A 144,179-nucleotide genomic window follows, 5' to 3' on the forward strand; every position below is an offset into this window, starting at 1 on the left:
CTAGCGACATCATAAAGCAGAGGGGACGGAACGCTGATCTCGGAGTGGTTCACGCCATTAACTTCAGCACGACTACATCTTTTCTTCAAATCAAGCGGCTGGCCAATTGGGCAGCCGCGCGCGTGGTGGTGGCGGGGCAGACGCACGGCCACGCTGGCTGACTGCCAGCAACGGGGGCATCACCACGCTGCGAGGGGCCCAACAACAAGCCGGCTATTCACCTCCTTCACATAGAAAATTACATATATAAGTACGTTTTCATCACATCCCCATCAGTCGAGGACTGCATCATGCTCAGTTCAACACAGACAAACTGTGGGCCGGCAGTGTCTCATCAGTCGAGTCGGGTGCATTAGCCAATGTTGGTGAACTGCCAGATGTTTATAGGCAATGACCTCTGTTAGAAATGGATCTCACTTCGACGCAAAACTGATAAACACGTGACACAAAATAACAATTCGCGTCGTTGTGTAGACTATGTTACAACATCGCTTGCCGACGTTTATATTCATTTGTCTGCAGTGAAGAGCCATTTGGATTGTCAAAGATGGACAATGCACACACCTGCAGCGTGTGTGAGCTGTTCAGGAGCCACACGGGCCCAGGTGATCTGTAACGGGTGCCGAGTTCTGATGCATTGGTCCCGTGTATGTCAGCCTGCCCAGTGCAAGACAACAGCTGATCGGCCCTGCCTGGCCAATGAACGCGCCCCACGGAAACCCATTGTCTCGTTCAACATTGGAGACACTTCCTTTAAAATATTAAAAACAGTTGCTGAGCACCGGTCCAAATGCCGAAACGACAAGAAGCCAGCAACGAATATCAAACTTGTAAACTACGAGTTAATGCGTTTTATTTTATTTGAGCAAAGTCATAAAAGCTTGGGGGAAAGGGGCCGTCCATAAATGACGTCACGCACCTAGGGGGGGGGGGGTCAGACATTTGTGACGATGTGTGACGAGGGGGGGGGGGGGTGAGAAATGTTACGTCACAACAAAATGAGCAACTTTAAATAAATATAGACAACACGTTCTACTTAATTAAATAGACTTTTAAATAAATGTTTTCTCCTACAACATCAAAGTGCAGCGCCACATTAAATACGCGCTACAATGACAATAGTTTAAAGTGATTGAAGCATGTTTTATTTGGGGGGGGGGCAGAGCTTTGTGACGTCATATTTGAGGGGTGGTCTGACTTTTTGTGACGCGGTGTGACGAGGGGGGGGGGGGTCAAAAATCGTCCAAAATCGCGTGACGTCATTTATGGACGCCCCCCAAGCACAGCAAGCAGGTCTGCCAGGAACGTCATTGCTGGCTCTGCTCATCAGCTGGGAGGTAGAAAACATGCCATGGCTGGTGAGGAGGTCATGATCCGTGAACCCCAGGAGATGCTTTGATCTTTGACTAGAAGAGACCTCGGCCACTTGAGGTTTTGGGCCTATGGTCAGCACCTGTGTTTAAAACAAAACCGATGGTTGAGGATGGGAAGGAAGGCTTTAACTGTGCAGCAGATCTCATGAAGGGGAGGACGAAGTCGTGGCAACATGTTATCCACATGTGCTGATGAAATCGGTGCAATAAAAGCCTAATTAAATGCTGAGTGTCTCGTGAGCTACAAACAGCAGAGCGCCTTGTTAAATACAACGCGCGATTGTGTTCTGTCATTTGAGAGAGACACGCATCACAGCCTTGTCAGTTAAACCAGCCGACACACTGACGTGGGCATGTGGGGATTATGCAAGCCGAGTCGGTCCAACCTGCGTGTTCACTTGAAGTAGTGGTGCATCGCTGTGCTGTGTGCGTGTGCGCTGCGTGAAGTCCGTGGAGGTTCGTGGTGGAGGCAGTCGCTCTCACAGCAACAGCGGAAGAGGAACGCTCTGAACGAGTGGAGCGCCGGGCGGCGCAATAGAGAGCACAGTTTTTGCATCTGCCAGTCAACTCATTATTACACCTGAGTCTGTTCCTTGACTCCCTGCCAGCGGCGAGCCTTCCACACTTCACGTGATTGCCTCAAAGTGCACCTAGCCTGACACAAGCACCTTGGCGACTATACCGCCACTTAGTGGCGAATGGTGGTTGTTGTTGTTGCTGCTGTGTGAATGTTTAAGTGTATATGTGTTACTATACGTGTCATGATGTTTACACAGTATACCGCAGCCTGCCGTAATAAATAATTTCCTTTGATCACCACCTTTCTCCTTTGATCGCTGGCGCATGTAAATACGTTCCAGCTACTAAAATAGGCTTATAATTGGCGTATTTGTGACCGTCGGCACAAAGCCAGGAGACGACAACAACACGATCAATAGGAATAGCCCCTTTCGCCGAATGTTCAAGTTTATGTTGGTGAACCACGTGAGGAGAGAGCCTCATTTACAAGCGTGACCCGTGTCACCAACATGACAGAAGCACTAGAGTACAGCAATGAAGCAAATACAGTATAAATCAGAATAAAAACTGTCACATGATAAATACAAATATTGCATGAACATAACTCAATGTTACATCATTGAGTTAAATATTTAATCCCCTGCAGCGCCGAGCTGGCTCGGGATGATTGTCTTCCGACTGATCATAGTACGATTACAAAAATTCAGTTACAGAAACATAAAACAGATTCATGGTGACTATAGTACCCTATATCTAAGCAGGCGATGGTATCCTAGTCAAATGAAATTGTATGTAAAGTTATTAAAAATAAACGACAGCATTAGATGTGATTTAGATGTGAGACAGTTTAGTGACACTTCAAACAGAATTGTTTCCAACAGGAGTTTGCTGAGATATCTGGGCCCAACCAGTCCTGCTATTTCTAACTCTCTGGAAAGACAGTTATAGTGTCACATGATGTATTCATAACACAAAATCATCATTATGTATGATTTAATTTTGCATTGAACTCGGCCCCACTTCATATAAAGAGGGTCATTGCCTAGACCCGGAGGGGTCTGCAACCTTTTAAAGAAGAAGAGCCATGTTTTAGTTTTTGTCTTTGATCAAAATAGTTCGAGAGCCGCATCACACGCAGAGCTACTTGTAAACATGCACAAACACAGCAGCAGGTATACAACAAATGACAAACATTATGACTGAAATAAACAAAATAGGGGATGGAATAAACTGCGTCTATTTAGTTTTCTTCCCCACCATTTGCTATTATTTAACAATACGGTTTGACTATACATTTTGTTGTCACCAAGACATTCCATTGTGACCCATTCCCTGCCATATTTGATCAATTATCTTTACGTTAAATTGTGTTTAAGATGTACGTTTTTTAAAGACCCCTGACCTAGACAGTTCTTAAAACTTGTAAGTAACGAGAGGCCCAGAAAACATTGCAATGTACATCTGTGCGTGTTGTTACATCTATCCGGCCGTTCACTAGCATTGGTTCAAGCATGCCTGGCTGCTGATGACACACTGAATGTCAAAACCGGTCCAGAGCTTGCTTGTGTAGAACTAATGGTGCTGAAATTATGCACTCCCAGTCGCCCCTGTGGCTGATGTGATGTCTAAGTATACTGCTGAGTTTTTATGTGAAGAGGCAGATATGAGACAGAGGCGAATGTGATTCCATTTAGATGCTTAATACATCCAATCTGCCTTGTGTTGCATCGACTGACATATATGCACGTGCGCACACACACATACACAAATCCTCATGTGAAAACGCTCGCAAATAAAATTAAACAGTACAGAATCACACAAATTCATTTTTATTCTCATGCAAAGCAACCGTTTCATATTGCTCAGCAGCATCCAGTATTTTATTTAATTGCTAAGGCCTGAAAAGGGAATGTGAAAGATGTGTTGTTTTATATTTTTCAGTGTCTATTTTGTGAATGTCTACATGGGACATAAAATATGCATATGTTTAATTCACAATGATAAACCGCATAGAATATCGGAATGCCACGTTGCAATATGTATGGTATATTTCTAGCTATTTGAAAGCAGGATCGCCATGCAGGCTTCATATCTCATAACATAGTGCAATGTAATCAGCTTGCTGCGTGGTGTTTCTAAATATTCAAAACAAATTTAATAGCACATGCGAAACATTGAGAAGCTAAGAAATTGCCATGAATACGTTGCCCACCCGATCTGCTTCTCACTGTGATGAACAGCGTAATGATCGCAAGCCCCATCACGAGCCCTCCCGTCAGTGCTGGTGGCAATGCCTATCCCTCTTTGCCTGCCAGCTCTTGATTCACGGATGTTTTTTTTACACATTTGCTGAGCACAGGCTCAAAGGTCCAAAGCGTCAAGCGGTCAGTGACAAACGGCACAATCAAAATTGTAAAAGGGAAGAGTTACGATTTTTTAAAACTGAGCAACGTTATTATAAGAGCTTGGGGAAAATAGACGATGGGAAGGAATTTCAAAGTGTTGCCGGTTGAGGGAAAAAGCAAAATGCATTTGTTGTGACCTGACATGTACGTATGTATGTTGCACTTCTTACGTACCGTAAATAGCCAACCGTGCTCGTCGACACAGCGAGAGCGTATTCGTTATTTGTTGGATAGGTTCGCGGTTCGATTGCGCCAGGCAGCTCTGGTTAATACAACAGTGTGTAATAACCATAAAACACGACGTGCCACAGGGTTCACAGTGGACATTAACGATCCCGTGACGTTGTGTGCCAGTGTCACAGTCCGTGCTAAACTTGAAAAATGTAAATGTACTTGATTGGGAAAGACGTAGCAATCATTGTCCTTTACTGCAAAAATTTAGTATGACCCTCCTAAAAAAATATTCTTGAGACTCAGTGAGGCTTTCTGTGGGTAAACAAATGTAAATAATAAATGTGAGGGCAGTGTGGGGCTTTGATCAGCAGTGAATCTCGCTTGGAGTCGTACACAGGCAACCATGGTGCTCTCGAGCAGCGGTGCACATTGAAGTTCGGATTTAAGCGTCCAGAGCTCAGACCATGAGTCAGTAAAGTGAGGGAAAAAATATTTGATCCCATGCTGATTTTGAACGTTTGCCCACTGACAAAGAAATGATCAGTCTATAATTTTAATGGTAGGTTTATTTGAACAGTGAGAGACAGAATAACATAAAAAAATCCAGAAAAACGCATGTCAAAAATTTTATAAATTGATTTGCATTTTAATGAGGGAAATAAGTATTTGACCCCTCTGCAAAACATGGTGGCAAAACCCTTGTTGGCAATCACAGAGGTCAGACGTTTCTTGTAGTTGGCCACCAGGTTTGCACACATCTCAGGAGGAATTTTGTCCCACTCCTCTTTGCAGATCTTCTCCAAGTCATTAAGGTTTCGAGGCTGACGTTTGGCAACTCGAACCTTCAGCTCCCTCCACAGATTTTCTATGGGATTAAGGTCTGGAGACTGGCTAGGCCACTTCAGGACCTTAATGTGCTTCTTCTTGAGCCACTCCTTTGTTGCCTTGGCCGTGTGTTTTGGGTCATTGTCATGCTGGAAAACCCATCCACGACCCATTTTCAATGCCCTGGCTGAGGGAAGGAGGTTCTCACCCAAGATTTGACGGTACATGGCCCCGTCCATCGTCCCTTTGATGCGGTGAAGTTGTCCTGTCCCCTTAGCAGAAAAAACACCCCCAAAGCATAATGTTTCCACCTCCATGTTTGACGGTGGGGATGGTGTTCTTGGGGTCATAGGCAGCATTCCTCCTCCTCCAAACACGGCGAGTTGAGTTGATGCCAAAGAGCTCCATTTTGGTCTCATCTGACCACAACACTTTCACCCAGTTGTCCTCTGATTCATTCAGATGTTCATTGGCAAACTTCAGACGGGCATGTATATGTGCTTTCTTGAGCAGGGGGACCTTGCGGGCGCTGCAGGATTTCAGTCCTTCACGGCGTAGTGTGTTACCAATTGTTTTCTTGGTGAATATGGTCCCAGCTGTCTTGAGATCATTGACAAGATCCTCCCGTGTAGTTCTGGGCTGATTCCTCACCGTTCTCATGATTATTGCAACTCCACGAGGTGAGATCTTGCATGGAGCTCCAGGCCGAGGGAGATTGAGAGTTATTTTGTGTTTCTTCCATTTGCAAATAATCGCACCAACTGTTGTCACCTTCTCACCAAGCTGCTTGGCAATGATCTTGTAGCCCATTTTAGCCTTGTGTAGGTCTACAATCTTGTCCCTGACATCCTTGGAGAGCTCTTTGGTCTTGGCCATGGTGGAGAATTTGGAATCTGATTGATTGATTGCTTCAGTGGACAGGTGTCTTTTTATACAGGTAACAAGCTGAGATAAGGAGCACTCCCTTTAAGAGTGTCCTCCTAATCTCAGCTCGTTACCTGTATAAAAGACACCTGGGAGCCAGAAATGTTTCTAATTGAGAGGGGGTCAAAAACGTATTTCCCTCATTAAAATGCAAATCAATTTATACAATTTTTGACATGCGTTTTTCTGGATTTTCTTGTTATTATGCCTCTCACTGTTCAAATAAACCTACCATTAAAATTATAGACTGATCATTTGTTTGTCAGTGGGCAAACATACAAAATCAGCAGGGGATCAAATTCTTTTTTCCCTCACTGTATGTCAGCACAGTCAATAGCAGATATTAGGCATGAACAGTGATGCCTTTCAAAGCACTCTCTTACATTGTAGTTAACAACAGTGCTGTCATCATGTGTTGGACAAATGAACTCTACGCGTGTTCTACGGGACCAAGTCACCCCACGTTAATGCTAGTCAAGCCTCTGTGCCCTTCAAACACACTCCGAATGGTGCATTGTATGGTGCAGTCGACTTAACTTACAGTATTCTGCCAACATGTTTATGAACAAAATAAATAAGCAGACAATAACCCTCCTTGCCATATCTGTCTGTCCACGTAAAATATAAATCATTTTACACATCCCATTGGCAATACGGCCTTCTGGGAGGGATTTTCCCCCCCTCAGCATTGGTTCAACACAAGCAAATTCTGGGTCGGTTTCTACATTCGATGTCTCGTCAGCAGTAAGGCTTGCTTGAAGCAATGCTGATGAAACAGTCACTCCCAGAGGCCATGCGGCACAACGGGACGTGTAAAAAAATTATGTAATTATTTTATATGGACAAATATTGGAAGGAGGCATGTAGTCTGTTTATTATGTTCTTGGGTAGATGTACGGTGGTTGAGGAAATCTTTCCCTCTTGTGTCAGGTTACACAACCTTGCACCCTCACGGCTTTAATCCAGCGGGCAAGTTATTCGTCTCATCAGTGCATCAGTGTAAGAGATAAGGAGACACGATTAACAGAAATGTAGCCTAGTTGGAAATACACAGGTAACACGATCACTGAAGAGCAGTACCAGATGCATGATAGCCATGCAATGTAGTGGGGCTGTTGCGTGAGCTTACAGTCACATCATATGCACTTGTAGCAAGTTCTGGGTCTTAAAATAAAAGTGTATCAACTTCGTTAACCAAAATAGCCACAACTATCTCCTTCAAGTGCACAGATAGACGTTCCACAGAAGCGTGCTTGGCTGGAAAATCTCCAGATATAACTGGATACGTTGAATTATGCTGTAATATGATCGTCAGCCACGTGTTATCCACTGCTGGCTGAAGGTATCGCTATCCCTTGATGCAACGATCTGTCTCGCTGCAGTCTGCGCTGATCGCTCCAACTCTTAGGCGCGTTCCCTCCTTTGGCTGCCATTCCACAACCGGTCTCGTCCCGCTCGTGTCCTGGCCCAACTCGCTTTTCCTCAGTCGTTTTTTTTACGCAGCTGCTGAGACCAGACCCAAACTATAAAGCGGCAAGCAATAAACATCACGATCGAAGTTGTAATATATAAGGGTTTCTTGATGTCGAGCAAGGTTATAAAACAGCTTGGTGAGTTGGTGAAGGTGTGGTGATGAGTGGGATGACTGGTGAGGGGTTGGGAATAGTGAAGTGGTGAGGGTTTCGTAACACCGAGAGGTTGGTGAGTAACGGGAACAGCGTTTTTCTTGAACCCGATCGCTACCTATCAATTACAAACCATTGAGCCGCCACACAATGGCGCAAGGAAAGTGCATTCCCCTTGCGCGCACAGTGCGCGTGCGTCCCTCATTATGCACGGGCTGAACGGCGCCAATAAATACAATGGACGCTTCCATCACTGTGCAGGTTTCACCCCTGCGCGTATCTGCGAAATGGTCTCGTCAGTCGCCGGGGCGACGCGCCCCGCTGTCTGCCCACCCCTCTCCCCCGCCCATGAGATGGTTTCGCCCACAGCCCTGAGATGCGTGGACAGAGGCGCGGGGACAACACGGACTTGGTCCCGCGTTACGGACCTTGATTTGGTTTCCTTGCTACGGACCCCAAGACCTAGGACCTGGTCCTTTCGCTCCGGATCCCGAGACCTGGTCCCGCATCACGGACCCCGGACCTGGTCCCCGCCCCCTCTCGTCCCCTCGCCACGGACCCCAGGATTCAACGTGGTCATTGAACTCGGGAGCCCCGGAGCCATTGACTCTCAGATCTGAGATCTCGGACCCCGGACTCGGAGGCCCTGGGCCCGGCACTCGGTCGTAGGTTTGTTGCCCAAGGCCCGGTCCTGCTTCTGATCGCTGCCTGGCTATCGGCCCGTCTCCTGGACTTCGGACGTCTCCCTGCGGGTTTCTCACGGCTACTCCGCTGCTCGCTGTTTCGCTCGTTCCCCGGAGTCGTGGTCGATACCCCCCGCCCGCCCCAGACTGTCTTCGACCCCTCGGCCTCGGTCCCCGTCCCGTCCCCATGCGCGGGCCCCGCCATGTCCGCGCAGTACTCAGGGCTACAGGCGCTGCCCGGGGGGGACCTAGGGGACGGAGCGCGGCTGCGGGGTGCGGCCTCCTCGGCCTCGGTGTCGCGCCGGGAAGTGCGGGACGGAGGCGGCGGAGGCGGAGACAGGGGACAGATGTGCGACAGGAGCCCCCTCGCCAGGGAAGGTGAGACACGGGAGACGGGGGACAGGCGTGCGACAGGGGCCTCCTCGCCAGGGAAGGTGAGACACGGGAGACGGGGGACAGTTGTACAACAGGAACCCCCTCGCCAGGGAAGGTGAGACGCTCGGACAGAAGAGCCGAGAGAGACGTGGGATGGAGCTGCGGGAGATGGGAAATCACAGGAGACCTGGGAGATGAAGCTAAGAGATGGGAGGAGGATGCACACGAGCTGATAGCAGGGGGTGGTGGTGAGACAGACGTAGAGACACTGGGAGGTGTGATATCGAAGACGAGACACGGAGAGGAGGTATGGAAATTAGCAGGAGAGGAGACATGGATATGAGGCAGGAAAAGAGAGACATGAGACCATGATATGAAATATGGGAATCAGAGCACATACGGCAAGAAGACGAGACACGTAAGGAGAGCACGACGTGAGGCTGCTGGGAATCATGGCCCCACGCCTTCACTCGCGTAGTGGAGGAGTACGCAGGGCCCGGTGGACCCGGTGGAGGCGACCCTGGCACGGCAGCCCGCATTGTGGGGCAGCCTCTATTGCACACGTAACATGGATGGCAGAGCAGTGACTTGAGGATGTGTGTGGATCACCACGGCCGTGTTCGCGTAGGAGCTGCTGCAGCTCGGGATGCTGGCAAAGCAGCCACAGGTGTGGGCGAGTGTGGGGTAAATCATGGCGCGGGGCAGGCCATTGTTACCTCACCAATGCCGCTTTATGCGAAGCATGCACGGTGACAGCTTAGGCAAAATCTAATCTGGTTGATGTTGAAAGTGGCTTAGAGTATTGAATATCGGTAACAGTATACCCTAACCCAACCTGATTGAAAGCGCGGCATGTAGTGTGAGTTGGGTGTTACCTGACGTTTGGCAATAACACTCATTTGGCTTTTGGTGTAATTTGGCACCGGTAAACTCATTTGGCTCATTTTTGATGGGGACCTGGTTCCACAATAGAAACCGGGTGTGGTGCTAACAAGAGGGCTGTTTCGCTGAGATGCCGCCGTGGTGAGTGGCAGAGTGCCGCTGCTTCTGCTGGTGGTGGTGGCTCGCAGCTCTCGGGCTGTTCGGTCTCCTCACGGCGCACACCGCCGCTGGGTTCGTGCGGCAGACAGCGGCCTTCTCACGCGATCTGCAGGCCCTCTACGGCAGCACATTTTCATTTGGCTTTTCTGCCGCTGTCAGATGTTTTTCTGTCATCACATTGGCTGCAATAACTGCGGGATCATTCCAAAGCCTATGTGTTCTTTGTGTGGAGTGGAAGCCTGAGGGAGGCTGCTGATCGTGGTGTTTGGACATTGTTGATTGCATTGCAGATAAACTGTGCCCTGGGTGCTCATAACGACACAGTATTTTATATTTAATCTGGAAATTCCCTTGAGGTATATCATCTCGTTTACATGGCTGTCAAAGGTGTCGAGTGACACACACACATAGCAAACATGAAGCCACACGTACACAAACATTTCCAATCTATAACTTATACCGTTTGCATTTATAGAACAATAGCTCATCAAGTGAAATACATAAATATGTACACATACATAATTTGATGGAGCACACCGCCGGTCGAGTGATGCACTCGAGTTGTGTTGTAAGAGTTGTGCGAGTGAGTTTTAATTAGAGATTGAAATGAGATGAGACGGTTACCATCGTCTGCATGTTGGTGAGTCTGGTAGATGGTTACATGCCGAAGCAGCTCTGCGTCTAGATGAGTGTCGAGCTTTTCACAGAGTTGTTGTTGGGACTAAAACTGGGAGTTGCCGAGTTAAGGAGTGGGTGGGGGGAGCATTTACATGTTTAGATTGGCATATAATGGACACCCAGTGAGCATGCATTGCTCAAGTTCTCCAAACCCCAGCACTTGTTTGCACAAACCATGTGATCATTCTCACAAGCCCTCCTGTGTTAACGATAAGCCTGACTGTTAACGACATACGCACGCTTCCGAGCAGAGGTAACATCACCCAGAGCGGATGAAGCAGTTCCCTTGTCCCTTTAAAGGGCCTACCCGGAGTCTTTGCGCACAAGTACACATTCATTGTGTTTGCTTGATGCATTATTTATTTGGACAACTATGTGCAGCACTTACACACAAAACCTGTCCGTCTGTTGGTGTGCTGCCCAGCGTGTTTATGTGTTTAAATGATGCATGTTGCTCCGGTTTTTATGAAGGAATGATGGACCTTCTAGGATGATGGGTTACTGCCATCTGCCTTATTGCTACCAACGTGCAGTCTGCATAACAGCTCTTGTTGTAAATGCGTATATTCGATTACGTTTTAAGCAATGTGGGTAACAAGTTGTGTACATGGGTAGGTAGAGATTTTAAATTGAAATGCATTTTAAATTGCCGTATTAACCGTGTTGCAGTTTACGCGAGCGGCTTGATGTGATTTATTGTAACGTGGTGTCGTGACAGTAATTGATGCTGTTTAGAACTCGCACTGTAATACACATGCATTATGCAGACCACAGCTGTTTGGGTGTTTACCTTCGCGTTGGTCTATCCTACTGTATGTGTTGGTAAAATGTGGTCAATTATTTATAATTCACCAAAATGCATGTGATTATTCTTTTGGAGCCCGATTTTAAATTCTCCCATCACTTTAATTAACCCCTTGTTTTCCAGCTGTCGCAGACAGGCAATGGGAGTTGGCCATGTGGTGCTGCTTGTGCCTTTCCTTCAGGAGTTGTACATCTGTGACATTTCCGGACCCCATTGGTTTTATGGCAAATCCAGCATACGCTCTAAATCTTGGCTTTCAAGCAGTCCTCAGCTCACTGATTATGACGCAAGTATTTGCAGGCTTAGTGATTGCCCCTTAACATGTATGGGTTAAAAACGCGGTGGTGGTCACACTTGGCATCTGGCGAGCAGTGATTGCCTCTGCTGCACTGTACTATAAAACGATAACACAGCTGACATTTACAATATAAAGTTTTGTGTTTTGAAGTGTAATTTGCATTTGCCTTCAGTGGAAAATGGCAGTTTCCCATTGGAAACGGCACATCTTCTATCCAACAGTGCACAGGAAAGGCTATTATGTAGTGCACTGGTGTATATTTAAATGGGTGGGTAAACTCAAAACACAGTTCCATGTGCGAATTCATGCCAGCAATGTACATGTGTACAACGAGGACCCATACCTAACAGAAAGAAAGGATCCTTGGCCATAAACATCTGGTAGTTCACCAGCATTGGTTTAAACAAGTCTGACTGCTGTTGAGGCACCGGATGTGAAAACTATCCCAGACTTGGCTTTTGTTGAACCAATGCTGCTATCATGTAAAACATACTTATTTTGTATACTCTCTGGTTCTTTCGGTGAAGTCACGTAGATACAAAAAATAATAAAAGAAAACGCGACGTTTCAGTCGCAACACAAGCGTCCGTCTTATCTCGCGGGATAAGATATCAAAATTAAATTATCATTATAAGCCTTTACATTTCACTATTTAGAATATTTTATGTGCTGAACTTGAGCATAACAATAAATGTTTTTTGCAAAATCTCGGTTATGCTCAGTTTCACTCTTGCATGGTATTGTGGCAGAACTGGTGTGCTCATGAGCACTATTATCAGCTGGGATGATCTCATCAGTAATGTTTCCCATCTTTTGATGCCTCTTCTGTTATCCATGGAAATGAAGACGACAAAATTGCTACAAATGAGATATCATTCTTAATGTCACCTACAGCAGACCCTCGAGCAAGTTTCACAGTAAATATATATCTTGCACTGTGTTGCCAATCTGCCAGTTATAAGCCAAGAGCTATTTTGCAGAGCTTTATTTTACTTGTGCACACACCAACCTCGACATCCTCCAGTATTCGCTGTCCTGAGAAGGCCTAAGAGTCTGGCATAGTATTTGTTGTCAAGGTTAGGGTCACTATCGGAGCAAGGTCCACAGGATTTGTCGCTCCACCTCCACTGCCCATCTTCATTCTTCTCTGGTCACCGCATTGCGAACCCGCCACTTCGTTTGCTGCTTGTTGCAGATGATCACGGCGCTAATTCGGCAGGGCACCCTGCTTAATACTCTGCGGAAGTATGAACAATAAAAATACTACTGGCTGTCTGCTTCACAGTGGATGTTAAAGATCCTATGATGTCATTCAAAGAATGGTAGGCCATTGTCTGCGAAACAAAGCAATCGTCACCCCCTACTCAGTAAGACTTTCCTGGGTAAACAAGTGAAATAATAATAACGCTTGCTCTGCTCCAGCAACCAATGCCTCCTCTCTCGAGGCCCAGCATGAGAATCTCTTCCATGTGTACTCTCTTCTCTCCTGCTCCCACGCTGCTAATCGCTTCTCCACATTCAAATCCAATCTCAAGACCCCCACCCACTTGCAACTGCTTGTGGGTGATTCTTGACTCAGTCGATATGCTAACTACCCACTCTACATGCCACTGTACATATGAACTCGGGTTATTAAAATCATTGTTTTGCATTGTCAGTGTTCATGAAAAAACTCCGGTAAAAAAACGGCTAAACGTTTGCCACAAATGTATACATGTCCAGAGCAATACACGTTAAATGTCTAAATTGTTAACTGGTGAATAAAAGGGAGATGATGCCACAGTGGTGTAATTGTCAATACGGAATTGCAAGCCAGAGGTCACCGGTTCAATACAATCTCCCGATGTGGCAGTTGAAAAATGGGGTAAGTTCTTAATTCCCTTCCCACCAACTCTGACTACGCAGCAGTGTAAATTGGTTCTCTGCAGTCTGATCGGCAGGTGATGTGTGGTGGAGTAAAGTGTGAGTATGCTGACCTCTTTCAAGACATGTGGTCAGCATGGAAGAGTAGACCAAATACCCTCTATAGCTCTCTCTAGTGGAGGCCCTTCCTCAGGCAGTGGCGTGAGTGAGCAATTACAGGGCTTTACCTGTTAACTGATAAATTAGGGCAAATGAGCCACGACATTGGCTTAGGCTGGCATACCGTTTGTACATTCGCCTAAGCCTATCCATCCATTTGTCACGTTCCACTGGAAACGGTCACCAGTTCCTGACATTCGGAACCAGTCATCAATTGTGAAAACGGATACCGGTTTACTGGCAATTGTTTAATAGCTCTCATATGGACCCACCATGCCATGATTATTTGTATGCCATGACCGGCCATTTTTCCACTTTCGCGTGTTTATCTTATTTACCTCATTTAACCGCGACTGCTCTTACATATGTTTGCTCGATGGCTTCTTAAAATGTTAATGAATTTAATTCTGCATGTAAATATCCACTCAAATAATACATTAACTTAGTTCCTTACCAAGGAAAAGGTGTTTTCACTCTGCTAAGTGATGATAAATTGTGTTATAACACCTTTGTCCCACCGTAGAGATGCTTATTTGCGTGACTAATAATTATTTAAGTGTTGCCGATGAATGGCAGTCATAATGCTGCATATGAATACAGGTCACCAATGAGCTCGTTAAAATTTACACGCAGGGCTCTGTTATTGCAAGGCTACGTATGTGACTGAACGGCTTTGTAGTCAGCGCCCTCACCCCTGAGGCAGCTTGTGTGCGGATGGCTGTCCGATGTATGCTGCCAACTGGTAATTTCTACAGGGAATATATTTTTTAAACACATTTGTTGAGCACAGAGTCCAAGGCACACATCGTCAACTTGCCAGCAACACGCAGCATGATCAAAGTTTGAAAAGATGACGGTTAATACGTTTCTTGTATTAAGCTGTGGAAAAGAGATGATGGCAGGGCATTCTTAAGTGGAGCAGGGCGATAGAAGTGGAAAGAGAAGTGTTGTGATCTGCAGTGTGGTAAATGAGTTAGTCGGTAGGTGAGTGAATTAATGAGTGGTTGAGTGAGCGAAAGTGTTGATGGTTGAACAGAATGTGGATGAGACGAAACAGCCATTCTAGTAGACGACCCCTCTGAATGTGTTGAGTGATCAAGGGGTAACTGTGGTAGTAGTAACCAATGTAGTAGCTATATACAAGTGATAAAGAGGCAACAAATCACCAGTGAGCAAATGAGTGGAGTGAATTAGCGAGTGATGCTCAATTCATCTGACTGCTCTACGTTGTATTTTATCTGTGCTGTGCTCCTGTGTCACCAAGGTAGATGAATCATGACCTTAACAATTCCTACCTGCATAACCTGCCCACTCACGTTGGGGTCAGAGAGCAAAGACAAGTTGCTATTGATTATTTTATTTTCTGTTATTTCCACTTGAAATGTGGCTGATTTCCCCTTGCTAAGCTCCTGTCTCTGACTTAAAGCTTTCGTGGCTGCAGGAATTCATACTCTTTGGGTCTTTCGGTAAAGTCACGTAGATAGAAAAATAAAAAAAAATCACGACGTTTCGATCGCAACGGGATTTTTATTTTTCTATCTACGTGACTTTACCCAAAGACCCAAAGAGCATGAACTCCTGTCTCCTGTTTTAGTATGGCTTCACAGGTTGCTGATAAACCTCAGTTGTGTTGTGAAATCCATTGTGGTGGAAGTAGGCTTCTGGTACATGTGATTAGACCTGGTACAACAGTCTTATCTGAACTGTGATGGAATGGCTGTGTTCCTAATCTGGTTAAGGAGGCATCGAAGAAGCTTGCTTTTCATTTCAGAATTCAGAGTAAAGTAGTCAAGTTGATTTATGATCCAGCACTTACTATTTTACTCCAGTCACTCGCTCAATTGTGGTCAGTTGCCTCCTCATCTTCTTTCACTAATGCCATAGATACTATTAACCAGACCGTTTCGTCTCGCAGCTCTTTCTGCTTCTTCCTTCGCAATGCTCCAACTTGGGATTCCCTCCGATCGTCTCTTTACCCAAGTTCTTGCAACTTAGCTCAATTAAAGAAACGTATTCACTGTTATTTATTGCAGCTGTGATAGTGCCATTTGTTGCTGGCCGCTTGATATTTTGGGCCTTTGGGCCTTTGGGCCTAAGCTCAGCAATCAATGTTTTTTTAAGAAACCCCTTCGCTGTAATGTGGAAATTAATGCGTGGTGGTGTTCTAGTGCAGCTGGCACGTGCTGTTAGCATTGTGGCATCTTCCAAATTAAACTCCAACATAAATAAACCTTTCTTTCGTCAGCTTCGCCGTGCCCAATTCAGTAGCCAAGTCAAACAATGTCCGTTTAAAAGCACTTTTTTTATTGCATGCTTTTTGTAACGGAATGTGTTGCCAGGATGACCTCCGTATTAAATTACATTTTAGAGTTAATTTCTTCGATGAGCAACGAATGAATGAGAACCGATTTAGAAAGCGCTGGCAACAATTTTCTTTGCACCAGCTTTTTACATTCTATTAAAAAAAAGTGCTCCCTTTGCGAAAGATTTAAATGAAATGCGTGGCTTATATTATACATTCGAAAGAAAGCTCTGAAGCGAACGTTTCAAAGCAGTGGTGTGTGCTGAGCGTGCGTTCGCTGTGGATAGTGCATTGTTTCTTTTGTACTAGCAATGGCAAACTCTTTTGTCTTCCGTGGAACATGACGTATCTCCTGTGTTCATGCAGCATTGACCTGCTGGGGACCGCACTCTTTGTCATGCTCCCTAATGTCAGCACGGTAATTGTCATGCCCGTTTTTTGTTTGAGCCAAAACCAGCTGGACTGTGCACTATGCATAGACCGTAAATCCTTCTACTGGCTTGTGCAATGCTCGGTAGCTTGGATAACGTTCAGTCCTCACAGGAGATTGTTTCAAGCATGGAATGTTTGGAAGTTATTTTTCCGAATTGTTTACTTGTATTTTTTCACAGTTGTTGAACAGGCCAAAAGGCTCAATGTCAAGTGGCCAGCAGAAAACAGCACTATCAAAGTTGTAACAGATACGATTTCACATATTTCGTGCATTGAGTAAGCTTATAATTTAAAAACACCAGAGTATGAATGTGTCTAGGTAAATTACTGGTATACAAATGATGAACTAAAGGAGAGCAATAGCAGGACCAGAGTAACAATAAAAAGCAACATAATATCAATGAGGCTTTAGCAAACATTAATCAGTGCATATTATATCTGTTATGACATGGATTTGAAATGTAGACGGCAAACAAAAACGCGGCAAAATTACAAAAATATACCAAGAAGCGTGGAGAGATGCATGATGGGAATTACATTGAAAGACAGAAATATGAGTACATGGATCAGAGCGCATGTGCAAATTCAACATTTTTACTATGAGGAAAAGTGGGCCTGGGTGAGACGCATTGCTATAAGTGATGATAGCCGATGGATAAGACTGGTGACAGAATGGCAACGCATGGATGGAACATGCTGGACGTGATGACCACCGTAGAGATGGAGAAATGAGATGAGGTCATGTGGAGGAGCGAGATGGATTATGACATCATAGAACTACGAGCAATGGTGACGGCACGGGGAGGCCTTAATCCAGCAGTAGATAATTCATGTTTGATGATGATGATGATTGAATAATAGTAAAAAGTACATTTGATTAATTTTGGTGAGATATGAACAGAAAAATTACCACAGACTCCGAAATGACGGTTACATTTTCACAAGTTTCTGGAATGTCATTGGCGATGTGTGTCAGTCTTGTACAGTCATGCATCAGTCATCCGGCTAGACATCGGTTCTCAAACAATCCCATTGACCTTAATGCTGTAAAACCATAACAGCAAATGACCCAGAAGTTGCAAGTGCTGCTTTGCCAATGTAGTGAACAGGGATGTAACTTGTATTTCCACTGCTATACAGACAATGGTAAAATATTAAGGGTCAGCACTTTGTTATGTAAAGTTTAACTTAACCTTCAGGAAAGCCTATACTTTTGAACCATATTCTGGTAGCTGTTCAATGATCAATATTAAATCAATATAAAATATTTTGGTAGTTTAGCAAAGCTGGTGCTATGGACTTCATAGATCATATCACACCACCTCACTGTCAAACATTGCTGATGGTTCAACCTTCTTGGATGGATTCTCAGACGTTTGGTGTTTAAATAAGTTAATAATTGCACTCCTAGGTCAATCTACTGCTGGATGAAGGCCTCCCACACCATGTCAGTCGTGGGGGGTTTGTCTGACCATACATCGCCATCCCGGTCAATATGTGGAGGGAGGTGCGGCCGGGAATTGGAACGCAGGTCACTGGGTTCAGAACGCAGTGCGCAATGCACCCTCATTCCAGCCTTCTGTGGAACAAAACATAAAACTGTAAATATGGGACCAAGACTGGAAACAATATCTCAGCGATGTGCTACCGTTTAGCAAAACCTGAACGGAGTAGCTAGGCAGTGCGGGGTGATGGAGGGGGCCCAGAATTGGATCAGACGTCACACACCACTGTTGTTAGCCATGGGCCGGAACTCAGGTCGCGGTATTTGTAGGACAGTATGCTAACCACTGTGTAACCACTCCACCCCACAATTAACTATACACTATGTAATTCAGTGCTCTCGGTCTCACCATCTGTGCCAATTATACCTGTTAAAAATGATATTCTGCCAACAATTTATTTTGTTCAGAAAAATTGTTGTAAATGACTTGTTTTTCTCAAATTCATCATTAGTGCAAATAAAGAACAGCTGCTGGATCAAAATGAGCAGCAGATCTAGAATATTGTTATAACGATTCCTCGTTTATAACGAGCGTACCTGCAGGAACCTGTTTTCGTGTGTGGATTTTATACCTGCGTGCAGCGGTCGTGTTGCGTCAGCCACCCCGCATATAACGATCATATGTCTTGTGAAGCATCCACAGTGTACTTACTACACAGCACCGTGAACTATGCTGTACAGACTATTGTGCACTACTATAATATACAGTGTATAGTGAAAGACTACACGTGTACCTGTGTGTAATGTTCTAATTTTGCATATGGCTATGAGACCTGTACATATAGTCAAAGATCCCTGGTATAGCCTTAACAGACTGTTGGGGCAAATACTGTTTAGCATCACTTCTGAAGGTCGGCACAGCACGTGAGGGGATGGGTGGCCAGCACCGCGTCTGGCTGCCTTTGTCTCCCAAGTGCTGATGCACCAGGTACTCATTTCAGGCTGAGTGAACGTCTCCGAGTTCTCGATCGAACAATGCGTTCGATTCATAAACTATGTATTATAAATTGTTTATGATTTATTTTGTTTATTCCAAAAGGGAGAGACAACTGATTTGAAGAGTTGCGGGCACATTCGATTCTCATCACACACACGTGCATTGTCAATGAGCTCCGAGAGGACCAGATAATGGGCAATTTCGACGCCAACAAACCTTCCGAAGTGGATTTAGAAACAGTTATTTAAAATTGGTCACATACATTCCATCAGCAAGGTTATACAAAATACAAATGTTCATCAAATACTATTGTGCCTAACCTTTGTAGACTATAAAAGGCATTTGGTTCAGTGGAGACTAATGCAGTCAACCAAGCTCTCACAAGCACTGGAGTGAGTGGGTGTATTGTTGTGCCCAACAGTGTTGGTGGTTTATCGCAGTGTTGATGAAATGACAGTTTGGTAGAGACCGAGTCTGCAACATGGGTGGAGGAATGAATGAGTGAAGTTCATGGGAAGAGTAGCCATGGTAGTATTAGTAAAGGAGTAATAAGGAGGTGACACCACTGCTGAGCGAGTGAATCCGTGAGTGCTGCTTCATCAGTAACTCTGTGACTGCTTTATGTTGAATTCTCTCAATTTCAGAGGTAGGAACTGGTAATGCCACCCTAACTTACACAGGACAGCAGCAGCAGGATTCCAGCTGAGGTCGAACCTGTGCTCTGTACAGCAGCAGTGATAACTGCTCTGAGTTAAAGAGGCTTTGGCATGGAAAAGAAAACCAAGGTTATTCGATTCCTCCTGAGCCAGATGAGTAAAGCAGCAATTCCCCATGAGATAGTTGTGATAAGCAGACTTATGCAAGTCCCATCTCCGTATGCTTGTGAAATCGCTTGAAATGTGTAATATTCAAAAAATAAATCTGTTAAATAATGCTAGATATGTAGAGCACTTCATTTGCAATTATGTTCATCAGAAGGAACAGAGGTAGACAGTATAAGCCCACAAGCACATTGCATCAGTCCTCATAGAAACATTACACACTCAGCATTCCCAATTGTTTCTGCCCGAGGCAATTACCAAACAATTTCAATAGCTCTTACCGTGTTTTTCATTTCCCATTAAAAAAAAAATAACAAATGCCAATTGGGAAAATCCTTAGAGCAAACGTACTTAGGACTTATGCCTCCATAATCGCCTGAGATGACTACTTGCTTTAGCAGTGCTGGAAGTAGTACGTGTGGCATTTATCTTAAATACCACATAAACAAGCAGGCAACACACCTCCACACATTTGTCCCTCAATCAACCATAAAAGTATATTTTACACATTCCATCAGCAACACAACCATCTAAGAGAGCATCATTTTAGCAGCATTGGTTCAACACAAGCAAACTCTGGACCGGCCTCAACATTCAGTGTCTTAACGGCCAACGTCATCACGCAGATATGCGTGGTGACGTCACTGCCACGCATTTGCACTTAGAAGCACGGTACCCAGCCAGGCAGGAATCCACCCAGGTCACCCAAACACATAACTTTTCTATAATATACTATGAATATAATCTTCTCCACAACGACACTGATCAATATCTTGTGCTCGTAACGGTTGCACGAGGTCGTCATAAGCGCACACTCTTTGAGCGCATGCACGTACAAATACAACGGCCGTTCCACATGCGTGATCCTGGTAGCCATGGTGGACTGGTGAAAACCCATGTATGGGGTGTCATGGGCAAAACCACACGTGCACTGTTTTTGGTCGGAAAGAATGTCCAGAATCCAAATCAACTACCCAAGACAGTATCTGCTTGTGTTTCACCTGCCCAAAACTGGCTGTTGCAAGTGAAAGATAACAATTTTACGAAGAAGAGAAACATACTCGAAAATATGTATGCTCGGTGACGAAGTAGTGCTGTGCTACGATGTGATTTGGTAGCGAAGTGTTATTTTGGTGTAACCCAGGTTGCCCTTGCAAGAGAGGCAATGTCGTTTCATGTGTCTCAATAGGTGTTTTTGACCTCCTGGTCAATTGAAGCATACTGACAGTGAATTCGTTTCAAAGTTACAAAAGCACTACATTTCACATACATTACTACCTGTGAAACCTCTTCGATTTTTTGTTTTGTTTTTAATCACTCATTGATGATGCTCCGATTTTAGTTATGGCCCAGTACTGTGCGGGCTGCTGCTGGTGCTACGGCGCAGCGGTTGGCGCAGCGGTTGGCACAGCGGTTGGCACAGCGGTTGGCACAGCGGACTCGCCATCTAGAGCCCCGACGGTCAATTTCATCTCCCGACACAGCAGCTGAGATAATAGTGCAAGTTTCTTAACCCCCCCCCATCACCACCACCTCTGTCCACCAGGCAGCATAACTAGATACATCATAGTTACTCTGTTGGTAGGTCGTGTGTGGTGGGGTAGAGTGTGGGTACTCCCACCTCTTCCATGATATTTGTCCAGCGTGTAAGAGTAGGCTTAACATACACTCTAGAGGGGCTCTCTCTGCCGGCATTGGTGCTAGCAAGACATATCAGGGCTACACTGTATCATTCCCACCTCCAGCACTGTGCAGTGCTTTCTATTTCATGTATGTGTGTTTTAAGCACTCGGTTTGGTTTGATTATTTCCCAGGCCTTACCAGAAGATGTGAAATTGGACCTGCTGAACCTGTGCAGGCTTTGATGATGGTGAGCCGACCCCTTGGCTCACCAACAGCACCATAAATATAATAAACCACGGATAGAATATCATCATAGCTTATTCTCCCCGGGTGTGTGTGTGTCCACCCTGCTCATGAACCTTTTTCTGAAATTGCCGATTGAAGTTTCTGAGCTCTTTAAAATAAACATGTATTCCATTTCATAACTGCAGAACGACATTCTCAATGTGCCTTTCAATAACTGCACGTGAATATTTTTGAATAACTTCCAAAAACCAATTCAGTTGTAATTCGACAGTAGTCACATGACACGAACTAAGCATTAGCACTGTTGTGGAGACTATAAGTAACACTAATTAAGCAGCATCTTCCCATACCTGTCCTTCCACATAAAAAAATAAGAGTGATTTATTGCAACATCCCATTAGCAACCTGGTCATCTTTAAGTGAATGATTTCATCAGAATTGGTTCAAAACAAGCATACGCTGAACCAGTTTCGATATTCAGTCTCATACGTAACCTATAATGCTTTAAAAGGGTTCACCCCTCATTACTTTCAGGAACTAATATATTTATATGTTCCGTCAAGGTCCTTAAGATCTTCTGATGTCCAACTGCTCACCACTCCTAGGTGGCGCTCTTTTCGTGATCGGACTTTTGTTAGCGTGGCACCCAAGCTTTGGAACGCCTTGCCACTTGAAATCGGGCAATCACAGTCGGTAGGTATATTTAAGTCTGCTTTGAAAACTCCTCTTTCGTTTGGTCGGTTGCCCTGGTTCTGTTTTAGCTTTCTGCTTTTCATGCATTGCGCATTGGGATCCTAGAATGGAATGCACATTATACATTTTAATTACTGTTATAAGTAGAGATCGGCTTGTTTGAACCGATAATGAATTGAAGACATTCACATCTATGACAGCAGCAGATTGTGTGGGTGCAGAAGCATGTAAACCTCAGAATCCAGCTTTGAACATGTTCTCTAAGCGCACGATTAAACTTACGGGCACAATCCTATATGGAGTTGTTCTCACCCATGTTATTTTTTCCGTAAATACTCAAGAATCTACGGTAGACAGGAACCGGATGCACTGGCTGATTGGGAGGGACTGGGGCCACAGCTGGAACAAATTGGCTTATTGTTTAAAGCTCGCTCAATGGCTCTCAGCCATAGTGCACTTTCCTATCCTTCTCGACCCAAAGGCGGAAATCAACACTTCTTATCCTGTTTTGCATAATTTGTATTGATGACGTGTATTGTGGAGGTAGTTTTAGCTCCCGCGTGAAAAAGACAGACCTTGTGGCTCTTTTAATCCATAGGCCCAGACCAAATACTGTCCTTGTTGGTACCACCTGAGACTGCTACAGTGATGGGATAATGGGAGCTCCTGCACATTTGGGTTTGGCGTCAGCGGCGGGTTTTTGCTCTTTGAAGGCCTGTCGACACACGAGCCATTCCTCAGACAGGGTGGGAGGCTTGAACAAAAACCACTTTGCAAGTTACGAGTTGTGCATTGAACAGGAGGTGACTGCGTGGGCCAATCAGTGACATTAATAAACCCTCAGGGCAACACATCCAAGTTTATTATTTACTTTATATCCAGGTAAGAACTCAAGAGACCAAGATGAAAAAGATTACCGGTTCCTGACTTTCAGAACCGGTAATCGATTTTGAAACTGCTTGTTGGTTACCAACCCAGGCCTTAGCTTGCGCTCACGTTTCTTGAGAGCCACTGTGCCTTGTATGGGTTGTATTTTTTTCAAGGTCAATTCACAAATAACAAGAAGCTAAATGTTACTACTCTATCCAAATAAAATAATTCCAAAGATATTTTACAGTTGAAATATTTCAACAAAGAAATAAAATGGCGCCTATGTATATATGCTTTTCCTGTTTAGTTTGTTGTCCTCCAATTAGCGCGGTTGGCTACATATGGTGCGAAAGAAGTTCCCCGTATGTAGCCTTTGTGAAGGCAGGGTAATTTTTAATAATACAGTGTAACAAAGACAACATTTGACCTTATGAAGATTCTGGTGTCAGGAGAAAGGTGACCCCCCTCCAGGACTCTTGCTACGAGATTTTCCATCCCCAAGGGATTTTCCAGGTTAAATATTTCAACAAGTAAATAAACAAAAAGGTCGCCAATTCAGGAATTTTAGGACCGCAGTGTGGTACAGTGGTTATACTTGAGCCTCACAGCAAGAACTTCCTGGGTTCGATTTCCAACTCGGACGCCATTCTGCGTTGAGTTTATATATTCTCCCTCTGTTCTGTATGGTTTTCTCTGGGTTCTCTCGTTTTCTCTCATAACTAAAAAACACATTTATATTGTAACTTGTTTCGGCCAAACATCCAAATGCTTTAATATTACCTGCAAATTACTCAATTGGGATTATATTTAGCAGCATTACCCCTACTGTGAAAACTTGGCATGACCCTCCTAAAATCAAGTCTTGAGGCTCCATAAGGCTTTCCTGGGAAAACATGCATAATAAATAGTCGTCAATAAATAATTGAGATGGGTTTGGAAAGGCTGGACAGTCACTGCTATCTGTTTATGTGCCTGAACACACATACAGTACTTAAATTTGGGAGCTGTATATTAATCTGTTTTGTTAAAGCACTCGAGTTGTTACCATAAACACGTCTGTGCTTATTATGCAGAGGAAGCACACCTGTTGTGTGATGTCAGAAGCCATACATGGGCGTGATTGGACAAGAGATTGGCCTTTGTACTTACTGATGTGTGGTCGCATGACCCAAGGCTAGGGCAGTGAGCAAGTGAATGTTTATCATAATCAGCCATTTATCCACTGCTGGCCTCACGATGCAGCGATCCATCGTGATGTCATTGTTGTGACGGCCACTGTCATCCATTTCTTGTCGCGATATATCCTGCCAGACCACTTACTCTTCTCAGGAGTCAACTTTATGTGTATAACCTACACGTGACGTTTTGAGCCTTTGATTCTGGTGCTCAGCAATTGTGGTAAAGAAATCATATTCTGATAAGGACCTCATGAATTGAGTCGTGTGTCTGGCCTTTGTAGACATCAGCATTGCCTCAGTGGACATTGATGCAGTCATCCATGTGATTGTCGAGGTCATGTGAGTGGTTATCTCTAGCCCGGTTTTAGCCGGACAGTCTGGGAATTAGCATCTGTGTGCCAGGTGGCGGGAATTGATTTCTACTGACGTCTGGTACCGGTCTTGTGTTGAACTTTATTGGTGTTTACGGTTTTGATAATAGACCAAGGCTGACGGAAAAATGTGTCCTTGTTTGATCCACTGTGCAAAAGGTGGCAACCCTCGGGTAAGGGGCAGCCACGTCCAAGTGATTGAGATGGCCCCTACAGTCAGTAAGAACGGCAAGCCGTCGACATTACCTACAAGGTGAAACCAAGAGTTGATATTAAATATTTTTTACTCTGGATGGCTTCTTGAATGTTCTGTTGAGGACAAGTCTAAAAATAGGCAATGACTTAATGCTTACTGTACAGACAGCTTGCGGTATATGGCTGCAGTGACTCCACCGCTCCGTTAGCTGCTGTGTTGAGTCCGATTTCGGGGTTGCTATGGAGCGTACTTAATGCAGGTAGATGCTTACAACCCCATGTCCACTGACCAGATGTTTAATGTTTCATTAATATTTCGGTGAGGGAAGCAACAAAATAAATAAGCAAACGGTACTTGCCTCCTTCCCGTATCTGTGATTCCACGTAAAAAAGGTTTTTTGCGCATTCCATTCGTCACACGTCCGTCAGGGAGTGCGTAATTTCAGCAGCGTTGGTTAAAGAGGAGCAAACTCTGGACCCAGGTGGGGTGGGTTACAGAGATCATTGGCACATAGGTTCCAGAACACGTCGCTGATAAGGCTGATCAATGATTAAGTACAGGTCACCTGATTGCTGTGGATGATGCGAGTTCTAAGTTGATTAACTGTTGTTTATCACGTGCTATTTTTTACAAGTAAAAAAAATACATTTACTAGCTGGGCACGGTTGCATTTGCGTATAATCCATCGCTTCAAAAGAGTTTCTGGATCAACAGATTTCGTTATCATCCTATCACTACCACCACAGTTATTGTTCCCGTGAACTTCCCTCATTCATTCCTGGACCATATTCAGGACTCAGTCCACTCACCACCGACTCTTCCGTCTCTTCAACCCCCACACTGCAGGTCACCACTTCTCTTAAAGCTGCACTTGGAATTCCCTCCCATCATCTCTTTTCCCAACCACTTACAAACTTGTTAAACGTGTCAACTTTTACACTGATCTTCTTTCTCTTGCTGTTTGTTGCTGGCCACTTGACGCTTTGCGCCTTTGGTGCTCTGCTCAGCAGCAGCAGTTTAAAAAGCGATGCATTTTTTTAAACTCCCACACTTGCTAGGATGTAAAGTGGCCAAGAAAGTGAGCGTACAGCAATTGGGTTTGTAGACCCATCTGTGCAGACAGAATCATAATCTTTATTTAGACTGGAGGAATTCGATTAGCTATGAAGCTCATTTTCACAAACGTCCAGTAGGCCTTTGCCTTTTTACATCTTACAATCTTACAGTTCACTAGCATTAGTTTAAGCAAGCCTGACTGCTAATGAGACAATGTCAAAACTGGCCCAGAGATTGCTTGTGCTGACGAAATGATGCACTCCCAGAAGGCTGTGTGGCTGGTGTGGTGTAAACTATACTTACGTGGAGGATTAGATATGTGAAGAAGGCAAATTGTGTGCTTATTTATGTTAAGTATATTAGCCACAACGAGACAGGTGATTATTTTGTGTGGCTCTTCGAGCGTTGCTCCCCTGTGAGCGTGTGGGTGCTACTCCAGTCGCTTTGACCTCCCGTGGGCACACACACAGGTGTACATCCACACTCACACACACGTGTACACTCACACGTATACATACACACTCGCACACACGTGTACATCCACACTCACACACACGTGTACACTCACACACGTGTACATCCACACTCACACACGTGTACATCCACACTCACACACGTGTACACTCACACGTGTACATACACACTCGCACACACGTGTACATCCACACACACACACGTGTACACTCACACACGTGTACATCCACACTCACACACGTGTACATCCACACTCACACACGTGTACACTCACACGTGTACATACACACTCGCACACGTGTACATCCACACACACACACGTGTACACTCACACGTGTACATACACACTCGCACACACGTGTACATCCACACTCGCACACACGTGTACATCCACACACACGTGTACATCCACACTCGCACACGTGTACATCCACACTCGCACACACGTGTACATCCACACTCGCACACACGTGTACATCCACACTCACACACGTGTACATCCACACTCACACACGTGTACATCCACACAAACACGTGTACATCCACACAAACACGTGTACATCCACACACTCTCACACGTGCACATACACACACGTGTACACACACACGAGGGAAATTTGCCCAGCAACCCAATTCAGAATATTTCTAAGAGGTGCTTAACTCAACGAGGCTCTTCTCTATAAAGAAATGAAAAAATAACAAAAATTATAATAACTTACAATTAAATTACTGTACTGCTCACAATGTTGGCGCTTCCTTGCCTGCGTTGCATTTTAAATACCTGGAGATTGTATTCTCCGCAGTAAAAAAATGCTGGTTCTTTATTTAGTTCAAAAGTAAATTGGTGTTTAAGTCTGTAAATATTAATGTAGTCCAATTTGATCATTACAATGTTAATGAATCATTTTGAATAAGAGTGTATTCATATTCCTTAATTATGTATAAGCACCTCGTCTATGACTGGGCGTGTAAATCAAGTGCCGTTGACCTCTGGACCCTGAGCCGTGCATGTGTAAGGACTGTACGCTTGGCATGTAATCAAGTACAGTGTTCACTTTCTACAGGGTTTATTCTGAGCCTGTTTAGGTTACTCACCGTGCAGTTTCAGTGTACATTCCTGTCGTACTGAATGCAGACATCGCTAAAGCAGTGGTGGAACTGTGAATGTACAGCCGACGTTCACTGCCATTCACCTCTGCGGAGACACGCAGTGTGGGAACAGAAGAAGCGGTGTGAAATTTTACGTTGACCGTGTTTGGCATTCCAGCGTAAACGGGCTTATTTCCACCGCTGTGTCTGGATGACACAGACGTGATGGTATTTTGTATCAAGGCGAACATAAAAAAGAATTAGATAATGTAAACGGAACCTTCTCTCGTGTGGCACGTTGTGCGGTTAGGCGACTCCACAAATCTCTCCGGCGGCTTTCCCCGCTCCAGGGCGCACTGCTCGTACTCTCTGGTGCGATGCAGTGCGGTGCGTGTTTGGTGTGTGTGCAGTGAAATGCCGGTGTGGTGCGTAAAAAACATCGCCACTGGGGAGACAAAGGCGGCCGGGCGTGGTGCTGGCCACTCATCCCCTCGTGTACCGTGCCGGCCTTCATAGGTGCTCGCTGACAGCACTTGCCCCACAGTCTGTATAGGGGATCTTTGTTTTGTCTTTGTTTTGTCTTTGTGTGGTGCGGTGTGTGTGCAGTGAAATGCCGGTGCGGTGCGTATGGCGAACCGACGGCATGTTACGGGTGGTGACATGGCAGAGCTGTAGCTTGTTTGCCGCTCATTGCAGGGGTTTGTGATTTGAATCTGGCAGGCCGCCCTGGTTATTACTGTAGGTGTATAATATTTTTTTGTCTGCTCATTTATAAGAGTTGCCATTAAGAGTTATTGTAGAAGTCTTTATTAAAATATTTTACCTGGCTAATCCCTTGAGGTGGGATGCCTCGTTGGTAAGGGTCGCCCGGGTGTAGTGACGCACACCTCGCAAACACAGAACGCAATGCGGGAGTCTGGACGAGAGCGTGGCAGGTGGTGAGTGGTGTCGGTAGCATCCCGTGATGGGACGCGTGTGTGTGGGGGATGGGGAGGGCCGACTGCAGACACGGGCATTGGAGCGGTCTCCACGAGTCAGGCAACCAAGGGGTAGAGAAGACCTAAGAGTGGACGGTGGGAGACGGTCGGGGAAGAGCTTGGAGTTCACGTGTCTTGGCTGTGCAGCAGCAGCTTTGGGGTCTGGCAGAGGGAAGAAAGCATTGGTGAGGTGCGGTGGCAGCGATGACGATGACATCTGGATCTCGAATCTGAACGAACAGTCGAATGTAGTTGTTGTGGAAACCTCAGCCTCCAGTGTGTTCCGTGGGTTATCCCGGTGTTTCACTACCTGCTGCATTCACCTAACAGGATGTAGGCTAAACTCTGGGTTGCAGAGTCAATAAAGTGTATTTTAGCCAGGATGCTCATCTCATATTTACACAGATCTGTACAAATATATTACTGAAACTCATATTTCTCAGTGGATTCACTGAGGCTGTAAGTCAAAAAGCAATGTAGTTTCTGGTGCTCATTTTCCGTTTTTAGCCCTGAGCCAGTGCTGGAAATTCCACATTTCTGTGGTGGGGGTGGGTCTCCTCCGTAAGACAGCCACTGTTGACTTCCCACAAAGTGGTACCAATTTTAGCAAGCCCAGAGGGATGGTGGGCTCAGTCAACCCCCAACCAGGATTGATGACTGTCATAAGTCTTAGGCTTTTGATTATGGATGAATTGCCAAAAACTGCATGTAACTTTGTAATGACAGCAGTAATATTGAATATTTAGCTGGTCTAGCTCGATCAGGCTGCATAATTTAGGTGATACGAATTTAGCCTTGAGGCATTTTAATCTCTTGCTTCTTGTTAGTCTGAAATGAGCTATGTGCTACCCAAAATGTTGTTGCTAAAACAATGTATCGTGGTTAAATTTCAATTTTAAGCTTTCGTGACTGCAAGGATTCATCTTCTTGGTTCTTTCGGTAAAGTCACGTAGAATGAGAATAAAACAATAAAACAAAATAAGACAATAAAATTCTCACGACGTTTCGGTCACAACACAAGTGGCCTTCTTCAGGTGAAGAAACAGGTCTATCCAGGAGACAGAGCTTGAATGGACGCTGTCACGCAAGGACCGAGTCTTTTTGAAGCTGTATTGGCAGAGTTGGATTAGCAGAGTTGGATTAGCATGTTCCAGCCCACAACCTCCGGGGCGGAGGAGGGAGGAGTGCTGGTAGGAAACAAACAACAATTTAAAAAGGTAAACAAGTGCCGCAGCCAAGGTGCGCTGCTGTGTGCTGAGTTGCATTATGACTATGCTATAAACAGGACTACTATGTAATACAATATTATACCCTCCAATCTAAAACTACATGGTATAACATAGACAAATTCCACCTTTGAATTATACAATGCGTTACTTTACACTACCCTATACTTTAGACTATAAAATATTAGACTTGTAACATTATACTACGTCTTATTCTATGAATACAACTATATACCACACTACTGTATATTCACTATGCAATTACGATGCTATATATTGCCTTATGAGTTATGTTAAACATTACAATGTTATACTATTATACTATTATTTACTACTATTTAGTGTTTCAAGAGACTTAATCTAAGCTGAGAAACTATCTGATTTACTCTTGAATCCGTGGTTTTTGTTTTAATAAAGTTATAGAGCACGGGTCCAAAGGCCCAGAATGGCAAGTGGCCAGCAACAAACAGCACTGTCGGAGCTGCAATAAATAAGAGGGAGATGGCACTCAATTTTTCACCGTCGACGTTGCCGTCCACATAACTCTTAGCAGTGAGGGCACGGAATGTCGTGCAGAGAGAGAGGTTTAAGTTGGGTGTTATGTGCCCTCCTCGGCCGCCTCACTCCACCCAGCATGCTCCCTCACCCAGAGCAGATGCATGGAGAGAGACAGCCATCCTGGCTAGAGTCCGCAAACGTTTTAAAAATACTGATAGGCTCAAGGGAAGGTGCAAAACTTTTTTTAAATATATATTTTCCTCATTCTGGTACTGCATTCTTTTTTGCTTCTAAAAGTAAAAAAGTAGCTTTTTCAGAATAACATGGCCTGGGGGTGACTATGCATGACTGTGCATGATTTTAAATCTCGGGTTTACCGCAATATTGTCAGCTTCTTGCTGGCGAAAAATTGCTGAATGCTCATTGCCGCCGCGAGGCAATGAGCATTGCGCAAAGTAGCATGGATATGGAGCAGTGAAATCAGCTCGTGTGCAGAAGTCAAGGTAGATCGTTGTATCGCGAGACAGTGGGATTGCGACATCCTGGGGAGGCCTTTATCCAGCAGTGGCTCGATCATCATCCGTGGCTTTCGGCAAGCAATTAAAACGTCGTTTTCGCTACTGCTGCATTAGCATTGGGACACAATGGTGGTGGAATGGGAGGGTGATGAATGACGTTGGCTACTACACGGAGCCGGCTCCGTGGATGCCGCTGCCCGAGCACGTGCCGCGTTTACTAATTCACCACCACTGTAATTTGAGTCATTTTCTGAGTCTCTGCCAACATTTAGCTGCAGGCTTGGTTATTGTTCCGGCAGTCAAAGGTTAAGTAAATGCAACCTGTTAGCACATTCTTTGTGTTTCATCTCCTGCATTAATGTGTCATCTCCCGGGTTGTGTGTTGCGTGCTTTGGTGAAGTTGCCATTTATGATCCGAGTGATTTCCTACTCAAATGAGCATTGAGGAGGTGCTCGTCTCCTGTTTAGAATCCTGAGTCAGGGGTGGAAATTCCACGTTCTTATGGCAAGAGCTGTTCTGTGCATAGGAACGCCGTTGTTAACTTCCCCAAAAATTGGCATTCATGTTATCGACCCTGGAGGGATGATGGGCTGAGTCAACTCACAACCAGGATTTGAACTCGCAACCTCCCAATTGCGAGCCGCTCTTCAAATGCGACACTTTAACGCCGATACCGCCAACAGCAGTTCTTCACCATCACCCGAGCTTTGATGGTCAAAGTTAAAACAAGGATACCTCTTTTTTTATTCTGCAATCCTTGCTTTTAAAAAACGGTAAGGCAAATACAGAGTTTCTGGAAACTTCAGTACATCTGCTTCAGTGGCGTTGCACTTTGCTGATAAAGAGCAAATACCCCAATAGTCATGAGTGGAAGAGACTGAGGCCCAAATGTATGGCTTGTCACTCATTCATGATGGGCGTTCAATTGTGTAAACAGTGTAGTTGACTGATGACTGTGGTGTATACACAGACCTTTTATGCAGAGCAAAATAAATAGGCAGACAATACGCCTCCTTCACATTTTTATCTATTCGCATAAGAAATAGTTTTTTTACACATCCTGTCAGCCACACGACTTTTAGGAGTGCACAATTTTCTGCAGGATTTATTCAACACAAGCAATCTGGACCGGTTTTGACATTCGGTGTCTCATCAGCAGAGTCGGGCCTGCTTAACCCATTGTTGGTGAACTGCCAGATGTTTATAGGAAACGAAATTTATCTGCTGACATTTGCAGATAAAGTGTGGGGGAGGAAAATATTGAACATAAGGCAAACGATTATCTTCAGCAGAGCATTGAGGCTCACAGTTGCATGCATGCAGTGAGAGACGCTCCCTAGTCCTAGTCTCGTGACTGCGTTACGAAAGTGGTGGCCTAAAGGTCATTGTGCTGAGTCTGTAAATCCACAGCTTGGCTTGTATGTACGACTGCCACTGGAAAATGATGTCCCCAATAGAGTCCAGAATGTGAATAAAAATGAGGTGTGTGTGTTGGGAGTTTACACTCTTTGACTAGATATCCTGGTTACTATTAGACACTGAAAGTAAGACCTTTGTATGATCTCCAGTTGCTATCAACTATTACATTTCCATAATTGACAACAATTGAGTAAACCTACATGCAAAATTGGTATTTTGCTTTTTATTATTAAGATCTGCAACAATCCATCCAGCATCTGGACATTAACTGATTTCACCACTCCATTTCCTTGCTGGAGGTTTACTCGGACGAATTACATTCCTTGGCTGTCACGCCTTCATTATTCTTGACCGCCGTGTGTTCCTGTGTATCTGTGAGTGTTAACTGTATTTGTGTCCGTGTGTGCCTCTATGAGTATACTGTATTCATGTCCGTGAGTGTACTGTATTCATGTCCATGTGTGCCTCTGTGTTTATCGCCTGCAGTGTGTGATCAAAGCATGTAACTTGGAACTTGGTGATCTTCCTCTCCTGACATCTGTGAAAAAGTGCTTCTTAGCTCATCGGATCCTCCAGGATAAATAAAGATTCTGATTCAAGTACTACCCGTGCATCTGCCATGATAACTGTGAATTGTTTAAGAAAATCATTTGGGTAAAAACATACATAATAATGCGCATTTGCCATGCGACTTGGCTTGCCCAATAAAAAATCAAGGATAATAACATCTCATTGTTGAAAGACTTATGGAAAAAGTTATGATTAGCTGTCGCAGATAATAAGAGTCGCGAATAAGAGGAGTTTTCAATACTTACACGAATGTGTTTTCCAGTTGTATCCCTTCCAACAGGCTTCTTCAATCGTTATCCAAATTGTTATGCGTGACTTCTGTTTTCCTCAAATTTAGCACAATGTATCTAACTAGGAACACAAGGACTGTAGAAAACACACAAGTGAGAGACTTAATGTAGGCTGTGAAGACAAATCAGTGGGCCTGGGCAGGACACGTTGTTGTTACAGGGGGTGATGGTGTCAAGACTCGCGGCAGACTGGCAGCCAAAGGAGGGAATGCGTCTCAGAGGTTGCTCAGTGTGGAGATGTAGCGATGTTAACGTCGCAGGACTGTGGGAAATGGTGATGGCCTTCATCCAGCAGTGGATGTATCGTGGCGGATGATATTCTGCCGTGGTGGTGAGAGGGCGTCGTGGTGGCGAGATGTTAACTACCTCGCCTGGTATACAGGAGGTCGTAAGTTCAATCCCGACCCTGATGCCTGAATATTTAGAGTTTGTCTGTTCTCCCATTAGTTGCCTGGATTTTTCTCCGGGTTTTCCGGTTTTTCCCTCCAGGTTTAGAAACATGCATTTTGAGTATTCGGCTAATATAAATTTCCACATGATAAGCCACTTCATTGAGCTATAATTTTTGGCCAGGTCGCTTCTGAAAAAGAGCTATATAGCTCAATCGGCCTTACCTCGTTAAAATAAAAATAAATGTTTTGTTTATTACAAATGTCACTTTATTCGAAAGTCCTGTAAGATATTACTTTAGACCAGCGAATTTTTATACGACCATACTTTGCAAGGCAATGAGAATATGAGTTGGCTACCTCCTATTAACATGAATAATACATTCTCCAAGATAACCTTTTCTTTTCAGACTACCTCGCTAGAGGTAGGCTCCGGCTTACGATAGCCTTTAGCCTTCAGATAGCATTGTTAATCAGTAGGAGAAATTCCCCTTGTTTTGTATCTTACAGTTTGAAGGGAGGGCTGTTCACCACCCGTGGTGCAGTCACGACAGGAGAGGAGTGAGGCTCTATTCTACTGATGATCTCCATAAATTGAAACGTTGGTATGCGGCTTCCATGACGGTTTATTCCAGTAGAGTCTAAAATGGCCACGTCAGTGTTTAATGACTGGTGGCTGCATGACACAAAGCAATTGTTCCGTGTCACTGTGGAGAATATAAACAACAAATTAAAAAAAACAATTCGTCTCCTTCCCATATACTTTAAATAATATGGTGAGACAAATATGAGGAGGCATATTGTCTGCGTATGTATTTTGTTACTTGTAGTCTGAACAATATTGCTAATTATTATTTTGTATTATGTTTTTTTATATAGATTTGTGTTAAGGTAGGACCCATGTCTTACAGAGAAGGTCCTTGCCTATAAACATCGGACATGTCACCAGCGTGGCTGACCCGCCCTTACTGGACATCTATGAATAAGAGCCTCATAGCTCATCGGATTCCTTCAATCTAAAAAAATTCTAACTCTTGACTGCTGATGAGACACTGAATGTGGAAACCAGTTCAAAGTTTATATGTACTCAACAGCCCCAGAAGGCCTCATGACTGATGGGATGTGTACAAAATATGTTCATATTGTATGTGGCGCAACAGCACAGAGGCACCTCATGTGTATTTAGTAGACAATGAATTCATTGTTTTCCATTTATCATTGGCAGGAATATTTTGTGTGTGCATAGCATACAGTTACACGTTTGTGCACACCCTAGAGTAACAAGTACACTAATTGTAGTGATGGAAACCTTAATCGTTGTGGTGGTGTGTAAATCGCCAGATGTGCCGGTATTGTAACTGGTCACGTGGTGCAACGCGAACGTTTCAGCGCCTAACCACGATTTTCTGACTGCAAGCTGCTGAGCCACCAGTGGGTGACTTTGCTGCTGCCCTACTGCATTAGTTATTTATTCAAGCTCATTATCAGGTCTTAATGACCGTAAGATCCAGTAACAGCTGATGTTGCACAATGTTTACAGATACTTCATGGCTTTTGGTTATGTGAATGCAGCTTGACTGGTATCAACAAATGGGACATATATAAGTTTAAAATCACATTCCACATTATGATCAATCTTATTCAGGAGGAGGTACTGTGTGGCTCTGGGGTCAGAGTACTGAGTAAGCCCCTCTGACATCCAGGGTTTTAATCCAAGTTTCATCCACCCATGGTTAAATCACAAAACAATCATAATGTTCTTCTTTGGTTCTTTCGGTAAAGTCACGTAGAATGAGAATAAAATAATAAATTGATAAAATAAAATAACACAATAATATTCTCACTAATCGAAATTTAAATCATAATGTTGTCTTTTGTATTATATGGTTTTGCATTGAATGAGGACCCACTTCTAACAGAAGTCCTCACCTATGAATATCTGGCAGTTCACCAGCAGTGGTTCAGGCAAGCCTGACTGCTGATGAGACACTGATTGTGAAAACTGGTCCAGAGTTTGCTTGTATTAAACCAATGCTGATGAAACGATGCACTCCCAAAATGCTGTGCAGCTGATGGATGTGTATTATTATTATTTATCTGCAGTGTGGTGTGTGAGTGGGTGAGTGAATGTGCTGTTGTGACCTACAGTGACCTGGTGGTGGTTGAACACAGTGAGACAAAAGAGTCCGTCTGATCGACCTAGTCCTCAACATGGCAGGCGGAATCATTGTGATGGAATATTATTATGCAGCTTGTAATGCTCATGCATCTATTGCCTTAGATGTGTGATTTTGTTCGGCAAATTGGTAGTTCAAGATTTTGAGAGCGGGGTTTGTGAATAAAATCTAAAACCACATTGTGGAAGCTGAGCAAATGAACCAGGTTCCTAGTGGAGTGATGTTCTGAGCCACTCTTAGAGTGTCACACAGCACACCATAACCACTTGATTCTTGAAGGCATCAAGACAGCTCTTAACATGAGTGTTGAGAGCTGTCTTCTTACTTACAATCCAGGTTCTGAAATTATGGTAAGAATCATGGTGAGAATTATGGTAATACTTATTATGGTAAGAATTAATGATAAGAATGTGTCTCTGCATATTGAGAGACACGTGGCTATGGGTGCTCAGTTGAATGGCGGTTAACAGACAATTGCAAGGATAAAAAAAACCCCAATACATGTTTGTGTGTGTGTTCTTTTAAAGAGTTGGTTGCAGAAGAATTATAATGAGGGTCATGCAGAATTTGCATAAACTGTGGATATAATGAGACGCATTAAAATGTATGCACGGGAGAGTATGGTATTTTCTTGATGTGCCTTACTGAGTAGCCCATTAGAAGGGTCATGGTGAATCGTGTGGTGTCACGGGGTCAACCCACGGTACCAGTACAGCACCAGACTCCCTCTGGCGTGGACAGGTGGAGCGAGGCGAACTCTGTCATGCGAGTAACGTGTTGTTGTTGTTTCCATATCAATTCTTGTTCAACTTGTGACCTTGGGTTTTTTTTCTAACAATTGCTGAGCATAGGCCCAAAATGTCAAGCAGCCAATAACAAACACCACTTTCAAAGTCATAATAGATACGAGTTAACACGTTTCTTGACTTGAGCAAGGTTATTATTCTGAGACCCTGGGGGAAAATAGACGACGGGAGGGAATTCTAAAGTGGAGCAGTGCAAGGGAATATGCAGGAAGAGAATTGTTGTGCCATGTGGTGGGTGAGTGGGTTAGTGGATGGGTAAGTGAATGTGAGTGGATAAGTGAGTGAGTGTGTTCTTGTGATCTGCAGTGTGATGGTTGAGAGACGCAGCAATCAAACTGGTAGAGTGAGTCCTTAACATCGGTGGAGGAATCGGCGAGTAAAGTAAATGGGAACAGTAACTATTGTAGTAGCGCTAGAAGACGGATGAAGAGGCTACTGACTGGCATGGAGAAAGTGACCGGAGTGAATCGGTGAGTTCACCGTGACGGCTTTACGTAGATTTTTTACAAATACATGGTGGTAGGAACTGCATGCTCTATGCCAGATATAACAACAGTGTTCAAACTTAGGCAACATTAGTGCTTTGTACGGTGGTAGTAATTTTTTGTGTGCTAACTTGAGCACTGCAGGTACTGAACGTAATGACTGGTGCAGAATCGTATGCCCAGGATTAATCATGGCAGCCACAACGAGGCTGCCATGATTCATGCACGTTTATTTCACTCGCTGTCATTTCTGCTTCAGTGTACAATCCACAGTGACATCATCTTGCATCTGCAGTGATGCTGTGCGAATGCTGCGCATGGGCGATGACACGTGCTCGCCGTGCCTCTACCCAGCAGTGCGAGATCGCACACAGGCCCAACGCTGTGGTTACTCATCTGCCGATGTCTGCCTGAGGATATAACCTCTTATTAAGATTAAAATGTAAAACTGCAGCCCTGAAATTGCTTGCCCACGACGTGAGCTGCCACCAGTCCCAGTTTGACCCAGTCAGTCTGGGAATCGGCATCCGTGTTTGGGTGGCAGGAAATGATTTGTACTGAGATCTGGTTCTGGTATTATGTTGACCTTCAAACTATGCTGCACAGGTTGACTGAGAAATATGTCCAGGTTTGGTCCAATAGTGGAAAGGTGGCAATCCTACTCGTGCCGCTATTGACAGAAGGGCCTCTACCATTCGTGGCATGTAGAAGTATATATTCGGTCTATTTGGTCTTGCGAGTTGGAAGAGAAACTGAGGGGCAAGTTTTTTTTTTACAAAGTTGCTGAGTACAGGCCCAAATTCCCAATATGTCAAGTGGCCAGAAGCAAATAGCATTTCAAAGTTGTAATTGGGAAGTGTTAAAATCATCCCGGAGGAATGATGGGCCGAGTCAACCTCCAACAGGGTGTGAACACGCGACCTTCCGATTGCGAGCTGCTCGCTGTACTGCCGAGTCGTGTGGCCTTTAATGTCCAGAAAACTCCTCCTTTAGAGTAAAGTGCAGCACAGTCTAGCAAACAGTTTACTGGCATTAGTTGCACATGCATTTACACACATTAGTGACAGTCAACACACAAACATACATTAGTGCGAGTTTACACATAAGTAGGCAAGCTGCACGGACATGAATGGATACCATTCACATCAGTGTTAATTCTAATTACCTGGACAATCTTGAAAGAGATTTAAAATTTCCATATCCACAATAGCATTGTATGACCTTTTGGCATTACAGTAAGATCATACAGAAGAAAATGTAAGTATACTTTATAGTAGGTTTTACCAGCTTACACACCCGGTAATATAATAGCTGTGGGAGTTACAGACCAATTCCCAAGGCAGCAGCACCTGTGAACACAAGTGTGCCTGCCTATACAGCTACCTTAACAGCAGAAGGTGCGGTAGATAGGTTCTATTATTATGACAGGATTGTCACCGAGAAAGGCTTATTGTTTTTCTGTGTGATCAAGAGGTGAAAAGGATGGCTGACACCGTACGTAACAAAATGCCTTGTCGTACACATTGTTTTGTAGCCAGCATCTAAGCCAGATTGTACACTCTTTCATATAATAATAATGCAATTTATAATGTGCACAATATTTCACGAACATATTACCATGACTCTTGAAGCATGGTGCCATCCTTGGTTTTGCTCCAAAGCCAAATCAATGAGGTGGGCGCCTTAATGTGTCTCTTAAAAGGAGGTGTCGTTTTAATGCTGCGGTGGTGCAGCGGGATCACATTCCAGGTGAAACGAACCCTGGAAGTGACGGTCCTGCTACTCGGTGTACTCTGTGTACCTGGTACTTGGTGTAGAAAGGAAGTTGAGTCGCGTTGCGGAGAGTTCTGCCGTGATCCGTAGTGCAGGATGACGGCAGCGAGGAAAGATGCGGTGAATGAGCGGGAGTAGAGGCCCTGTGGTGCCACGGGCAGCAGGGGACCTTGTAGCTGACCCTGCTGGCGATGGTAGGAAGCCAGCAGGCAGAGGGAGGGTGACGGGCACCGAGGACGATGCGGGCGAGATGGTTGTCTTGTAACCGTTGGAGTTGTTTGAGGTTACTTGATGAAGATCGAGTAAGGACGGAGTTGTAATAGTGGAGGCAAGCACTCGAGGAGAGATCGTGGGCCCAGAACCACTGCTGTAGTCCGAGAGCCTGTCAAGTCCAGAGAGTCGGTAGAGTTGATGGAGGTAGACGGTCGGGTGCCATCTGTGTACGGTATGCTATTTGATACCAAGTTCTCAATGAGGCGGCCATAGGTGATGTGTGTGTAGGCTACGTGTGTACTATGATGCTGATTCACTATTAAATCTAGATTGAAAACTCATTTCCTAAGAACTGCTTTTTGAGTTTTTGTTTGTCCTTCCCCTGCACCTCCGATTAACACGGTAGGCTATGTTCGGTGCGTAATAAGTTCTACATGCATACATGATGTATGTATGTTGAACATTTTTTAACTGTGGATGTGAGCACCTTGCGTGTGTGAGCGTGCACATGGAGTGGTGAGGCACAGTAAGCCAGTCCTTGCTGTACAGCTAAGGGCATTTTAATAAATGTTCTGCGAAGCAGATGATTGGCTTTACTATGGTGTGTAATAATTTGGCAAAAGTACACTTTAGTTACTGTCTTTCCGACCCCAACTGCAGTGAGTGTAGTCAGTACGCGTTTGCTTTGTGTGCGTCACTCGACAACCCTGGACACCCTTGCAAATGAGATTCCGTATGAAGGGGTTTTTCAGGTGACATTTGAATAAATAATAACAAAGACTAGTCCCCTCTGTTGGCGACAATGGGGTGCAAGTGTGTCGGGACATGCGTTCTGCTCGGATGTACATTGCTTCGATTCGCAGTGCTCATGCCCGGGCTTGGATCAGATGCGTTGAGGTCGGCGTTTGGCGGGGATGTTTTGTCTGCAGCCCCACGAGGGCCTCAAGTGGGAGCGCTGCAGCAGCCTGTGCTGCCCCCGCCAGCCCAGGGCGCTGCGTACGCTAGCGGATGACGTAATGCCGAAGGGCGGCCACCACGCGTGCCAACAGCGGCACTGCGTGTCTGTCGCCGACTCCATGACACGCAATATAAATAAGCAGGCACAATCACGTCCTTCCCATATTTGTCCCTTCTCGTGAATATTATTTTTTATATCTACGTGGCTGCACCGAAAGACCCAAAGAATATGGATATTAAAGTATATTTGCACATCCCATCTGCCACACGGCCTTCTGAGAGTGCATGCGGTGAATGGTTCTGCGTGGTTCGTTACCTGCAAGCAGGGCCTCGGGTCTCTTTTACATGGCTATGGGACGCAGCCAGTGGGCCCGTCAGTCACCTCATTAAGTGCATCATACATAATCCTCCTTACTGTGGAGAATTTAAGGAACAAAATAAATACGCAGGCCATATAATTATTTCCAAGATAACCACCAGCATTGGTTTAAGCATAGTTTCATAGTTTCATTTATTTGGTATAGCCCTGTGAGCCATTCGGCTCTTGAATCAGGTGCAACCGCAACAAACAAAAAACAAAAACATGAACAAGAAAACATCTTAAAGTGACTTTGTGCATGTGCAAACATAAAAATCCAGGAAAAAAAAACCATCAAAATATTCCTGAAATAGCACCGTACACCAACGCTGTGTGCAAAAATCCCAGTGGGATGCAAGTCAAACAACACAACAACAAGAAAACTTAGATTAAGGCCATCAGTCTAACTCCGTACTACAATAAACAAAAACATGGCAAAACCAAAAAACTTTTAGAAATCACCAAAATAAAGCCATAAATGCAATGTAACAGTGATCATAGGAACTGTGACCGAATTTTTAACAATAAACTACATAAATAACATGTAACACCAAATCCTAGAGCCACAGCTGGCTGCATGAGTCACTCCACAAACAACAGGAGCATCAGTCGGGAGTATCACATTTTTCAATGCACCTTTAAGATCAGCACACTAAATCAAAATACAGATAATACTTAGCAGCGGTCATCCGGAGCGAAACATTTTATTTATTTTAGGCCACTGAATAGCATTGGCAGCTAGGGGTGTACAACTCGCAGTTTTGATTGAAGATCTCATAGGTAGTGATTCAAGTTGCAATTTATTGGCAATAGCATTACAGACCCTGGGGGCATCAATAGCAAAGGCCCTTCCTCCGGTTTTTGTATGGCAATAGGGAATGTGAAGCTGGTAGATGAGCGAAGACCTGAGGTCAAATTTGTTATTTGAAACAGAGAGGAGATCCAGCAGGTAGTCTGCGGATTTTTTTGTAAGTACATCGTGAATAAATAAGATCTGGTGTACAAGCCGTCAAACATTAAGAGATGTTAAGTTTGACCCAATGTAGAGATCACAGTGGTGAGTCCTATATGGCTGCTGATGAAAACTTAAATGACGAAATCGGCCCTTCGTTGCTTGTGTTGAATGCTGCTGAAATTATGCTCTCAAAAAAGGCTGTGTTGGCTGATGGGATGTGGGATGTCTAAAATGTGTAAAAAAAACCTTATTTTTTACGTGAAAAGACATGCAATATGGAAAAGAGGCATTGTCTGCCAATTTATTTTGTTGATAAATGCAAGACAGTGGAGTTTACTTATCTTTCCATATTTGCCCTTGCCAGTTGAATTGCCAGCACTGGTGTTGATGTTTAACCTTAGCTATACCTTGTGTAGTATATGCGAGCAGTCTGACAGCCACTTAGATCTTGTTCTCATGTATCATGAACAGCAGGAGCTTGATGTCGCTTCATCATGACTGACGTCAATAGGCTGGTGGATTCCTACAAGATGTGGCATCTTAAGCCAGGGTTACCAAGACGGTGTCAAGCTTATTCCTCCTTCACAACGCCAGTGCTGACGATAAACTGAACATTTCTCAAATGGGCAGAGGCTGAGACACATCCACACCCAGTCTACTGCGTGGTGACCTTGGACCAGACACTGGCGGTACCAAGTCAAGAATCGCTTGGCAAGTTTTCTGGCTCGTCATTGATTCTCCTACTTGTGTTTAAGGCTTTACATGGCCTTGCTCCACCTTACTTCCAGGAGTTGTTTTGGCCACGCACTCCTCCACTGAGATCTCTAAGATCCACAAACCATGGACTACTCAATGTAGCCGTGTTCCAGGCTCCGAGTCCGGGGTGACTGTTGTTCGCACGGAGGTCAGCAACTCGCTGTCGATGGAGAATCTTTGAGCCCTCCTTTCCCTCTAGTTCTTTATCTTGTCTCTTTAATCTTGGCCAGTTACTTCTCACTTATTTTCCTCTTTTATATGCATGGCCCTGTGTAATATGCTGTTTAAGGGTGTCTTATGAATCTAAATGATTATGATTATTGATGGGGAGCCGGTGCTCACTTCGATGGGCATCAGTACTTGCAATTTTGTACTCGATGGCAGAACACCACGCGATTGTTGCACACTGAGCTTGTTGATGCGCAGATCCATTCGGCCATTCCCATCATCTCGGCAATCCTTCGACTGATTCTCCTTCTTTGGCTGCCAACTCTGAACAACATCGCCCCCCTCCACTCATCCGTCGGGAGGCTGCGACTGGCATGCCGCTGGAGAAAATTCGCACCATCAGTCTACTGCTGTACGCAGGTTGCTTGCCCGTCTGTCGTCACCGCACCCATTGAACCAACGCACCACCCCAATGTGAAGAGTGGCTCTCATCGGCAACAACGTACCGGGTCCACATGGATGACCTTGCGACCCACCTGCCTGGGTTTGATCTAGGGTGCTGTGACCGTGCCCTGCTCACCAGTTTCTGAACCGGCCAAAGGGCTCTGTACTGCAGACCTGCCCAGCTGCGGCTCACGCACCAACCTGAATTGTAGCTGTGGTGCAAGACATGATGATGTGTAATATTCTGAAAGTTGTCCACTAACCAAGCTGTGAGGCTGTCTGAGGATGATAGCGCATTCTGCAAATGATGAGGCTGCTGCCTGGCTTTGGTGCAAATGCACGTGCTAAATAAATTACAATAAATAAATGGGTGTGGAATAATTAATGCCAAATTGGCATTTCTAGAAGTAACCTTCAGTTTCATATTAACCATCCCATGACCTCATCCACAAAATTAAGCCACTGTGTTCAAGAAAAAGCGATTTTATGCACGAATTAGCATTAAGGCAGTGCTCATCTTCTATTTACAGCCCTGAGCCATTGATGGAAATTCCACATTCCTATAGTGGTTGCCAGTCTATTTACACTAAATGTGATCGAACCTGCAACATTTTGATTGCAAGTCCAGTGTGCGAACCATTACACCATGGCAGTTCCCAGTTGTGTATAGGGTCCCAGTAATTGGTCAGGTGGTGATCCTAACGTTCGTGTAGGTAATGGGTGACAGTGATTGACTGCATGAGAGGGAAATTGCATCACAACAGGATGTATACGTGTGTGTTTTTGTTGATTCGTGGGAAACAAGTTGTGTCCTGGTGGTTGGTGGTTTATGTTTTCACTGCTCCTCTCTACCAGTAATCACACCACTTTACACGAATTGCGTGAGAGAATACATTGCTCAAGTGGTGAGCTTTCACAGGCAGTACTTACGATACTCTTTGGTTCTAATCGGTAAAGTCACGTAGGTAAAAAATAACTTTTTTTACCTACGTGACTTTACCGAATAGAATTACCTACGTGACTTTACCGAATAGAATTAAGATCGTAAGTACTTCTAGATTTGAAGCTTTCGTGACTGCAAGGATCCATACTCTTTGGTTCTATTCGGTAAAGTCACGTAGGTAAATAAAAGGTTATTTTTTACCTACGTGACTTTACCGAATAGAACCAAAGAGTATGGATCCTTGCAGTCACGAAAGCTTCAAATCTAGAAGTACTTACGAATAGAACCAAAGAGTATGGATCCTTGCAGTCACGAAAGCTTCAAATTTAGAAGTACTTACGATCTTAATTCACAACCTTGATCTGAAATGACTCCAGAATCCAGCTCAGCAGTCCACAGCACATGTATCACCCCTCTTGCACAGCGCCAGTACCATCACCTTCCGTCTACACGTTCCCATGAAGCGCTTATGTGCCCTGCACGTGACTTGAGGTAACGATCGCACTCTTACAACTGAGTTGGTGGTCTAAACAACAACACAGCCACACACTTAGCTCCTGAGCAGGTGATCTGGACATGGTTGAGAGCATTTCACAGACACTTTTGGTCACATGGCATGCAAGCAAGGCATGTGGATGAGAGTCGTGCCTTCCTGCTGTGCGTGACCAGCGGTGCGCTCGCCTTTGCTCCTTAAATTTGTTTGTGTCCATCCTGTGCGCAATCTCCTGTTGTGATGCGGATTCTCAGAATTTACACAAAGCATAGGATTGACTCGGCACGCCTAGTAGTGACCATGACAGCATCTCCTCGAATCAACACGCTGACACGTACATTGCCTGGGGTGTGGCAAGCAGGTGTCATTAAAGCACTTACATCTTTCCGTGCTTTTATCTCCGAAATCATAGCATATACAGCAGGGATTACACTTGCAGGGAGCAAGTAAAATATGATTTACATTCTGATGAAAAGTTGAGCAGAGGGCACGGTGACATTTGATGGTGTGGGAGCGACTGCCTTGCAGTCATCAATTCGTGGATGGAAATTGATTCTTAAGATGCTCACGATACGTGCAGTCATGTGTTCATGAAAATATTGATTCAACTATTTATGCAAATGATAGGCTTATGCCACATTTAGGCATTAACTGTATGTGTGGTAAATGTTATGTTGGGCAAATAGGACGAATGATCAGCACGAGACTAAAAGAACAGCAGAGAAATATTGAATTATCCTAAATACAACTGTCAGCAGTAGCAGAACACGTGTGTCAACAAGGACACTCGATTGATTTTGATAATGTTGAAGTTCTGTGCAAAACTAGCTACTACTGGCCACGACTAATTAGAGAATCAATCGAAATTTAAATCAATAAAATTTATTTTAACCGTTCGGATAGCTACTGCCTTAGTGCTGCGTTGAAACGAATCATCAAATAAACCATTATATAAATGCATGCCTACAAAGGGCAGCATACTTCAATAGGTATTACCGTTGGTACGGCTACGTTAATAAACAATAGACAGGAAGGACAAGTTCAAAGGGCTCGCATAATGCACATGCATAATGTACGTTGCCTCAGTAATCCCCCCCCCCACATCGTGCAAGAGCACAGAAGGGTGGTCAACACATCTACGCCTCTATATAAGGAACGAAACAGTTAGACTTCTCCACAAATCTGGCTTTCACCTGATGAAGCAAGTTGTGATTATTGGCAAAACGTCGAACTCAGTTTGTAAATGTAGTGGGTTGGCTCTCCCAACACGCCGGTGTGCTGTACTAGTGACGAATTGGCATGTTCTGTTTGCGTGACAACCCTTACTAGTTGGCTGTGTCGGGTGGTGGTGGCTTTTAACGACACATACATTCTTTGGGTCTTACGGTAAAGCCACGTAGATAAAAAAAAATAATCAAAATAATAATATGCGATCTAATCCAAACAAACCTCTTTTATGCATTTTAAGCCTATTATAAACTCCGAGTAGAAACATTTCCTTTTCATGTGAGAGACATCGTGAAGTCTTATGTTCTCACACAGAGGAGGTTTGTAAAAGTCCCGTGAAGCAACAAGCGTGTGACTCATATGGACTATATATGTTCTGCATCTATGTACTTGTGTCTGCTTGTTTGTGTGGACTATTGTGCTGTGTAATATTCACAAGCCTGAGTTTAACCTCTGGCCTTGTACCTGACTGGTGCTCTCCTGGGTCAACATTAGGGTTGCCGCATGTTCTGCGCAGCCAGGCTTTTCCCCATCAACACTGTACAGTAAACTGTCATAAAGTTCAACGCGATACTGGTACCAGATCTCGGTACAACTCAACTCTTGACACCCAAATACGGACACTAATATCTGGACTGTCCGGATCAAACCCAGAGAGGTGGCAAGCCTGCTCCAATTGCATGTGATGTCTGCCTACAAGGTTCAGTCCCACCCTGTTACTGGAAAGATGGCCATTGCTTTGATCGTTATGTATTTCACACAGCAAGATATATCATATCTCAGAATATATTATCTCATTAATATTAAGCCATTTAAAACCTGCAGGAATACTACTGAGTGCCATGCAGGCCTAGGCTTAGAGATGGGTGACGAGGGTGGCCTCTGAAAGTACAAAGCTCTGAGGGACATTAAACATTCATTAGTCTAGAGAAAGATTGAGTCTTACCTAGTTTTATCGATGCAACATAAAGTGTGCATAAAATAGATAACGCTGGAGCCAGATGATGCATAACAAATGATAAGTGCCTGTTATTACCAGAAGATTACTTTCAATTCACCCAGGTGCCATTTATAATAATACCAGATCTAGTACAGAGAGGACTGCTCTAGATTTTTAGATTCATCAGGAAAATAACAAAAATGAGGCCTAGATAGAAAATTGTGGATGATCAGAATGTTTTGATTGTTTCTGATTGATCAAAACGTAACTCGTATCACTTCCTCACTGTTCCCCCAAAAGTGCTGTCACCTGGCATCTGCTGACGTCGCGATTGTTACCATGAAGACATGTGATACGAGCACAGAGTCGAGGGTGGGGATGAGCCAAAACACTACTTCGGCACTTCTCAGAACACCAAACACATTTACAAGGACTTTTCACAACGGTTTCTATCTCAATACCCCATGACGTTTCCGGAGACGGGAAATGGCAGTGAATGTGGGCTGCAGTGTTCATATGTTTCATAACATAATTGCTATATTTACATTTCAACCACTGTCCATCATGTGGCGGTAACATATTCTCCATTCTTAATGTACCACGTTGTTACATTATTATTACGTTATTCGGCTGGCTGCATTGAGAGGAGAGGTCGGGCATGGTGCAGTGGTTTGCTGCTCCCCACACTGGTCCCACGACACCGTGGCATTATCACGAAGGGATGTCCAAGCAGAGGGGATTTTGGAAACTAAATAAACCCTACTACTACACGCACGTCCCCAGGTGCAGTGGCTTATTCCTCAGCACAGACATCACAGATTCTGGTTTTCCAGTACATCTGCCTCTACATGCGTTACTTCAGGGAGGAAATATTAAAGCTGCTTGTTTTCATATGTTAATGTGATATTATTTTATGATCCCGTGGTATGGCCTTATCTGTAATTGTGCTGCTCTGGTATGAAAAAAATGCACCATGCATTTATAAAGCTCTCTCCAGCAATTAACTATTCATATAGATTGTGTTTAATTACGAGCAACTATGGTGTTGTCATCTGCAATGCCGGCTTGTCTCATGTGCTCGGTGACATTTTGCAAAGTGCATGAGCTGTGTGTTTTGGCAGAGAGCCGTAGGGATGTGGAGCGCTGGAGCTGGAGTCGCGGGGAATCCAGCTCACAGGACGGTCTCTGCAATTCACACCTCTGGTTAAACAAAATAATTCGAGGATTTACGCTCGTCATTTTGGCGTTCCACCCATTCAGTGCACAGTGTTGGCCCACAGCCTTGTACAGTAATGTGTCTATCACACTGATATGTATAACAACAGAAAACTGTTAAATTTGTTCTTAATAGAGGAATGATTGGAAACGCAGAAATGTCCAAAAGCCTTCCTTAATGGTACCTCGTCAATTCCCCTTTTATTTTATTTTATTTCTGGACACGGTTGCGGAGCTTGGGCGCAAAGGCTTAGAGCGTCAGCTGGCCATCGATCGAAGTTGCGATATAGAAGCGTTCACACGTTTCTTGCATTGAGAAAGGTTATAAATGTAGGACTCGCACAGACACGCATGGCACCTTGCACGGTGAATAAAGAACACATGGTTACTGGATGCGGAGGCACGCAAACACACACCCAATATCTCGTAGATTAATAAGCAAGCACAGTAACCGTGTCTCGCTCTCTGGCCGTGACCTTGCTCAGACAGCAGAAGGTCAGTTACCTTCTGAACTCTACGTGCTCATATGCGTTGTGTTCTGCCCCCCCAACGGAATGCGTACGCATGGTTGACGTAAAGTGACAACGTCTGTACAAGAGCTGAAACTCTTCAGGCACGCCATGCTCCAATGATACCGCCCTTTGTTAACACGATATCTGTTTTCAAGATCACGCAGCATGACCCCAAGTCCTCGCACACACGAAGTTTCACTCCTCCAAAAACTAAGTGCAGAATTAACTGAACAATGCCAGATTCCCACTTTTATAATCTGAAATTACAGGCGAAGTTAACTTCAAATTTCAACTGTTGCCATTGAATAGCGAATCTGAATCCTCTATTCCCAGGTTTATAAACACATTAACTGAACCACCTTTCTCGGTGGATGGGGTTCAGAGGCTATTAGAAAGTTCTGCAGAACACTCCCCCCATTATTAATTTCATTCCGGAGCTAACACTTGCGCACTGCTAGGAAATGTATTTTGGTCATGAACGTGCTTAAGGCACCCCACACCACAGCAGCCACTAGGGGGCACGATCTTTCATGCAATTAACCACGTACGCTGCACACCTGTTACACACAATGGTAACGGGAAACTGTTGGTAAGATATGTGTATAAACCTATGGAGATGACGCAAGTAATCTGCAGTGGGGATTAAACATTCCTAGCCAAGTGACTCATCACGTCACCAGATATCTCTAGATGTAGCAATTGCTCGGTATAAAAGGTGGAGTTCTTTAGTTCACATTCTTTTCTCGGGTCCCGCTGCTCTCTGCAGCGTCTCATCCTCAGAATATGCTTGTTATCAATAATGACTTAATCTGATGGAGCCATCCGTGCCAGTTCTTAGTCCGCCAAACGTCCCCGCAGTGCTCGCTCCTACCGGCCACAGCAAGGCAGCCTGCGCTGCCGGGTGGAGCGTCGCCCCCGACGAGCCGGGAGGGGGACCCGCTCGATTTCCGCCAGCTCTCGCTAACGCGGAGAGGCCACGGGCACTGCTCCCGCCCGACGGGGAGGCGCAGTGGCCGCGTCTGGTCCGCGTGTGCCTCCGGTGCCACCGTGCCCCGCAGGGCCCTCGTGGCGAGCTGGCGGCGCTCGCCGCAGAGCCGGGAAAAGAGGCTGAGAAGGGAACTTCAAAGTGGAGCGCTGCAGGGGAGAAGCAGAAAGAGAATTGGGGTGACCTGCAATGTGGCACGTAACCATGCGGCATCGCGGGAAGAGCTGAAATTGCTTTGCAGATCCTCTGAAGCGTATTAATTTATGCAGTGCGGTGTGCAGATTTGAATAGGATATCACGCATAGCTGCCCTGGGAATACAGTTACGTAAAGATTAAACACATTATTGAGTTATGTTTCTTTGGCATTCGTGTACAAACGAGAAAACACGTATTGATGAATGTGCCGAGCTACATTGGCCGAGGGAGCCTATTCGCTTCACGCCTGGGAACTGATTATTCCGTGTGTGGCTCGCACACCATGCTCGGGCTCCTCGTCCACCCCAATCCAAGCTGTAAGAGACTACATTGATCGTTGTACTATTAAGTTTGTAAACTATATGTAAGTTATGGTGTCACCGTCAATAACAACAGGTGAAGTAGTAATAATAATAGGGTTTTTCCCCTTTTATCTGGCAACAAAACTGAAACCTTTTTACAAGGATTCATGTCTGCATTACCCACAATACCTGCAGTCAAAATGCAAAAAAAAAACATACCAAGGGACGGCTTTCTTTTGAGCCTCGAGGCTCAAAAGAAAGCTGTCCCTTGGTGTGGACCAATAAGTTTCAAGCACAATCCATATACATCTTCTTTGGTTCTTTCGGTAAAGTCACGTAGAATGAGAATAAAATAATAAAATAAAATAAGACAATAAAATTCTCACGACGTTTCGGCCACAACACAAGTAGCCTTCTTCAGGTGAAAGAACAGAATTGTCGGGACGACAGTGCTTCAATGAGCGTTGCTAAGATTCGTAGCGTCTTTTAAGCTCGGTGAGAGGCGTGAAGCGCCTTGACAAAGGAGTTTACATATCAAAGCGGGAGAATTTAGCATTGAAATAGCTGAGGGATTAGCGTGTGACAGAAATAGCTATGTTAAAGTCAAAGTTTACATATCAACAGAGGAATTTAGTATATGGACGCTAAAGGCCTCCAACTACCCAACTATCATACAGCATGGATTGACTCGTCCGTCTGAACGGGGCTCGTCGCTGTCCGTGGTGCTAGCGTTGAGGGGAAGAAAACCGCCATTTTTCGCCATATGGCATTGTGATATATAACGACTTATTATAATCTTAGTTCTTTCGGTAAAGTCACGTTGAAGGGAAACAACACGTTGAAGGGAAACAACTCCGGTTATAGCTAACATTTTCATGGAGAAATTTGAGACTGACGCCATCCAGACTGCCACTCTGCGCCCAACCTTATGGAAGAGGTACGTGGATGACACTTTTGTCATCTGGCCACATGGCCGGCCTGCTCTAGACCAATTCTTCGACCACATCAATTCCATACACCCAGCCATCAGATTTACCATGGAAGTCGAAATAGATGGCAAGCTACCTTTTTTGGATGTCCTAATTAAAAAGAGACCTGATGGTTCAATGAGCCACTCTGTCTACAGGAAAGCTACCCATACGGATGCTTATCTGAAACCGGATTCCCACCACCATCCATCACAGAAGAATTCTCTCATCAAGACTCTGTATCATAGAGCCCAATGCATATCCGACCAGGAACACATAGGCAGTGAACTCAAGCACGTACACCAAGCTCTTAAGGCTAATGGTTACTCCGACTATACAATCCGCAAAGCTATCACTCAAACCATGAAGAAGGACCCTCTTGAGGAGCCTTTCAAAACCATCACTTTACCCTACATTGCGGGGATCACAAAAAAGATCTCCAAAATCTTGAATAAACACAAGATCCAGGTCCGTTTCAACACATTACATAAAATCCGTGATCTGGTTCCGTCTGTAAAAGATGTGATTCCGGACATACAGTATCCTGGTGTGTACAAACTAAGTTGCCAAACGCCATGTCTCGGGCCGCATTCGTGAACACAAAGCAGACCTTAAACACGGTAGGATCAACACCTCGACCGTGGCAGATCATTGTTATAATTCTGTAGGCTTACATGCCATTGACTTTTCCAAGACAGAGGTTCTTTGTAAGCCATCTGGCTACCATGAGAGATTCGTTCATGAGGCTATCCACATATACAAGCACAGAGATCATTTCAACCGAGAAGATGGATTCTATCTTAGCAATCATTGGAAAGATTTGATAAACCATTTCAGGTCTTAATTGATTGTTCACGCTTACAGTTGCTTTCAGACAGCATACATTATAAAAAAAAATGTCGTCTCCCCCCTCCTCTTTTCAGAATATAGATGGACTAGTCCTAAATAAACTGCCAAATCGCTGCGCGTGGCGCTAACGTTTTTATAAATAAATAAATACACCGTTTAAAAATAAATGTATGCAAACCAACACACCTGAAGACGACCGTTTGTGTTATGGTCAAAACGTCGTGAGAATTTTTATTGTTTTATATATATTTTATTATTTTGTTGTTTCCCTTCAACGTGACTTTACCGAAAGAACTAAGAATATGAATTACTGCAGTCACGAAAGCTTTAAATCAAAATTTAACGACTTATTGTTGGTTGTTCAGCTGATTGGAGAGTAGATAGAGTTTATTGATAACATTGAGATAGTTTATATTTAAGTTTTTTTATTGGTTTGCTATATGGTATTCGTTATATAGTGTAGTGTATACCCAGTTGCTTTGTGATTAATAGCTCAGCTTATTGAAGAATATATTACATATTGATGTAATATAGACTTAGTTTTTTCACATCGGTTTACTGTATGATAGTTGGATGGTTGGAGGCCTTTAGCGTCCATATACTAAATTCCTCTGTTGATATGTAAACTTTGACTTTAACATAGCTATTTCTGTCACAAGCTAATCCCTCAGTTATTTCAATGCTAAATTCCCCTGCTTTGATATGTAAACTCCTTTGTCAAGGTGCTTCACACCTCTCACCGAGCTTAAAAGATGCTACGAATCTTAGCAGCACTCATTAAAGCACTGTCGTCCCGACAGTTCTGTTCTTTCACCTGAAGAAGGCTACTTGTGTTGTGGCCGAAACGTCGTGAGAATTTTATTGTCTTATTGTATTTTATTATTTTATTCTCATTCTACGGGACTTTACCGAAAGAACCAAAGAAGATTAATCCTTGCAGTCACGAAAGCTTTAAATCGAAATGCATATACAGTGAGGGAAAAAAGTATTTGATCCCCTGCTGATTTTGTACGTTTGCCCACTGACAAAGAAATGATCAGTCTATAATTTTAATGGTAGGTTTATTTGAAAAGTGAGAGACAGAAAAACAACAAAAAAATGCAGATAAATGCATGTCAAAAATGTTATGCATTTATTTGCATTGTAATGAGGGAAATAAGTATTTGACCCCTGCAAAACATGACTTAGTACTTGGTGGCAAAACCCTTGTTGGCAATCACAGAGGTCAGACGTTTCTTGTAGTTGGCCACCAGGTTTGCACACATCTCAGGAGGGATTTTGTCCCACTACTCTTTGCAGATCTTCTCCAAGTCATTAAGGTTTCGAGGCTGACGTTTGGCAACTCGAACCTTCAGCTCCCTCCACAGATTTTCTATGGGATTAAGGTCTGGAGACTGGCTAGGCCACTCCAGGACCTTAATGTGCTTCTTCTTGAGCCACTCTTTTGTTGCCTTGGCCATGTGTTATGGGTCATTGTCATGCTGGAATACCCATCCACGACCCATTTTCAATGCCCTGGCTGAGGGAAGGAGGTTCTCACCCAAGATTTGACGGTACATGGGCCCCGTCCATCGTCCCTTTGATGCGGTGAAGTTGTCCTGTCCCCTTAGCAGAAAAACACCCCCAAAGCATAATGTTTCCACCTGCATGTTTGACGGTGGGGATGGTATTCTTGGGGTCATAGGCAGCATTCCTCCTCCTCCGAACACGGCGAGTTGAGTTGATGCCAAAGAGCTCCATTTTGGTCTCATCTGACCACAACACTTTCACCCAGTTGTCCTCTGAATCATTCAGATGTTTATTGGCAAACTTCAGACGGGCATGTATATGTGCTGTCTTGAGCAGGGGAACCTTGCGGGCGCTGCAGGATTTCAGTCCTTCACGGCGTAGTGTATTACCAATTGTTTTCTTGGTGACTATGTGCCCAGCTGCCTTGAGATCAATGACAAGATACCTCCGTGTAGTTCTGGGCTGATTCCTCACCATTCTCATGATCATTGCAACTCCACGAGGTGAGATCTTGCATGGAGCCCCAGGCTGAGGGAGATTGACAGTTCTTTTGTGTTTCTTCCATTTGCGAATATTCGCACCAACTGTTGTCACCTTCTCACCAAGCTGCTTGGCAATGGTCTTGCAGCCCATTCCAGCCTTGTGTAGGTCTACAATCTTGTCCCTGACATCCTTGGAGAGCTCTTTGGTCTTGGCCATGGTGGAGAGTTTGGAATCTGATTGATTGATTGTTTCTGTGGACAGGTGTCTTTTATACAGGTAACAAGCTGAGATTAGGAGCACTCCCTTTAAGAGTGTGCTCCTAATCTCAGCTCGTTACCTGTATAAAAGACACCTGGGAGCCAGAAATCTTTCTGATTGAGAGGGGGTTAAATACTTATTTCCCTCATTAAAATGCAAATCAATTTATAACATTTTTGACATGCGTTTTTCAGGATTTTTGTTGTTGTTTTTCTGTCTCTCACTTTTCAAATAAACCTACCATTAAAATTATAGACTGATCATTTCTTTGTCAGTGGGCAAACGTACAAAATCAGGAGGGGATCAAATACTTTTTTCCCTCACTGTATTATCATAGTATGTTTTTTGTTTGCATTTTGACTGCAGGTATTGGGGTTAATGCAGACATGAATCCTCGTCAAAAGGTTTCAGTTTTGTTGCCAGAAAAAAGGGGAAAACCCTATTATATATTTTGATTTAAAGCTTTCGTGACTGCAGTAATTCATATTCTTAGTTTTTTATTTTGTTGTTTCTCTTCAACGTGACTTTACCGAAAAAACTAAGAATATAACCCTATTATATATTGGTACTGGCAAAAGAGGTCTCATGATGTAGGTGAAGTAGTGTCAGCACCGTCAATGTTTCCAGTTGAGGTAGATTCGGACTAATACTCCAAACTTCCTCTCTCTCAGGTATTGGCACACGCAGGATAAGTGAACACAGCAGCATTGGAAATATCACAGGTTTTTTACGTCATTGCTGCCTTCCACAGGACCACGGAACTTGTGCAGAGTAGGCAAAACATTGCCACTATAACTGTTCTCAGCCAGCCAGGTGGCTCAGTAGTACAGCAATTGGCTCGCATTTGGAAGGTTGCAAGTTCAAATCCTGTTTAGTATTGACACAGCCAATCATCCGTCTGTGGTCGATCAAGTAGGTACCACATTGTGAGGACATCAATGGTTTAATGGTTGTCCTGTGGATTAACTCAGCCCCACCGTAGGAATGTAGAGGCCCACCACTAGCTTGGGGCTCTAACACCATAAAGCGAGTACATTTGCTTTGTTGTTCTCAGATGGGACGTACATAAGCCACGCCCGTATACGTACGATTCCTGCCCTCCGTGCAGCTGCAAGGTCTCGAAGGCCATGCGAGGTGATCACTGTGAGCGGTGGTGCTGCATGGTGCGTCTCTTCGCAGTGTACCTTCAAAAGGAGGTGGAGCGTTTGCGAGTGGAGATCGCCAGGAGTGAGGAGGTCAACCGGTTGCTGCTTGCCGAGCTCGAGGACTGTCGAGGAGTGGTCCCGCCGTGCGAGCAGTACCCCCCACCGCGAGGGGGGGGCTCCCCCGTGGAGCCTGTGGCCCTCGCGCTGCCCGGCACGCAGCTCGTGGTGCAGCTCACGCAGAAGGAGAACGAACTCGCGCGGGCCAAGGAGGCGCTGCAAGGTAAAGCGCGTGGCGAGCGGCGCACGGAGCGGCTTTGTTGCTGAAATCATATTTCGCTTGAAAGTCGCGTGGGAAAAAAGCCAGGGACAAATTTCTCCAGCAACAAACGTAAAACGGTTCACCTTTTAGAATTGGAGACAAACGTGGCTGCCTGGGCAATAATGGCTAGGGCACTGGATGGGCTTGCAATCCAGAGGTCACCGATTCGATAAGTTTTTCAAATTACTCGCTGCCTCTCTCCAGCCAGCAGGATAATTGGATACACTGGTTATGTTGATTGGCAAGTCGCGTCTGGTCAACAAAGAGACCAAATACCCAGCAGTGGTGTGAGCAAGTAATTGCAGAGCTGCATTGTTGCCGATTATCATTCTTCTTAAGAAAACATTTTCACACGTACTAATATTCAACGTGAATTGATTACCGATTGCTGACTTTTGAAATCATCAATCTTCAGAAAATTATTACTGGTTGACCGATTATGGTTCAACATCCAGAGTTCTCCTTGGGCATGCACGGACATCGAAATGGGTGCATTGACCTACAGCGGCACGTGGCTAACGGAAGGTTACATAAAGAGTTGCGGAGGTCAATGAAAACCTGCAGAGCTTGCATTGGACATGGCAGAAAAAATGATTCAGACCTGGAGAATAATTCCACAGCCTCCTGTCCCCTAACAGGCCAACAACAGTCCATAATTTCCTACTCTAGTGAACATTGAGGCATTGGTGCTCATCGATTATTTACAGCCCTGAGCTAGTGGTGGAAATTCCACATTTCATGGCGGGGGCGAGTCTATAGAACAACCACTGTTGACTTCGCCACAAAGTGGTTCTCACTTTTTTGTCCCTGGAGGGATGATGGGCTGAAGCAACTCCTAATCAGGATTTGAATTCTCGTTATGGTGCGATTGTGAGCTGTTTGCTGTCCCGCTGAGCCACATTTTAAAACACCAGGCATTGTATTAAAACTTGAAAACATGACAACATTGTACACTTGAACTTTGTGTCTTTTTGAATGTTCACATTCCATATTGATACAATGAAGATTGTTTACTTTTAATTTACCATATTCTATGTCCTGTGGTTATATGACTACATTAATAGCCCCAATTCACATGATTAATTCCAGAAATGGTGATTAGAATCATAGCAATTAAAATAGTGGATTTCAGACAATTTCAGTGGTTGTCAGTCATTACGGGTGGCATAACTGGGGTGGGGCACCCGGTTCTTACCTCGCAGCGCCGGGTAGAGTCGAGAGCAGAGCAGTCGGGATGATTTATGACTCTGGTCACTCGCTCAGCGGCAGTCAGTCTCCTGCTCATCGCTCTGCTATTGCTATGTTTACTGTTTCTGTGAATTTTACGCCAATCAGTAGGCACACTAGGTTGTCTCAGCCATAATTAAACATTATTTGTTGATGCTGCATTGGCAGTGTTGCACAAGGACACATTGCGAATGCTCACCACAGTCGTCAATGACGCTGTGATTTATAATCGGCGACGTTTTGAAGCAATTGCCTTTCTGACAATGGCAAGAAGGGCCTTTGCCTGAAACGTTGCCTATTATATATTTTTATTTCTAAAGCCGCAGTGGCATTGATGACTGTTGAGTTTTTGCCTCAGCCATGGCCGACGCTGCTCCTGTTTGTGCAGCCATGAAGGCGGACCGGCGGAGGCTGCGTGAGGAGAAGGGCGACTTGGTGAGCCAGATGAAGCAGCTGTACAGCACTCTGGACGAGAAGGAGGACCAACTGCGCACTTTCATCCGCAACTATGAGCTACACCGCAAGGTTTGCGTGGCCTCTTTCCTGTAAACGTCTGATCACAACCCAGTTTAGTACCTAATTTCCCATTGTACAGCCAATATATGTACAAAATACTTATATTTTCATGTGGAGGAACAGACATGGGAAGGAGGCGTTATTGGCTGACTCTTTATTTATTGTGGCAGGAGAATGAGGAAGCCACTCGGGCCTTGATTGTGGAGCGGGAGAGCTCGGATCGTGAGAAGTGGGAGATCTTGAGACGCGCTCGGGAGACTACGGACCGCTCGCTCGCGCTGCGCGCGCAACTCGACGCGCGGGACAACCGCATCAAAGAGCTCGAAGCGGAGCTCACGATGGTACCGCTCGCACACAAGGATCCCCCGTATATAGCCTTACCAGACTGTTGGGGCAAGTGCTGTTAGTGAGCACCTATGAAGGCCGGTATGGCATATGGGGTGGTGAGTGGCCAGCACCATGTCCAGCTACCTTTGTCTCCCAAGTGGCAATTTTTACATACCTCACAAGGTACTAATTTGAGGTTGAGTCGACCTAGGGGAGGCCCAGGACGGGTTCGTATAATTGTCACTGGTGTTGGCCGTGAGTGGAAATCTAACTCGGGTTGCCGGGCTCGTAACGCAGCACGCTCACCGATACATTACCACTCCCCACACACACACACGTACACATGCACTCTGATACACAGACATACCTTAGTCCATCATTCAACTCTAAAACGGACCAAGACGATGCAAATGTAAAACACATCTGTAGGTGGCTTAGGAGAATTACTGTTACTGGGTGGACATAATTACCAACCTGCTTTTGTGGGTCTTTCAAGTCATTATATTCAAATTCAGGTTCGGGGCTCTCCTGCATGTTGTCTAGTATCCAAATATGCACTGAAATCCAAGATGGTGCCCGATATTGATGGTAAAGTTATAGTTTATCACTAAATTGCTCTTTGAATACTGACACTACACAGTAAAGCCACATGGTGCATGCAGTTAAACAATGTTATTATGACTCTGAAGAGCCTCAAGCAAGATTAAGCGGTGTAATCCATCTTGTAAGAGTGATAAGAAGTGAGCCAGAGCTGCACATTTAATACACTCCATTGTATAATATTTTTTTCAGTGACAGAAATGAGTAGACTTGTTTCTTGTGTGTCCATTCTTGTTTGTATATAAGTTGTGAATGTTTTCACCATGGTGACACACGATTGATTTAGACTGCAATTGTTGCGTTCTTTGGACAGCAAGACACTGCTGAACCTTTGAAATGCCACTTGAACACCCCTCCAATGAGTGACAATAAAGATGTCCACACATCATTCTTGACAAATATAGCACAGATCTGGGCCATCGATGCCCTTCCCGTTAAGCTTTGTTTTGAAAGTGGTGAAAGCGTAGACAATTTTGCCACCCATCATGCTTGCCGTCATAAATCATGCTGTTTAGGATCCAGTAAGGCCAGTAAATGCCAGTCATTTAACATTTAAAAGTGCATCTTCTGTGAATAAGAAAATGACAAGGGTGATCTTCACAAATTCTCTCTACAGTACCCCGGTGTTTACAAATTGAGTTGTACCTGTGGTGATTGCTATATCGGGGAGACGAAACGACATATTTCTGACCGAATTAGCGAGCACAAATCAGATTTGAAACACGGCAGAACAAATTCTTCGACCGTGGCTGATCATTGTTTCAACACAGCGGGTTCTCATGACATTATTTTCTCTGATACCAAAGTACTATGCAAACCTCCCGGTTATTACCAAAGATCTGTCCATGAAGCCATCCAGATATACAAACATAGACACAACTTCAACTGAGAGGATGGTTTCAAATTGAGCAACTTTTGGAAAGATGTCATCAACCAAGTCAAACGTTAGCTGGCTGATAATTGTACAGCCGTTTCCGTTTCTACCAGGATGGTGCTTGCTCTCGTGCAGCACGCCATCGTTCTCCCCGAACCCCCTGCAGCATAACAAAAGGCGGCATAACTTATCCCTCCCCACCCACGTCTCTTCCTGCCCCCCCCCTTAACCTGTATATAAGCTCGGGTGTCCCAGAGCTGTTCACTTGATACAGCAAAATTTGTTGTGTCTGTTCCACCTGAATACGGAAGCTTGTGTTGCCTCCGAAACTTCGTGATTTAATTTAGTTGTTTTCTTTTATTATATTTTTTATTTTACCTACATGACTTTACTGAAAAAACAAAGAGTACTATGCTTATCTTTTGTGTAGATATTCTGTAAGAGGCCTAATTGAAATAAAAGGGAAATAAAATTTTATATTGCCGGGTAAAAGTGAGAAATAAGTATTGAAGTCACGCTAGGGAATTAAAACAAGAACCATCAAGAACATTTGAAAACCTGACTCAGTCCGGAGCATTTGTAGAGGGCACCAGATACATCGAACATGTTGAGGATTCTAGAGCTCCCCTGCCCAAGCTATCTGACCATCACTCTCTGTATGTGACTCGCTTCCAATGCTTCAAGAAACTTGTCAACAAGACCAAACTGAAAGGCCAACTGCTGCAAGGAATGCTTGAGGTTCCTCAGAGTCAGAAGATGCATGTTTTTGGGTGCATTGCACCATGTGGTTTGACTGTGTAGATTACTATTCAGAGAGAGTGAGTGATACACTGTTATTATCATCAATATCTGCCAGCTTGGATTTCAGTGTCATTCTTGGATACTTGGAAAAGTTCACGAGGGCTCGTAAACCTGAATTTTATTAAAATTACTTAGAAGGCCCAAAAACTAAATTTGTTGCTATTTTCCACTGTAATGTTAAAAATGGTGCAAAGCCACCTAACTATTACATCAGATACAACACCACATTGAACAATGTTGTATTTCAAGCCCGTTATAACGCGGCGGTCCGTGGACACAAATAACTCCTTCGTTACACAATTTACCCGCGTTACACTTCTACCCGCGTTACACAACTTCCCGCGTTAGAAGTTGACACATTTTGTGAACGTTGCTGACCACCATTATTTCTACGTTGTTTGCACCGTTTAAACTGAAAAGAGCATGGCTGCGTTATCCAACCTGTAAGCTATACGTAGTGGCAAAAATGATGCAAGATATTTTTATTTGTCAATAGATGCAGTACACAAGCTTGGAAGCGGAAACCTGGCTGTGCTGCCCTATGCAGGAATATAATACAACAACAAACACAACAATGCTGTGATTCATATTCTTGGTTCTTTCGGTAAAGTCACGTAGAAGGGAAACAAAATAATAAAAATATAAAACAATAAAATTCTCACGATGTTTCGACTGCAACACAAGCAGTCATCATCAGGTGTGAAAACCACAGCAAGAAAATTTCAAATGTAAAATTTTCTTGCTGTGGCTTTCACAGCAAGAAAATTTCAAATGTAAAATTTTTTTGCTGTGGTTTTCACACCTGATGATGATTGCTTGTGTTGCAATCGAAACGTCGTGAGAATTTTATTGTTTTATATTTTTATTATTTTATTGTTTCCCTTCTACGTAACTTTACCGAAAGAACCAAGAATATGAATCCCTGCAGTCACGAAAGCTTTAAATCAAAATTTAATGCTGTGATTATTATTATTGTTACTTTGCAGTTGCTGCTGTTATTTTAAACATTCAGCATCGAGTAAGAGTTAAGTTTCCAGGACAAAGCCCTGCTCGGGATGTCCAGGCCAGCCCTTTGTGAGAGTTTGTGTGTGCACGTGGACACGTGGGAGCACACGCGCGATTAATCACCACGTCGTCACCACGTCTCACCACGTCGTCACCACGTCGTCACCACGTCGTCTCCTTGCATGCATCCTCGATCATCGCTGCCCGGTTCACGTGAAGTTTACCTTGTTTATTTCACGATACCTTAATATTACATGCTGCTGCTGCTGCTGTATATGTGTGTATTAAATACTGCTGCTGTACGTGTGTGTGTATTACCAGTTTCTTCACAATGGAAGCAGAGCCTCCGCTACCAATGTAAGCTTTGATTTAACACACACACGAAAGCAAAACAAAGACATAAATTAACATACACCAGTAGTTATGTGTACTACAAGTCAGAATCACACCAAGACTACCGATTTGGTACTACGTTTCATGCCTGTACCTTGCCCCACTCCTGCAGTATGAAAAGGCATTGAATTCCTGCTTCAGTGAGTATTGAGTTGGTGCTCATCTACTTACAGCCTTGAGCCAGTGGTGGAAATTCTACATTAGGCATAAGAATGTGGAGTTCCCAGCACTGGCTCAGGGCTGTAAATAGGAGAGGAGCACTGCTTCAACGCTCGTGTGAGCAGTGAACCGTGGTGAGAGTCCGTGGAGTACGTTGTGGTTTCTGTGTGCTCTGATGGTCCGTACTCGGTTCAAATGGCTACTTGTTTGTGTGCTTCCCCAACCCTAACAGGCTAGATTCAAACAACTCAATCCAAGATGAAGAGTATTAAATCGTGTGGCCTTATTGAAAAGTATATTTTAAAATATTCTGTGATGCAGCGTGGTTGACTGAATTATTTGAACATGGATTACGAACAAGGGAAGATGTGGTAAGATGGGAATAGTTGTGGATGCGTTGCCCCCTAGCGTGGAGAACATCAATAAGCGGACACCTGTGCCTATATCCCATAGCTGTCCCGCCACGTGAAACAAATGTAAGGATTCTTTAGATATCCCTTCAGAAATGGTTCTTGTTTATAAACATCTGGCAGTTCACTTGCATTGGTTCAAGCAAGCCTGACTGCTGAGATATTGAACCAATGCACTCCCTGAAGGCCGTGTGGCTGATGGGATGTGTTAAAAGTACTTTTTTACATGGAGCAACAAATATGAGAAGATGGCGAGTTGTGTCCTTATCGACTTCTATCCACAATGACTCGAATGATTGTTGTGTTGCGTATCATCTAGTGTTGAGAATTATATAAGTGCGCTATAAAAGCCACTTGCTGTGCCACGTTATGCAATACCGTACCTTGGCGGTGGTGGCTATGCTTGTGGCCTGTAGTCCAGCACTGGAGGCAGCAGCGAAGCTTGGTGGATCACTGCAGAAATGTTTTGAAATGTCCTTTCCGCGAGCTCGTCAGATGAATGCGGTACAGAAAAAAATCTCCACCTGTTCTGTCTGTATGGGATGCAGTGTTTCTTCCTTGCACACGTGGGTTTACTCCGGGGGCTCCAGTTTCCTCCCACATTTAAACACTCATTAATTGGCCGATAACATTGTAATATATTGAGGATCACAGAGCTTGGGCAATTGTTGGCACCAACTCACTGCGTGGCTGCTTTCCTGCTTGCCTGCGATTCCTCGTGTCTCGGAGTCGTTCTCTCTCTTTGAGAGTGAGTGAATGCTGTGCACGTTATAAGTTGAAATTATTATAACGAGTGAAGTCTATCTGGTGTCTCAGAAATTCCAGAAATCTACGCATGTACGGTGGCACGCTCTCCCAGAGAGCATCTGGTCCATGCAGGAGTTGGGGGGGGGTACACAGCTGGTCACACGACAAGAGGGGAAGTGTAGACAGTGCATATTGAACACAGCGTGCTCAGCACAAACACCAGAAGCACGGTTGGTTACGTACAGTGCAAAAGAAGTCCAACATACATACAATGCAGGGCCATCGTGAAAATTCAGACAAGTGGGGGTATTTACACAGCTGCTGATTAATTAATCAGCGTGAACGTTGGCCTCTCACAAGATCATTAGTTAAGTAAGGAATACAGTATAAGCTGGCTCCATTCATTCATCACAGCAGCAATACACAGTTTAATCTACATTTAATCATTTTTCATAATCTCTGCTTGAATTAAATTTGTATTATTAGATAAATAGTAGACTATTTGTAGCAAATGTATTTTATTTTGTGTATGCATATAATGAGGGTTACAGGGGGAAAAAAGGAACTCAAAGCAATTCGTGGTGTTAAATAATTATTCATGTGCGGCGCTGAATAGGCATGCTTGAGTTTTTTTTATTTAATAATTTGTAGTGTTTTAGTGCAAGCATTCTACGTGTTTGGTTGCTGACAAGTTGTCGACAAATCCTCACCGGACTTAATACATTGCATGCTTCGCTATTTATGTGATGGCCATGCTGAACTCGGTGAAATTCCTTTGGTTTGAGTGAACGGAACAATTTTGCGCTTGTCACCTTTCTGCTTGGAGCTGACATTTCTACGCGTAAAACAAAATGAGTTTTAGCCCCAACTTAGCGGTGCCTGACCCATGATTTCCATCAGAGAGGGAGCACCCTGACTGCTCAGATTCCGGAACCGTGCCCGTGGGTCCTTGGTTACAACTGCTACAGTTCGTGCCCTGTGCTTTCGCTGTTCCTGGAGATATTTATTTCCTTTGTGTTGTCAACAATGACTGCACGAAAATATCCCACTATAATAAATTTAGTTTGGTATATTTCAGTAATAAGGATGACAACTCTATGGTTGATTCAAAGTTATTTCCGACTCCAGTGAGCATTGAGATAGTCGTGCTCATCTCCTGTTTACAGCCCTGGTGGAAATTCCACATTCCCATAACGGTGGCGAGTACAGTATATCTACAGTGCTTATATGCTTGACTTTCCCACGAAGTGGTACAAAGCGATTGTGAGCCAAGTCACCTCCAGCCAGGGAGTTAACTCTGCTGTCTTCACATCGCGAGCTGTTGGCTCGACCGGACAGCAACCACACCATGGACCGCAGCAAATGTGTCCCCTGGCGTACGAACAGTTCTTCTAAAAAAACATTTTGAACCAATTTAAACTGGCAACTGAACCTTTTATTTTTTAGTTTTAGAGCAGATTTGTTTATATTTAGGTTAGGTTTTGGGTTGGGTTGTAAAAACTAGCGGTTGACTCTGGTTTGTCAGCAAGCAAGTCACATGGCAGTTACGGTGGGTGACGTTGCGCTCGTCATCGTCCCTCCAGGCCAGGCAGTCCCTGGTGGCCGCGAGCAGGGACTCGTCCAAGCGGCAGTCCCTCGTGACGTCGTCCGACTCGGGGGACTCCCCGGAGTGGCCCCTGCCACACGAGACGGTCACGGCAGCGATCCGTAAGAGCCTGCAGAACAGTACGCAGCACGTGGCCGCGGCAGCCCAGTCGGGACACTACCCCCAGCACCCGGCGACCACCGCGCAGGGCGCCTCCACCATGGACAGGAAAGGTGGGTGCCCTAGCGTTCACAGCTGATGATCACGATGACATTTTTTTTTATGTATCGTACATCGTTTGTGCGACATGGCTACGGTATCTCAAACCACCCGGAGAATTTATGACGCGCATGGTTTTTGCACGGAGCCGCGGGAAACGGCAAACGAGCGGGAAGGCAGCCACAAGCAGCACTACCAACAATTTTCCAAGCTTTGTGGTGCCATATTGAAGTGTTTGGCCAACCCCATTAATGAGGGTTAATACGTGTTGGAGGAAACCAGAGTACCTGGAGGAAACCCACTATGTAGAGCTTGGGCACCGGTTCTGGCTGCCTTCCCATTTGCTCTGGTTTTCCGCACCTCTGTGCAAAAAGATGCACGCGTTACAAATTATTCAGCATTTTGTGGTGCAAAACTGCTTGAGCAAAAATTGCCTACCTTGTTGGACCCTCCTGAACAAGGGTCTTCAGACTCTGCAAGCCTTTCCTGGGTAAACAAGTGTAATATTCACGATAAATTAATGTGTTCTTAACTACACCATGTGTAGCCACGTGTGCTGTGCTGACGTGTTGTGCTGGTGCTATGTACTCTGCTGACGTGCTCTGTTGCTGCTGTGCTGTGTACGGTGCTGACGTGCTGTGCTAACGTGCTGTGTACGGTGCTAACGTTCTGTGTTGCTGCTGTGCTGCGGGTGCTATGTACTGTGTTGACGTGCTGTGCTGACGTCCTGTGTACTGTGCTGTGTACGGTGCTAATGTGCTGTGCTGGTGCTGTGTACGGTGCTAACATAGTGGTATTGCACTTCTCACTGCCCAGGCATGGTCAGCGTGGGGCATTCGCGCCGTTCGTCGCTTGTGTCGGAGATTACGACGTCGTCCGACGGCGTGCGCCCGGTGACGGCCAGCGACCACAGCTCCCCGGCACGCCTCCCACACTCGCTGGCGAATGTAAGCGTGCGCAAGACGCCCCCCACCGCCCTTGAGGCACAGCCCCTCTCTTAAACTATGGGTTTATTTTGCTAAACCAGGCGAAAGCTCGACCAGGAGGAGTCTCACTTGGAAGAGTGTTCTGGGTCTCCAATGTGACGAACGCAATTACGTAAATCAAAGTACAACAACGAGGCAAATAGAAATCAGAGCAAAAACAATGCATTCCAGAAGAAATAAAAACACTGTGCACAAACCTATATCCATATTAAATTAAATACATTTCCTGTAGTAAAAGTTCACTCGTACAACTTACTTTTAAAGTACATCGCACTTGCATGCATAGTCTTAAACTATGACTCTTTCTGCCAAGAAACATGGACCCATGATGAATGGTGTAGTGCAGCCACATAGTTGATGTAGCTAACTCGTTATCAGCCACATAGCTTTGGCTGGTCTCTCCAGCTGGGTGTGGTGGCTCCTGCTTGTAATCCAGCACTATTGACATTATGATGGTTGATGTCCCATGCAGTTTTGTAAACCTCCAACACCTGCTGAGCTGAGAGGTAGCTTAGCAAGGAGATTTTGTGAGCACACGCTCAAAATGCTCTTACATGGAATTGGCCAAGCAGCCCAATGCAGGTATCCCCTGAAATTGTTTCTTGAGACTCGGTTTGGCTTTCATTGGATGAATAAATTACATTATTGTTGTAAATGTATTATTTGTATTCATGCTGTGAACTAATGCAGCACAGCTTACAAATCCCACTCAAGCTTCCCATCATAAGCACATTTAAAAACTTCCATTAGTGCCAAACATAGCGTTCTTTCTTTCAGTACCGTATTACAAATGCTGCCAATACTCTGAAAATGTTTATTGTTAGATACCGTCACCGTGGATACCGTCACGTCTGGGTTTGATGCCGTGTTGCACGTGCGTGGCTCCCTGGACATGAGTTCCCACGCTGCACTAGAACCCCCCCCCCCCCACCACCCCTCCAGTGCTGTACTTTTTCTGGATCTTTGTTGGTGTCCTCAGCGTCTTCCTGTAACCTCACGTTAGCAGTTCCCACAAGTCCATGCACAGGTGTGCAGAGAAGGCATTGGTGTGAGTACTTAGTGCCCGATCTCCCCACTTCCTGTCCCATATCTCTTTACCCATAGTGCATCACTTAATTTTTGCACTCACGAGGAGTGGGAGCCTAGGGGCTTAATTAAGCCATGCCCAATATACAAAATATAGATTAAAGAGGCCAAATTGGGTAGGATATTATGACAGAATAGAGCCGGGAGCATATTTGGAGCAAAATCTGTATATACTTTCTCCTTTTTCCCCCTTTTGTATACTTTTAAAGTAAAATTGCTATCTCTCGGCTGCTCTAATTAAGTGTTTGTCTGTAGCCATTTTAGAAATAACTAAATAAATACTCTGATGTTGGCGAAACGCTGTTCGAAGTGTTGTAAATGCAACGCAGAGCTCATGATAAGGGACACCCTCGAGCAATGCTTTGCTTGTCTGGGTTTCATACACGATTTGTCTCCTTTGTTGCAACAAGCTGCTCCCTCTTGAAAGATGAGAGTGGAGGCACCGCTTCACCAACTTGTGGGGCTGCGTTCTACCCTCTGAGTCGTTGAGTCGAGTCTCAGGCTATACCGCCACAGCGGGGGTCCCAGGTAGCGATCGCAGTGCATCATGGGAGCGTGCCCGGGGTTAGATGGCGATTCCCGCCAGTGATGCTCACTGGCGGGAATCGCCATCTTGCAGCGATCGAACACTCAGTCGCCATGGCAACATACGCGTCATTGTAGTCGCGCGCAGGCAGCACGAGGGATCAAGCTCAGATCGATCCAGCATGTGGCATCGACCACCGTGGGCAATTCTGCGCATGAGACCTCTGCGGTGGGACCTTATGTCTCTGCTGGGATCCCAAACACAGCAGCCTCGATCAGAGGGTGAAGATTGCCAGTCAGGCTACTGACAGCTTGCCATGGTAAACGAGCCCTTCAAACGCGCAGGGGGCTCTTTCCCTGGGGGATGCAGCCCCGGACTTGATGTTGAAAACCAACGCCAGTGCGTGGGGCTGGGACGCCCACTTGCACAGAATTCCGGTGCAGGGCAAATGGCCTCCTCGCACGAAGGGGAAGATCAACTTTCTCCAGCTCTGTGCCATTTACCTCGCCATGTGGCACTTTAATGAGCAGTCCTATCGGAAATCCTTCCTGACCCGGTGCAGCAACACATTATCTGTCAGGAGTCCCCATGGTTCCACTACTGCACTGATGGAGGCAGAAGAACTGCTGTACTGGGCCGTGTCATGACAGAAGTTTCCGCAGGCTGGGATGGAAAATGTCGTATTGGACACACTAAGCCGAGGATGACTTGCCCCGGAGAGTGGACTCTCAACTCCGGGGTATTTGAACAGCTGCAATGGAAGGTTATACCAATGGACGTTAACCTCTGCACATCCTCGCCAGTATCCAGTATCCATCACTCCGGTATCCATCACTCCTGTATCCATCACTCCGGTATCCATCACTCCTGTATCCATCACTCCTGTATCCATCACTCCTGTATCCATCACTCCTGTATTCATCACTCTGGTATCCGTCACTCTGGTATGTCAATCCGGCATCTGGTATCCGGTATCTGTCACTGGTATTCGGTATCCGTCACTCTGGTGTTCGTCGCTCCGGTATTCAGTATCCGTCACTCCGTGGATCTGCGGTTCGTGCTCTAACAAGACCGTCATTTGAGCCAATGACCAGGATTTCGGAGCGCCTGTTGAAGCTGAAGGTTCTCTTTCTGGTTTCCATTATGTCAGTCAGGAGGATCGAGGAGCTTCAGGTGCTGTTGGCTAATCCTCTAAACCATGGACTTCCTTCCTTGCCGATAGTGTGGTGTTGAGGATTTCTCCTAAATTCTTGCCGAACGTCACATTCACCTTTTGTTTGCAGCAGGAACTGCACCTGCCCACCTAAATGCCACTGCCGTTTGCCTCTGGCAGGCAAATGGAATTGCATTCACTGGATGTAGTTCGACTGTGAAGCTTCTACCTTTAGAGAACTGCCGATTGGCAAAAGTCACCCTACCACAAAGACTCTGCACACATTCCCGTGACCCTGCAGATGCTGCAACTGTAAGATTTAAAGAAGATGCCGTGGATACCGATAATAATGGACAAAAAAAAGTTATCCCAAGGTACTGAAGTCTAATTTCTAGCACTGTGATACTTCTGTGTGTTCAGATACACACGCTTATGTGGAACCCATAAAGTAATCTAGTTGTATATATAAAACAATACAAGGTAGAAAAATAATACATAGGCATGGATTGTGTAAAACTTCCCAGCACGTGATGGTTCTCAATAGTTTTTAAGTAGCAATAACGATCTTGTGTTCCAAACCGCACAGCGATGTCGAATGGTGCCTGATGGTATGATATGACATCACATATTGGGGGAAGAGGCGAGTACATGCCATGTGACATCTTCTTACATTGCCACGTGTAATGATGGCAAAGCGTTTGCCAGGAAATAGAAATCCCTCGAGCTCTGCTTTCTCGTTGCCAAGTTTTGGACAACGGTTTGATCCATTTGGCTGCTATTCTCTAGATGAAGTGCCTAACAACACACCCAAACTTAAAAGTTTCAATTTTATTGGATCCTCTTTACTACAGTTACCATTACTGCACCATTACAGACAGATTAACAGGGCAAATATATGAATGATTTCAACTGTAATTGGAAAGGATTCAAAAGATGGCCATAAGTTACATTTATGGAAATTTCCACGTAAATTTAAGGCCATTTAGAAGTAGCAGTGTGAGATCACAACGCGCAATCACCCAACTTTGGGTGGAGAATGGCTCATAACTTGTATGATAAGTGTCAAAGGATGCCAGGCAGCTTGGGTGGCTGCTTTGTATTGCACCCACCTGGTGTGGAACAGATGCATTGCTGATCCCCTTATCTCACCACAACTTGTCGGTGGTTGCTGAGTGTGGTGATCGTCGTGGATTTTGATGCTGAACTCAAACTGAGTTTTTATACGAGCCATTGACACTATTGAGTCTTGCCAACAAAAGGGAACGCATTTACTCAAGATGCAGTATAAGGATGGTGAGCCCATCTCTGGGAACGTTTAAACAGTGGCGGGCTGTGTATTTTACACCCAGGCCTTCAGTGCTGTCCTCCCACAATTAAACCGCCTTCGAATAACCTCCCCATGTCACTTGGGCTATAGACTATTGTCATTTGACGTAACCACCCCATATTCACAGTGATAGTAACCTTTATTGAATGGAATAAAGTGATTTAACACGAAGCTCAACGCCTATGAGAGTTACAATACACTAATTGCAGAGACATGAATACATCGTGACTGAAACCATCAACGATATTCCACTATTACGCATTATGACAGGATGCTGCATCACAAATAGTTCAGTTAGCTAACTGGCCCTCCGATCACGCCACGCGAAAAATTATGATGTAGGCGGCGAGGCCAGCTAGAAGGCTCTGGCGTGTCAAAGAACACAGCGAACAAGGCAAACTCGAAATCTGATTGGTTAAAGAATATGACAATCAACAACATCGTTTTCAAATTTTGATTTAAAGCTTTCGTGACTGCAGTAATTCATATTCTTAGTTTTTTCGGTAAAGTCACGTTGAAGAGAAACAACAAAATAATAAAATATATATAAAACAATAAAAAATTCTCACGACGTTTCGACCATAACTCAAACGGTCATCTTCAGGTGTGTTGGTTTGCATAAATGTATTTTTAAACGGCGCTAACGTTTTTTTATAAATAAATAAATGCGCCGTTTAAAAATAAATGTATGCAAACCAACACACCTGAAGATGACCGTTTGAGTTATGGTCGAAACGTCGTGAGAACATCGTTTTAATTTGATTCAACAGCAGAGGGGATTCACTCGACATTCTGAAGGCCTCGGGGTAGATTTTTCCCCCGGAGAGGCGGAGACAGCACGGGTGGAAAATCTGATTGGATAAAAACTCTAATTTATTAGCTGCACTGGAAGCAGCGCAACTGAGGGAGAGAGTAGCAATGAAATGATGTTAATAGACTGATGGGAACGAAATTTGTAAAATACATATTGCATTAATGAAAAGATATATTAAATTATACAAATATAATTTTCTGATTCTGACAATCTCGAGGCCAAGCAGAGAAGACCTTGTTGGCCTTCACGGCCCGCCTCGGCATTTAAAAGAGATGTGACTTCGCTTTCAGGGTGTGAGCTCTGCTTGTCCCATGAAAGGGTCCTTGCTTATACTCATCTGCCAGTTACTCAGCATTGGTTCAAGCAGACACACACGGTGTTTTGCAAGTGCATAACGTCACCAGCATTGTTTCAATACAAGCAAACTTGGACAAATGCTGGTGAACTGCCAGATGTTTAGAGGCAAGGACCCTTCTCTTACATACGAGACCTGGTTCGTTGCTAAGTGATATAATAAACAGCACAAAATAATCATGAGCGTCGTGCATAATGTAAGTCACAATAAATCTTCAGACATTACGCCTTCGTGACATATCTGCCCCTCCTCAGCACGTCTCACGCGTTGCCGCATGCGTGCACGTTGTGGGCTGCAGATGGCAGTGTAGCAGCATCTGTTGCACTCGAATTCTTTGCTCCCACATCTCTGCATATTCCCCACCTTCAACCTGCACTGATCAGCGTGGGAAGCCCCTCATCCAGTAGTGTATTGACAGAAGGCTGTGCACTGTACACATGGACGTGTACAGTGTAATACATTGGAAAGGATGAGTTGCAGCCTAAACAAATACATGTAAAATCTAAGATTCTTCTTTCAAAGTTCACATCCAAACAGTTATGCTTGAATGCAACACATCACGTTTTCAAGTATTTTTTTGTTTAACCAGGTGAAAACTGAAGAGACAAGACTGGTCTCATAATACAAGTTTTTGGATGATATTGGTCGCGAAAGCTTATGTGTTAAAAAGGCGAGTCTCATTTGCAAGAATGACCTGGAGTGTGAGTTATCCAAATAACTACCTGGACAACCAATTTATCATGCAAAGGTTATTTCCTTATTGGATACTGCTTTGTGTTTAGTATCATTCTAGCATTTTGCATTTTCAAAGTGTGTAGCTTAAAATTACTTTAGAAAGAAAAAACATTCTTTGTTGTCTTGTAGTTTGTGTTGAATAGTAAACTGTCGTGATTTATTTGACAGTTGTATTTTATCACTGCTGTATTTTACAATTGACCTTATTGATGCTTGACGGCACCAACTGCTTTCAAGGCATCATCACGTAACACATCAGAGTCCTCAAACCAACAACAGGCCCTATCTTATTCTATGTTGGTGAATTGTAGCAGCAAGCACGGAATTGGAGCCAGGGGAGATGAAGGCTCAGGGGCGGCAGCAGCAGCGATGGTTGAGGAGGAATCCTTCACCGGTGACACTACCAGGAGAGACAACTGTGGCCTGGGCCTGCAGCTGACCTCATCGCTGGACTTTGTGTCGGCTGGTCACTTCTGGTGCCCCCTGCCCATCGTTCTTCTGGACACGCCTCTTTCCTTGGGCCTTCTGGACATCCCTCTACGGCAGGGCCTTCAAAGTTCACCTTCCTGTGGACCTGACCTTCGGGACACCTCTTCCCTTTTCACATCGCTCCCGGTGTCTCCTTGCACATCTTTTTGACTGGAACATTGAACCAATGGTTGACTTTCTGCACAGGGTAGGATTTTTTGTTGTAAATATATTGGCTTCAGCAGCTATGGAGTCAATAAGTGGATATATGTTACAAGGTGTCGTCTACATCTCTGCCAATTTGCCCGCTCCTCTTTGAAAGCCTGAGTGTTTTCAGCTGCTCTTTCAAGTTACTGAGCCACGTTTATTTTGTATAAGTCCATCACATGACAGTAATCGCAAAGCAACCGTCTAATATTTTGTTTTTCTTGCTGACAACTTCCTTGACCACTGGTGTTTTATTGGTGCGGATGAGCTGATATATAAGCGTACTCGTTTGATGAGACTCAAAATGCACTTCTGTGGGAGTGAAATGGGTAAAGCTGTTTCTGGTTGAGTTTACCATTGCTCTAGGTTACTAATATGTTCACTACTTAGCATGTTCTCCTGGGTTTATACAATACCGCTGATGAAACTGTGCTCCCTAGAGTGTTAATAATGCTCACTTTTAATGAGCACATTACATTTCTAAGCACAAGACGTTCCATCTGTGTCGAATGCACAAGACCCCAATATTTGGTTATTATGGTCTGAAGGGGTTTTCCATTTATTCCGGTTTAACTAAATTAGTAAGCACACTATATTTAACAGTGTAGGCTTTTGCAACCAACTTTATTAAATGGCTGTGTCGGGTGAAGGAGGGTTTAAACACACACATCCGACCCAAAATTCAACAATGAATCAGGCACCCAATATGCATACAATATCTGGTCCCCCACAAAAAGAGGTCAACAATGATTTACACGTCCCATCAGCTGCATAGGCTACTGTGGGTGCATCATTTTAGCAGTATCGGTTCAAAATAATAAACTGGATCGGATTTTACATTTCGTGTCTTATTAGCAGTCAGGCATATTTGAACGAATACTGGTGAACTGCCAGATGCTTAGAGACAAGGACCCTCTCTTTTAGACATGGATGTTAGTTTGACACTAAACTATATATGACACAAAATAATTGTGAATGTCCTTTTGGAGTGTATTTCGAACGATATATTATTATAAAAAATATATTTCGTTAATTATATTCTCCAAAATGTCACTAATGATAATTATGTATTGGTACTTACATCCAATTTGCTCCCAAGTAGGTGTACGAGAGGACTGTTAAGCTGGGATCAAAACAAATGGAGTGCTGTGCAAAAGTAAAGAAAAAGTTAGACTTCCAAGTTGGACCAATTTCGTGTTACGTGGCCCACTTAAAATTCAACCAAATACTGGAGAAAGGTTCGCAGCCTTTGAACTACTCTACTTGTAGAATAAACCTCACACGTTTCTTAACACTGCATAATGCAATCATCCGGTGTGAACTGTGATCCACATAAACACCGGTGCTTTCCATTGGGGATAATGATCACATTTACTACCATTGCAAAACTTTCTACAAAGGCTGCACATCCATATAAAAAAGTTGTGCGGTCCCTTCTTGATAACATTAAACATCAAATTAAGAGTTCTGTGCTTGTGTGTTTACTTCAAGGTTGGGGTGTGATGCATGATTAATACCGTGGGTGGGTTTAGGATAAATGCCTCGTGCTGTCTACCTCGCAGTGGATGTTAAAGGTCCCGTTGTGTTATTCGAAGAAGAGTGGGCCATTGTGGGCTGGTGTCATGGTCCAAATTTACCAAATTGTAAAATTACACTGCAGAAATATACTTGATGAGGAAACACCTCACAAATCATCGCCTTCGGCTGTGATAACGTAGCAGCACCCTCCTGGGTCTCAGCCTCAGCCCTGGTTGGCCGTTTGGATGTCAGCCGTTAAACCCCATTTCATTGGGATGCCATGGTCGGGGTGACTTCCAGATGGATGTGCTGTTAATGCTATCACGTGACCCACATGAGTGAGTGCAATGTGATCGGTGGAAAAGCTTTTTTCCCACACCCAGCTTTTCCAAAGCTTCTTTTTACGTATGCATATTGAATTTTTCTCACCATACGTAGCTGACCCTGTTAATCGGAGGTGCTTCTGTTGAAATGCTTCAGCTTACTGACACGAGGCACAAAATAAATAAACAGACAATACTCTTTCCACATCTGTTCCTCCACACTAAAGTGTTTTGTGAATGGAGTGAGACCACCGCGGGTATGGAGCGATGAGATCAGCTTCCGCAGGAGGGAGATGGATTGTGGGGAGTGCTTCATGCAGCAGTGACTGATGCTGGCTGCTGACTTAAAAAAAAAAATCCAACGTGAATATTTCTGCATTGACTTGGGAGCCCTGCAGGTGACATTGCAGTGAGCCTGTGTGTCAATACCGGCGAGCTGTCCATGTGAAGCCCATTACAGTGAATGCAATAACATCTTAATGTGGATTCATATATCTATATCTACGTCTACACTTCATGTCAAGGTGGCGTGCATAACAGTGGGACATGTTCATCATGGGGAATACTTATACGGTGTGTATGTATACACGGTGTGTATGTATTGTATTATTACATATACTGTATTGTTGAGAGGAGAGACAAGTCAGTCCTTGGCAGAGGAGAAGAGGAAGGCTTTGAGTCTTGCCTTGAACAGGGGCAGGGAGTTGGCGCAGGGGGCTGGGGAGGTAGAGTTGAGATCACGGGGGCAGCAGAGGGAAAGGAGCAAATGGACAGTCGTTGGTGTATAACCATCACAATGAATGTGGGCTAGATATCGATGTGTAGTCCAGCAATGAACACTGTGAGGTCCTGATCTTGGAATGCAATCAGTGAAACCGACATTGTTGATTGTCGCAAGGCTCATCTCCATTGCTCAGGCGCTTTGTGTAAATACGGCCTTTGCAGCCTCAACTTGAATGACCAAGTTAGGGGCCATCCATTTAGTACGTACGCATGGAGGGGTGAGGGGGGGTTAACCTAAATGCGTACGCTTGCTTATGGGGGGTCTACTGAAATATTTACGTACGCATAGGAAACGGGGGGGTGGGGGGGGTGAAGCCTCGATAATTAATAAGTTGTCGACATTGGCCTTCAAATGAGGCACGGTTCAGTTTATTCAGCTGTCAGACAAGTACCTACTAAATGGATGGCCCTTACGTGAAAATACCATCAATTACCATCATCATCACTATCATCACAATCCCCACAATACAATATCATCACTATCAGCATCACCACCATCGGCACCACGGCAATCATCACCAATTCTACCAGAGACACGAATTGAGTACACCTCTGTGGTACAGACACTTGAGTTTAATTTCCTTTTGATCCATGTTAATATGTTTTTTTATAAGACTAAATGAAAGTGAGGTGCACTATGAACCTGGCGAACCGAGTTTGATTCCCGGCCACGGATAACAATACTACCGTATTTGCTACATGTGTGTCAATTAACACTAAAAGTTTGCAAATTAGATGTTTCGTCTCAATATTTTAATTTTAAAAACCCATCGTTGAGTAAACGCTGTGATTGTTCTGGTGGCCGTGGCTGGAACCACGTGTTGTTGTTCACTGTAGTCTCTGGAGGAGCTAAATGGACTGGGGCCAGGCCGGGATAAGGAGAAGAAACGTCTGAGCACATTCTCCATGATTCTGGGCAAAGGACGCAGCCGCAAGTCGGAGCCCTATCACCACGAAGGTACCGGCGCCACCCGGCGCCCGCACACACCCAGCCTCGGCCAGCGGTCGGCAGTCGCAGTGGCAGATACGAAGTGACAATAAAAAAAAACAGACTAAGTGCCTCGTTCACGTCTGTCTCTCCGCACGAAAAATGAAAGTTTTTTTGACATCTCATCAGCCACATGGCCTTCTGGGAGTGCATGATTTCAGCATGGGTTTAATACAAGCAATCTCTGGACTGGTTTTGACTTTCAGTGACTCATCAGCAGGGTCAGCCTCGCTTGAACCAATGCGGGCGAACTGCCAGACGTTTATAGGAAGGGACCCTCGCTGGGTCCTCGTGGGCAGTCGCACTTTATCGAGTCCCCATGGGGGAGGTAGAACAGCCATCATTTGCGGAGTCCTACTCGGTTTAGTGTGCAAGATCTAAATCTTTTAACAATAAAATAAGGCTATGCATATGCAGATAGGCACTGTTCATATATGGACTCGGCCAGGTGGCTCCGTAGGAGAGTTAGCGGCTCGCAGACGGAAGGTTGCGGTTTCATATCCTGGTTGAGGGTTGGCTCAGCTCTAAACTCCCTCCAGCATCAATACAATATGTGATTTTGTGGGGAAGATAACAGGGGTTGTCCTCTGGATAGCCTCGTCTCCACCATAGGAATGTGGAACTTTTAACCACTGGCTCAGGGCTGTAAATAGGAGATGAGCACCGACTCGATGTTCACTTGAGTAGGGAATCCCTTTGACTGTATCCCAACAGCTAGACGTGACTGAGCGACTATGCAGTAGCGATCGATGTTGCTCTGACTGCTGCATGGTCGCTGTCTGCACAGTGATGACCCCGCAGTCGAGTCCAGCTCACGGGCTGCTTCCTCTGGCGCACCCCGAGGCCGTTCTCCTCCCCCCGTGTACTGGGACACTCCCCGGAGCGCTGGGGGGGGCATCCGCTGGAGATCCCGTGACTAAGCTGCAGCAGGCCGAGGCTGCCCGGGTACGGAGATTGTATCCACAGTAAACTCCCCCCCCACCATGATTGTTTTCAGTGACCTCATCCGATTATCTCACTCCATAATCTCACTCCATGACAACATTCCATGTTGATTCTACAGATTCGTTTTTCAGTAACAAGAATTTTTCTTTTTATAATTTTGCATCAAATTCTAAACACAGTTCATCACAGATTCCCTCCCATTGTCTTATTTTACAAGCTCTTATAATAACTTTAATCAATTAAATAAACGTGTTTGCACTTACCTATTATAACTTTGAGAGTTGTTTGCCAGCTGCTTGACATTTTAGGCCTCTGTGCTTAGCAACTGTGTTCAAACATAAAAGACCCAGCACATTTGGCAAGGTAGAACTCCCACGGCACAGAGCGGTGTGCCATTTCAGGCAGCTCGGCACAACATACAACCGGCGTCATGGTCCTCATCGCCAAATGAGAAAAATGAGCGGAAAGTGATTCGCTTGGGACGATGCACAGCACAATCATCGCGCCCTCTTAGCGTCCTGATGCCCACTCACAGGCCACTCTTCGTTGCCTTGTGCCACATAAGGACAGCTGCGATCAGGGGGCCCGCTTGGCTAAAAATAAAACTATAATCTGAGCCGCGAATGTAGGGTTTATTTGTGCGCCACACTCACATGCGATTCCTGCTACCATCTAGTGGCAATATCTGGAAAAAAATATTGGACGTAAGGACAAACCATAATGAACCTCACGCAATATGAAATTTTCAAATTCACAGAATTAATGTTAAAAGTGGCTGGCTGCTGGGTGACGTGCATTTGAACAACCCATGGCTGTGCGACGTTTAAGCTACGCGCTGGTGTACGTGCAGCAATGCTGTTAGATGAGAGGCCTGGTGGCCCGGTGGTTCAGCAATAGAGCGAGTGGCTCGCAATCATAAGGTTGCAAGTTCATATCCTGGTTAGAGATTAATTTGGCCCATCATCCTTCCAGGATCGATAAAAATAGGTTCCAAATTGTGCGTAAGTCAACAGTGGTTGTCCTATCGATAGATCTGCCACCACCATCGTCACCGCTAAGCCATCAATTGGACCATTTTGAATGTTTCTCCAGGTATTGTGAGCCATTGCCCCAAGCCAGGCCTCCTGGATAGGCATAAGAATGAGGAATTTCCGGCAATGGCTCAGGGCTGTAAACGGGAGATGAGCACCTCCTCAATGCTTATTTGACAGTGGAGTGGTGGGCCAGTGAAGTGCTGATTGCAATTGACCTTGGCCCTACAGCATCACCTGGTTTAGGATCTCAACATTGGTGTGTGGTCCCACAGGTGACAGCCATGTCTCGCTGGAAGTCGGACACCATCCTGGCATGGCTGGAGCTCAACATGTCCATGCCTATGTACGGAAAACACTGCCGGGAGAACATAAAGAGTGGCAAGGTAGACACGGCAAGAACCACACCGGCACGTGCTTGCAGCGTAGCGATTCATAATCACCCTGGCACCCCGCGGCCCGCCGTACAGTCATTCAGTTGATACACAGACGAATGGGAAGGGCGATTGGCAGAGGAGCTTTAGACACAAACTGCCGCTGAACTTTTAATATGCTGCTCGATTTTCAATAAAAATTTTAATCGCCCCACATAAATATTGCCTGAAGTGAATTAGATTAGATCAGGCGTGCATTTACAATTAGAGGAGTAACAGACAATGAATTGGACATCGGGGATCATGTTTTTAAAGGATTGTGATTATTACTCAACACATCGCATTGTCTCTCACTTGCGATATATTCTGCAAACCACCTCTGATTTTTCTTGAGGACGCTACAAGAGATGCACGTCAGATACTGTGGGGGAGGAGAAGGTGGCAAGCAGTAAAAATTCACTAACCTGCCCCTGTATAAAGCAAACGTGGGCACACGCGCGTTCTGCACGAGTGAGGTGTCATTGATTTCTGACCTCGTGAAACACTTTCATACATGCACGTCTAAGTACGTGTTAGAAGACACGAGTAATTACGCGTGTTTGCATATTCTAATTTTTTAAATGCTCATGCGCACATGGATACGCACCATGTAGCTCAGCTGTGGCGTGTGTGCCACTTGTTGCAGAGATTCGTGGCTTGAATTCGGCAGGCCACCCTGGTTATACTATGGTGCTGCCTATTTGCCATTTAATATTGCGCATCGCCTGCTTCACAGTGGACGTTAAAGGTCCCATGACGTCATTAAAAAACATTAGGCCATGGGTGCTGCCATCATGGTCCACATTTTTTTCATTTCACCGCAAATTACAAATTGCTTGATTGGGAAACACAGCAATCGCGAACCTGAAAACTTAGCAGGACCCTCCTGAAAGTAGTCTTGAGACTCAGTGAGGCTTTCCTAGTTCAACAAGCGTAATAACAAGCACTTGTATGTGTGTATGTCCAGACACATTCACATGCAAGCGAGTGAACGTGTAGTTTTATGTGGAGACATGAGCCCACAAATTGACTCGGACTTGCGTGCACCGACAGGTCCCCAGTCACGCAGGCTCGGCGTCCATGAGCTGCGTGTATTTTATTGGCTACTTCCTGCCACCACTTGTCACCGGCCATCACTTGTTGCTCGCTTCCTCTCAGCGATGCCTCTCATTGCCGGCAGGTTCTGCTGGGGCTGTCCGATGAGGAGCTGGAGAAGGCACTGGGGGTCGCTAATCCTCTGCACAAGCGCAAGTTGCGTCTCGCTATCGAAGACTATCGGCAGGCGGAGCAGGATAGCAGGTGTTGAATCACAGTTGCTCTAGTCCTGATTTAGCTCCCTTTGTCTCTTATACTCATTACATCTTCCAGTGTGTCCAAACTGCTCGTAATTTATAATAAGAAATAATCATGGACTGGTTTCGACATTCAGTGTCTGATCGGCAGTCAGGCTTGCTTGAACCAATGCTGATGAACTGCGAGATTTTTGCATCAGATCAAACAGGCTTGACTGCTGCTAAGACGCTGAGTGTAAAAATTAGTCCAGGTCCAGAGATTACTTGTATTTAACCACTGCTGCTAAAATTATGCTTTGCCAGAAGGCGGTGTGGCTGATGGGATGTGTAAAAAACCTTTTTTTGGAGGGACAGATATGGGAGGAAGCAATTTTTATATTTTTCTTCTGCACGTAGTTGTGTGTCCGTGCACGTGCCGTGCTTGTGCATGCTATCATTCTCTCCCTGCTGGTATTGGTGGGCCCCAGCCGGTGCTGTCTGTCGCGAGCGTCCGAGTTGGACCACCACTGGGTGGCCAAGACGTGGCTGCGGGACGTGGGGCTGCCCCAGTACGCGCAGGTCTTCCACTCCCAGCTGGTCGACGGGCGTGTGCTGGGATCCTTGGGCCGCAAGGTAGAAGCCCTCTGTGTTTTGTGAATTTGTGACCAAAAATGTTTTACTGAAAACATGAAACTTTAACTTTGGGCAAAATAACCAAATGTACCCATCACAAATCCTGCAGTTGTCTGAAAATCACTTGGTTCTGGGGTTAAGTCAAGCCATTGACATGGTCGAGCAGTAGAAACTCCGACTGAGATTAAATACATGTCATGGGGGCATTTCACACACGTTGCCTGTTTGTTGCTCTTGTTTTAGGAGCTGGAAAAGCTGCTGGGAGTCACATCTAAGTTCCATCAGACAAGCATTTTGCACGCGATCGAGCTTCTGCGAAGCGTGGCCTTCGATCGCGAGGCAAGTGCCTCCTCCTCCTCCACCAGTCCACACTGACCCTCCTTGCTCAACTCACCCAACACCTGCCCTGCTCATCGCCACTGCCAGTCGGGGCGGTGACATGGCTGAGAGGCAGCGCATTCACTGCCTGTTGCAGAGGTTCATAGGTCGAATCTGGATGGCTGCCCTGGTTAATACTGTGGTGCGTATTAACTCTAAAGTATTACACGCTGTCTGCTTGACAGTGGACTCTCAAGGTCCTGTGACACTTTGTGTTCCGGTGCCACTTGCGATCATCGCCCTCTATTGCAGGACCCTCCTGAACAAGAGTCTTGAGACTCGGTGAGGCTTTCCTTCGTAAACAAGCGCATCAAGATAACAGCCACATGTGCAACCGGATGGTGTCTTATTGGCCTCGATATGCGGTGGCTCTTGCAGGAGCTGAGTCGGCGCCGCCAGCTATGTGAGGTGCGGGATGTGGACACGGTGGTGTGGACAAACCAGCGGGTCATGCAGTGGGTCCGCAATGTCGACCTGAAGGTGAGCGATACACTCACCAAAATCTAAACCATCAGTGCTACCATACAGAGCGCAGATGTGGCCTAAGTTCAAATATTGTCCCATTTTCGGTGTAAAATCTTCCCCATGTCAAAAGATGGGAGAAAAAGCACCAGCTGCTCAACTGGTGGGGCCGTGAGGCTGCTCACAGCCTCCGCAGCCCCAATTCGGCAGCTGGCGCTAGTGCGGGCCAATCTCCCTCTATTGAGCAGCATGCCGCTTCAGAGGATCTCCAGTTAGAGACACACGCGGAAGAGTAGAGCAGATGGCGACACCAATCATCAAAAAACAGTTTTTACCAGGTACAAAACCCAATGTTTGCCCACTCGCGCATTTGCCTGCTCGTGTTGAAATTGAGCAGACGCGTCCGTCTCCCCACCCTCACCAGCAGGAGTTTTCTGAGCACCTGGTGAGCAGCGGTGTCCACGGGGCGCTGCTCGTGCTGGAGGGCAGCTTCACGGCCGAGGGCTTGGCGGCCATGCTGAAAATTCCGCATAACAACGCCTTCCTGAGGCGACACCTGGCCTCCGAACTCGCTGTCATAGTCGACCCCAGCAGGTGGGTCCCAGCCTGGCTTGAACCGCAAGCGTGACGCACGACCGCCTGTCGGATCGCTGGAAGGCAGCAAGCCAATGCATGGATGCGCAAATCCGCAGCGGCGCTGTGCAGCGCAACGCGTGGCGGTGCCACGTGGTGCCGTCGGCCCGTCGTTGCTTCGCTGCGGCTCGCTGTCCTCGCATCTTGCGGCGTCGCGAGTTGGCATTTGTGCGTTTTGTAGAGTGCCGTGGATTAGCGATGTGCTTTGTTCTCCTAATGTGTGATGTGGGGTGTTGAAAAATGAATGCACTTGAAACTCGCTTCCCTGCACTGGTAAAGGACACTTGGCATGATTAACCTTACTAGTCTGATATAGAGTGAGGGAAAAAAGTATTTAATCCCCTGCTGATTTTGTACATTTGCCCACTGACAAAGAAATGATCAGTCTATAATTTTAATGGTAGGTTTATTTGAACAGTGAGAGACACAATAACAACAAAAAAATCCAGAAAAACGCATGTCAAAAATGTTATAAATTGATTTGCATTTTAATGAGGGAAATAAGTATTTGACCCCCTCTCAATCAGAAAGATTTCTGGCTCCCAGGTGTCTTTTATACAGGTAACGAGCTGAGATTAGGAGCACACTCTTAAAGGGAGTGCTCCTAATCTCAGCTTGTTACCTGTATAAAAGACACCTGTCCACAGAAGCAATCAATCAGATTCCAAACTCTCCACCATGGCCAAGACCAAAGAGCTCTCCAAGGATGTCAGGGACAAGATTGTAGACCTACACAAGGCTGGAATGGGCTGCAAGACCATTGCCAAGCAGCTTGGTGAGAAGGTGACAACAGTTGGTGCGAATATTCGCAAATGGAAGAAACACAAAAGAACTGTCAATCTCACTCGGCCTGGGGCTCCATGCAAGATCTCACCTCGTGGAGTTGCAATGATCATGAGAATGGTGAGGAATCAGCCCAGAACTACACGGAGGTATCTTGTCATTGATCTCAAGGCAGCTGGGCACATAGTCACCAAGAAAACAATTGGTAATACACTACGCCGTGAAGGACTGAAATCCTGCAGCACCCACAAGGTTCCCCTGCTCAAGACAGCACATTTACATGCCCGTCTGAAGTTTGCCAATAAACATCTGAATGATTCAGAGGACAACTGGGTGAAAGTGTTGTGGTCAGATGACACCAAAATGGAGCTCTTTGGCATCAACTCAACTCGCCATGTTTGGAGGAGGAGGAATGCTGCCTATGACCCCAAGAACACAATCCCCACCGTCAAACATGGAGGTGGAAACATTATGCTTTGGGGGTGTTTTTCTGCTAAGGGGACAGGACAACTTCACCGCATCAAAGGGACGATGGACGGGGCCATGTACCGTCAAATCTTGGGTGAGAACCTCCTTCTCTCAGCCAGGGCATTGAAAATGGGTCATGGATGGGTATTCCAGCATGACAATGACCCAAAACACACGGCCAAGGCAACAAAGGAGTGGCTCAATAAGAAGCACATTAAGGTCCTGGAGTGGCCTAGCCAGTCTCCAGACCTTAATCCCATAGAAAATCTGTGGAGGGAGCTGAAGGTTCGAGTTGCCAAACGTCAGCCTCGAAACCTTAATGACTTGGAGAAGATCTGCAAAGAGGAGTGGGACAAAATCTCTCCTGAGATGTGTGCAAACCTGGTGGCCAACTACAAGAAACGTCTGACCTCTGTGATTGCCAACAAGGGTTTTTGCCACCAAGTACTAAGTCATGTTTTGCACAGGGGTCAAATACTTATTTCCCTCATTAAAATGCAAATCAATTTATAATTTTTGACATGCGTTTTTCTGGATTTTTGTGTTGTTATTCTGTCTCTCACTGTTCAAATAAACCTACCATTAAAATTATAGACTGATCATTTCTTTGTCAGTGGGCAAACGTACAAAATCAGCAGGGGATCAAATAATTGTTTCCCTCACTGTAGGTCACACATACTGTATTTGCTGCTCTAGCCATCCAAAGGCTATCAAACGAAGACCGATATTTATGATTTCGTTTCTATAGAAAGATTATCACTTATGGAATCTTGCTGAGGATGGCCAGTTAAATGTGGTCTGTTTTTATTGTGTATTTAGAATGTTAGTGGGTGATAGGTGATAGGTTTATGAATTGTGAATATGAAGGGTGTTTACTTGGAATAAAATAAAATCGTCAGCTGAAAGGCCTTCTAGTAGGCGCCGTGGGTAACACTTGTGCCTCACAGCGAGATTCCCGACTTAGGCGTAGAGTTTTGTATGTATGTATGTAGAGTTTTGTATGTATGTATGTAGAGTTATGTATGTATGTAGAGTTTTATGTTCTCCAGTGTTCTGCATGACCTCTGCTCTAGGTTATCTGGTTTCCTCCCATTGTATAAGAACACATTGTAACTCTATTGGTTAAACATCTCAGAGGTTAAATAATTCCCAGAAAATTACTTGGGTAATGTTGTTCAGTGCTGCCACGCCACTCTCACCTCGTGCTGCCAATGGGAAGATGTTTTGTGGTCTCCACAGTCCGTTCTTCTGGCTGCTGCTGCCGCCTTTGGCCCACATGTCCCCTTCCTGCTCCACCGTCGGCTGTTGCTGCTATTTATATGTGTTATTATTACTACTACTACTACTCTTGTTTACCAAGAAAAGCCTCACTGAAAATGACTCGCAATTAGAAGTTTGTGAGTTCAAATCCTGGTTGAGGTTTGACTCAGCCAACCATCCTTCTAGGGTGGATGAAACAGGAACCGCTTTGTAAAAAAGTCAGCAGCAGTTGTCATATGGAGAGACTCACCACTATGGAGAGCAGGAAATCACTTTCACTTTTTAAGTGTAAAGGTATTTTATTGAGTGTTTAGTTTTTCTCATTTTTGCAGTTGTACATATGAAGTACCTTGCCTTTTACTGCAGTGTCCTCAACTTTGTAATTGGATGATATTCCTTTTCTTTCCAATGGCATTTGAAAAAGCAACAAGCTACAATTGTACTTTTAATTTTATCAGCCATTCTGCAGCATCGGAGATAGCTAAGTGGAATCCGCTTGTTCCACCAGAATACGTGGCATGTAATGGGCAATCATCACCACATTTGCAGTTTGGTGAGCCCGTGATCTTCAATTTATGAAGGAAATATGCACACCGTGTCCACTTGTTGTTGGGACGCGGTTGAGAGCTGTTCCCACTGTCGCCGGAGCAGCAGAGAGAAACCCAGAGGGCTCTTCCTCGCTTCTTCGGTGCCTTTCTTGTTTGGGAATCCGCTTTTCCCCACATCTCATGCGATTAGGTGGCACTGGGATCCGTTTCGGCCGACAGAAGAGTTGAGGCGCGAGTCCACAACGGACGTCTCCACCTTAGACGAGGGGGAGGGTGGTGGGGATTCGCTGTCGATGTGCAGAGGGAGATCCCTCAGTGTTGCAACATCCTCTGAGATGTTCAATGGCGGGATGCTCGCGAGTACTGGCAGCCACTGCAATGGCGTAGATGTTAGCGAGCCACCCACCGCACACTGCGCAGCGTTGAGTGTCAATGAGCACGATGGGAGAGCTGCTGCATCAGACACGCGTAGCGCAGTGTTCTATCATAGAATGGAGCATGGCCTGTGTTGATGTCCGAAGGGTCCCAGCGTCAAATCCCTAGGGAACCCCTGACAGCTTTTGGATGATATTGACCCTTGATTTTGTCTTTTCTGCTGGTGGATTCGAGGTGACGGCAATAGCCCACAGTCAAGTCGAGAGTGATTCTGAGGTGATGGCCAAGGGGGGCTGTGAGAGAATTTGACCTTGAGTGGGCTTCAGGCTTCAATGTTGCTAAAATGCGAAGGAGGCTGCTCCAATAACTAATTTGCATGGGACGTTTTTGTCAGTATCAAAGTAGGAAAAATAAGAATAGGTTTTACCCGTCACGTCATAAAACAGGTGTTAACATCTGTTTAACACGTAGGCTTTCGCGACCAATATCATCCATAATAGAGGTTTTTGGGTTAAATCGCGTAAATATATAAATGTGTCGTTAAAACCCGCCACCACCCTACACAGCCAACTAGTAAGGGTTGTCACATAAACAGAGCATGCCAATTCGTCACTAGTACAGCACACTGGTGTGTTGGAGAGCCAAGCCACAACATTTACAATCTGAGTACGACGTTTCGCCAGTGTGTGGTTAATACAAACTTGATTCCTTGAAAAAGGTTTAATCTATTTGGTGTTTGAACATATTAACACCTAATTTATTGCCAGAAAGGGTAAAACCTATTCTTATGACTTAAAGCTTTCGTGACTGCAGGAATTCATATTCTTGAGTCTTTCGGTAAAGTCACATAGATCGGTTCAAAGAAAATAAAAATAACAGAGAACTGCGACGTTTCGATCGCAACACAAGTGGTCGTCTTCAGGAAGATTTGCAACACAAGTGGTCGTCTTCAGGAAGATTTGCAACACAAGTGGTCGTCTTCAGGAAGACGACCACTTGCGTTGCGACCGAATCGCTTGCGTTGCGACCGAATCACTTGCGTTGCGACCGAAACGTCGTTGTTTTCTGTTATTTTTTCTTTGAACCTATCTACGTGACTTTACGAAAGACCCAAGAATATACCTATTCTTGTTTTTCATAATTAATTTGCAAATCTTATCCTTGACAATGTGTTTGCAAATAATTTTCTTCCAGATCTAATCAAGAAAAAGCAGTTTCATAAATAAAAAGCATGATGAGAAACCAAAATGTACTCAAATGATGACTTGTAAAAACAATAGCGAACAAACATCGATATAGCACTTCCACCGTCCCCACTTGGGAACAAATGAGGGCACATTGCTCAGTCCACCTCAGGTCTATCACAATGTCACTTCCTGCCACATGGACACAGATGCTAATTTGCCAGACTGTCCAGACCAAAGCCAATCATGTGGCAACCCGAGAAGTTATGATTTCTATAAATCAAAATTGAAACTAAACGTTTACAAACGTGTTAATGATGCAAGTCAGTGTAGTGTTTTAGTGTTTCATCATTCAGCACGTCTGGTGCTTTCCATTGTTCTCATACGTGTCTTTTTCTGTCTCCCTCCTTTAGTAAGCTTCCTAAACCCACCTTTAGGATGTAAGTACCTCTGCCTCTGCTTTCCTGAGATGTCACAGCATGCGGACAGCTTACACTCTGGCCTTTAAGAACCACATGTGCATGCGTTGCTCTTCCCTCTCACTAATATGTTGTCAGCGGTGCTCCGTTGCTCTGCTGCAGAATTGGCATTTTGTTTCACAAACAACACCAAATGGTATCAAGCACGCTCTCCACCTGCAAATAGTGTGCATTAGCCTGTGCTGAACATAACATAAGTGGCATTATGCAGCACTTCCATCCCCTGTGACTCTTTCTGTTTGTCTTCCTGTGGCCTGTTCAGAGTGCAATATGACAGACGACCAGGCACCTGCGAGGGCTTTCCGCACACCCATGCACACTCGTCTGTACTGACACAGACATGCATTATTGTTCACAACTCCACACCGTTATTAAGAATCCGACTGATATAATTACGTCCAGATCACTTACAGAGTCTATATATGTGGGGGCCACACACAATCTGTCCATTAATACAAAGCACCACTGGGCCTGAAGCAGCCTAGAGTTTAAAAGGCAAATGTGATGCCAGAAAGGCGTCATGAGCCAGACGATTGTTGGTGCTGCCATTGTACAATCTGCTGCTGTCATGCATCTTCTTCTAAACCAAAATATAATTCGATGAAACTCAACATATTCGTCGATCACACAGCCCTAAAAGGAAAATATATACACTAGGCGTGTATTTCGAGCAATGGCTTTTTTCATAGCACACGCATAAAACAATTGTTTCATGAGATCGGCTGCTCGGATAATAGTATAAACGATTGTGTACAGCAGAGTGGATCACTGCATAGAAGCTGAGTGTACACCACATGCTACGATGTGAACGAAGATGATTGTACAGTGACCGTCGTTGTATGTTTATATTACACCCTCGACCCATGCTTAGACCTGGTTTGTGTGCCATCATCATCATCGAGTTCTTGGTCTCTCACCGATGATTATATTAATACATAGATCTAAGATATGGCTGGTTAATTCCACACTAAGTACTAATTTGCCTTATGGTTATTGAATTGTTTTATACAATATGTAAATGTTTGACCATTACATTTTTGTGGTAAGGGCATATACTTCCTTTAATCCGCTTCATAATAGGTTTAGAGAGTTTCAAGAGGACCTACATGTCTTGGTCAAGATCTCAGCCGACATGACCATCAAGAGGCCAACGCTTTGGTTTGTTGTTTATGCCTGCCACGTCCTTAATCCCCTGCTGTTCATTAAGGGCCTTGATGATGGTGACTAGAAAAAAAACCTCGGTAGACTTTAATAATCAAAACCATCTGTCAATTCAGTACCACGGGAATTGGTGCTGCTGCCCACTTCTGCCTTGTTGGGCGTGTGACATCCCATCCCTGAGAGAGCTGTGATTGGAGCGATGCAACAGGGAGTCACCGAGTAGCAGTTTGTCCAGTGGTATCTCTGCATTCCATGGCAGTGTTTAGGGGTGGACATGCCCAACAAACGTTTTGAAAACACAGAACTTGGTAGAATTCTCACACTGTAGAATTCCCTTCCATCATCTCCATTTCCCAGCTCTTACAGCCGGCGGCGAGTTGTTAACTACCTCGCCTGGTATAAAGGAGGTCGTTGGTTCTATCTCCACCTTGACGCTTCTATTTGGAGTTTGCGCGTCTCTCTCTCTGTGGTTTCGTGGATTTTTCTTTGGGTCCTCCGGTTTTCCCTCCACATTTAGAAACACGCGTTTAGAGTATTTGGCTGATATACATTTCCACATAATAAGCCACTTCGTTGATTTATCATTTGTGGCCAGGTCGCTTCTAAAAAAAAAGCTATATAGATCAGTGGGCCTTACCTGGTAAAATAAAAAAAAATAGTTTAGTTTACATTAACCTTGCTCAATTCAAGAAACACGTGGCACCCTTGTCTGTTACAACGTTGATAGTGCTGTTTGTTGCTGACCGCTTAACGTTTTGGAAATTGGGCCTGTGTGCAGCAGCTGTGTTTAAAATACGCTGTCTCGATGCCCCCAACTAAAAATACTGGTGGTTTATTATCTTGCAGGAGGTAAAAGCACAGAGTTGGTGGGAAAATTTATTATTTCCAACTCTTCGTGGGATTACATGAATGTTGAGTGTAGAGTTAATGTGACAATGTTTTAATGTGTAAACCAGTTGTTCCCAACATATGGTTTGTGAACACGTGGTCCGGAAGGCCCTTGTGTTGCAGCTCATATGATTTAGAGTCGTTTTGATGTCGGTGATGGTGCCTGGTGGTGAGGGTGGACGGTGGTTCGCGGGTCCAGAAAGTTGAGCACCGCTGGTGGACAACGCAGCTGCACAAAGCCCTGGCTTATTCGCGTGACATATCGTGGCGTGCACTTGTGTTTGTGCGTGGGGCTGCAGCTTTGGCTTTGACAAGGCACGGGAGCGCGAGACCAAGCAGGTTGTGTCTCGCCGTGGCTCAGACACGCAGCCCTTCCTGCGCAGTCACAACGGCAAGGCTAGCGAGCGCCGCAGTTTGAGAGTGAGTGCCCAGCACGATACGTAAACCTGGCTTTCCTCGGAAGACAATTCCGTATAACCAACGTTAATATATTGTGGATAATCGTAATGCTCACATAGCGCCCGTAGTATAACGGTCAGCACACTGGACTTCCAATCCAAAGGACGTCGGTTCGATTCTATCTCCTGGCGCAGCAGTTGTAACAACGGTGCAGGTGTCTTAAATCCCCATCGCACACTCAGCGGTGTAAATGGGTTCAACCAGGTCGTGTGTCGTGGGGTAAAGTTTGTATACGCCCAAATCTTCGAACACATCTGGTCAAAGTAAAAGGGCAGACCAAATGCCCTCATGAGGCATTTCTGAGGCACTTCCGCCAGCGGTGGCGTGAGCCAGTAATTGCAGGACTGCACCTCTACCATGTATTTTCCTGTTTCGTATGATGTGAGTAGCGTAACAGCGCAACTCAGGGAAGGCCAGGCTTGACGTAGATGGTTAGTCGTAGCTTTTATTTAACCAGGAGACGAAATAAGTCCATTGAGACACATTACACATGGCCTCATTTGCAAGAGCGGGTTGGTGATAGTGATCTGATAGTAATGATGCATCTCTGGGTAAAAATACGTTGAGTAGTAGAAGTAAGGACAATATATATAAACAGAAAAAAACCCCGACAGGCACAGCCACAGCTGCTTGAACATGGAACGCACTGAATTATACCACCAATCACAACCTGTTTCAATCCGTAATTAAAACTCACGTAAAATTTACAACATTGAGAGTGCATTTTTCATGAACCAGCGCTGTCCTCCACCTCATTATTTATGAATTTCTTCATATGTTTGGCTGGGTGTTATATTTATTGTATAAATGCATACTGTATAAGTTATAGATGTTAAAAGTGTGTATTTGTGTCGTTATGTCACTTGACACCATGGACAACTTTGCAAATGAGATGTTACAAGGGTGATTCCAGGTGAAATAGTTAAATGAATATTATTTAATCAGTGAAGCAAGGGAAAAGCAGCCAAACACAGCTGCTGTATGTAAAACGCAATACAAAAACAAGTAAAATATGAGCTTACTTGCTTTGATATTCTTGATGAAACATTTGCAGCGATACCTTACATAGTGAGTTGTACGATCGAGATGTCATCGTGGCCAAAGCCGTCGATGCCACCGCACCTCGCCAACGATTTCTACCTCCGCCAGATCTCCACTTTTGTAAAGTCGAGACACGTAACCTCCAAGCTCTGCCCTGACCGTCTCCCATCATTCGGTCTTAGGTCTACTCTTCCCTTTGGTCACAGAACTCGTGGAGACCACTTAAATTCGCATCTTGGCAATCTGTCCCTCCCCCATCCCCCACACGTGCCCCTCCCAGCACAACCGTTTTTCCTTACCTTGTTTATAACACTCACCAAATGGCACGTTTGCTTCCAGACATTTGCATGGCTGAGCCTGTCTTGAGCACCAATTTCACAGACTTAATATAGTAATGTAACAATATGATGTGACTGCAGAGTGCTGACATTTACATCACCGTTGAAACACGTTGTGCTTTTCTGTTGTGTGCATGTCCACCAGGCTTCCCTGGGGCTCAGCATTAGCCAGAAGTACGACCAGGAGACGGGCGTGTGATGCTGGAGCACACCACTCCGCCAGAGACACGACTGAGGGAGAGGACTCTTCACTTGAAGCACGTTGCCCTCCAGCTACCGGGCGCTGCAGCGGAAGGCTCCAATCAGAGTTCTTCATACTTAATGGACACACATGACACTGTTGGCCATGGTGAAAGTGTTGGGGTTAGTGGAGGCTGCATACGAGAAGCAAGAAAGTAAGCTTGTGAGACTTCAAGGTGTTCATTGGTAATAGGACTGCAACACTCAAGCCAATTGGACAAGTCGAGGCCCAGCAGTGTTGGTGACCGGTCAGCTCAGGCCTTGCATGCACTGGCTCCTCTACAGAGTTCACTGACCAACGCCTGTGTGCATACTCGTATTACTGTACGTGACTAAGCAGTGGTCAAAATGTAAACGTAGAAGCGCTGGTATAAAACCTCTTAATCACGCAGCCCATGTTTACTCCATTTTCCCCTCTGTGGAAACAGCGTAATATTGGAATTGGGACCGTTCTGAGAAGTGTCGGTGAACGTGTTTTAGTGTTCTGAGCAGTGCCCGTGTGGCGTTCCGTCACATACCGGCTCGTATCCAAAACTGTGATTAAGTACAAACACGTGGTGAGTAAAACTGGCTCTGTTTTTTTCACTGTCGAGAGGAACGTTGTGATTCTTTAAGAAGGCCACTTATCTGCAACACTTAGGTTTTATTCGTACTATATTTGTTATTTTAACTTGACCAGTATGTGATCATAGAAGCAGCAATGTAACGTACAGGAAGAGAAGACGAGAGAACGGAAATGTCACATTTCTCAGTTCCTCTCAGAGAAACTGTTCCTGTTTTTAATCAAACTTACATAACCCGTTTTTAATTACCTGTTTTTAATCAGGTTACAAACTTACGTACCCCAACAACGTTGATTATTACGATTCTGTCTGGGTTACCTGGAACTCCATTTTACGTGAATACATTAAAATTTATCATCGTGGAGAATATAACGAACACATTAAAGAGCAGACAATACACACTTTTCCCATATCTGCCCCTTCACAAGATTTATTTTAGATTTTTTGACGCATCCCATCAGCCACACGGCTTTCTGGAAGTGCATAATTTCTGTAGCATTGATTCAGCACAAGAAAACTGGACCAATATTGATATTCAGTGTCTCATCAATATAGGCAGTCTCACTTGAACGTTGCTGGTGGACTGCCGCCAGATATTTCTCGGAAATCTCCCTCTGTTAGAAGTGGGGCCTGGCCGTATTGTCTGCTTATTTATTTGCAGATACACTCCCGGTGTCACCTGATCTACAGTATACAATCAAAATACAGCAACAGTTATGTCTTTATTTTTATAAATATACGTATTTTATGTTTAGCACAGATAATTATAATTAGTGGATAGAACTGCTACAGAAATATAGTCCATACTTGGTCAAAAGTGAATGTTATATGCACAGGAAAGTTCAGGTGTCATCATGGTCTTCGGCTTTGGCCATGATGACATCTTCATCCTGCGCAATGGAGGAGGGAAGGGGTTGAGGCCTCCGTGTTCAAATTAGTTTTCTAAAGTGAAAACTCAATTTCTTTAGAACTGCTTGTTGTGTTTAGTTGGTTGTCCTTCCCCCGCGCCTCCGATGAGCACGGTTGGCTAAGTACAGTGTGAAAGAAGTTCAAAAACAACAACATACATTAATCTTGCGCAATGGTGGGTGCAAGATTTGAGGCCTTCGTGTTCAAGGAGGGTGGCAGGATTATTTTGGTAAAGTCCCAGCCATGCTTGACATCCATTGGCAGCTTGTATGAATAATGATCGTGTGGTAATGAATGACTTCGTCTCCACTGGTATGTAGCTAATAAATCTGGCTTAGCGTTGTCAGTGCTCATGTCCGATGTGGTGAGACGTACACTGTGCTGGCCTGAGTCGGAGTTGGCTCCAGGGTCAGAACCCATAGGCATGGCTGGTTCCTCCACATGCAGGGCATCAGATTTACCTTATGTTTACATTGTGTTAATACCACTAATCTGTTACCTCATGTAAATGCCCTTTCAGAATGTTTAATAGTTCCACTCTACCCACTGTTCATTACCAGATTTGACGCAGTTTTTATACCACGCGCGACCTGGTTGAAACCACTGTGCACGGAATAAGGTGATCACATTGTGTGGTTTGGACAGGTTACAGTTTTATTTTTCACGTGTAACACAATGGGGCTTTGATTAAAGACACTCGTTTTGCCTAATACTCTGATTCAAGTATTAGCTATTTTATTCAAAAATTATTTTCATGGTATTTTTAATACATTAAAAACTCAACTGTTATCTGCTGAACCGTCATCCTCAATATTCATGATTTCTTAACCAGCCAAGTGACTGGTAGGGCAAGTGGCTCCCATTCGGAAGGTTGTAAGTTCAAATCCTGTTCGGGGGTTGACTCAGACCATCATCCCTCGGAGTCATTAAATGAGTACCACCTTGTGGGGAAGATTGACAGTGGTTGTTTAATGGATAGACTCACCCCTGCCATAGGAATGTCGAATTTCCACCGCTGGCTTAGGGCTGAAAACAGGAGATGAGCATCGCCTCAACGCTCATTTGGCCACGAAATGACTGACGTTGCCTGGTTCCAGTGGCAGATTAACTGGTTCCAGTGGCAGATTAACACTCAAGTGGTGCAGGTGATGTTCCTCATGTTCCCTTCACAGGAATACTTCCCAGACGTGAAGCTGGAAAGCTCGGGTGGCCCTCACTACACTGCCACGTGGAAACATCGCTCCAGTGTTGACATTCGCAGTGAAATGTGGACACTGTTGTGTCTGAACATGCAGCACGCTTTGCGGATAACAGGAAACCTATGGCCCCTCCTGGCCCTCTTTCCAATGTATTCAAAGATATTCAGGATTCCACTGTCATGTGAAGGTAAAGGTACACACCTTTCTATGAGTTGCTTATAAACAATGACATTCTATCTGCAAGGTCATGCCATGTGAATACAGCAGGAGTATACATTTTGTGTTAAACAGTTGCTGATTCCAGACCCAAAATCCAAAAATGTGGCCATCAACAAATAGCACTAACAAAGTTGAAATAAATTTGTTAACTTATTTATTCCATTCGGGAACATTATTTTAAGAGCTTCGGAAAAAATATGATGGGAGGGAATTCCATAGTGGACAATGTGAAGAAAGAAGTAAAAGAGAAGTGGTGTGACCTCGTCGCGAGTCGTGGAAATAGTCGCGACAGATGCCTGATAAAGAGACGCCGGACCACCAGTGAGTGAGCGAGTGACTAAAGTTAATTAGTGGCTGCTGGATCAACCGTCAACCTGACTGCTTTGCTCTGAATTCAATCAAGTATAGTGAAGTGGGAACTGGGCGTGCCACCCTAGATATCGCAACAGCATTCCAACTCTCGCCGAATCTCTGATTTCTATCGTATTCATTGTTTGGAGAGAAAGAGGCTTTCATGGGGAAAAAAACGAAGCTACTTCAATGCCTCCTCAGCTGAATTATTAATACAGCCATTCCATGGCAAGTCAGATGAGAATATAGTTGTGGCCAGACATGCAATGATGTCTCAACTGATGTCACGACCTCCTGGCTCAATGTATTCTCCGGTCAATAACAAGATTGCCCTCGCCACCTTTGAGGTTCTCCATGGACTGGCCCCCACCTACCTTTCCCTTCTCACTCTGCTCCACACACCAAGGCCTTCCTTCGGTCAGAAATCAGAGTCGACCGCCACTCAGTGGGAGGGCACTCTTCCACAGTTGCCCCTGTCTGGAATGTCCCGTTGCTAGCCATGCACGCTCTAGAGGCCCTTCTGCCTCTGACTATTTTCTATTAATGCGCCTCCTTCCCATTGTCTCACTCGATAAAATAAAATAATAAGTATTCTTTTACACAACTAATCATCTACACAGCCTTCTTGGAGAGATGTACATTTAAAAAAATATATATATTTGGCGAGTCATGTAGGTATGTTTAACTTCTTTTGCACCGTAATTAGCCAACCGTGCCAATCTGCGTATGTTTTTATTACTTATATTCTCCATAACGACACTAATTGTTTTCATTTGCAACATTACAATACATCGTTCCCCTACCTGCCCAGAAACCCCTACCATCTAGCACCCCATAAATCCTGACACACAAATCCCGTCCATGTGCGTGTCCCTCGTGTACCGCGTGTTGGGATGTAGTTCCAGTTAGACACTTTATAAGTCCACGTGGCTTTAGTAATTTGTACCCATTAATCAAACGTGGCTTAGGCAGTAGGGCATTGGTAATAGTGATGGATGAAGTTAAATCCCAATCTGGGTACAAACGTAGCTCTGGTGTTGTATTTGTGTGTATCTGTGGAGTAAAACGAGACAAGTGACAGGGGGCTTCTTATGGGTAGTCATTTGGAATTGTCATTGGAAATGTGCATACAGTTTAGATGAGTTTATATCAGATGGAATTCCTTTACATCTTATATTTTTCCAAACACTTATAACCCTGTTCAGTCAAGTAATCGAGTAATGTTGAACTCTTATCTGTTACAGCTTTGATGGTGCTATTTGTTGCTGGCCGCTTATATTGTGGGCCTGTGAGCCTGTGCTGAACAGTTGTGTGAAAAACCTGCCCTTTTACTCTTTTGTAAATTGGCGCAATGTTGTTAAACCGGAGGTTTAAGTGAAAAATACCAAATGTGAGTTGACACACATCTTGTGCCTCCGAGCCCAACCTATTCACTTCCCCAATCAATCTCCTCCCCCAATCGCTGCTAAAAAGTTAACCTTTAAATTTCATACAAATAATGGAAATTGTCGATATAGTAATTTTATGATATTAATTAAACCTGTCTATTTTAACCTAACTTTTCTCCATCCAGGATGTCCTTGTAAGGCTAAGTTCAATGTCCATTACACAGACAAAGTTACTAATTGAAGATGACAACGCATTACATTTTAAATAAACTAATATTTTGGATGCTAGACAAACATCTGTTCCATTTTCGATGGGGTACAGTGAAATAAAGCCACATGTACCAAGAGTGGTGCAATAAATGCTCGCTTCAGAGGCATACATCGTAATAACCATGACAATCTATGTCAGTCCACGGTGTTGACTGACGCATACATAGCGAACACAAAAGAACACGTGTAGAAACATTTTAAATCAAGAATGTATACATCCATAATAGAGTTTTTTTAGTTCTTTCGGTAAAGTCACGAAATAACCAAGAATATTAATCCCTGCAGTCACGAAAGCTTTAAATACAAATTTAGAGTTTTTTAGGTTAGATCCCGTTAATATGTGTCGTTAATAACCGCCACCACCCGACACAGCCAACTAGTAAGGGTTGTCACGTAAACAGAACGTGCCAATTCGTCATTAGTACAGCACTAACCGGTGTGTTGGAGAGCCAAGTCACAACATTTACAATCTGAGTACGACGTTTCGCCAGTAATTACAACCAGCTTCATCAGGCGACAGCCAGATTTGTGGAGAAGTCTTAACTGTTTCGTTCCTTATATAGAGGCGTAGATGTGGTGACCACGCTTCTGCGCTATTGCGCAATGTGGGGGGGGGGGGGGGATTACTGAGGCAACGTACATTACGCATGTTCATCATGCATGTACGTTACGCGAGCCCTTTGAACTTGTCCTTCCTGTCTATTGTGTTTATTAAAATAGCCCTACCAACGGTAATCTCTATTGAAGTACGCTGCCTTTTATAGGCATGCATTTAAATAATGTATTATTTGATGATTCGCTTCCACGCAGCACTAAGGCGGTAGCTATCCGAACGGGTGGTGGCGGGTTTAACGACACACATTTACGCGGTCTAACCCAAAAACAAATATATTATGGATGATATTGGCGCGAAAGCCTACGTGTTAAAAAGAATGTATTCAGTTTGAATTTACACAATTAATATCAACCAGTCAAACAAATTAAATATTGATACGTGGTGCTCACCCCTGGTTATGTAGAATGTCCTCTAGCTGTCATCTGTACCCAGAAATGCTCTTTCCAAATGTCTGCGTCTCATGCATTCGCTAATTGCGCCATTCACTGATTGGTCTTCACCAAGGGGCCCAGCCGCACTCGCGGCAGGGTCTGCGCGTGCCATGGGAATGAGTTCGCTGTGACAGACAGCAGTGGAACGACGGGGAACAGTTCGCTGTAGAACGTCAACACAACATCATTTAGCGTCATTGTGGAGAATTTAAGAACCACTATAAATGAGCAGCCATCATCCTTTCCATAGCTGGGCCACCACATTAAAATAAAAGTACGTTTTACACATCCCATCAGCCATACAGCGAATCATTTCAACAGCTTTGATTCAACAATGCTGTTGAAACACTGAATGTTGAAACTGGTCCAAAGTTTGCATGTGTTGAATCAGTAGTCCTGAAATTATGCTGTGTGGCTGATGAGATGTGGAGGGATAGATATGGGAAGGAGCGTCGTGTCTGCTTCTTGTTACTATTCAACAGAGACGTCGGTACGACAGGAACATCGTGAGCCAAATGTCCAATGGGCTGAAGTGGCTGCTTCGGCAGCAACTCCTACAATAATTTGCGGGCAATCTTGTTGTTCCCCACGTATCCCTACGGGGACTTATGCTGTGACAACTTCTGGCAGGTTTCTTTAGCTAAGAACATGGAGAACAATTCACTTTCTAGCTATTATAGGCTTTTGAAAGTCCCTGAGTGCTGGCTGACTTACTGAATGTATCATAAGCCAGGGGGGAGTGTGTAAAGCAGTACTTTCAATTAAATGCATTTAACATTTAAATATTTAGTTTTAAAAGTGAACGGAGAGAAGAGTATTTATCTGAATATTTTGTAGTGCAGCAATGGAATGGTGTGCAACTTTTACATACAGAGAAGACAATATCGACAGCTTGAGCACTCACTCATGCATGGTGTCTCCTGTCCCAGATTGGCTACCGTTTGCACTAAATGTCGGGTAGTAGACGCTCGCACTGGGGTGAAGTTGTTTCGTACGGTCATAAATAATATCAGCACTGTTGCAGGCAAAAAAAACACTGTGTATAACATCAGTGCTTAATTTGTACATATGTAATTTTTACAAATTATACAATATAATAGTTTTCTGATGAAATATTAAGAGGAACTCTTACTGCCACGCAAACACGTTGCTCCATGTAGGCATTTTACTTTACAATTTGTTTATGTTTGATGTAACACGATATGGGTGCAGGCTTGTTTAAAATAACCACAACATTCTACAAGGAGCTGGATCCATACCTGAAGACCAGGCGTATTGTGCATATTATGAAACAAAAGCCCGTGTGGATTTAATATGAATATATGTATGGTATACGAACTGTTATTAGTCAAAGTACAAACCCTCCCAATACTTATTTTGCTTAGTTTGAAACTGCTATGTATATGCAATATTGTTCTGCTCTACGCTTTCTTAATTCCATTAACAGATAGCAGATATAAAATTACACATTCCGTGAACTCCACGGCCTTCTGTGAGTGAATAATTTCAGCAACATTGGTTCAATACAGGAAAACTGGAATGAGTCCAAAATGTATTGTCCCATCAGAAGAGTCAATGTTGGTGAACCGCCAGAGATTTGTAGGCATGGAACGCTTCTGAGATTTGGGTCCTCGTTTGACACAAAACTATATAATACTTAACACTCATTCGTATCATTGTGGAGAATATAAACATAATAAGTAATTAATCAGACAAGATATTTTATTTGACCTATTTAGCCTTCCACGTAAAACAATAATAAAAGTATATTTTACACAACCCATCAGTGCGAAGGAGGTGTATGGTTTGCTTATTTATTTTGTTACTGATATTCTCCACAGCGACGCGAATGATTATATTGTGTTTAATTATCTTGTGTTTAATTATCTTGTGTTTAATTATATTGTGTTTAATTATATTTCTGAGATCGGTGGGTCCCGACCTACGGTCTGCACGCCGCTGTGGCTCACGAGGCCCTGGGAAGTGGTTTGCCAAACTGTTGTAGATTTTTTTTTCCTCAAAACAGCACATTTGCTTTACTGTATGGTAGTTTTATAAAAAAAAATGTGATCGTTGATGCTTATCTACGGGTCCAGAGACGTCTGGAACCACTGATGTGGATGGTGAAATTACATCACTCTTACAGCTACTTTTTGTGTTCTAAACCAATGTGTTGCTCTTTCCAGAATGTCTCCTACATACTCCAAGGTTATTGTGATCAAAAATATCATTTTTATTGGCTATGTCTTAGAAAGAATGAGAAACACTCAAGAGGTGTGCTGGGATTACCATTGATGAATAAACATCGAGCAGCATTCTCTATAATGTGCACACTTTCCATGGTGCTGCTCTGTTCTCATCATGAGCTGTACTTGTGAGCAAGCATCCATGTAACATTGTTTCTATGCAGGAAGAGCCTTGTTTGGAGGCGGTAGCATGCACAATATATACACACTGTGTCAGGCTTGTTCACCTACATTGAAACGCATAACAGCGAAGATGTTGGCAAGGTGCAGCCACAATCAATCCACTGCTGGATGAACACATTTATGTCTTCACCATCATTCATGGTCTTGCAATGCCGTAACCAGCTCGCTCCAACACGTGAGCTCACATCATCGCTCCATCTCTGCAGTAGTTGGACTCTCGGCCTTGTTTTCCTCCTTTATCTGACATTCATCACCAGTCTTGTCCATCAAGTATTTTATCTCGCCTCTTATGTGTCCTGCCTAAGCACACTTTGTATATCAGTCAAGATGTCTCTAATATGTGTTCTGCTGTCTCCCGGTCGAATTCCCTGCATGATTCTTGCATCACTTTTCAGGTTTTGTTCTGATTTGTTTTTTTCACTGCCCATGTTTCTGATCCATCTCATATTAGGAAATATGTACTGATTGAACATGTCCCTCGAGACTTGCTTATACCAAACGCAATTCCACCCTGCCCGCACTCACCTCTTCATGTCATCGTGGTGATCGCGATCTGACTTGAATAATTTACGTAATCTGTTGTGTTTTCCAGTTGTATCCTTCCAACCATTATTTGACAGGGTGCTTCAAAAAAATGGTAACACTTCCGATAATTTGCAACGATGCCACGAGAAACGTGCTGCCTCCGGGCTCTGGAGGGCACCTGGAGAAGATTCCAGGCACGTGTTGACAATGATGGCGAACAAGTGGAGACTATTTTACTTTTTGAAGCGATTAAGATACATTTGTTATGTTACAGTATATTATCCGTTCTTTTTCCCATTAAAAACGATAGTCCTGTACAAGTGTTAACCTTTTTGAAGCACTCTGTATTTGATTAAGCGCAGTTGCCGTATGATATGTTATGCTCAATTATCTTTCGCCCAGATTCTCCACCGTTGCTAATTTCTTCCATCATTGACTCTAGTTCATAACCATTAGTTGTTATAATGACGATGCCGTCAGTATATCCGAGATGGTGAATGTATTATCTTATATTCTCGGTTCTTTCGGTAAAGTCACGTAGATAGGAAACAAAAATCAAAATGAAAAGCAAAAAACACCTGAAGAAGACCGCTTGTGTTGCGATCGAAACGTCGTGGGTTTTTTGCTTTTAATTTTGATTTTTGTTTTCTCTCTACGTGACTTTACCGAAAGAACCAAGAATATGAATTCCTGCAGTCACGAAAGTTTTAAGTCTAAATAATGTATTATCTTTAAGCCTTAATTTCTCCAATCCAATTTGTATAATCTAATGTTGCTGTGGACAACCATCCTGAAACCATACCTCGTACCCAGACTCCTCTTCTCATTTGTATCTTGCTAATTTCTACAGCCAGTCTAAGTTTAGCAATTACTTCTCTATAAATGGTCTTGATATTTGATATCTATTTTTTATTAAGTCTTTGGATTGTGAGAGTTTAAAAGAATAAAATTTATCTTTATTTATTCTATGGGTCTTTCGGTAAAGCCACGTAGATTCCTGCAATATTTGTAGAGAAGCTCTCTCACCTGGAGACGATTGCTTGTGTTGCGATCGAAACGTGAATTTTGTATTATTTTTCCATCTACGTGGCTTTACCGAAATACCCATAGAATATGTATTCCTGCAGTCACGAAAGCTCTAAGTCAAGATTCATCTTTATTGTCTACAAACACCAGGCATTATGTTTTTTTTATATTAATTTGTATTTTCTAGAATCTGATTCATAGTCAATGTGTGGTAAATATTAGAACATGATTTTTTTTGTTATAAATACAGCTTGCTCACATCATTGGCCTCTTAATTGTCCATTATATGGTTTCCTATTATCATCGTGAAAAATGTAAAGTTTATTTTTAATGGCGTCATTCGTGCAAATTGCATCTCAAAACACCGCAGTAGGATTTGTAACGTGGACAGATTTCTCACTGAGGTGCGGGAAAAGTACAGACAAGCTGAAAGGCAACTAGAACCAGTATCAACAATTACCCAAGCTCTATGTCCTGTGTTAGGATGTTTGGCCTTCCCCATTAAACAGGTCCCTGCAGGGTGGGCTGGTAGGACAAGTCTCTGCGCTGTCTATTGCTGATTTTACACCCAACAGCACGAGATTTCACTTCGTTAAAGTATTGAAAGGGGACGGACGGACGGACACATTAATCTATTGCAGGCTGGTACACTCAGTTTACAACTTCGTTCCTACCAGTATGAGTGTTTTATACATGTGGGAGGACACCTGGAGGAAAGTCACGTGAGAGAGGGGAGGGGGGATAACACCCAATTCCCAAACAGATGGAGGAGACATGGAAATTCACCCACTTGTCCTGCCATCATACCCTGGCAAGCCAGGAGATGGCACCATTTGGTAGGAGCTGGGGAGTTTCACCAATGCGTGGTCCATCAAAGCTCAGCTTCACACGCTGCTGGATCGCAGGCGTCTGCAAACGTGCTGATGAGATGTAAATGGATCAGAAATATTGATAATCAGTTGTCTTCTTTTCAATAGAAGACAGATGTATTGCATCGTTCCAATATTGAGGCATTTCTTATTGGTATTGAATTAAATACGTCTGCTAATTTTGAATCAACAGCTGGTCCCATTATGTTGAAGTTCATTGATTGCACATGGCATACAGCTCTCCATTTAATTCATATTGCAAATGGCAGTGGTAAATGCTCTTTTAACAACACTTCTACACTCCAATACTTCTACACTCCTATAATACTTCTATAAAACTTCTAGACTCCTACAACACTTCTATAAAACTTCTACACTCCTACAATACTTATCGTTTACTTTCTTACTTTGCCCATTACCATCAATGTACTATCTATAACAATGTTATTTATTCATTCTTTAAAGTGGTGACATCCGTTTAATCATTTTCGTGAGGAATTTGAATCTGTTGCTTAGAATCAGTTTTACTTCTGCTACCTCCTGATCTAAGTTTTTGATATTAACTATGTTGTTTTACTTGCATTTAGGTCTGTCTTCTGATGATATTGGAGAGTAACTTGCATCACCCCAGCCTGTGATCACTGTGATGAAATGTTCTGAGGACAGAAATGTCCTATGTGTTGTAACAATCAGGCATTTAGCTAATCACACAGTGCCACTGCTGTCAGGTTTCTTTACAGACAGGAAAGCATTGACCGTAAAGCCTGGGAGCCAGGGAGGAGGTAGCGTTGTGGTGCCTGGGAGCCAGGGAGTAGGTGGCGCTGTGGTGCCTGGGAGCCAGGGAGGAGGTGGCGCTGTGGTACCTGGGAGCCAGGGAGGAGGTGGCGCTGTTGGTGCCTGGGAGCCAGGGAGGAGGTGGCGTTGTGGTGCCTGGGAGCCAGGGCGGAGGTGGCGCTATGGTGCCTGGGAGCCAGGGCGGAGGTGGCGCTGTGGTGCCTGGGAGCCAGGGAGTAGGTGGCGCTGTGGTGCGTTCCACTCCTATCCGGCGGTGTGTACTTGCACAAACTTAAAGAGAATATGAGTTAACAAATTTAGCATGCCATTTGTGTCCTAATTATATATATTGTATATAACAATGTCGAGGAAGTAATTACTTGTACATAAGATTTAAATTAATTTACATGCAGGCTAATATTTAACGTTATTCCTGCGAGCGAGCGAGTAGGCAGAGTGCCGATGCAAGTGGAACGCTGCTACTGCTGCTCATGATTCCCTGACCCATTACCTCTCGGACAAATACGATGCGTAGTGCGTTCCTTGTATCTTTACCAAGGAAATTCTGTTATGTATTGTTCGTGTAGGATTTTTGTGTATATATATTTTTTAAACACTGGTTTTAATGAAAACTTGGTAAATGCTGCAGAAATCTCCTATAGTTGTATGATATTAGGGTTTAACACCTGTCCGGTGTTGACAGTCCAGGAATTGGCATCTGTATTCGAGTGGCAAGGATTGAGTTGTACTGAGATCTGGTACCGGTGTTGTATTAAACTTGATTCCAGTGTACTGCACAGTTTTGATAACAGACCTAGACTGATGGAAATATATCCGGGTTTGTTCTGTGGAAAGGTTGGCAACCCTAAGTAGAGTCCTTAAAGGACTTTGCGAATCCAGCAGTCTGCACGAGTCTATTCCAATGCGTTTTTGAGCGGGTTATTAGTGTCGCTGCCTAATCATGATTCGGGCTTATTGGCAAAGATGAATTTAAAACTGAAATAAAATGTTTTAAACTCTGTCTGCCTTCTGCACACTTACAAATGCTATATTATTCTTAAAGAAAGTAGGTGGCTCCATTGTGAAACATTTTCATCGTGCAGCCCATGGCACGAAGTGTTTTCCTTTGGCGAAAGATTGGACTGGTGATCACATCAGCATGGAGGCACGTCCACATGCCTTGAAAAAACAGTTGTTTGGAAGTTTTAAATAACTCCAATAACTTATCTTCTCAGAACAATATTCACGGAAGCACCTCTGACATCCCAATCCCAGTAATTGATGAGTGTATTTTTATGATTTGCATGTGTCCTCTTATCCATGTGGTTCTCTTCCTGTCTCTCGGTTTCATTTCCAGCATGCATCTCCGCATGCATGCCATCTAGCAACCCTCATGATCAACTACAAGTCCTCAATGACTTCAATATCACAGTGGTACCCACTGTACCAGTCACGAAGGTGTAATCGGAAACTACAGCCCTGTGCGCCCGAAACGGAAATCATGAACGTCTCCTTGTGTGAGCTTACTGGTCAACCTACCCATCACGGGCTCTTCAAGAGGAAAGTCGTAAATCGCCTCACCTGATGACCATACAGAAGAGAAGGAAATCGACCACATGCTGACCATGGACCCCCTCGCTGTTCACACAATTCGGGTGCACAGAGGCACTGAACCACCACCAGCAACCTCGGAGCACCGTCTGGTGCTCGAGCTCGACCCACTTCGAGACTCGATGTCATACTGCTCTCTGCAGACGATTGCAATATTCTTCTTGGTTCTTTCGGTAAAGTCACGTAGAATGGAAATAAAATAATAAAAATAAAACATAATAAAATAAAATTCTCACGACGTTCGGCCACAACACAAGTAGCCTTCCTCAGGTGAAGAAACAGAACTGTCGGGGAGACAGTGCTTTAGTGAACACTGCCAAGCTTGGCAGCGTCTTTTAAGCTGGGTGGGAGGAGCAGAGCGCCTTGACGAAGGAGTTTACATATCAACATAAGGATTTAGCATTGAAATAGCTGTGTTAATGTGTTGGATTAGCAGGATGGTAAAGTCAGAATGTTAGTGAGTAGCATGTCGGTTTCTTTTTTCTTTTCAACGTTAGCACCATGGAAAGCAACGAGCTTTGTTCAGACGGACGAGTCCATCTATGTTCGGAACGGAGGAGGGGGGAGAGGGAGAAACAGCCACGATGCGCTGCTCTGTCCTGTGTTGCGTTACAACTATGCTATAAACTAGACTACTATACATTACAATATTATACCTTCCAATCTAAACTACATTGCATAATATCGTATACACAACCCAATGTAAGCTCTAACATTATGCATTATATTGATATTCCTCCAACTAAACTTTTTTCTAAATTACACGATTATACACCGTAATATACACTGCCATAGACAAACCCCACCATTGAATTATACAATGCGTTACTATACACTGCCCTATACTTTAGACTATAAAATATTAGACTTGTAATATTACACTACGTATTATTCTACCAACCCTACTGTATACCACACTGTTGTATAGTCACTATACAATTACGATACTATATATGTAGTTGTAACGCAACACAGGACAGAGCAGCGCATCGTGGCTGCTTCTCCCTCTCCCCCCTCCTCCGTTCCGAACATAGATGGACTCGTCCGTCTGAACAAAGCTCGTCGCTTTCCGTGGTGCTAACGTTGAAAAGAAGAAAGAAACCGACATGCTACTCACTAACATTCTGACTTTAAGATCCTGCTAATCCAACACATTAACACAGCTATTTCAATGCTAAATTCTCTCCCCCCTCCTCCGTTCCGAACATAGATGGACTCGTCCGTCTGAACAAAGCTCGTCGCTTTCCGTGGTGCTGATCTCCCAGTTACATGCTAATTTCTGACTTTAACATCCTGCTAATCCAACACATTGACACAGCTATTTCAATGGTAAATCCTTCTGTTGATATGTAAACTCTTCGTCAAGGCGCTCTGCTCCTCCCATCCAGCTGCCAAGCTTGGCAGTGTTCACTAAAGCGCTGTCTCCCCGACAGTTCTGTTTCTTCACCTGAGGAAGGCTGCTTGTGTTGTGGCCGAAACGTCGTGAGAATTTTATTTTATTGTTTTGTTTTTATTATTTTATTTCCATTCTACGTGACTTTACCGAAAGAACCAAGAAGATGAATCCCTGCAGTCACGAAAGCTTAAAATCGAGATTGCATTATTGTCAAATTAAACATCGAGATGACAAACAGCGTCCAGGCACGAGGGCCCCGCTGGGGCCAGCGGCCCACTGCTGCAGGCGCGCTCTCCGTGACGTCATTTTCCATGCAACTTCGCTAATGCTCAGTTTAACGCGTAGGCTGTGTCGGGTGGTGGCGGGTTTTACACATTTATATATTTACGCAATCTAACTCAACAACCTTATTATGTATTATGGATCGTTGATGCTGAAAGGCAACGAAGCCGGCCCTGGCTCTCCATGGAGACCATGGCCCACACTGGACCAGAAGCGTGCTGCCTTCCTCAGGGAGGACCAGGCAGAGGAAAAACCGAAGCGAGTCTTGAAAGTAAAGGAGAAAGACTTGGAGGAGACTTGGAGGAGACTTGGAGGAGACTTGGGAGAGACTTGGGGGAGACTTGGGGGAGACTTGGAGGAGACTTGGGGGAGACTTGGAGGAGACTTGGAGGAGACTTGGGGGAGACTTGGGGGAGTTCTGCGGAAAACTGGCAGAACAAAGAGGCGAGCCCCGAGACTTCTCTGTCACAAACGTGCATGGCAAGAGCTCTCCGAGCTGACGCTTCATCGCCTGGCAGCCGGACCATAGCCTGATCTGGACACGCAGGCATCTGCCTCCACTCCGGCACAGAACGTGTCACCTGATGCCCCAGCACTTGAAGAGGTATTCTTGTTGGTTGCCAAGTGTAGAGCGATCCCCAGCATGACTCATAATTCTCACTACATTATGCCATGAGATCCTCTAACCATTAGTGCGGTTTCGTCATGTCTGGAATTAGCACACTTTATGCCAATTTAGTACCTCCTAATGGACCTCAACACTTGTGGTACAATGAACCGCAAGGGGATTTAATTCCATTTTAATTGGCAAACGTGTCATTATTTTTAAATATATATTCTACACTATGCGCTCGTGAGCTTTTACATGAAGTAGTACCAATGGTCATGATTATAATTGATAATTGTACAATAATAATTATCATAATCATATAATAGAATAAACATTATTACGCACAATTATTGTTGATTGAATACATTTCCAGATCTTTATTAATGAAGAAAAATACTTGTTAGTTTATAATGTATTTAAATTCTCCTAATCTCTATCATTATCAACCATAATATATCCACTGCTGGATGAAGGCCTCCCCAGACCACACTCCATCTCACTCTTGCCATTGTGAATCAAAATAACCCCACAATAAACTCGTATGTACAAAATTACTCTGAATACTGTAATGTTTACAGCAAGGCCGTAGCCATGGAGTCAACATTTGGGGGGACCAAATCTTCCAGGGTGTCTGGGGGTCCCAACCCCGAAAAATATCTTAATTTGAAAACTAATTTCCTGCCTAAAATATTTAAAAATTCACGAACACATGGGATGGACTTTTTATTTATTTTTTACAATAATGTCTAATAGTGTATTGCATTACATCGCTCTGTTTTTACTTTTTTGTTTTACCATTTCTTATTTCATTGTATGCAATGGCAGAGATTAGGGATTAATCAAGTACAACCTTAACCACAATCATATAAACAGAAATCTATGCATTGATTTACATGAAGACACGTCCAGATATTGTGGCCAAGGTTTAGCAAATAGTTGTTTTTATTTACATAGCATAGCAATTATTTTTTATAGCAATATATTGGTGGGGACATTTTGAGCATATTTGAATATTGGGGGGGGGGGGGGATACATCCCCCCCCCACAATCTGATGGTGTGTGTGTCTAACAGTCTGATGGTGTGTGTGTCTACCAGTCTGATGGTGTGTGTGTCTACCAGTCTGATAGTGTGTGTCTACCAGTCTGATGGTGTGTGTCTACCAGTCTGATAGTGTGTGTGTTTACCAGTCTGATGGTGTGTGTGTCTACCAGTCTGATAGTGTGTGTGTGTGTGTCTACCAGTCTGATAGTGTGTGTCTCTACCAGTCTGATGGTGTGTGTGTGTCTACCAGTCTGATGGTGTGTGTGTCTACCAGTCTGATAGTGTGTGTGTGTGTACCAGTCTGATGGTGTGTGTCTCTACCAGTCTGATGGTGTGTGTGTGTCTACCAGTCTGATAGTGTGTGTGTGTCTACCAGTCAACTAGTGTGTGTCTCTACCAGTCTGATGGTGTGTGTGTCTACCAGTCTGATAGTGGGTGTCTCTACCAGTCTGATGGTGTGTGTTTCTACCAGTCTGATAGTGTATGTGTGTCTACCAGTCTGATAGTGTGTGTGTCTACCAGTCTGATAGTGTGTGTGTGTCTCTACCAGTCTGATAGTGTGTGTCTCTCTCTACCAGTCTGATGGTGTGTGTGTGTCTACCAGTCTGGTAGTGTGTGTGTCTCTACCAGTCTGATGGTGTGTGTGTCTATCAGTCTGATAGTGTGTGTGTCTCTACCAGTCTGATGGTGTGTGTGTACCAGTCTGATGGTGTGTGTGTTTACCAGTCTGATGGTGTGTGTGTCTACCAGTCTGATAGTGTGTGTGTCTACCAGTCTGATGGTGTGTGTCTACCAGTCTGATAGTGTGTGTCTACCAGTCTGATAGTGTGTGTGTGTGTGTCTACCAGTCTGAGAGTGTGTGTCTCTACCAGTCTGATGGTGTGTGTGTCTACCAGTCTGATAGTGTGTGTGTCTACCAGTCTGATAGTGTGTGTGTGTCTACCATTCTGATAGTGTGTGTCTCTACCAGTCTGATGGTGTGTGTGTCTACCAGTCTGATGGTGTGTGTGTCTACCAGTCTGATAGTGTGTGTGTGTGTACCAGTCTGATGGTGTGTGTCTCTACCAGTCTGATGGTGTGTGTGTGTCTACCAGTCTGATAGTGTGTGTGTGTCTACCAGTCAACTAGTGTGTGTCTCTACCAGTCTGATGGTGTGTGTGTCTACCAGTCTGATAGTGGGTGTCTCTACCAGTCTGATGGTGTGTGTGTCTACCAGTCTGATAGTGTATGTGTGTCTACCAGTCTGATAGTGTGTGTGTCTACCAGTCTGATAGTGTGTGTGTGTCTCTACCAGTCTGATAGTGTGTGTCTCTCTCTACCAGTCTGATGGTGTGTGTGTGTCTACCAGTCTGGTAGTGTGTGTGTCTCTACCAGTCTGATGGTGTGTGTGTCTACCAGTCTGATAGTGTGTGTGTCTATCAGTCTGATAGTGTGTGTGTCTCTACCAGTCTGATGGTGTGTGGGTGTCTCTACCAGTCTGATGGTGTGTGTGTCTATCAGTCTGATAGTGTGTGTGTCTCTACCAGTCTGATGGTGTGTGTGTACCAGTCTGATGGTGTGTGTGTTTACCAGTCTGATGGTGTGTGTGTCTACCAGTCTGATAGTGTGTGTGTCTACCAGTCTGATGGTGTGTGTCTACCAGTCTGATAGTGTGTGTCTACCAGTCTGATAGTGTGTGTGTGTGTGTCTACCAGTCTGAGAGTGTGTGTCTCTACCAGTCTGATGGTGTGTGTGTCTACCAGTCTGATAGTGTGTGTGTCTACCAGTCTGATAGTGTGTGTGTGTCTACCATTCTGATAGTGTTTGTCTCTACCAGTCTGATGGTGTGTGTGTCTACCAGTCTGATGGTGTGTGTGTCTACCAGTCTGATAGTGTGTGTGTGTGTACCAGTCTGATGGTGTGTGTCTCTACCAGTCTGATGGTGTGTGTGTGTCTACCAGTCTGATAGTGTGTGTGTGTCTACCAGTCAACTAGTGTGTGTCTCTACCAGTCTGATGGTGTGTGTGTCTACCAGTCTGATAGTGGGTGTCTCTACCAGTCTGATGGTGTGTGTGTCTACCAGTCTGATAGTGTATGTGTGTCTACCAGTCTGATAGTGTGTGTGTCTACCAGTCTGATAGTGTGTGTGTGTCTCTACCAGTCTGATAGTGTGTGTCTCTGTCTACCAGTCTGATGGTGTGTGTGTGTCTACCAGTCTGGTAGTGTGTGTGTCTCTACCAGTCTGATGGTGTGTGTGTCTACCAGTCTGATAGTGTGTGTGTGTCTATCAGTCTGATAGTGTGTGTGTCTCTACCAGTCTGATGGTGTGTGGGTGTCTCTACCAGTCTGATGGTGTGTGTGTCTATCAGTCTGATAGTGTGTGTGTCTCTACCAGTCTGATGGTGTGTGTGTACCAGTCTGATGGTGTGTGTGTTTACCAGTCTGATGGTGTGTGTGTCTACCAGTCTGATAGTGTGTGTGTCTACCAGTCTGATGGTGTGTGTCTACCAGTCTGATAGTGTGTGTCTACCAGTCTGATAGTGTGTGTGTGTCTACCAGTCTGAGAGTGTGTGTCTCTACCAGTCTGATGGTGTGTGTGTCTACCAGTCTGATAGTGTGTGTGTCTACCAGTCTGATAGTGTGTGTGTGTCTACCATTCTGATAGTGTGTGTCTCTACCAGTCTGATAGTGTGTGTGTCTATCAGTCTGATAGTGTGTGTGTCTACCAGTCTGAGAGTGTGTGTGTACCAGTCTGATGGTGTGTGTGTCTACCAGTCTGATCGTGTGTGTGTACCAACTTGAGAGTGTGTGTGTGTGTGTGTCTACCAGTCTGATAGTGTGTCTCTGTCTACCAGTCTGATGGTGTGTCTGTGTCTACCAGTCTTATAGTGTGTGTGTCTCTACCAGTCTGATAGTGTGTGTGTCTACCAGTCTGATAGTGTGTGTGTGTCTACCAGTCTGGTAGTGTGTGTGTGTCTCTACCAGTCTGGTAGTGTGTGTGTGTCTCTACCAGTCTGATGGTGTGTGTGTCTACCAGTCTGATAGTGTGTGTGTCTACCAGTCTGATAGTGTGTGTGTGTCTATCAGTCTGATTGTGTGTGTCTACCAGTCTGATAGTGTGTGTGTGTCTACCAGTCTGATGGTGTGTGTGTCTCTACCAGTCTGATATTGTGTGTGTCTCTACCAGTCTGATAGTGTGTGTGTACCAGTCTGATAGTGTGTGTGTCTCTACCAGTCTGATAGTGTGTGTGTCTACCCGTCTGATAGTGTGTGTGTCTACCAGTCTGAGAGTGTGTGTGTACCAGTCTGATGGTGTGTGTGTGTACCAGGCTGGTGGTGTGTGTGTGTGTCTACCAGTCTGATGGTGTGTGTGTCTACCAGTCCGATAGTGTGTGTGTGTCTACCAGTCTGATAGTGTGTGTGTACCAACTTGAGAGTGTGTGTGTCTACCAGTCTGATAGTGTGTGTGTGTACCAGTCTGATAGTGTGTGTGTACCAGTCTGATAGTGTGTGTCTACCAGTATGATGGTGTGTGTGTCTCTACCAGTCTGATGGTGTGTGTGTCTACCCGTCTGATAGTGTGTGTGTCTACCAGTCTGATAGTGTGTGTGTCTACCAGTCTGATAGTGTGTGTGTCTACCCGTCTGATAGTGTGTGTGTGTCTCTACCAGTCTGATAGTGTGTGTGTACCAGTCTGATAGTGTGTGTGTCTACCCGTCTGATAGTGTTTGTGTCTACCAGTCTGAGAGTGTGTGTGTACCAGTCTGATGGTGTGTGTGTACCAGGTTGATGGTGTGTGTGTGTGTCTACTAGTCTGATGGTTTGTGTGTCTACCAGTTCGATAGGGTGTGTGTGTGTCTACCAGTCTGATAGTGTGTGTGTACCAACTTGAGAGTGTGTGCGTCTACCAGTCTGATAGTGTGTGTGTGTGTACCAGTCTGATAGTGTGTGTGTCTACCAGTCTGATAGTGTGTGTGTCTACCCGTCTGATAGTGTGTGTGTGTGTACCAGTCTGATAGTGTCTGTGTGTACCAGTCTGATGGTGTGTGTGTGTGTCTACCAGTCTGATAGTGTGTTTGCCTCTACCAGTCTGATGGGGTGTGTGTCTATCAGTCTGATAGTGTGTGTGTGTCTATCAGTCTGATAGTGTGTGTGGCTACCAATCTGAGTGTGTGTGTGTCTACCAGTCTGATGGTGTGAGTGTGTGTGTCTACCAGTCTGATAGTGTGTGTGTGTGTGTACCAGTTTGATAGTGTCTGTGTGTACCAGTCTGATGGTGTGTGTGTCTATCAGTCTGATAGTGTGTGTGTCTCTACCAGTCTGATATTGTGTGTGTGTCTACTAGTCTGATGGTGTGTGGGTGTCTACCAGTCTGATAGTGTGTGTGTACCAGTTTGATAGTGTGTCTCTACCAGTCTGGTGGTGTGTGTGTGTCTACCAGTCTGATAGTGTGTGTGTGTGTGTGTACCAGTCTGATGGTGTGTGTGTACCAGGTTGATGGTGTGTGTGTGTGTCTACTAGTCTGATGGTTTGTGTGTCTACCAGTTCGATAGGGTGTGTGTGTGTGTCTACCAGTCTGATAGTGTGTGTGTACCAACTTGAGAGTGTGTGCGTCTACCAGTCTGATAGTGTGTGTGTGTGTACCAGTCTGATAGTGTGTGTGTCTACCAGTCTGATAGTGTGTGTGTGTACCAGTCTGATGGTGTGTGTGTTTCTACCAGTCTGATAGTGTGTGTGTGTCTACCAGTCTGATAGTGTGTGTGTGTCTACCAGTCTTATGGTGTGTGTGTGTGTCTACCAGTCTGATAGTGTGTGTGTCTACCAGTCTGATGGTGTGTGTGTATCAGTCTGATAGTGTGTCTGTACCTCCCACGCACCCTTTTCGTCACAATCCGGCGTCATCATTTGATTCAATAACTAATTATTCTCACTCGTCCCATTGGGCTTTGCCATCTTGTGTGTAATATCTATCGTTTATTCCGTCTCGTTGGTACAGTTCTGCCCAGAAAATACACAATTGAATGTAATGTCCTGCACATGAGCAGCACTGCGCCAGTTGTGGAAATGTTCCACGTACCTATGGCAGGGAAAGTCCTCTCCACAGTACTTTGTCCATTTGGTGAGTGTAAAAGTTGAGCATATCATCATCCGCATCATCATCAGCCATTGGCTACCCCACAGCTGGATGAGGGCCTCACCACGATGAAGGCCTCCCCATGATGAGGGCCTCACCACGATGAAGGCCTCCCCATGTTGAGGGCCTCCGATTAATGAAGGCCTCCCCATGGACTTTTAATTTATTTTTTTACAATAATGTCTAATAGTGTATTGTATTACATTGCTCTGTTTTTACTTTTTTACCATTTCTTGTTTCATTGTATGTAATTGCAGAGATTAGGGATGAATGAAGTACAACCATAACCACAATCATACAAACATAAATCTATGCATTGATTTATATGAAGACAAGTCCAGATATTGTGGTCAAGGTTTAGCAAATTGTTGTTTTTATTTACATAGCATAGCAATTATTTGTTTTCATAGCAATATATTGGGTGGAGGGATGTGTCCCCCCCCCCCCAATATATATTATAATTACGGCCTTGGTTTACATTGCACCATTAATGTGGCAAGGACAGTTTCTCCAGCTGGTTTAGAATAGTGGTGGACATTATTCGGTGTTTATGATGTGAATGTTTAAATGTAAGAATATTGTCATTTACAAGTTAATACTAGTCGGAACCTCCTAGTTACACCAGCCCACAGGGGATTATTGTGTCCGTCCGTCCGTCGTGCATCCAAAAAATGGAGGGGTGGGGCTGGGTGGAGAGGGAAGGGTGAGGAGGGGCTGGCTGGGGAGGGAGGGGCTGGGTGAGGAGGGGAGGGTGGGAAGGGGCTGGGTGGGGAGGGGAGGGTGGGGAGTGCTGGGTGGGGAGGGTGGGGAGGGGCTGGGTGGGGAGGGTGGGGCTGAGTGGGGGGTGGGAGGGGTGGGGCTGGGTGGGGAGGGGCTGGTCACCCCGTGGTGCCCTTATAAAACTCAACGTTTAACCTACTCATGCCGGCTTGTGCCCGCTCTCGCAGTCGGGCATATTTGCGGAATACACCACGTGGTGCCGCCGTTGACCCTGGCCATTTACCGAGCAACCCAACGTTCCTACCAGCTCCTTCCGCAGGAATGTGTTATCCGAATAATGCTGTCCACATGCCTCAATGTTCCAATCCACAGGATTGTGTGATTGGATCATTTTACTTTCTGTGTAAATATGCAAAATTTCCGTTATTAAATATTGCACATTTCAACAACTGAAAACAAGTCAAAGGACGTACTCCACACTCGTTCGTGCATTCAACATTGTGCAAAGAATGTGAATGAAGTTTAACAAGTAGCAGGCTTTCGCGACCAATATCAACCATAATAGAGGTTTTTGGATTAGATCGCACATCTACGCCTCTATATAAGGAACGAAACAGGTGACTTCACAAATCTGGCTGTCGCCTGATGAAGCTAGTTGTAATTACTGGCGAAACGTCGTACTCAGATTGTAAATGTTGTGGCTTGGCTCTCCAACACACCGGTGTGCTGTACTAGTGATGAATTGGCACGTTCTGTTTATGTGACAACCCTTACTAGTTGGCTGTGTGGGGTGGTGGCGGGTTTTAACGACACATTTATATATTTACGCGATCAAGCCCAAAAACCTCTTATGAATGTGAATGAAGTTATGCTTGCTAATACCATTGTCATTGCATTTTGAGATATGTCCATGGATAGAATCTACGTAAATAACAGTGGTTTGAGAAGTGTCACATTATATACATTGTCATCAGTGACAGATTATATGTTGGAGGAAAAGCACAAGTTTAATTATAAAGTATGTGTAATTATTCCAACGTATTGTGCTATCTCATTATTTCACAAATTGCACTGCTTTCATATTTGGAGTTGTTAGGTTTTAATTGGTGTCATCTGCACAGGCCATCAAACTATTCACTTGAGAATATTATAACGTATATAATAGGAAGGACATGTCCCATGATTTGCCAGAGCTGAGGCAGGATATTTGAAGTATCGTAAAGTGGGTGGGTACGTTTACCTAAGCACTCTAAGGTAAGTCCATCTACTTCGTCAGTACATTTAAATGTTTCACATTTGCACATATTAACCTTTACAAGATAAATAATGACCACTAAGTCACATTGTTTTCAAGTGCTTATAGAATTATTTCATGTTGAAAGGTTCAAACATTAAATTGTTACAATAAAAATCCCTCATCATCATCCACGTTCAATCGACTGCTCTGTGGAGGCCTCTTCAAGGCATTGCCACCACTCGCAATCCCACAATGCAACAAACCATCCAGGATGCCCTCTTGGACCTATTTCATTCCTTGGTTGCAACTCCGTTATTATTCGTGTTAGTATTCTGCTGATTTGGACACAATAGATCACTGCATCATCCTTGAGCATCTCCATGACCTAAGCATCTCCAAAAACGATGTACAGTGAGGGAAAAAAATATTTGATCCCCTGCTGATTTTGTACGTTTGCCCACTGACAAAGAAATGATGTCTAGAATTGTAATGGTAGGTTTATTTGAACAGTGAGAGACAGAGCAACAACAACAAAAACCAGAAAAACGCATGTCAAAAATGTTATAAAATGATTTGCATTTTAATGAGGGAAATAAGTATTTGACCCCTCTGCAAAACATGACTTAGTACTTGGTGGCAAAACCCTTGTTGGCAATCACAGAGGTCAGATGTTTCTTATAGTTGGCCACCAGGTTTGCACACATCTCAGGAGGGATTTTGTCCCACTCCTCTTTGCAAATCTTCTCCAAGTCATTAAGGTTTCGAGGCTGACGTTTGGCAACTCGAACCTTCAGCTCCCTCCACAGATTTTCTATGAGATTAAGGTCTGGAGACTGGCTAGGCGTTGGCCGTGTGTTTTGGGTCATTGTCATGCTGGAATACCCATCCACGACCCATTTTCAATGCCCTGGCTGAGGGAAGGAGGTTCTCACCCAAGATTTGACGGTACATGGCCCCGTCCATCGTCCCTTTGATGCGGTGAAGTTGTCCTGCCCCCTTAGCAGAAAAACACCTCCAAAGCATAATGTTTCCACCTCCATGTTTGACGGTGGGGATGGTGTTCTTGGGGTCATAGGCAGCATTCCTCCTCCTCCAAACACGGCGAGTTGAGTTGATGCCCAAGAGCTCCATTTTAGTCTCGTCTGACCACAACACTTTCACCCAGTTGTCCTCTGATTCATTGAAGATGTTCATTGGCAAATTTCATACGGGCATGTATATGTGCTTTCTTGAGCAAGGGGACCTTTCGGGCGCTGCAGGATTTCAGTCCTTCATGGCATAGTGTATTACCAATTGTTTTCTTGGTGACTATGGTCCCAGCTGCCTTGAGATCATTTACAAGATCCTCCCGTGTAGTTATGGGCTGATTCCTCACCATTTTCATGATCATTGCAACTCCACGAGGTGAGATCTTGCATGGAGCCCCAGGCCGAGGGAGATTGACAGTTCTTTTGTGTTTCTTCCATTTACGAATAATCGCACCAACTGTTGTCACCTTCTCACCAAGCTGCTTAGCAATGGTCTTGTAGCCCATTCCAGCCTTGTGTAGGTCTACAATCTTGTCCCTGACATCCTTGGAGAGCTCTTTGGTCTTGGCCATGGTGGAGAGTTTGGAATCTGACTGATTGCTTCTGTGGACAGGTGTCTTTTATACAGGTAACAAGCTGAGATTAGGAGCACTCCCTTTAAGAGTGTGCTCCTAATCTCAGCTCGTTACCTGTATAAAAGACACCTGGGAGTCAGAAATCGTTCTGATTGAGAGGGGGTCAAATACTTATTTCCCTCATTAAAATGCAAATCAATTTATAACATTTTTGACATTCGTTTGTCTCGATTTTCCTCTTGTTATTCTGTCTCTCACTGTCCAAATAAACCTACCATTAAAATTATAGACTGATCATTTCTTTGTCAGTGGGCAAACGTACAAAATCAGCAGCGGATCAAATCCTTTTTTCCCTCACTGTAGGTATCTCTGGCACACCTCTCTCTGAGCTGCTCCAACCTTTCGAACCACTCCTACGTTTTCATTTCACGAACTGTCTCTCGTCTTCATCTCGGAAACTCCTCTGTTATGCTGTCCGACGAGGCTCCACTCTCGGCCCCCGATCTTCTCAATACATCTCCTCCCTCTTGGCAAATAATCTCCAGTTTTAATGTCCATTATGAGTTCGATGTTGATGACACCCAGCTCTGCAATCTCCAGTGTCTCTATGAACCAAGCATCACTGCCTACTCTATCATCTTGCCTGGGCATTATCTCATCTTAGTTTGGTTCTAACTACCACAGGATTAATGCTGTCAGAATGTAAGTCCTCCTTTACTTCATAAAAAAATAAACATTAACCTCCAATAACGTCTCCAAATAGTATGCAACACGTTGGAGTTTCGATTTAAAGCTTTCGTGACTGCAATGATTCATCTTCTTTGGTTCTTTCGGTAAAGTCACGTAGAATGAGAATAAAATAATAAATTGATAAAATATTATTGTTATTTTATTTTATCAATTTATTATTTTATTCTCATTCTACGTGACTTTACCGAAAGAACCAAAGAAGACGTTGGAGTTGTCCTGATCATGGGTTCTCGTTTTCTTCCCACATCGTAGCTCTGTATAACTCACTCCGACATGAGGGTAACATCTCCTGTAACTGCCACCGCCTTATCCCAACTACAAATGAGACCCTCACCCATAACTTCATCACATTTTGAATAAAACATTCGGCTGCCAGATTCCTCACCTGGATCAGTAAAAATGGCAACACCACCCCCATACCCAAATCCCTCTGATGGCTCTCATTCCAATCCCAGATTGATTTCAAGATTTTTCATGGACTCGCCTCTGCCCGACTCTCCCTTCTCATCTCACTGTGTCGTCCTCCACGCCTTCTCAGACATTCCCGGTCTCGCCTCACGCTACTCCTCTCCACGCCCTCTCCTCCCTCTCTCCTCTCGTCTAAATTTGCTCCCCTCCACGCATCGCTCCAAAAACCACGATTTTCTGCTGAAATTTCTAATGAATGACCTTCACTCAGTGGAAGGTCACTCATTCTCCTCTGCTGCCCACAGTCTAGAACTCCCTTCCCCCATCCACCTGTGCTGTTGTTGACTCCCTGCCCATGTTGACTCCCTGCCCATGTTGACTCCCTGCTCATGTTGACTCCCTGCCCATGTTGACTCCCTGCCCATGTTGACTCCCTGCTCATGTTGACTCCCTGCCCATCGTCAAGTCCAGAACCTTGCTCTTCTCATCTGCCTATGACTGACTGCCTCTAACTAAAAAGCAGTCTAAAATTTTATAAGGCGCTTTCGTTACTGCAGGAATTACTCTTTGGTTTTTTCGGTAAAGTCACGTAGAAGTGAAATAATAAAATAATAAAAATCTAACAATAAAATTCTCACGACATTTCGAGAATTTTGTAACTTTATTTTTATTATTTCCCTTCTACGTGACTTTGCCGAAAGAACCAATATTATAAATGCAGAATCCTTTAGCTGCAATGTAAATCAAATTTGTATTGTTGTCAAAAATGTCTTGGTCTTACCAATTTATGCTGATCACATTCACCGAAAAAATATAACAAATTTCGTTGTTGTTTAGAGATTATATATTTGCACGTACATATCCCTTAAACCTTGGACATTTTTACCAGCATATAGTCATTGCAGCAATAACTCCACTACCCCGGATGCAATTATCTGGCTCAACCACCTCAATGTAAACTTATAGTTGTTGCTCTACATCAGCAACGTCAGCCGTAGTAAAACGAATGGAATGATACTTGTGGAAGTTGCATATGGCTGAAATCCAAGACATTTGGCAATAATTAATGTGTTGTTGGAGTGCATTTCTCATTGTTTTCCGACTTAACAAAATAATACCAATGATTACGTTATTGAAATGTTTGTATACGTGTTATTACATGTTTGCTTTGTGTTAATTGACACTGGATGCAATTGCAAACCAGATGTTCGATCTTTCGAATGTATGTAAGTAAAATATCTTAACTAAAAAAATGCAATGCAAGCTGATACAAAGCCAATATAGTTTCTCCAATAAATCATTAAATAACGTGATAACTTCTTAAGATATGTTATATCATAGTGCCTGCGTTTATAAGAAGTTAATGTTTATATGTGTGACAGGATGCAGCCTAAATCAATACACTTTTAGTAATCAGTAGACAAATCGATACGTGGAATTGATTAAAGTTCCAGAAAGCTGCACCCATGCAATAACCGGCCAGGCAGCTCTGTGACAGAGTGAGCAGCTCGCCATTGGAAGGTGAGGAGTTCACATCTTGGTTGGGGTTTGACTCAGTCCTTCATCCCTCTGAAGTTAATTAAATGAGTACAACTTTGTTGGGAAGTCATCAGTGGTTGTCTTATGAATATATTATCCCCTGTCATAGGAATGTGGAATTTCTAGAGCTGCCTCAAGGTTGTAAAAGAGACGAACCCCTCATTGCTGGTGCGAACGACATCACTGACCTCGACCTGTACAGTACATGCCCTTTCGAGAACATCTTACTCAGAATGATCAAACAATGATTTCTCTTCACCCAGAATCAAGGCAAGGATATCAACCTTATCACCAGCATCACTGTCTTAGGACAGATTCAAATACAGATTATCGGAATGAAATGGTAAGAGACACTGAGATTATATAAGGAGCCTATAAGTAAAATTTAAATCTGATAGAAGAAGTAATCTAAGATCTGAATCCTGGGGGTGAAATACAACGTACTCACAGGGTAAAGTAGCTACTAATGAACACACCTCATTTTGTTATAAGGTATCAGAATAATTGCTCAAAATGTACCAAGGATGTATTGCATGTGATAGATTCTATAGATTCTCAACCCTAGAGAATCTACAGCAGAGGTTCCAACCTGTGTTATGGGTACTGTTAATGAATGTGGCTGAATTAATGATCACCTTTATGTAAAAATGTAAAAACCTGGAAGTTTGTGGATAGTAATGCAAATGTTGTTAATCTGTTTCCTTTTGCGTTTCAGATTTGTTTTGTATATATTGAAGATGAATATATGGCTTACAAGTGAAATATGGCTTGCAAGTAAAATACAAAACATATGTAACATTGAGCGGGTACAGTGATAGACAGTTGAACGTGAAGCCATAGCAATGAAATCAAATACCCCAATTGTTATTTTTATTTTATTTTAATTGTCAGCAGTTGAAATTAATACATTATATTGCCCAGTAAAATTTAACACTACAATACTTGAGTACATTGCGTGATACAACACCAAGTCAATTTGTTAGTTGCAGCAAAAGTGGTTAATAATTCTGAAATGAACAGCACATTGATCAAATGTATCATCACGTATTACAATTTAAATTGTACTACACCACATTTATCCTATACACACGGTTTAGTGGTGCAAGGAGTTTTGTTATTTTTTATTATTTCAACAATATTAGGCAATATGCTTGTTATCGCTTCTATAATATATTTTAAGCAATTGCAGAGCCACACCAACAGTTTGACGTTATCGTTGGCTGCAGCAGACCTGCTCGTCGGCTTGGTTGTCATGCCCTTTAGCATGATGCGCACAGTGCATAGTTGCTGGTTTTATGGGAAATTATTCTGCAAGTTACATTGTTCATTGGATTACATTTTCTCAACCGTATCCATCCTCCACCTAAGCTGCGTAGCGTTTGATCGTTACGTTGCAATATGCGACCCACTGCATTACACTTCAAGAGTAACCAACAATACCATGGCGTTCATGTTAATTCTTTGCTGGACTTGTCCATTGGTATACTTTGCTCCGTTCTTATTGAGCTGGAACATCATTGGCATAGAGGAAATGGTACAGAGTCGTATCTGTGCAGATACCTGTGCCATCGTCAAGAATGTATGGTTTGCCTATGTGGACACATGCTGCGCGTTTATAACTCCAATGGCAATAATGATAACGACGTATGTCAAGATCTATAGGGTGGCACGCAGGCAGGCACGGCAAGTCAGTGCTGCCAGTGTTGCCCTGCAGTTAAACCGGGATGAGAGGCAGAACCAGTGGGCCCTGATGAAGCGAGAGCACAACGCTACAAAGACCCTGGGTATCATCATGGGCGGTTTTCTGTTTTTTTGGTTACCAAATTTTGTAGCGAGTTTAATTGACCCAGTTAATGATTTTCAGACAGATCCTCTGGTTTGGAATATTGTAGTGTGGCTTGGCTACATTAATTCTACGATAAACCCACTTTTGTATGCGTCATTTAATCGCCCGTTCAGAAAAGCTTTTAAGATCATGTTTAGCTTGGAAATTACACATTTAAGCACAAGAAACAAAGACTTAGACTGACAATGTGTTAGATATTGCTACTTCATGTGAACGAGGTTCTGTTGTGTTTGTACAGCTGGAATTATATATTTTCAAATTAATCAAACACGTTCACACATTGAAATCGAATATAATCTGTCAACCAGTCTTTAGTCTCATCCACACTGTGTACGATCACCACACTGCAGCACACAACACTGCTCTGTCTCATCATATTTATCTATTCACTTTGCAATTGCCTTCCATTGCCTCTTTTCGCAAGATCTTATAACCTCGCATAATTCAAGAAACATGTAAACTGTCATCTAGTATAACTTTGATAGTGATGTTTGTTGCTGGTCACTTGACGCTTTGGGCCTGTTCTCAGCAACGGTGTTAAAAATATATTTTAAATTGGTCTTTGAGAAGAGATGCTGGATGGTCCTCATAGAGGTCACACAATTGTGTTTAGAAATATGTAAAATAAATGTGAACATTTTACTGTTTTCAACTGAATTCACGAATTCTTCGCACAGGAAGTCAAAGCTCGTGATTTAAAAATGGTAAAGCATAAATACTCCTGCTTACCATATTTGTCCCTCCGCATAAAAATAAAACATCCGCTATAAGACCCTCTGGGAGTGCATCATTTCAACAGGATTGGTTTAACACAAACATACTCTAAAAATGAGTTTTGACATTGTCATGAATAAAGCCAGGCTTTCATTTTGATTTAAAACTTTCGTGACTGCAGGGATTCATATTCTTGGTTCTTTCGGTAAAGTCACGTAGAAGGGAAACAATAACATAATAAAAATATGAAACAATAAAATTCTCACGACGTTTCGACTGCAACACAAGCAATCATCATCAGGTGTGAAAACCACAGCAAGAAAATTTGAAAAAAAAATATTGCTGTGGTTTTCACACCTGATGATGATTGCTTGTGTTGCAGTCGAAACGTCGTGAGAATTTTATTGTTTAATATTTTTCTTATTTTATTGTTTCCCTTCTACGTGACTTTACCGAAAGAACCAAGAAAGCCAGGCTTGAACTTGTATACGGGTCAAACATTTGTTGTGAAATCACGCACGTCGGTCACGATGACGTGCTGAAAGCAGTCAACAGCAAGGGCGACAGAGGCCTAAATAAGTGAACATGAGCATGCGCGAAGGGTGACACTACAGTGCTGTATATGAATGTCGGTACGGACACGGATTGTATCGGCCACAAGTCGCATTGGAACGGGAGGATCGTAAAAGGCAGTCGGACAAACCGGGTGAGTCACGGGGATCTTAAACGGAGATCCCAAGGCTGAGGTTTTAGAGATCTCCTGTTGACGTTTGTGTGTTAATCACGCCCCTTCTCCAATGAAGATCATCCCGTAACATTATTAGAGACTGCAATGCACTACACAAGACTTGAAAGGTAACTGGATATATGCACACGAGTTCACGGATCGGCTGGCCTGATGATATTGAGAGGGGGGTTGGTTGCACGCCACTCACGCCAAGATAGCTCAATCATAATTTATTTTCTATGCCAATATCGCCCTCAATAAAGTAGGCGGACTCAATGTTTGGCTTATAGAGAATGCGAACACAATATATCATTCATTCTGTCCTGTTGCAGCGCATTAAGAAGTGTACTAAATGTTTCCCGGGATGAGCAATGACCCAGCTCAGTTCCTCTCCCAGTCTCAGAGTTCGCTCCACGAACTTCCACTCTGCTCCCCGTGTCGCTGCTGTTCGTCGCAAATAACTCGCCTCTGGGATTGGGCCACGCAGGACAGCAGAGAGAGAGGCTATTTCCCTCGCAGGGGCCCTTTTAACACGAACTTTAGGTGCGCCCTACATCTTCACTAAACCATAACTCCTAAGTATTATTGGTTCTTTCGGTAAAGTCACGTAGATAAAAAATGAAAATAATTAAAAAAAATATATTTTGTATTTTCTACGTGACTTTACCGAAAGGACCAAAGAGTATGGATTCCTGCAGTCACGAAAGCTTCAAATCAAGATATAACTCCTAAGCTGAGACAATACAGTACATGGCTACATGTTGCCATCTCGTGGTTATATTCAGTACTACAGCTTATACAACTGCATGCCTATTTAACTGCATGCGCCTATACAGGCCCTACCATATGCTGACAGTGATTAACAGTGAGCAGACAAAAAGGTATTGCGATTTCTTGCACCCAACAACGGCAGAATATACATGCATGCATACTGGATGTTGAGTACCCGATGACGAACCCGACCTGTAATTGATATCCATTGCAATCTGTATCGATACATGACCCCCACCCCCTCTCCGGCCTTCGCACCTGATTGGCTCACAAGTGACGGCTTAAAGTATTAAAGCTTTCGTGACTGCATAAAATTACTCATTGTTTTTTTTTTTGGTACAGTCACGCATGTAGAAATGCAATAAAATTACATTTAAAAAAAACAATCACGACGTTTCGATCACAACGCAAGCGATCTTCATCGGGTATCAAGAACAAATCACGGAGGTAAATACAAAAAAAAGATGAGAGACGAGAATTCAACAAACCTGAAAAAACATGTGAAGCACATCCAGTCAGGCAAACAACACAGTTAGAAGTTACCGTTGTAATTAAGTGTAAGATGTGCCCTTTTTTGAGCTGCCGTTTTGTATTTACAAGAGGTGGTCATTTTTTGAGCTGCCGTTTTGTATTTACAAGAGGTGGTCCTTTTTTGAGCTGCCGTTTTGTATTTACAAGGGGTGATCCTTTTTTGAGCTGCCGTTTTGCATGTGTAAGATGTGCGTGTTTGAGCTGCCGCTCTCGCTCTGGCCCCTCCCCCCCTCCAACCGTTTTTCCTATTTAAGCTTCTGTTCATCCCTCCGCCCCCCCCCCTCTCTCTATCTGCCTCCCTGTCCATCTTTCCTCCCTCCTTACCTCTTGGTGGACTTGTATATGTATTTCTACTGACCGTGTACCTCGTATTTTTCATTCTATCTATGCTGGTATGTGCAATCCAAAGGTTGAACACGAAATTTAACACTTCTGAAATTCGTGGTCTGCCAGGAAGTGTCTAACTGTGTTGTTTGCCTGACTGGATGTGCTTCACATAATGTTTTTTCAGGTTTGTTGAATTCTCGTCTCTCATCTTTTTGTTGTATTTACCTCTGTGATTTGTTCTTGACACCTGATAAAGATCGCTTGTGTTGTGATCGAAACGTCGTGATTGTTTTTTTAAAATATCATTTTATTGTATTTCTACACACGTGACTTTACCGAAAAAGCCAATGAGTAAGTGACGGCTTCACATTTATCCCTGTAAGACCGAAACAGGATTTCTCCAAAACTCTGGCTGTCGCCTGATGATACTAGTTCTAATTACTGGCGAAACGTCGTACTCGAATTGTAAATGTTGTGGTTTTATTCTCCAACACTGGTTAGTGCTGTACAGTAACGAATTGACACGTTTCGTTTATGTGACAAACCTTACTCATTGGCTGTTGGGTGCTGGCGGGTTGAACGACACATTCACATTTACGCGATCTAACCCAAACACCTCTTATGGATATTAAAGTTATAAAATACACAACCGAACCATAACGAAGCAGCTTCTGTTTGATTGGATAGAAAGAGGGGCTGAACGGGCGCGGTCCGGGCTTGAGGAGGATGTGGAGCGGAGTCGACGTGCGGATCTTCTTTCGTATGGCTGCTGATGTAGATGTAGAGCAACAACTACAATTTCACATTCAGGTGGTCAAGCCAGATAACTGTGTCAGGAGTAGCGGAGTGTATCACTGTGATGTCTCCTTCGTATTTGTGATTCGGCATCGTGTCATTGTAATGTTGTACGGTCTGTTTTGGAGGACAGTCACACTATTACTGGAGAGTTAAGTTTACATTTGTGCATCAGTGGATGCGGATTCGTGGTCCACCCTGAACCGCATCCGCACAAACCATGACAGATGCGGATACCTGATGACTTGCCGATGACCGTAACTAGTGTGGAGGAAGAAGTTCGTGAAGGACGCTACTTTAGACTACAAAGCAGTTGGAGACAGCTGTCCTCCAATAACTGCGGAGGAGCGATGCTGACATCAACGACCGGAGTGCTGGGTGAATAGAATTCAGCAGTGGAGAGAATATGTTGTGAATCTGCCGGTCCTCTCGGTCAATTCATGGCACCTGAGTCGGGTCCGTGGCTTGCCAGCGGAGCCTTCCACATTTCACGTGACACGAGAGTGCACCTCGCCTGCACAAGCGCTGTGTGGTGTCACCGCCACCAAGTTTGGAACTGCGCTTGTTGTTGTTGTAGGGCCGAGTGGTAAGGGGAAATAAGACGCGGTGGACATAGGCTCCGCGTCAGTGCAGTCCTTTCCGTGCTTGTTGGTGAGTTCATTTATAGCGGGCAGAGAGACACAGAGACAGGGTGAATAGATAAGTGGGTAAGTGAATAGGTATGTGAGTGGGTGAATATTTTAAAGCCACTTTAAAGGTGTTTGAAAGAACGGTGCTACCTCAGACCCCCCCAAGATGCACCAAGGACCCACACTGGCAACCCCCACCCCCCAGACCCACACTGGACCCCCAGGACCCTCCCCGGATCCCTCACAGACCCACAGCAGCTGTCATGCCAACCACTCCTGTGTACATATGGCAACATTGATCACAACCACAGGTATCTGTGGCTAGCCTGATGTAGACAACAGCCCTACGGGAGTGCGTGTGCTTTCAGGGCCTTGCTGTGAGCTGGCACTGCCACACACCCACGTGGTGCTGCCCGGACCTGTTGTGCCTCTTTATAGTCTGCCTTCACGAAACGGAACCTGGTCCCGAGAGCACCTCGGTTCACCAACGTGAAGGTCCTCCTTATGGTCTCTCCGACCACGTGGGTGCCAAAGTCAATCTTGGACCTGTCCACCGTCACCTGCACAATACACGCACACAGTGCCATCGCCGGTATAAGTGCCTACTGGAAGCAGACACCACGTCTATCATCATCATCATTCCTTCAGCCCGTGCTGTATCGCAGATCCCCGTCAGCCATGGTCTTCCCTTAGCGGAGCCTTGCGCTGTACTCACGTCACATTTCTTAGTTGTGCACTGCACTGGCACTGTGAAGGGTCCGCTCTGAGCTGCAAACTGCAGCTCTCCATTCAGGTCCTCGTTTTTCTGTTCAAGAGAGGCAATCGTTTGTAACATTTCATGGACCAGTTTGGCGTAGGCTGAAAATACTTTCCCACCATCGTCATTAACAAACACTGCCTCATAGATGGAAAATAAAGTCAGGCAGTGTTTGTTAATGACCATGGTGGTGAAGTATTTCAGTGTGTGCTCAATCATTTGTGACTTTATAATGGTCCAATATAAATGCACCAACATTTATATTATTAAAGGAACAGCCCTACTGATGTCTTTGTTGAAAAACAGCACTAATTATGGAATAGGAGCCTTTGTTCATGCAATATTTTAATCAGTGACAAGTAATGAACGCACTGCATAGGATTCACCGTGATTATAATTACTATAAATTACAAATGTGTGTAATCTGAATAGAGTAACAGGACTCATTGAAAATAACAACAGGGTCTTGGCCAGCAGGGTTGTGTATTATTCTTGAAATTAGCATCTCATTATTTGCTTGCTTGGCCATCACTAACAATAATTTAAAGTCTAAACATTTCCGCCAGCTGTCTTCCTTTCCTGAAGAACTTTCAACGGACTTGTCTTGTTTTTGGAAGAATGCTAATTGGCCAAAACATCTATTTGTCCTCCCAGCGAACGGTAAATATGGTCTTGTTCTGCCAGCTGAATGAGCATGTGAAACAAAGCCCCCTTGGGAGCCTGATCCCTGTGGTCGGAGTCGTTCTCCCCAGGTGAAGGAACGCTCCACCAACAACCTGTGAGAGTGAGGATGACTCGCGGAGTGATGGACACGCCGAGAGCCGACTGCTCCTGCGCTCTGTCAGAACCCCTCCCTGTGTGGTTGCTGGCACTCACTGTCGCCTCGAAAGTAACCATCAGCTCAAAGGACATTCCTGCAGACATCTGTCCCGGAGGCTTGAACCTGGTGGGGCACACGTTACACGTATTGCACGGCATCCAGTCTGGTTTTAAATATTCAGCAGGGTTGTGTATTATTCTTGAAATTAGCATCTCATTATTTGCTTGCTTGATAAACTTTACTTACATAACACTGCCTGCTAGCTTCGGATTTGCGATTTAGACTTAAACGGCAATTCTATTTGCACCCATGTTTTCCTTGCACAGTAAACGTGCAGTCTCTATGAGCGACCTATCTCGTGTCGTCCTCATAATAGAGGGTCGATGCCCAAGGCAGCTGCCCTCCACGTGTTACGTCTTCACAGTCTCTCGCGGACAGTTCCATCCAATTGGTCACATTCTCCCACCGACTCTTCCCTTCCTCTTCCCCTCTTTTTTCCCCTTTCATTTTCCTTTGTAGAATCATCTTGGTCACATCTCCCTCCAACATCTTCTCATCATAATTCCCAGTAATGATTAAACACTGATGAGCTCCCACCTGGTTGTAATTAAAAGTAACTGCCAGGAATGGAGAAGATGATCAGGCTGTGACTGCTGCATTCACACTGAGAGCGTGAACACAGGCACAGTGCTCTCTTGACCTCCGCACGGGAAGGTGCCTCTGGCTTTACGAACCGCACACTGACGGAGTCCTCCAGATGTTCGCTCATGCCCTTGTAGCGGCAGAAGTTGCTGGTGTAGGACACGTTGGTCAGAACCACTTTCAACTTGTATATTTTCCCAACATCAAAATTCTGGGAAGAGAGCAACATAAGAATAGTGTTTAATACAGAAAATAGTCACGTGCTAATTGTATCTATTTGATATGCGTGACCAGAGTCATACCTCTAAATTATGATATCGCTTGTTTACCCAGGAAAGATTAACCGAGTCCCAAGACTTTTTTTCAGGAGGGTCCTGCTAAGTTATCGCAGGAGGGTGCAATGCTGCTTCGTGTAATCCAAATGTAACCATTTGTAGGTAATGTCCTAGCATTGGGTTGTGTGCTGCTCAAAAGCACACGCAACCTAGGGGTGATATACTTCTGCAGTAAATAAGTACATCGGACTTAAAGCTTTCGTGACTGCAGGAATTCATCTATTATTATTTATATCTACGTGGCTTTACCGAAAGACCCAAAGAATAAGCAGATCGGACTTACATTCAGAACAGGCTAGAAAAATACCACTGCCATTAATAGTAAATACTGCATTTTTAAATAACAAATAATGAGCCAACATTTGAGCAATTGCCCTTCAGAACATAAATAAGTAAGAAGGCAAATAATTGTGGCTTGTGTTTAAGAAACAAGGCATTGCACAGTTTCAAAACAGGCAAAAAAGGCTACAAACAGGCCATGATATGTATAGTTTAAAGCACTCATGTAAACGTGTGTGGAAAATAAAACGCGTATCATGAGCCGGGTAAGCAAGCATCAATCACCCTTCACTGCGCAACACGAGTGCCAACAGCAGAGCCGAGCCATCCTTTGTGGCTTGATTAGGACCTGGAAAATGCTGTGTGTGGCAAGGCCAACAGGTGGCCTGCACAGTATCACTGGGATGCCTACCTTGAAGGCTATGACGTTGGGCTTGCTGGAAAAGGAGTGGCCCTGAACCGTCAGCCCCAGTCTGCGTTGGCCCTTTGGCTTTTCCTCCAGCACGGGGCCTCCTCCCTCTGCTTCACTGGGTCCAAACGGATGGGTTTTCACCTCCTGACCAGTGGCCTGCTCACAATCGAGAGTAAATGTTGCAATAACTACTTTTATAAGGTCTAAATAAATTTACATCACAATATGGGTCGAAATTACACGAGCTTTTGCAAGTTGTGCACGAAAAGAAAATTCCTATGACATCATGCCGCTATATCATTTAATTTCCACATTTGAAATATTTCTATGCTCAAAATGATAGAAATGAAGGTTGACCGATGGTGCATGCTCTGTTAGTTTTTTCCAACCTGTCATGGTCTGTCTCGCTGTGGTACTTCAGGATGCCATAGCCGACTGTTACTCACGCGTCCGTTCGCCACCAGTGAGACTCACGGAATCCCGCTTTGTGCTCTGCGTCTTCCTGTTGGAGCCCACCGAGACAAACAAAAACTCTTCCTCGGGAGAGCGACACCTTGACACCTGATGTGTTTCATGGTCTACCAACGGCGATACTCATCAGACGATGCCGAGCGCTCTGGCGAGGTGGGACTCGCGGCGCCTGCGGGACGCCGGGTGGCTCCCAAGGAACTCCTCCTCACGTGTTGGTGGTGTCCGCCGCTTGCCGCATTTGTTGCTGCGTTATCTGCTGCTCCCTGCGGAGCTCCCTCAGCCGGCTCCCTCGCAGCTCCTCTCTGGCAACACGGCAGCGGCAGCGGCAGCAGCAGCGGCGGTAAGCTGGGACATCCTCACTCACACGTCACGGTTTCACGACAACCACAGCAGCTACAGCGCCTCGCTGCAACAGCCGCCTAAATCTTCCAGGTCATCGTTATAGCACGACTCTACACGTAGTCACTTGGCAATGTTGACTAAGTGATCTTACTATGCGACTCCATGGAGTGAAACTAATGTTAGCTACACCTGCCGCACCTCGCTGGAGCAGGAGGAGCAGCAGCTGCTGTGGAACGCTGCAGCGTTTCTCCAGTACAATTCAGTGCCGGTAGAGCCGGAAGCTCCTCACGAACGCACCACCAGTCAAACTAAGACAGCGCCTCACCTTAACGGCAATACAATCCTGCAGCTGCCGCAGATAACTCTGCATGGCACCGTGACCTGCATGATGGTGGAACAGTCTTGCAAAGTATCGAGATACATTTATAGTTAGAGGTGACTACACGGACAATGATTCACCGCTTCCATGATTCGGTGAATTTTCATCATTCACGGCCCAAAATCAATGAAAGATTCTTGGTATTTTGTTCGTGTACATTCCGAAAGGGTTTCAGGGATTTCTTGAATCAGTCACATTCAAAGTCAATGAATCAGAAATAATGCATTTTTACAAGTACTATTTAGTTAATGTATTATTATTTTTAGACTTAATTGCAATTGATGGATTGTTACTTGCTCATCGGTATCCCTGGTGTGTGGCCGGATGAGTGAGTGATGGTGAAGTAACCCTCCACCCGTGTTGGGACTCTGGAATAACTTCGCCTCAACCACCACACTGCGTTCAACCACCACACTGCAAACCACATCGCTTACCTTCTTTCTCCATACTGCTCCACTTAGGAATCCACTCCCATTGTCTCCAATAAATGTATAAACTCGATTCGATTACACATTCTACAGTGCTGCTTGTTGGGCCTGTGCTCAGCAACCGCGAAAACAGAGATCCAGTCCACGAGGCGTGGTTCGTGGTCGTGCTGCTGCCCTGTTACGGCTTGAAGACTCTGCTAACCCAGTCTGCTGAATGAGCGCCTCCGTCTGGCTCTTGGCCTCCCAGAGTTGGTTGAGGTGACGTCCCAGTGTGTACAGCTGAGCCTTCTCCGCGTGTGTCAACCGCACACCTTCCGCGTGCTGTTGAGCCTCCTGCAGAGCAGTACTGCTGTGCACGAGCGCACAGTTTTGGTGGAGACGAACATTCCTTCATTATACACTAAACGTGTCGTGTGTGTGATCAACTGGTAGAACAACATGACATGCTCGGTTGTATACAATGGTAGAACAACATGTAGGTAATGGATAAATAATCAGACAGTGGTCTGCTTCTCCATATTAAAATATAAATGGCATGTCGATCAGTCACCCAATGGGTCTTCTTGATAAATTTGCTGCAATGAAACAGCCACGTGTTGGTCGAAGATCTTGCCTGTAACATCAGGTAGCAGAGCAGAATTTGTTTAGCAGGCCACTCTCTGCTGATGCGACTCGCAGTTAAAACTGGAAATATTAAAATCAAGAACATGGAAACCTAATGCTTGTGCATAGCCAGTTCGTATGAAGCGTATGTGTAGTAGGATAAGTTATCAGCACACACATATTAACGAGCGAGCAAAAGATACAAACGGTCTTCCACTTAGCATTGTGTAACAATGGCTTATTCGAGTGGAGGGTTCATTTATAGAGTTCAGTGACCGATTGCCTGGGGTCTAATTCCTGGCTGAGAGCCCAAGTATCTCCTTCCATCCCAGCAGCTCTGTGCTTGGCTTACCAGGCTGAGAGCCACACACAACAGCGCCCATGCATTGCCTGAGCAACACCAGCAATGGGAGCTTCATCATCATCACCTATTGGCAGATAGATTTTATACTTTTACCTGTGTATTGTGCAAATTCACAGACACTAGTAGGAGGTACTCTCTCTCTTTTATTCCGGCCTTCACAGCCTTAGGGGATAACTACATACCGGGTCGGGGCAGCCAACATGCTGCCAGACCCACAGCTTGAAGAGGGCGAAGACGGCGAAGACGCCGATGAGTTCTACGCCAGATCGCAGAAGCCCCAACTGTGACTCGGAGCTCGCCTTTTATCCTGTCCAGCGTGGCCAGGCTCCGCCCTCGGCCCCGCACCCCTCTGGATCCCCCAGAGGGCTCCGTGCCTTGCCTACAGGTACAGCTGGTAGAACGGGCTGTTACCCCTCATTCTATTGTCTACCAATCTCCCAGCGGAACGCGCTACAGTGACTCATCAATATCACGACACCTGTATCCTGGAGATTGAAAACTATACATTTGGTGAACAGAGAAATAGCACAGAACTAAACACCATAAATTACATACACATGCTTTATAGGATTATAAACGCAATTTCATGCAGAAGATTAGTTATCTGTTTGCATAGGTTCACTGTATAGTATATGTGTTATACTTTAAACACAGTGGAGTGTTCACTATGCTCAGTCCATTATGCAAGATTGAGCTTAAAGTAGAAACATGTCAAATTGGAATCACTGAATGGTGTCCAGGTCCACTGTTGATCCTCAGCCAAGGGTGGACACACCACATTCGCATGCCAGTTCAGTTGATTGCGTGTTTACAATTTAATCAGAACATCAGGAAGGTTACAAATGAGAAAGGGGCATTTTCAGAGTAAATAAGGCACTCCGGTCACTCGCTCAGCAAGGGTCTGTCCCCTCCTTATTTCTCTTCTATTGCTGACTTCACTCTCTCTGCATCTGTCTTTGTGTCTATATCAGTGTTCCCACTGCCTTGTGGGTACGTCTAGGAAGACAAAGGCTAGGGGAGCACACCCTGAGATTAAAGCAACGTGCTGGTGGCGCGCGAATCGCGGTCCTCCGATAGACTGGAGCTGCGGCAGCCTCCTACAACTGTGGAAGAGTGCCAGTCGTCCTGGGTTCTCCCTTTGCCTAGGCCTCGGCAAGGTAAGGTAATTTACCTTTTTTACCAGGTAAAAGGGTAAAGGGTAAAGGTGTCGACATGCCAAGGGGCAAGGTAAAGGGTAGGGTAAAGGTAGCTCGGAAGAATCACCCGGTAGGGTAAATGTAGCGCGAAGTATTACCCGGTAAATACGGTACATTGTTTACTGCTAAAAGCTCCGTGGCGAAGTCCGTGGCCTCCATTTAACAAGTAATATATTTCTTAAACTTTTTTAAAAACATGCTTTTATGAAATCTACGAGTAATGGCAGAACTCCACGACTCCAGGAAGTGGCCCCGAAGCTTGCCATAACGTAAGGGACCGTGGGCAATTACAGCCAATGTAAGTTGACCGTGGACAGTTCGACCCAAGCCGAAACATAACATATAAAAAAGAATGTTTAAAAATATTTTTATTTTATTTTTAATGATAGAATATATTGTCATAAGTATGACATAAGTATACCAAGTTTGCAGTCGAAACCACATTGGGAAGTGGGTTAAAATTTAGTTACAAGATGTGAGGATACAACGACAACAGTGAGTTTAAAGAAAGCGTGTAAAATTGGAATATAATCGAGAGTATTCTATATGAATAAAGCACTCTACCTAGCATTTACCTGTTATAAACCTTTTTCATGTGTAGTACCCCAGTAATTACCCTGTAATTGGGTAATTTGTATGGGAAAGGGTAAAAGGTAGGGTAAAGGTAGGCTCGTTGCTTTTAACCTTTTACCTTATCTGCTGAAGGGTAAAAGGTAGGGTAAAGGTAGGCTCGTTGTTTTTACCTTTTACCTTTAACCTTACCTTGCCGAGGCCTACTTTACCACTGGATTCCACCCTCTCGCAATGAAGAAGTGCTGTTGGGACTTGTGCACCCCCAACGGCACTCTAAGTCTACTCTTTGCCAGACAAAGGTCTGGCGGCGTTGGGTGGTGTGGCGACGGGAGCAGGTACCAGCGGCACAGGGTATTTGGTTGCTAGCAGCTGGGACTGAGTAGAAGCTGCTCTTGGCAGACCGCTGTGTGACTGACGAGTTCATCTATGCTCGGAAAAGAGCAGGGGGGAGACGAAAATAATGGATGCGGTCTGAAAGCCACCGTAAGCGTGAACAATCAATTAAGACCCGAAATGGTTTATCAAATCCTTCCAATGATTGCTAAGCCAGAATCCATCTTCTTGGTTGAAATTGTCTCTGTGTTTGTATATGTGGATAGCCTCATGAACGAATCGTTCATGGTAGCCAGATGGCTTGCAAATAACCTCTGTCTTGGAGAAGTCAATGTCATGTGAGCCTACTGAATTATAACAGTGATCTGTCACGGCCGAGGTGTTGGTCCTACCGTGTTTAAGGTCTGCTTTGTGTTCAGACCGCATCCATTATTTTCGTCTCCCCCCTCCTCTTTTCCGAACATAGATGGACTCGTCCATCTGAATAATTGCCAAATCGCTCTCCGTGGTGCTAACGTAAAAAAAAAACCCACCACTTTTTTCAAATTTTCTTGTTGTGGTTTTCACACCTGATGATGATTGCTTGTGTTGCAGTCGAAACGTCGTGATAATTTTATTGTTTTATATTTTTATTATTTAGTTTCCCTTCTACATGACTTTACCGAAAGAACCAAGAATATGAATCCCTGCAGTCACGAAAGCTTTAAATCAAAAGGAGGTTACCTTTGCATCCGAGCACTACATCTTTTCATCACTCAAGTTTGGGAGCATGAAATCGTCCCCCAGCAATGGCGGGATGCAAACCTCATCACCATCTACAAAGGCAAGGGTGACACGTCCATATGTGGCAACAGCCGTGGAATTTCACTACTGGCTGTTGCTGGCAAGTTCCTTGCCAAAGTAATGCTCCACAGACTGGTGCAGAGCATCACAGAGGAGCTGTGATGCTCTGCACCAACCGAGAAGATGGATTCTATCTTAGCAATCATTGGAAAGATTTGATAAACCATTTCAGGTCTTAATTGATTGTTCACGCTTACAGTGGCTTTAGACAGCATACATTATAAAAAATTTTGTCTCCCCCCTCCTCTTTTCAGAATATAGATGGACTAGTCCTGGGTAAACTGCCAAATCGCTGCGCGTGGCGCTAACGTTTTTTTTTTATAAATAAATAAATGCGCCGTTTAAAAATAAATTTATGCGAACCAACACACCTCAAGATGACCGTTTGAGTTATGGTCGAAACGTCGTGAGAATTTTTAATTGTTTTATATATATTTTATTATTTTGTTGTTTCTCTTCAACGTGACTTTACCGAAAAAACTAAGAATATGAATTACTGCAGTCACGAAAGCTTTAAATCAAAATTTAACCACCTGACCAGTGAATTAAAACTTGTACTTCTGGCCCTAAAAAGGAATGGATACTCTGACCGTACCATCCGCCAAGCTGTCTCTCCATACCATACAGAAACAACCACTTGATACTCCGATCAAAACCATCACACTACCATATATAGCAGGCGTTACTAAAAAGATCTCCAAAATCCTAAACAAACACAAGATCCTGGTCCGGTCCAATACAGTACACATAATGCGTGACCTGATCCCTTCCATGAAGGATGTCATTCCTGACTTACAGTACCCTGGAGTTTACAAATTGATCTGCACCTATGGTGACTGCTATATCGGGGAGACGAAACGACATGCCTCGGACCGAATCCGCGAGCACAAATCAGATTTGAAACACGGCAGAACGAATTCTTCTGCCGTAGCTGATCACTGTTACAACACTGTGGGTGATCACGATATCATGTTCTCCAATACCAAGGTTCTTTGCAAACCCACAGGTTTTTTTTTTATCAGAGATTTGTTCACGAGGCAATTCAGATTTACAAACACAGACACAAATTCAACCGAGAGGATGGTTTCAAATGAAGTAACCATTGGAAAGATATTCTGAATCAAACCAAACATTAAACTAATTTTCAATGGTACAGTATATTTTCAAGTAGTGGTATCCCAAACTTTCGCAGCTGCTAAAATTCCCTTTTCACACCATCAATATGTGGGCTCCCCCCTCTCCCCCTCGCTGGTCTGCACATACTCCACCCCCAGTACATCGTACTTCATTCTAAGTCCGCCAATGAAATGCAAATTTTTATGCTAATTCATTTGTCAGGGCGCTCTGCTTCCTCTCTCACAGCTTAGAGGTCGCGGTCTGAGCTTGACTGTGTTCACTCCAGCGCTGTCCTCTGGACAGTCTGGTCCCTTCACTCACTCCACTCACTCCACTCACTCCACTCGCTCACTCACTCCACTCACTCACTCCACTCACTTACTCCACTCACTCACTCCACTCACTCACTCCACTCACTCACTCACTCCACTCACTCACTCCACTCACTCACTCCACTCCCCCCTCCCCGCTGCTGGTCCATCATGGTCCCCACCCGCTCCTGGTCCATCATGGCCCATACACCTCCTACGTACATCGTGCTAATTTTTATGCTAATTCCTTTGTCAAGTGTTTTGCTTCCTCCCACACAGCTTAAAGGGCGTGACCTGGGCTTGGCTGTTTTCACTCCAACGCTGTCCTCATGACAGCACGGCCCCTTCACCTGATGAAGGCCACTTGTGTTGTGGCCTAAACGTCGTGAATTTTTTTTTTTTGTTGTTTTTTTTTTACGTGACTTTACCGAATAGAACCAAAGAGTAAGGTATTTGGTTTATTCCTCCACGCTGGCAAGATGTCTTTAAAGAGGTGGAAATACAGTACTCACAAGTTCCACAATATCAGTTGCTTGTGAGTAATGCCATTGCTCAGGTAGGGAGTGATGCGGTCAATGATTTGGTCAGTGTGGAAGAGTCGGGCAAATACTCTTTGGTGGGGCTTTAGAGAGCTCCGTCTAGTGGATACCCCGACTGACATTGGTGATGTCAGCAAAACAGTGTAGGGTTTCACCATTATCCCTATGAGTATTTTAAACGAATATTTTTTTGTAACCTTAAAGTCTTTTTATTTTCTTATTAAGGAAGCGTTAAACTCACATCGCCTTGGGACAGTGTCGGTACATTTCTACACATTTTTGTCATGTCTTCTTTAGCTGTTTTATGCAATGGCACCTCAGTGTATTATTTTCACTCCAGCACCATAATCGATGTTCCCTGTCCCACTGGCGTTTACTGACACATGCCAATCGTGGCACAGGTTCAGTATTTTCCTTCCCGACACAACCTTTGATTTTTAAATAAATGCTTCCAACTATTGTGTCACTTGTGGGGTTCTTATATATTCTTGATTGACTGGCATTCTTGCACATTATATATTTTATGACATTTTAAGTACATGTTGTTGTTTTTAAAAGTGTTCTGAATGGGGTTGTATAAATGATTTTGTAGCAATTAGGCCTGTGTGTGTTTCCCCCAGGCATACTATTAAGAGGCCCTGCTTGTGGAGCAGCATTGTGCACAAAAAAAATACATGAACGTGGCCGCACCGACTCTCTACAGAAGCCGGTCGTGCGCCGTGCGAGGAGTTCTCGTTTCGCGCGCGCTGCGTTTCCAGACACAGCATGCGATTGTTGCTGTTGCAGCGCGCCGGTCTGCGCCGCCGGAGCGGAGCTTGCAGTCGTGCTTGCCGTCCACTATTCGATTAAGAGGGTTTGTTTTCCACATAACTTCTTGCCAATTTCCTTCCCCTTGGAACAATCGGAGCAGAGTGATTTCTGAAAAGCCCATCATGCAAGGCGCATGTATGAAGCAAAGCAATGAGCGGTGCACTCCCTGGAATGGGCCCTATGTAGCACGGCCATGCCATCCGTGCGCACGACCAGCTGACTGACCGATCTCCAGTGTCATGCTGCAAGTGCCGCCACGCGTCTCCAAGCTGGAAAAGCACGGTAGAGCTAAGAACGAAGCCCATCACTCCCGATGTCACCACAACCTACAAACCGGCACACAGACTCCTTCGCTTCTCCTGCCACTGCCACTTCCCCCCCTACAAATAAAGGGATGTATGCTGGGTTGTGGCAGTTCAAGCAGCACATGATGGGATAATCGCCAGGGGTAATAAAAAATAAATTGAGAGTCTGTCAGGGAAAACCTAAACTGGGTCTGCGATGCAGTATGGGACTGTGCCATGGTGGTATGGACATCCCATGAAGATGTGCAGCTTTGAAATGTGATTTTGACATGAATGGTAGTATATTTTCTATGGGTCTTTTCCCCCAATTGCCATCCGCATCACGTCATGAGATGAATCATCTATTCGGAAGCTTCACAGAGTAGTGAGCTCTTTTGTGTTAAAGAATGGTCCATGGAAGCAGATATCTCAGACCTACCTCTGAATCGCTTCAAAGTGATCTCTGTTCCAAACAGTCGGGGGCAGCATTTTCCCACTCACCCTTTTTAATTTGGTAACAGGTGTACCTGTCATATGAACACTGGAATCTGGATTTTCTCCATTGGTTCAGGAACACGAGTGTAATTGAGTACTGCCCAAGGTAATTAATGTATCGGGGGCACTATGTATGTACACAGGGGTACTCTTAAAAGGTGAGACCTTCGTGGTGTCATAAACGAGATCTACCACCTGTTCCCAATACCTGGTGCACCATCTAGCTCTCAGTATGGAGCAGTTTGGTAAGAACCTGATGTCCACACCACCTGGGAAGGACACCTGCCAAATGTTTTTGGTAAAATGCTTTGGTCTAAACGATTCGAGAGACAATATTTAAGTCATGGTTTGTAGTTATTTAAAAAATATATTTCTATAACTGTCAATCGAAGAAAGCCAAGCGTGTATGTGTGCACGCATACGTTAGCGCTTTACTGATTTAAGTGCAGGGACTCCGTCTTGTTTTGATAATATAATTGGTGCTGTGCGGGAAGCGTTCCAGGGCCTGGCCGACCATGCTGGATGCCAGGCGCCACCACGCCATCGTCTCTCCCCAAGAGCCAGCGTCCCAGCGTGTGGCCTAATTACTTCACGTTTTATTTTAGTGGCAGGCTCAAAGGGGACATATGGCACGTTTTTTTCTCCTCCGAATCTTTTGTAAAAAATGTACGTGTACTTTATTTATTTAAACTCCTGTGTATTATTTCCATTCCCTGCACTTGCATATTGTTTCAGCCTCAGGTCTCCGTTGAGAAGAAATGGAGCTTAACTAGTCGAAATTAGGTGCTTTATAAAATGTTTGCCACTATCAGACGTTTCATTTTTTATGTATTTTAAAATAGATCTTTGTTTATGTATATCAAGGTTGCTGAACACAGGCCCCAAAAAAAACGCACGATAAAATGTCATTAGAGTTAATGTGTTTCTCGAATTGTACAAGGTTACCGTTACGGGAAGAACTTGCGAAAATAGACGATGAGAACGGATAACAAAGTGTAGGAGGCCGAGAGAAGCAAGGAGAGACGTCTTGTCACCTGCAGTGTGGTGCGTGGGTGAGCGAGTAGGTGAGTGATTGTCTTGTGACTCCAGTATCGTGGTTGAGTGGAAAGGTGTTATTGTCACTTGTAGTATGGTGGTGAGTGAGTTGGTGAGCGAGTAGGTGAGTGATTGTCTTGTGACTCCAGTATCGTGGTTGAGTGGAAAGGTGTTATTGTCACTTGTAGTATGGTGGTGAGTGAGTTGGTGAGCGAGTAGGTGAGTGATTGTCTTGTGACTCCAGTATCGTGGTTGAGTGGGAAGGTGTTATTGTCACCTGCAGTATGGTGGTGTGTAATTTGCAGTGTTGTGGTTGACTGCTGCATTCAGTTCCTACCTAGTTAAATAAGTTTGACTTAACTTTTCCGAAGTGGTTTTCATAGCCAATCAATATCTGGCCTCCTAAAAATGCCCCTTGACGCCCTCGCAGTCCTGCAGAGCCGCTATCTGGCAAGCCACCACCTCCAGGAAACCATATCATGTTGGGCTGAAGCAGCAGCCTTCCACTCAGGCTGTCCGAAAATAGCATTACCTCTGACACAGTTTTTATTTTAAAATTGCACAAACATTTAAATGTATTTGAATTCGTTTTTCAATCATTTGAGTCATGCGCGGTCGTACCTGATTGCAACAGCAGAACAAGCCGCTAATATTAGCGCGGGTAAAGTGATCCACTCGCTCCCAGATCAAGGCGGAAGAAGCGCTGCTGTTGCGCCGGGCCTCGTCGCTATGGCAGGCCACGGCGGCGGGCCCATGACATTGATACGCGCGGCGGTGGCGGTCTGAGATTCCACGGCTGAGACACTGCTGTGGTGGCGGGCAGCAGCAGCAGCGCCACTGGAACTTGGCAGGGGAGTCGTCTTTTCCGTTCGCGAGTCTCCACGCTGTCAATAACGCAGTGTACCCGAGCCAAGCACCATCACTCCAGGTCTCTTGATTGCAGGACTCCTGGTAAGTGAACAGCTTGCCTGCTACCTGTCACATCAGCAGCAGTCGCTGCTTTGTTAAGACCAGCCCATTGGGCTGCTCGACTGTTTCTGGATCGCCACTCGGCCAGCTTGGAGGAGTGATTATTGGAGGAAGACACTACCACAAGTGTACAAGGTATGTCTACCCATGATTATAATGATTTCAGTGCTGTGCCTGAGGACAGTTGGTAACTCTAAGCACCATTCGCGCAGTATCAGAACAAAATAAGGTGAGATGAATTCCCGGAACGGCGTTCCACTAGATTGGAATCGGATTGCACCGAGCCCTCAAAATATATAATGGTGGGTGAGTGATGTCGTGCCATATGTTGAGGTTAACGGTAATGAGAACGCCATTCGTCCACCAGACGAGGTCGCACAGTGCTGTGTGGGGAAGCGTTTGTGGCTTGGAGTGCATTCATTAATCTGTGCGCAGGTCGAGGGGCAATTGTAGGCGGTTTGACCAAAGCTTTACGCAGAATAACCTTAGTTTGTACACAGCTTAGTACTGTATATTTAACATACAGCAGAAATGCAGTGAGGTGTTGACAGTGTGTCCCTGGAGACGGCGGGGCCGCGTGCCCATCACACAGATACTTTACTGCGGTTACATAAAGCTATGACGTAATGCTGCAGAACATTTGCATTGCTAATGGCCCTACGTAACAGCACATACATGACGGGTACTTCAGTCGCCGAAGCGGCTATGGGCACATCGGTTCGGTCAAGGTCAATAGGTCATGACGGCCACTAACATTGATGTATCTACGCGTCTCCATAACTTCAAGATCCTGAAGCTGTTACTAAGTTGAAAGGCCCACTCTTACCTATAGCCTGACCCATCCTTGTCATCGTTAAATCTCCGACACTTTTATGGTATGTTCTAAATCAAGAGGCGGGGGTGATGTTCTTGTGATATACAATCGAATACTGTAAAATGTGAAATTATATACCGACGAGTCTAAATGCTATCGCATCTCAAAAAGCTCCATAGACACAGTGGGGATGTTTATTTATAGGTAAATAAACCTTTAAATAACCTTTCTTTTCCATCGGCAGATGGAAAATCAAGGTATTGAGCCTGGACTAGAACTGAGGCGGGGAGGACATGGAAAACACGTAGGCTTTCGCGACCAATATTATTCATAATAAAGGCTTTTGGGTTAGATCGCGTTATTTATAAATGTGTCGTAACCCCCCACCACCCGACACGGCCAATCAGCAAAAAAGTGTCACGTTGACAAAAGACAAATAATTCACTATTTTAGCCCACCGGTGTGCTGAAGAGTGAATCCACAAGATTTACAGTTTGAGTACGCCGTTTCGCTGGTAATTACATCCAGCATCATCGGGCAATTCGCCAGAATGGTGAAGCCCTCTCCACTTGCTCCCGGTCTTAAATAGAGCAGCAGGGTGACGTCATAATTTAACTCATTCAGGTGCAGTGATTTGAGGCGGAGGCGGGGGGGGGGTATTGTAATTATATAATAGATTAGTAATCAGTTAATTATTATGATGAGTAATAAGTTGTAGATATTGAGTACATTGATTACATTGATGTATCTTCTTGGTTCTTTCGGTAAAGTCACGTAGAATAGAAATGACTTTACCGAAAGAACCAAGAAGATGAATCCCTGCAGTTACGAAAGCTTTAAATCGAAATTTACATTGATGTAGTTTATATTTAGTTTTTTCACATCGGTAGTAGTGGTAATTGCAGTTCTTTAGCGTCAATATGCTAAATTCCTCTGTTGATAGGTAAACTCAGCTTATTGGAGAGTATATTGAGTTGATTGATAATATTGATGTAGTTTATATTTTAGTTTTTTATCAGCTTACTATATAGTTTTCATTATATAGTGTAGTATATACCCAGTTACTTAATGTTAGTAGCTCAGCTTATTGGAGAGTATATTGAGTACATTGATTATATTGATGTAGTTTATATTTAGGTTTTTCACATCGGTTTATTGTATGGTAGTAGGGTATTTGTAGTTCTTTAGAAACTCTTTTTTTGTTTCCCACAATGCACTAGCTTGATACGCGGTTGTTTGGCTGCTGCAGTTCTTTATTATGAAAATTTCCCTCCCTTTATTACTGTGCTAATCCTACATAATACAATAGAATAATATTACTTTGAGACCCCCCCCACCGCCTACACATTCCACAAGGAGTGACTAACCCCATATCTGAATTTGTCATCAATATGCTAAATTCCTCTGTTGATATGTAAACTCATTTGTCAAGGCGTTCTCCTCCCACCCAGCCTAAAAGACGCTGCCAAGCTTAGCAGTGTTCATTAAGACGCTGTCTTTCCGATAGCTCTGTTTCTTCACCTGAGGACGGCTGCTTGCGTAGTGGCCGAAACGTCGTGATAATTTTATTATATTATGTTTTATTTTTATTACTTTATTGTTTCCCTCCTACGTGACTTTACCGAAAGAACCAAGAATATTTGTCTTTTGTCAACATGACATTTTTTTGCTGATTGGCCGTGTCGGGTGGTGGTTACGACACATTTATAAATAACGCGATCTAACCCAAAAACGTTTATTATGGAGGACGTGGAAGTTGAGTGAGGTGAGAGGGGGGAGGTAAGAGAGTGTGTGGAGGTGCCGTGGCTTTGCACGTGGCCTGTAATCCAGCACTGTGAAGTCAGCGAAGATTGGTGTATCGGACAAATAACTAAATATTACGAGACTTCATTCCCGTGGGCATCGAGATGAAATACTCTAGATCGCCAGCAGAATACAGTACAGCAAAGTGTGGATTTACGTCTTTTCTGTATGAGATAGAGTGTTGCCCCCTCGCATGCATTGGTTTCCTTCGGGTGCTGCGGTTTATTTATGTATAGACAATCACTACTTGGCTGAAAACATCGTAATGTATGGAGAACTGCAGAAAAAAAGTTGTACCAGATCACCGGTTGGCTACATAAGGTGCAGAAGTTCAACATACACATACAACAGCCCTTTAGCTTCAGTTTGGTTTCCGAGTAATTATGAAATGCAATTTGCATGAGCGATGCAATAAATATTATCATTACATTTTTTAATATGTGAAGTCGGAGAGTGCACGGAGGGGAGTAGAGTGAGATGAGAGGGGAGATGTAGGGAGGGATGAGTCCACCAGGGATCTTGAAGGTGGTGAGCGTGATTTGAAATTCGATTGGGTTGGGAGCCAGTGGAGGGATCAAGTTGTTGGGGTGATGTGATCTGTAATCCAGATATGTTTATACTTCTTATCCACGACCTGTCGTCAGAGAAACGTGTCTCACCGGCACTCTTTGTTAGTGCTTGGGCACTAACGTACACACAAATAATACAATTAGGCTAACGGAGCAAAGGAAGCAGCGTAAATGAGTCGGAATGAATGAGATACCATGCACAGGGGATGATCGAACCCAGACAAAAACAATTGTCAAATCTAACCACAACCATCACTCGTGACAGTTCATTGCCTCCGTCTTCAAGGTGTTTAGCTACGGCAGCGTTCATAGGAGGCTGTAGACGAGCTTTGTCTGGGTCGATGACCCAGAAAATAATTCCTCACCCGGCACACCACATCAGGTATACTTCTTACTATGACTGTGGATACTACACTAGTTACATGTCACCTACTCCAGTCTACTAGCGTCCTGGAATATATCAGGTAAGAAATTAATCCCTGGCTGTAGAGCTCTGAATCTCAACTGATAGTGCTACGACTCACATTCTGTGATATCATTCGAGCAGTTGCTTTCAATTATCCTGCCCTGGTGATACAGCGGCTGCTAGTGCGGCAATTGCTGCGCGCAAGCTGTGCACCCGCCTGTTAACAGCGTTCAGTACCGTGCTATGGAGAAGGCGCTTGTTTGTTAGTGTCCGCTTGCTATGGCGAAGGAATTCCGAGCGGGGATACGTGGAAGAGCTCAGATTGTCCTCGTGCAATGCCACCACTGCCTCCCAGCAACAACTCTTGAGCCCACTTTGAAAACCCACGTCTTTGATGTACGCCACGATAACGGTTCCCTTATAATCGCACACAGATGCCGTCGGATTGGATCTTTGATGATGCTGAATGTGTTTACTGGTCTGGTTTATACTCGGTTGGGATGGCTTGTTTTGCCACAGCACTCATGAAAGGAACTGACCGATAGTCCCGATGCTTTCCTGGATAAATAACACACATCACTCTTCTTAATAATACTTTTTTAACACTTGTGTAGAGGTGTTAACTACGCGCTGTTGCGTAACCTGCATTGCCACCAGGGCAGTGCAGCATTACCCCTGGGTACAACGGTTGGGGTCAGTCGAGGTGAAACGGATCGTAGCCAGGGTTTGGTACGAACCAATCAGACGGTTCCACGTGGGAATGTATGATTGGTTCTGCCTGGCCACGAAGGAGTATAAGACGGGTGACCCAACGGACCTCGGGGAGTTCTCTCCCTACACGAAGACAGAAGACTGGGCTGGAGCCTAGCTAGGACCCTGGACCAGCCTTCCAACCCTTCTAAGGGCTAAGGCTCGGCATACCCAGTGGTCAGGACCCACCAGGCTAGCGGTGGGTCAGATAGCCTCCCCTAGGTCCTAGCCGGAGGACTAGGATAGCGGTAGACGTGTGAGTCCCGCCAAGTCCGGAGGCTGTACCTCCTTAGGTATCAAGGAGGTTAGCGGTAGACGTGTGAGTCCCGCCAAGTCCGTAGGCTGTACCTCCCTAGGGTATCGGGTGAGGGGACCGTATATCCCTCTGTGTGTGTTAAGCATTGTATAAGGAAATAATACAATAAACAGAGTGTGCCTCCTAAGAAGTCTGCTCGTCCTTACAACACTACACTTGTATCCGGCCAGCTGGCAATTCGGAAGGTTGCGAGTTCAAATCCTCGTCGGGGGGTTGATCCAACTCAGTATATCTCCAGTCGTTAAAATGAGTCCTACTACAATTTACAGCTTATGGCTGTAAATTGGAGATAACCACCAATGCCTCTACTCATTTGAGCAGCAGCAAATCGCTGACTATTTGTAGTGTCATCAGTCATAAAAGGCGGTGACTGTGCACCAAGAGCTAAGGTACAGCTAGATAAATCAGAGGCCCAGAACTCGCCGACTCTCATGCTGCCCTCAACAGGCTGGCTGTAGCGTTTGTCGTCAGCAATTGAGTGAACTCCGTTTAAACCACTAGAGGTTGTTTTTATTAGATCACGTAAATATAAATGGACTGCGTGAGGTCTGCCATCTTCAATGTCTACACAAGTGACATGCCACCAACTAGGTCCCACAAATTCGTGTATGTGGATGACCTTGTCCGAGTAATGCAAGCAGCCACTTTCAACGACGTCGAATCTACTCTGAACCAAGACCTAAATACCATGGGGGAAGATTTCTGGAAATGAAGCGCTCAAGGCAAATCCCCATAAAACAATTCACTGCATTTCATCTTGATAATAAGAGCGCCAAGTATGCTCCGAAAGTGGATTTCTGCGGCAACACTGTGCGACACGACCCCACTCCAACCTATCTCAGAGTGAAGTCTGACTATATGCTAACCTTACATGATCACCAAAAAATGATTGCCACCAAGAACAAAACAAGGGTCAATCTGGTCCAGAAACTGGCAAGCACAAAGCTGGGAAGCATGAGCACAAGTGCTACCGACATGAA

At 44.5% G+C, this 144,179-nt stretch overlaps 3 protein-coding genes across 10 annotated transcripts; 2 read left to right on the forward strand and 1 right to left on the reverse strand.

The window, feature by feature from the left end:
* Positions 1-8,166: 8,166 nt before the first annotated feature.
* Positions 8,167-102,573, forward strand: KAZN (kazrin, periplakin interacting protein). 7 transcript variants are annotated; one of them, XM_032968134.2, is made up of 18 exons: positions 8,168-8,906; positions 54,579-54,824; positions 56,479-56,615; positions 56,777-56,947; positions 60,535-60,570; positions 63,506-63,740; positions 64,543-64,673; positions 74,845-74,965; positions 75,783-75,940; positions 77,247-77,357; positions 78,565-78,683; positions 79,144-79,288; positions 79,532-79,627; positions 80,045-80,146; positions 80,553-80,722; positions 85,793-85,819; positions 88,207-88,327; positions 89,891-102,573. In XM_032968134.2, the coding sequence occupies exons 1-18, from the start codon at positions 8,732-8,734 to the stop codon at positions 89,942-89,944; spliced, it is 2,355 nt and encodes a 784-aa protein (XP_032824025.1). In that variant the 5' UTR covers positions 8,168-8,731; the 3' UTR covers positions 89,945-102,573. The 7 variants fall into 7 exon arrangements, with proteins under 7 accessions (XP_032824023.2, XP_032824027.2, XP_032824025.1 ...); XM_032968132.2 differs by lacking the exon at positions 88,207-88,327 and having other exon boundaries at positions 8,167-8,906; XM_032968133.2 differs by lacking the exon at positions 88,207-88,327 and having other exon boundaries at positions 80,556-80,722.
* Positions 102,574-116,997: 14,424 nt separating this feature from the next.
* Positions 116,998-120,470, forward strand: LOC116950582 (trace amine-associated receptor 365-like). The gene has a single exon (XM_032968480.2). The coding sequence runs from the start codon at positions 118,878-118,880 to the stop codon at positions 119,892-119,894; it is 1,017 nt and encodes a 338-aa protein (XP_032824371.2). The 5' UTR covers positions 116,998-118,877; the 3' UTR covers positions 119,895-120,470.
* Positions 120,471-120,823: 353 nt separating this feature from the next.
* Positions 120,824-130,782, reverse strand: LOC116950578 (cilia- and flagella-associated protein 74-like). Of its 2 annotated transcripts, none has more exons than XM_076072978.1 (6): positions 127,925-130,782; positions 127,451-127,606; positions 126,517-126,635; positions 125,839-125,905; positions 124,921-125,010; positions 120,824-124,765 (listed from the first exon to the last, which is right to left on the reverse strand). In XM_076072978.1, the coding sequence occupies exons 3-6, from the start codon at positions 126,549-126,551 to the stop codon at positions 124,550-124,552; spliced, it is 408 nt and encodes a 135-aa protein (XP_075929093.1). In that variant the 5' UTR covers positions 126,552-126,635; positions 127,451-127,606; positions 127,925-130,782; the 3' UTR covers positions 120,824-124,549. The 2 variants fall into 2 exon arrangements, with proteins under 2 accessions (XP_075929093.1, XP_075929092.1); XM_076072977.1 differs by having other exon boundaries at positions 127,840-130,782.
* Between the last annotated feature and the right edge of the window lie 13,397 nt (positions 130,783-144,179).

This window comes from Petromyzon marinus, chromosome 39 (genome assembly GCF_048934315.1).
Source record: "Petromyzon marinus isolate PM22_M1 ecotype Great Lakes invasive population chromosome 39, UKy_Petmar_22M1.pri1.0, whole genome shotgun sequence".
Lineage (NCBI taxonomy): Eukaryota > Metazoa > Chordata > Hyperoartia > Petromyzontiformes > Petromyzontidae > Petromyzon > Petromyzon marinus.

Coding starts and splice junctions, on each gene's coding strand:
- KAZN (XM_032968132.2), top strand. CDS start 8,732: ATGTCCGCGCAGTACTCAGGGCTACAGGCGCTGCCCGGGGGGGACCTA. Junction 8,907..54,578: donor GAGCCCCCTCGCCAGGGAAG/GTGAGACACGGG, acceptor GTCTCTTCGCAG/TGTACCTTCAAAAGGAGGTG. Junction 85,820..89,890: donor CCTAAACCCACCTTTAGGAT/GTAAGTACCTCT, acceptor CATGTCCACCAG/GCTTCCCTGGGGCTCAGCAT.
- LOC116950582 (XM_032968480.2), top strand. CDS start 118,878: ATGAACAGCACATTGATCAAATGTATCATCACGTATTACAATTTAAAT.
- LOC116950578 (XM_076072978.1), bottom strand. CDS start 126,551: ATGAGCGAACATCTGGAGGACTCCGTCAGTGTGCG. Junction 125,906..126,516: donor GAGGACTCCGTCAGTGTGCG/GTTCGTAAAGCC, acceptor GTGCCCCACCAG/GTTCAAGCCTCCGGGACAGA. Junction 124,766..124,920: donor GCACAACTAAGAAATGTGAC/GTGAGTACAGCG, acceptor TGTATTGTGCAG/GTGACGGTGGACAGGTCCAA.